This window comes from Pelodiscus sinensis, chromosome 1, assembly GCF_049634645.1.
Source record: "Pelodiscus sinensis isolate JC-2024 chromosome 1, ASM4963464v1, whole genome shotgun sequence".
Taxonomy (NCBI): Eukaryota; Metazoa; Chordata; order Testudines; family Trionychidae; genus Pelodiscus; species Pelodiscus sinensis.
The window spans coordinates 232,987,869-233,125,742 of NC_134711.1; the positions used below are offsets into that span (position 1 = coordinate 232,987,869).

At 41.1% G+C, this 137,874-nt stretch overlaps 1 protein-coding gene and 3 long non-coding RNA genes across 6 annotated transcripts; 2 read left to right on the plus strand and 2 right to left on the minus strand.

Moving 5' to 3' along the window:
* Positions 1 to 39,372: 39,372 nt before the first annotated feature.
* Positions 39,373 to 71,738, minus strand: LOC102458251 (uncharacterized). The gene is made up of 3 exons (XR_001367688.3): positions 71,449 to 71,738; positions 53,644 to 53,867; positions 39,373 to 42,006 (listed from the first exon to the last, which is right to left on the minus strand). It is a non-coding gene; the product is annotated as an uncharacterized LOC102458251 (long non-coding RNA).
* A 348-nt stretch (positions 71,739 to 72,086) lies between these two features.
* On the plus strand, positions 72,087 to 80,046 carry LOC102458576 (uncharacterized). The gene is made up of 3 exons (XR_012899973.1): positions 72,087 to 72,223; positions 73,821 to 73,952; positions 76,356 to 80,046. It is a non-coding gene; the product is annotated as an uncharacterized LOC102458576 (long non-coding RNA).
* Positions 80,047 to 82,932: 2,886 nt separating this feature from the next.
* POU3F3 (POU class 3 homeobox 3) lies at positions 82,933 to 86,416 on the plus strand. The gene is made up of 2 exons (XM_075917453.1): positions 82,933 to 84,680; positions 85,945 to 86,416. Exons 1-2 carry the CDS (start codon positions 83,643 to 83,645, stop codon positions 86,005 to 86,007), a joined length of 1,101 nt encoding a protein of 366 aa, XP_075773568.1. The 5' UTR covers positions 82,933 to 83,642; the 3' UTR covers positions 86,008 to 86,416.
* Positions 86,417 to 94,195: 7,779 nt separating this feature from the next.
* LOC142825576 (uncharacterized) lies at positions 94,196 to 101,672 on the minus strand. 3 transcript variants are annotated; one of them, XR_012899971.1, is made up of 3 exons: positions 101,572 to 101,672; positions 100,433 to 100,564; positions 94,196 to 96,880 (listed from the first exon to the last, which is right to left on the minus strand). It is a non-coding gene; the product is annotated as an uncharacterized LOC142825576 (long non-coding RNA). The 3 variants fall into 3 exon arrangements; XR_012899972.1 differs by lacking the exons at positions 100,433 to 100,564; positions 101,572 to 101,672 and adding an exon at positions 100,626 to 101,554; XR_012899970.1 differs by lacking the exon at positions 101,572 to 101,672 and having other exon boundaries at positions 100,433 to 100,619.
* Positions 101,673 to 137,874: the final 36,202 nt, after the last annotated feature.

The window sequence follows — 137,874 nt, forward strand, 5'->3', positions numbered from 1 at the left end:
CTTTATGGACACCTTACCCCTGCTTTCTTTTTTAAAAGAAAAAAACCTTCAAGGTAAGAATCATTAGGGATTTCTTTTTAAATCCAGCAATCTATGCATACTACCCAGAATCAATGCTCTGTAAGCTGTCTGGTGTTTTGCAATAAATTCTAGCTTTTATAGACTTTTCCTGGACCAGGTAGCTGCTAATGCCATAGAAATTGATTATTTGTGGTGTTCTTATCACTGCTTAAAATATCTAATTGCTTTTTCTCCACAGATTTGGATTTAGCTTGCTTGATGCTGGACGATTAATGAAGGAAGCCCTAACTGGACAAATGTTGGTCTCCCGAGACCATGTGTTGTTGATAACAAGTCTGATCTGAATAAGTTGAGTCAGATTTGATTTTAATAGAATTTAAAGGCATATGGAAGATACATACACTGGCTTTTTATCTAAGTCTGTGGTGCTTCAAAAGTTTATTTCCAGGAAGTCTTAAACTTCTCAGGGAGGTTGCTCGAGGATACAATTTCTGCTAGACTGTTTTTTCTAACCAGCTTTGTCTAGTATTGACTTTATTCATTATTACTTGCCTAAACTGCAATGTTGACCTATAATTCATTGCTGTATTACTCTTCCTAAAGATAAATTATTATATTCTCATTTTAAAAACTGATAAAAATAAGGTTTATAGTAAGGAACACTAACACTAAATACTTCCCTTCATAGACTAATGAGATTGCTATAACTGATGTGATAATGGGGTATTGCAACTGGGTGCTTTCAGATCCAGGATAGAAGCCTTGTTCAAAATCAGCTAATCCACAGATAAAAAGCTAGCTGTAGTTACTACTAGTTTACAGACTACTTTCTGCTCCCCAAGAGTCTGTTAACTGCTCATTAGACTTCTGGATGCTACATTTCTTCTTTATAGGATCATCCAGTTACTCACAACTATGTCATTAATTAACGTGAAGGAAAATACAAAATGGTCCTTCACAGTCACAAAAATTAGTCACTATCATATGCATTCCTTGCTCTGAGTGCAAAACTCAGCTCAACCTCAACTCTGGAGTCACACCCAGCTATTCCTTAGTTACGTTTCTCAGGACTCTAGAACTTATGTACCAACGGGAATTGTATGGTTTCCTTTTTCAAAACTTCTTCCTGGGATAAGTATCTTATTTATAAAGATTGTGCTCAATAGTGCCTTAGAACTTCCCTCTGCATAAGGGAAAATACACAACCACAGTTTTCTGAACCCATTTAAACTTGGTAGTAAGATCTTATCACAGACGTTATGGTTTTATTTGTAATAGACTTAGTTCAAATTCAGCCTTGGAAGAAGACCAGATCAGCTAATGAAATTACACCAAGAAAACCTTTATTTGTCTGAACTTCAGAGTTCATCTCACCTTTCCACTCTGTTAGATGAAAGTCATAGGTTACTAGTCTGTGATCTTCATAGGTTATTTCCACAGGGGAAATAACTTTCCACTTACTGAGAGTCCCTGGAATTCATCCATATGGAGAGGGAGAATTCTCCCTTTCCCCTTCCCTCAGTTGCCATGAAACAAGGCTGAAGGTCCAGCCCCTTATAACTATAGATTGTTAGAGTTCTTGGGTAGCTGGATGGATAGATAGATAGATAGATAGATAGATAGATAGATAGATAGATAGATAGATAGATAGATAGATAGATAGATAGATAGATAGATAGATAGATAGATAGATAGATAGATAGATAGATAGATAGATAGATAGATAGATAGATAGATCTCCACAGCTGCAGAAAGGGTAGGTTGGAAGAGAGCAGGGATGGATATCCACCACCAAAGTGTCCCTTTGATAGGGATTCTTTACCTAAGCTAAAGGCTGATTTACATCTTCATGATATGGAGGGCCCTTCCAGAAGGGGGATGGGGATAGTAGTAGATGGAGGTCTTGGAAAACATAGATCCCCTAAAACCACATGGGTCAATCAGTTTGGGGGAATGGCCCTTCTCTTTCCTTCCCCTGTGATGATGATACCAGGGAATCTCTAGGACGGGTGCTTTTTAGCTTCCATTCTCCATTGCAAGTTAATCTTGTGTACTGGGTATTTTGTATGGTGCAACAAACATCTCAGATTGCTTTTTATAGACCTGATGTCATTGTGAATCATCAGGGAAGGGAAATGAAGTCGTCTTCCATTTTAGGTTGCATTTGGTAGTACCTATGACGGACTTTTTCCTTTCCTTTCCTCATATACAGGGCAGGCCATGCCTGCCTTTAAACTTCATACTGTGAAAACTTTCTTGTCTTTTTTAACCCATTTTTAACCCATTCAGAACCCTTTTTGCCCTCCTTCTGATTCTTAACCATCCTGATTGTATGCGGTACTAATTACTTAGGTATTTTAGATACTGGCTGATTATTAAGATTAATAAAGTTAGCTGACATGCTCTTTTTTGGATCAACATTGCCAAATGAATTCATTACCAATGAATTCTATTTTCAATATAGTATTTACCCTGGGCACTTGGAGGTGTGATTAATTAGGTATGATTAATTGAACTTCAAGTCATGAGCTCCTTTTTTTTTTCTTGTCACATAACATGTAAACAAGGGGACACTCCGTGAAATTAAATGGCACGGGGTAGTATATTTTAGATGCAATAAAAGGAAATACTTTGTGCTGTGTATTGAGCCTGTGGAATTTACTGCTACAGGTGGTCATTCGGACAGAAAAGGTTACTAGGTAGAAAAGAGCAATTACTAATTGTATTACCATAATTAATGGGACCAATCCCGTGTTTCTTGCATACCTACCACTTATGCTGGCTTTAATGGGTGATCTGGGTATGGAGGGAATAAAAGTTTGGATTCTATTTGCTGCTGTATTGGCTAATAAAATAAGAAGTAGCAGTCCTTAGGCTTCTGTGTGGTAAACTACTCACTTGAGAGAGTCAGGTAGGAATTCCCTTCTCCATGAACAACAACATAATGCAGCTAGTTAGGCCACTAGTTATTAGTTTTGTTTCCTTTGCTTTCTCTGAAGCATCATGTACTGGCCACTGCCATTTTACGAAAGTATATGGTTTCAGCTGGTGTGGCAAATCTTTCTCTATGACAAAGAAAGAGAGGAAGGGACAGAGAGACTGAAAATAGTTTGAGATTGAGACATTCAACAATGATGAACTGCCGTTACTGTAAAGGTGTGGTTTCTTCCAGGATGTCCCGCACACACACAGGGCAGCTCTTCAAATGGCCCCTTCCCTCGGTTTCCCTCAGTTCCTCTGATAAACTCAATACAGCCTTATTGATAAAAGTCTCGCTACCATAAATCAAATTCCCTCCAGTACAGTCCAGACAGAACATTCATCCCAACATTCCACCTTCAAGTACAGCTCTGACATCTCCTAGCACTCACATACCGCTCCAGCATCCCTCACCAGGCCTCACCTCATCCCGTTTCCTTCCCAGGTGGGGTTCCAGCTTCTACCTGTAGGCATTAAAAGGCTCACCCCTCCATCGTTAACCGCTCATCCCCCAGCATTCAGCCCTTTCAGACAGGTGTCTCCCTCTGATGCTTTCAGCCTCCAGCCCTCTCGGGCTATGGCTTTCTTGCCTGGGAAGTTTTACAGGTAACCCTCTGACTGCCTCCATCCCAAGCCCTGTTGTGCCCCCCTCTGTTCTGTGACGATAGAATATAGGGTAGGAAAGGGGGCACCCTGTTATCAGCACCCCCTTCTCTCCTTTCCCTGTTCTGAATAGCAAGCAGGAGGCTCCCAGGGGTGGGAGGGAGGCAGCTCCAAGGCAAAGAGCAGGAGGTGCACACCTGAAGTGCTGGCTCTCGATAGCCTCTTGGCCAACCAGTCAGGATCCCCTGTCAGAGACTTCAAGATCTACCAGTAGATCCCGATCTACTGGTTGGTGACCACGGCACTAAAGTGACAGCTGTCCATTTCTAATAGTGGGGGGAGGAGAGAAAACCAGCTTCACAACCTTTCTTGTTAGCAATACGTGCAGTCCTCATCCATTTCAAAATGGCAGCAGCATGCTACAGTGTGACAGTTAAGCTGAAGAAGCACTTGATTGTCCTGATCTGTTTTTATAGCAGGCATATCATTGATTGTTGAGGCCCTTGTTCATTAATGGCAATGGCAGGGTATGCTTGATTATTTATTCAGTCACAATGGTGTGACCTAGAATCAGATTGTATGTAATCCTGTAAAGAACTCAGAATGATTATGTTTAGATATTTTAAAATTTATAAAGTAAGGAGTCCACTCATAATCTAATTGTTTTTATTTATTATTGTGTTTGTCATTTTACATAAGGGTTCAGAGTAAGGTGCCTGCCTATGTTGTTTTCATCTCAGTTCACATTAAAAGATTTTATACAAAAAAATCTTTCTTCTCAATTATGAAAATACTTTCCTGATCTCATTAAGCCCAGATAAAAAGATTAAGTGGTGGTTTTGCTTTTTATTTGTGACAATACAAATTAGACACACCTATGACGAACTAATTACTATGTTTATATTTTTTGTACAGAACAAGCTTGTTAACTGTGAACATGAAGAGTTGAAGTAAGCAAAAACAAAGAGAAGAGAAGAAGGCCTAGCTGCTATTATTGTCTATGATATTATACACACACGAGTGCTATGTGCTAATGTATTCTGTCTTGCTCTCTTATTCTCCTCCCTTCCCCCACTTTAGGATCAATGAATGAATAAGTAGGAAAAAACACAGATAGACATGTTTGTCTACTTATAGGATACATTTCAGATTAAATAAAATATGTAAAAACAAAAGTAATTTTAGGAGATTCGGCAAATTTACAATAGTTGTAGCCTGAAAGCTCAAAACAGAGCTTATGTTTAATAGAGCTCATTTTAATTTATGACATTGAAATAGGAATATTATAGCAGCAAGGGCCAGATTGTGAAACCTTTACTCATGTTGAAGACTACAGTAAAGTTATTCATGTGAGTAAGTACTCAGTGATATGAGTCAGAGGTTTACAATCTGGTCTTAATTTTTATACTTTCTGTGTGCTGACTTGAGCATTCAAAGACACGGGCAGACTGCAGCGTCTTCCAATGCTGTGAAGTTCGTGTACATATTATGGTTATAATCAATATCATCAACGCTGCTTAACAATGGAAGTGTGTATTTGAAATTACTTACAATTTTAATCGTGATTATAACTCAGCATTGCATCACCTTTCCCATAGCAAAATGACAACAGTGAAAATTGCTTGGAATAACTGCAACCAAATAACTGGGGGTTATTTTTTGTCAAAATGGTTGAAGTGTATTGGCATTTGGGAGGCTAGAGCTGGGCACGTGGAAAACTATTCAGTTACCTTCACTTCCTGTCTCTACCACAGCATCTTCTCCTGCTTTGCATGCCAAAGCACAAATCTGGGTCCAAAGCCTGCAAAAACTTGAGTCAGTCAGCCTCTTGGCAAGCAAAGGGACCCACCTACTTGGTCAACTTGAAGGACTGGGTCTTGGAGAATAGAGATGGCAGATTTGTGTACATCTCTTGTATCCTCTTCTACACAGTACAGGCCAGTACACTTTGCACCATTAATTCAGCAAAAATATTCTAAGATCGCTAACCTGCTTTTCCTTAGTCATAACTTAGCCAAACAATATGAAGATAAATGGAACTTTCTATTTGCCTTACATTGAGCTGTATGCAAAGAGCTTCAGAAACATTTATTTGGATCAACAAAGAGAAAGAGGCACCAAATCTGGAAGGCACCTAAAAATGCATGCACTTGAATAGAGAGAATGTAAACGCCAATGGGTAAAAAAATTGCATTTTGTTCAGAAAGAGTGTGGTTAAAGGAAAGAAAAGGGGCAAGATAAAAAAAAAAGCTGTGGAGAAAGAAAAAAGAAAAAAATATTTTTTTCTTAAATGTATAGGGAGATTGTATTTATCTTATAAGGCAACTAATTGTTGTAGCTATTTCAAGTGGTAGCCAAAGCACCCTCATGAATACCTCTTCTCTTGCCAAATTATGGATTTCTTCTCATTTTAAAGGAGCAGGATGCAGGCATCTCCTAACACAATTTTCATTTCATTTTCAGTTATCACAGATATTCTCTTTGCTATGTGGCCAAATCCTCTAGCCCTCAGTCAAAATTTCCACTGGTGGTGTTTTTTAATGGCAATGTTTTTCATGGGATTGGGCCAGTTATTCATTCACTGTGAACAAAACAGTATATTGTCATCACTAACAGACTCTGAAATGTTATAATTCCAGGTTTATTGTCCAAACATGAGTATTTTTATAAATACACAATGCAGGAGTAAAATTCTATATGACATTCACTCATATCAATGCTATTTTCAAGCTTCAAAGAGTTTAGACGGAAAATGTTAACCACCCCAAACACCTACCCAATGCATATAATGAGCTATAATCAACAGTGACATAAAACCTGTGTACTTTTGTACATCTAAGAAAGTCTGTGTAAAGAGTCAGTTATGATATTACAGTTATGTGAATATTTTGGTGGACAAAGTCATAAACAAAAGTGGTGCAGCAATAAGTACAGTATGACCAGTTCTTTCCAGAATCCTCATCATTAAATTAAGTGACTGGAGAGTCTTCTATTGGCTTTAATAGGCTTTGGATGAGGTCTGAAATCTAAAGTAGCTCACGCTGCATGTGTTTGGTGGGTTACATCCTCACTAAAACCTAAGAAATCAGAAAAGTGATTGAAATATTATTTTAATTTTAGAGTTCAAAGATTAAATTTGTTCATTGCCATGTTGTATCTCAGAAATGCCACTGATGGCAGAAGATTTAAGAAAATTGTTGCTGGGACCATTCCTCCTCCTGTATAGAAATACTTCACTAATCTTGTTTTTTCCTTGTAATTGTTTCTATGAGATATATATTACTCTGGGAGGGATAGTAGGATTATGGTAGACTGCCATGGCAACTCTGGAGGGGGACACTAGAACTTGCTGAGGTAGGAACCATTGTGTGAAGGTAGTGCTTGTGGAGGAGGGATCAGGGAAGTACCTTGTTTTACAGAAGCAGAAGGTGCCTCGGATATCAGAAATGAAATCAAATCTGAAAATCTCTAAATTTTCCATACCTCTACACATCCCATAGGGTGCATCTAGACTACATTCCTCTTTTGAAAGAAGAAAGTAAATGAAGGAAATCGAAAATGCAAATGAAGCGCAGATTTACAAATCTCGCGCTTTATTTGCATAATCACGTCCAATCGCTTTTTCGAAAAAGATTATTTAAAAAAGCAGTCTAGATGCAGTTTTTAAAAACAAAACTTTTTTGAAAGAACGCTTATTCCTGAAAAAATTTGGTTTACAGGGTTCCTTCAAAAAAGGGGGGTTTTTTTCGAAAGAACCGCATCTAAACTGCTTTTTTTTAATAACTTTTTTTGAAAAAATGATCAGACACAATTATGCAAATGAAGCGTGAGATTTGTAAATCTGCACTTCATCTGCATTTTCGATTTCCTTCATTTACATTCCTCTTTCAAAAGATGCATGTTGTCTAGACGCACCTAGTGTGTCCAGGCCTAGTCAAAATGGAGAGATCTGAAGTGAATTTTAGTAGCTCATATACAGCTTCCCAAAAGAATTAAGGTAAATCAGAGGTGCCATTCAACATGCAAAAGGAAGACAGGCTTGGACCTTTATTTCCCTTCATTAGACTCCACAAGACTGTTTCTAAAGGGCCAATTGTCCCAGAAACAAATAGCTCAATAGAGTCATTGCTCTGTTCCAAATTTTCTGTTTTATAAATTCGTATATAAACTCACTCTAATGCTGGAAAGCACCGGTGCAAATTAATGTGTGTATGGCCTAGTAGAAGCCTGTCTGTTTAGATGCCTAAAGAGTGGCCTATCACCACGGTAGCTGAGTACCTCATAGACGTTGGTAGATTAAACCTCACAACATCCCTGCACTTCCATTTCACAAATGAGGAACAGAGAGGTGACATGAGTTGCTCCATGAAATCAGTGTCAGAGCCCAGAACAGAAACCAAATTCCCGGGTTCTTAATCCAGTTCTACAAAGTAATCGTTCCAGTTCCACCTTATGGCAGTGGTGGGGGGGAGCACAAGCAGTACCTACCAACTGCAAAAGCCTTTATAACATGTTTAATTGCTAAGTGCCCATGATGGGGCCAAGCAGATGATCTAATACTCTCCTACTGGTCCACGGAAAGTATGATGTTGCCTGCTGTGGTCCTGACCCAGCGCACCTGTGCAATTTCACTGATCTTTCAGTAAACTGCAAATACAGAAATCTGTTCTCATTGTGGTGTGCTGAAGTTCTGATTAGCAAGGCTCAACTCCGTGTGTGTATGTACTTATACGTAAGTATGTGGACACAAACATAGATTTAAATAGGTGTGTGCATAATATACATTATTACACACAGAAGCTGAAATACCCATGTATTTCACTTTAGAAAACTACAGATGTGCACAAACAGAAAGATTTAGATTTTTTTTAAATGGACCCTCTACGTGAAACGTGAGATCAGTAATGCTCACACGTGGCCAAAGGCTGCTAAATAATTAATCAATAGCAGCAGCGTGGCAGTTTGAAATGTAAATGTGATGGATGAAGGTGTGATGCTTGTCATCAAGCAGAAAATGATGTGACTGGAATGGATAACCTCCGGTTCCTGCTGACTGGCAAAAGCGTGGACACAAAGATAAAGTAAAGCCATCAGACAGTAGCTCCGGCAACCCCTAATTCTTGCCTTTGACCCATAGTTCACTTTCATGTCCCTGTCCCAGAAGAGATGTTTAAAAAAATGATGAAGGGAGATCTCGGGGCGAGGAAAAGAAGAGAAAACCATCTAAAGAAATGTTACCTGACAAGGCTGCAGGCTACATATTTGAGAACACCTTTCTTTTCTTTATGTTCTCCTTCTGTTAAAAAAAATGCAGCTTCTTTTTTCTTTCCTTTCTTCCCAAATTCTCTAGAGCCGTTCCTGCAAGTGGTTCTGTGACTCAAAAACTGACAACAGCTGCATGCAAAAGAACAAAGAATGAGACTGACAATTTGGAGTGTGAGCAGGTGAGAGAGGCACTTACTTATCAAACTAGGCTGTAAAAAATTGCTCTTTTTACTCAGTGTGCTAGAAATAGACCTGATCTAACTAGGCATTGATCCAAATTCTTTATTTGTGCCAAGATGTGATGCTAATTGAATTTTTAGGTCAACTAGTTGTCTGCAGCTTCTCCATTCAAGTACTATGAGGGAAGCATAGCCCTAAATTGGAAAGAGGGAAATCCATATAATTACCCGTACATTATTCTCCAGGAGTCAATGCCACTATGGTAAAGGATCTACAAGAATGTCCACGAAAGAATCTGTTTTCAGGGATTTTATAACTTAGTCATAACATTTTGTCTGTACAAAAATACGATATGATAGGGCTCAGCCGCAGAGAAATGTAGTTTTGTAAATGAATAATAAATGTTTTTAACCATTTCTCCATTTTAGAAATGCAAAACAGCAAACAGAATTTACCAGCTTAGTTATTTTTTTACATATAAGTCAAAATTATGTTTTATTGTAAACTACATTTTGTCTGACTGTAATGTGAAGTAGACTATTCTACTTCAAAAAAATCAAATGTCCAATGTTCTTTTAAACAAATGAGACGTGCTGACTTCACATTAGATGGATTTTGAGACTGTTCTGAAGTATCCATTTTAGGTGAAAGCTAAGTGTATTTATATAATAGGCCACTGATGCACAAAAATAGCTTTTATAGTTTCCTAGGCACAGAAAGAATATTCAAATATATGCAGTTAAGAGTTCTTTTAAAAATCTGTAAATATATATTTTACCATTGTAATGGCTTCAGTAGCCAACCTTAATGAGTTAATTCTCATAGACTTCCTTGAAAGATTACCTTTTCCTTTTTTTTCCTTTTCTGAGATTTTAAAATAATCTTTATATTATCATTACACAAAAAAAGCAAGGAAATGAGGAAATACAGAAGTTATTTTTACAGACGTAAAGGAACCTAATTTAAATTTTAAAAACCAAGAATTTCAAACACTACAGTAAAATACAATGCCTATTCTACTCTTTTCCATAATAAATATTTCATTTTTACATTGGGACATATCCTGAGCTGCATCTCCATTGAAATCAGTCCCCTTCAATGTATTGACAGCTAGCTAGCTGTGCTATTTTTAGAACACCAATCACTTTAGTATATAAGCACTGATTTGTCTACTCATTGACCCTTTCCATACATAGGAGCAATAGAGTTGGTTGATATAGGGTTACGCTTTGATCTTCACTTCCTGGCATTTCAATACAGTTTTGTAGATTCACGGCCTGATTCTTGTTCACACTAAGGCATCTTCACACAACTTTTGCATTTACATTTATACTCTTTGGGGCCTTTTTATATTGCCAGAGTGATTTAAAGGTGTCTTCATGCAAATAAGAATCAAGCCACTGGAACTTTGGGATGGTTTTGCTTTGACAAGCATGAGGATATGGATTAAAGGATGGTTCCTATACAAATTGTGTATTTTCTGAAGAAAATATTCTTACATTTGACAGCATCTGAAAGGTAGCTGGCGTAATTGTCTAATATGGAGTGTTGCTGGATTGTCTCACCACGCCCTTTTGTTGCTTTTAACAGCTGTTTCTGTAGTCATATTGTATTTAATATAATTATATTAATTTCACTTGATGCAAAAATTTGTTTTATGTGTAGTTTTCAAAATATTGTTTTCTTTAGTAAAAAATTCAAACACATAGGTCAAAACACAGCAGTCAAAAAGGGGCTATCCCATCTACAGGACCACTGCCTGTCCTCCGGTGCGCACATAGATTCCATTGATCCGCGGAAGGAGAGAAATGTGTGCGTATCTGAGGGCTGAATCTCACCATTAGTTTCTAGCCTAGTGGAAAGGCACTATCTCAGGAGAATGTGACCACTGAGTTTATTTATATCTATATATGTACTCCTAGTGAGTCACTTATATCTAGAGTGGTATTGCTGGGTTCAGCAATAAAACACTGCACCAATTATAGGTACTCAGCTACATAGCATCTGCACAGTAGTAGTAGTAGTAGTAATGCATAATTGTATTGTCGTATCACCTAAAGGCCCCAACAATCAGGGCCTATTGTTCTTGTCATTGTACAAACAAATCACAAAAAGGCAATTCCTGTCTTTAAAAGCTCATTATCAAAGTAATGTATATGCACATGTTGTTTTTCCCTATGGGTCTCCTTATAAGTTACTGGGTGCATAATTTGCCCACTTTGCTTATACTGATGTGAGTGAAACATGAAGCTATGGATCTCCCATACTAGAGGGTTTTGTTTCTCCTCAAGGATTATACCAAACTGACCATATTCTTAATGAATGACTGTTTCAACCCACAGTTGATTTCATACAGCACATTTCACTAGGGGTATGTCTAGACTACATGCCTCTGTTGCCAGAGGCATGTAAATTAGACTACCCGACATAGTCAATGAAGCTGGGATTTAAATATCCCCGGCTTCATTAAAATAAAAATGGCCACCGCGCTGTGCCAGCTCAGCTGATCGTCGGCACAGAGCGGCAGTCAAGATGCGGATCAGTCGACAGGGAATGCCTTTGTCGACCGCTCCTGTAAACCTTGTTTCACGAGGCATAAGAGAGCAGTCAACAAAGGCTTCCCTGTCAACCAATCCGCGTCTTGACTGCCGCGCTGTGCCAACGATCAGCTGAGCCGGCACAGCGCGGCGGCCATTTTTATTGTAATGAAGCCAGGGATATTTAAATCCCCGCTTCATTGACTATGTCGGGTAGTCTAATTTACATGCCTCTGGCGACAGAGGCATGTAGTCTAGACATACCCTATGATGCTTTCTCAACATCCTTGTAAATACACTATCATCCTAAAGCATGATCTCCTTTTCAGAAATGAATGGGTCTGATTACTGGTGCATACGTTTTGTAAAAGGTATCAAAGAATACAAATGTATCTTTCCACTTCATGTAATGTCAAAGAAAGACCCTATTGCCCTTTTATATCAATTCCCCCAATGTAAAAATAAAAAACGGGGTGATTGTATATTGTTTTACCATTAAATGGATTGTTGCTTTGGTGCTTTGACATTTAATTCCTCTTACCAAAATACATGGTAGGAATTAAAAGTTGAAACTTTTTATGTGCATGCTGTTCAGTTCCCTTCCGTTTCAATGAGAGAAACAAAACAGTAAAAACCTTAAAGCAGGTAAAAAGGATACCCTCTGAAAATGAAGTCATGTTCACACTGAACAAAGTAACTGTGATCCCACTCTTGCAGTCCTTATTCAGGCCAAAGGGTCTTTGAAACCTTTGGAAGTACTGGAATGAGTCACAGATGACTAGGATCTGCAGGTTTGGCCCTATAGCTGTAGCTTTGCCCTAAGAAGCAGATTTAAGGATTACTGGCCTGTTTGGAAACGGATTTTGGAGGCCAAATGAATGACAGTGTCTGCCCTGGAGCTCAAGAGTATTTGCCCTGGAGATGAGAGGAGTGGCAGCAGTGAGCCAGCAATCAGGCACAGCTTTGCCAGTGCTGGAGCCAGCAGGCAAACGTGGGATGTTGAGGTGGCGCTTAGCAGCTTTAGGGGAGTGAGCAGCCTGGGCTCTGGCACATGACCAGGAATCAAGTTCTGTGGGCTGATCAAAAGCTCTTAATGTATATGAACAGAACCAACGTTTGTGTGTTTGGGCACTCAGACTCTCTGTGGAGAAATAGAAAGAATTACCTATTCAGTACTGAGCCTCTCCTATGTCTATTCTCTTTTCTCTTCCTGGATTTCTCTCCCATGCTTTCTCAACATCCTTGGAAAATACACAGTAGGCCTAAAGCATGATCTCCTTTTCTGAAATGAGTGTGTATATACATACCATGGGGTATCTTTTCCTCTGCCTTTCTCAGTGTTTTTGTTTCAGTCTAACTTGTTTGTATTATTAAAATTGTCCCCTCTCTTTTCTTCTGCCCAAGCCTTTCCCATCTTATGCTGAGTTCTCACCCTCCTTCCTCGTGGTCTTTTAGTTTCTCCTTCTCCTTCCCCTTCTCTTTCTTCTCTCTCTTGCACCGCTTTCCCTCACTCCTTTCACTAGGCTTCCTGCCTTCTCCCCACTTTCAATGCTAACCAAACTCCTTTGCCTTTCTCCACTCTACCTCCTATTCTCATTCAGTGTGTATTCTGTACCCCTTGATGTCCCTTCCACACACCCACTCTACCCTTATTCCCCCTCACACAGAGATTTTGCGGAAAAACTTGCCAGCTGTCTACACTGTTCGTTTGAATTTCCGCAAGAACACTGACGATCTCATGTAAGATCGTCAGTGTTCTTGCGGAAATACTGTGCTGCTCCCGCTCGGGCAAAAGCCCTCTTGGGCAAATCATTTGCACAAGAGGGCCAGTGTAAACAGCACAGTACTGTTTTCTGCAAAAAAGCCCGGATCGCGAAAATGGCGATCGGGGCTTTTTTGCGGAAAACCACGTCTAGATTGGCCACGGACGCTTTTCCACAAAAAGTGCTTTTGTGGAAAAGCATCCTGCCAATCTAGACGTGCTTTTCCGAAAATGCTTTTAATGGAAAACTTTTCGTTAAAAGCATTTTCGGAAAATCATGCCAGTGTAGACGTAGCCAAGGAGTTTAAGCTGATGGTAATAGTGGGCTTTCAGTCCTTGTGTAGGCTAGCCTTTAGGCAAGTTTTGTGATTGAATATGAGACTGAGAGTCCAGAGATCTGGAGTCTGTTTCTGCCATTAGCTTTTCTACAGACCAGCTATGTAATCTTGAATAAGTCCTTTGGTCTCTTTGTGCCTTAATTTCTCCATCCAGCAATAATAATTATCTCAAAGAGATATTGCAAAGCTAGCTATATTCATATTTGTAAAGTGCTTTGAGATTCTCATATAGGAATGTGCTATACAAGTGCAAATGACTATTATCTTTGAATTCAGGGAGACCAAAGTCTTTATTGAGTTGTTTTGGAAATTGTATTTTTTCAGACAGGACAACTTATACTCCTTTCTTACTAATAAGAAGATTAATTAATGCAGACCATATAGATGTTTTGTCCCCACAGATTATATAATGGATTTTGAGTCATTCGTACTTTTTTTGTTTCCTGGAGACAATAGTGCCTAACAATTGCAGAATTTACTGCTGCTTAGCTTGAAAGGGAGCTATTACTCAAAATGTGGAACTTGGGAGCAGGGGTTTCAGTTCAAATGGAAATTTTATGGAACAGATTTCACCCTATGATCCAGAAGTAAATGTCAGCTTTCTTGAGAGTTTGAAACTTGCTGTTTTTTCAGTCCAGGAAATCAGGTGATAAACCAGAACTTCAGCCCCTCAAAAACCAAACACATTATGCTTCAGAGAAGTTGTCTGGGGCTTTTTGTTTGGTTGGTTTGGTTTTATCCTTTCCTTTTTTCTAATTTTGATAGATGATATTTTGTTCTGTGGTGAGACTTAATGCGTGTCGCACTGGAACAATTTCAATTGTCAAAAACAACAACAAAAAGCAATATTTCAATATTTCTCAAGAAAAAGCTTCAAAGGTTTCAGATCTTTTTAAAATGTTTCTGCTTTATTTTGACGTGGCATAAAAGTTTTGTATGCATTCTCGCATCCGCAACTGTGACAGCTGTATTTAATGAGTGCAAAATGATCAGAAAAACATCCTTTACTGTGGGTTGCCATTGCCAGATGATGACAGGATAGAGGCAGTACTGTAATGAGAGAAGCAGCAAAGTAGTTCACACATGATCTACTGAGGAGGTATTTCTATCACAGTCTTCTAGGTGTATCCTTTATAATACCACATTGGTCATGTTTCCTGCAGGTTCAACCAGTTTTCTTTCCATGTAAAGCCTGGATGTTTGAAATTAAACCATATGTCCTTAGCCTGAGGCCACGAAGGTATTGACTGTGACATGTTATTTGTGAGTAACACATTGAGCTCCCCTAAGAGAAAGAAAATAAAGTCCCTGTCCTGTCTATAAACACAGGCTTTTCTGTAACACTGATACTGAGCACAAAACATAATCAGTGGAGACATAAGAAATTAACCGTTACCTACTTAGTTTGCTTCCTAATAAATATGCATACTTAATACCAGAGAAATGTAGACATATAAGAACATAAGAACATAAGAACGGCCGTACTGGGTCAGACCAAAGGTCCATCTAGCCCAGTATCCTGTCTACCGACAGTGGCCAGCACCAGGTGCCCCAGAGAGGGTGGACCAAAGACAATGATCAAGTGATTTGTCTCCTGCCATCCCTCTCCAGCCTCTGACAAACAGAGGCCAAGGACACCATTTTATCCCCTGGCTAATAGCCTTTTATGGACCTAACCTCCATGAAATTATCTAGCTTCTCTTTAAACGCTATTATAGTCCTAGCCTTCACAGCCTCCTCTGGCAAGGAGTTCCACAGGTTGACTACACGCTGTGTGAAGAAGAACTTTCTTTTATTAGTTTTAAACCTGTTCCCCATTAATTTCATTTGGTGTCGCCTAGTTCTTCTATTTAGGGAACTAATAAATAACTTTTCTTTATCGGCCCTCTCCACACCACTCATGATTTTATAGACCTCTAGCATATCCCCCCTCAGTCTCCTCTTTTCTAAACTGAAAAGTCCCAGTCGCTTTAACCTCTCCTCATATGGGACCCGTTCCAAACTCCTAATCATTTTAGTTGCCCTTTTCTGAACCTTTTCCAAGGCCAAAGTACCTTTTTTGAGGTGAGGAGACCACATCTGTACACAGTATTCAAGATGTGGGCGTACCATAGTTTTATAGAGGGGCAGTAAGATATTCTGGATCTTATTTTCTATCCCTTTCTTAATAATTCCTAGCATCCTATTTGCCTTTTTGACCACCGCTGCACACTGTGTGGAAGTTTTCAGAGAACTGTCCACGATAACTCCAAGATCTCTTTCCTGATTTGTCGTAGCCAAATTAGCCCCCATCATACTGTACGTATAGTTGGGGTTATTTTTCCCAATGTGCATTACTTTACACTTATCCACATTAAATTTCATTTGCCATTTAGTTGCCCAATCACTCAGTTTGGTGAGATCTTTTTGGAGTCCCTCACAGTCTGCTTCTGTCTTGACTATCCTAAACAGTTTTGTATCGTCTGCAAACTTTACTACCTCACTGCTTACCCCTTTCTCCAGATCATTTATGAATAAGTTGAAAAGGATTGGTCCCAGGACTGACCCTTGGGGTACACCACTAGTTACCCCTCTCTAATCTGAAAATTTACCATTTATTCCTACCCTTTGTTTCCTGTCTTTTAACCAGTTCTCAATCCAAGAAAGGACCTTCCCTCTTATCCCATGGCCATGTAATTTACACAAGAATTTATTCTTTCTGTGCCTAGGAAACTATAAAAGCTATTTTTGTGCATCAGTGGCCTATTATATAAATACACTTAGCTTTCACCTAAAATGGATACTTCAGAACAGTCTCAAAATCCATCTAATGTGAAGTCAGCACATGTCTCATTTCCCTTTACAGAAACCATGTTGACTTTTGTCCAATAAATTATGTTCTTCTACATGCTTCACAATTTTATTCTTTACTATTGTTTTGACTAATTTGCCCGGTACTGAAGTTAGACTTACCGGTCTGCAATTGCCAGGATCGCCTCTAGAGCCCTTTTTAAATATTGGTGTCACGTTGGCTACCTTCCAGTCATCAGGTACGGAAGCCGATTTAAAGGATAGGTTACAAACCACAGATAATAGCTCAGCGATTTCCCATTTTAGTTCTTTTAGAGCCCTTGGATGAATGCCATCCGGTCCCGGAGATTTGTTAACATTAAGTTTTTCTATTTGTTCCAAAACCTCCTCTAATGACACTTCAATCCGGGACAGTTCCTCAGATTCATCACCCAAAAAGGACGGTGCAGATTCAGGAATCTCCCCAACGTCTTCAGCCGTGAAGACTGAAGCAAAGAAATCATTTAGTTTCTCCGCAATGGCTTTATCGACAAAACTGGACACAGTAAAAATATACCTAAGTGGATGTAGAGAGTTAAGTCTATTTGTCTATTTGTTTTTTTCAAAGCTATGCCTTTCCTGACTCCTTCTGGTGACTGCTATCTTATTGTGCCTTTGTATAAGAGACCTAAGTATCTGATTCTTTCTTGTGTCTCCATATGGTATCATTTCCCAGCTATTCTTCCCTCGGTCATGAGATGACAGCAAGAATGAATTGTCAAACTGGACCATTATGACAATTTTCTCTTGGGGGGGAAATCCTGTGGGTGTTTAAAAGCTTTACTGTAAGTTATATTTGATTAATTTATGCTTCTACTGACAAATAATTAGGTCAGCAATTAATTTTAAAATGCAAATGTGCTACAGGCCTTCATGTTTTGAGAAGTACTTACCCTTTGTGTTCGGGATCTACTTATGTTAAAGTCTTACTGGATTTAGTTGGAGTGAAGGAATGAAATTATGTTTTCTAATCATGTATTTACTTGATTTTTGAGCAAATATTGATGGCAAATGTTAGTTCAGGAAGGATCATGTGTGGTGGAATTTAATGGAATCATGTAACCTAGCAGAGTAGTACAGAACCATCTGTTTCAAACAATATTTTTAGGCATGTCTGCTGCCAAAGATTTGTCTACCTGGATGGATCAGAAAGACAGACAATGATGTAAATAGCAAAGGGCTTTGTCAAAGTTCTACATGCCTGCTTATAGGTCCTATAAAATGGAAAAGAAAATGTTTTTAATAATACTACTAGTTTTGTTCATAGACTGCCTATCTGCCCGTATATCTTGAGAGTTTTAATAAAAACAAATATGTATTAAAGGTCCAACCCTGCCACAGTGAAGCTAATTGAAGCTTTGCTATAGCTTTTAAGGGTAATACAGTCTATAAGACTGGCTTTTACATGACTGAAACACACAATATTTTAAAACATTCAAAACAAATATGAAGTCGTCAATAAAAGGCAATATGCCATGCCCAAAGCCCAAACGAGTAGTCCTGTAGCACCTTAGAGACTAACAAAAAAATATAGATAGTATCCTGAGCTTTTGTGGGCAAACTTCTGAGGAAGTGGGTTTTGCCCACGAAAGCCCATGCTACTATATTAGCGTTTCTCAAAGTGGTCTGTGAATCCACATTGAGAAAGCTGCCGACGGGCCACTCCAGTTGGTTTATTTACCGGCACCGCAGCCACAGAGACTTGCAGCTCCCATTGGCTGTGGTTCACTGTTTGCAGCTAATGGGAGCTGCAGGAAGCAGCGGTCCCGGCCACACTGCTTTCCGTGGCTCTCCTTGGCTGCAAATGGCAAATAAAATAAATAAATAAACTGGAGTGGCCCGTTGGCAGCTTTCTCAGAGTGGTTCCATGGCCCTCTTTGAGAAACACTGTACTACGTATTTTTTGTTAGTCTCTAAGGGTATGTCTACACTAGCCCCCTAGTTCGAACTAGGGAGGGTAATCTAGGCATTCGAAGTTGCAAATGAAGCCCGGGATTTAAATATCCCGGGCTTTATTTGCATCTTCCCGTCCGGGCACCATTTTTAAATTCCTTTAGTCCGAACTAACTGCCTGCGGCTACACGCAGCAGTCAAACGTTAACTCGAACTAAGTCCTTAGTTCGAGTTAACTGTTACACCTCATTCCACAAGGTGTAACAGTTAACTTGAACTAAGGACTTAGTTCGAGTTAACGTTTGACTGCCACGTGTAGCCGCGGGCAGTTAGTTCGGACTAAGGGGATTTAAAAATGGCGCCCAGACGGGAAGATGCAAATAAAGCCCGGGATATGTAAATCCCTGGATTCATTTGCAACTTCGAATACCTACATTAGCCTCTCTAGTTCGAAATAGGGGGCTAGTGTAGACATACCCTAACGTGCTACAGGACTTTTGCATTGTTTTTAAAGTTACAGACTTTCATGGCTACTCATCTGAGACTATTGGCTAAGATAGAGACAGTGATACTCCTCACTAGAGTGGCAAAGATATTACTATATTGACTTCAGTGGAATTCTTCTGAATTTCATTAGAGGGGCAAAAGGGAGATATAAGATGTGCTTGTTTCCTCTCCTGCTCTTGAAAACCTGAAGTTGTTATAGCGCTCAGCCCCATTCTCTGGAGGAAAGAAAAAAAATCCACGCACACACATGCACGCACACTATCATGACTCCTGGGTAGATTGGTTGATGGTGTCTGAAGCTCATCAGCTTGATATTCCCAGAAGAGATGGAAGAAATCTTATTTTCACTAACCAAGCATTTCCTACATCAGTTATTGCATTGGTGTAATTTAGCTACTGTAATGACCTGATGAACTTTTTGCTTTTATGGTGGAGGGGATCAGGTACTAAACTTGTTCACAGAATAAAGTGAACCTGGAATTAAAACAGCGCTCTCTATGTAGTATTTTTTAAATGTGATTTAGAGAAATAGCAGATTTTGCCTCATATGAAAGATCAAGATGCAAAATATAGGGTTACATAGCAAGTGGTCTCATGGAAAATAAGAAGGAGAATGATGAGAGAAATAAGAGAAGAAATAATAAGAGAATGATGTTGTTGATTAAACTTGAGTTGGCCAGAAAGTCTTAATAACAGAAAAGGAAAGGAAATAAATGTGATAGGGCCTGATCAGGGAAGTTGAGGTTATTCTGCAACTCGGGCACTGGTTTATAAATATGGGTGTAACATTGTTCCAGGCTGATATACCTGTAATATAGACAGCTGAATCCCGAGAGATGTTTAGAACCAGAATTATAAATGTGTAGCTTCTCTCAGAATCTGGCCCATTGTTTATATATCATAAACCTGATCCACATGAACTGCTGTAAGTTTACATAAGAATGATTATTTCCTCTCTCTAGCAGCTGTTTGTTACTTGAAACATATATGAAAGCAATATTAATAAATTACTGCACTCTCATATTTAAATAAAATCTTTAATAAATTTTGCATAAGCTCATCTTGTTATGCTTGAAAAAATTTTTTTTTCAAATCTGACTGATCTGACTAGGCTGTTATATAAGTGTTAACAATATAAAAAAAGAAATTTTAAATATCTTCACAGTCTGAAATTAAATATTTTATTAATCTATGTATATTTCTTTTCAAAACAATTTTACAAAACGTAATTGTTTTTATACAGGAAAAAAAGCTTTTTTTAAAAGTATTTAAAGGATGATATTGGAACAACATGTTTGATTTTATCAAAATGAAACGTTGGATGGACCTGAAGTTTTTTTTTAGAATTTATCCCCTACAATCCTGATGTGATAATTTATTTGTGTGCATCACCGAATCTGCTGAGAACTGATCTCATTCCGAAAACACTGCACCATTGTGTTCATCTTTTCTTAGCTGCAGAAAAGCAAACACTGAGCAGTGTCCCTCTCACCCTGTGTATTTTACTGTCGACGTTTTTTCAAACAGCACTGTTCTGCTAAACAAGATGGGTCTTCTGTCACTTTTGTTTTACATCTTCTCATTTAGTATCTGCAGACCTCAATTAGTAAGTGAACACAGACCATATCTACTGTTTGCTGGTTTCCCTGTCCCAGCAGCAGAGCACAGTTAGAATCTGAGCCTTCAATTCTAAGATGCTGACTCTGTTCTCTAATATATATAGACACAGAGAAACCAGGTACTGTTTAATGGTAAAACAACCACTTTTAAAATATTTTCTCCAGGTAGCAAGATTACTGCCCAAAGGGTAGAAGTTCCAACAACCTAAGCCTGAGGGTGTGCTACTCCAGTCAGACCCCAAGTTTTACAGATCCCTCTTGTTCCAGGACTCCATCTTTAAAAACAGAAAAGGTAAGCTGGAGCCAACAAGCCAAGTTTAGCAGCTCCACCTTTAGGACTCAGCTGTGTGGGAAGAAGAAGGGTGCTGGTGGTTCATCTATGTAGCCAGCCCTAGAAAAGACCCTGCAGCTAGAAATGCTTCCAAATGCACCAGAGTAAGTGCCACAACTCCTTACTGGTATCTGTGTCTCTCTGGTGCTTCTGTCATCAAAGCAGCTTGGTGATAAACTCCCTACTTTAGAGGAGGAGAAAGTGGAGTGATGTAGTATATTCAGATGGAGCACTCCCTCCTCCAGTAAGTTACTGAGGCATAACATTCACCACTACATGGCAGCCCAGCAGGGAAGAAACAAAGAGAATGTAGAAGAAGAAGGGAATTAGCTGGCTGGAAGAAAAGGGGAGGGAAGCACTGAACACTGTTCCTATACATTGGTTGCCCTCTAAAGAGGTCCTCAGAAAATGAAGGCACAGTGCCTATCTCAAATGGAAAACTTTCTTAAATCCCGGCACAGCCCCTTGCTCCCACTTCATCTTTTGTCAGTCCTCTCCCAGCACCTGTGACAATTAGTGAGCTAGGCTATGTCTACACAACAAAGAAAAGTCGGGAAAAGATATGCAAATAGCTATTTGCGTATCTTTTTCTGCTTTTCTTCTGAAAGAGACTTTTCTGACATTTGGCTCATCTACACAAGGCCAAATGTAGGGGGGAAAAAACCTCTTTCTGAACATCCCTTCTTCTTTGTAGAATGAGATTTACAGGGATGCCAAAAAGAGGCATCTGTTTTTCCAAATATAGCCCTAGGTAAATCTCTCAACCCCCAGCATGGCAGGTTATGTAAAAGGGCCTGCAACCCCACACATGCAACTTTACCACAGAAGGTAGATTCAATCCTAAGGGATCCAGGGCAGAGACCAAAGGAAAACAACTACAATTACAATGTGTGTCAATTAGAACCCTTCTTGTTTCAAGAACCTCTCATGTCAAGTGAACCTATTCTGTATTTTTAGGTGGAAGGTATTAACAAAGATTGCCTATAAAAGATGCTGCATTTTTGATCAATTCATGTCACTTTGGTTTTTTACACTACACTATTTTTAAACTTTGACTTTAACCAACATGAAAGGCCCTCAAACAGTAAATAGAATATCATCAAAAACAAATAGATTAAAAACTGAACATATATAGCCATTATATTTCTTCCCAGCACAGCTTAGTTTTCTGTACTACCTAGAAGTATAAGACTGGCAGATCTGGGCCAGAGGTATGTAATGGGCCTTTTGCTTTCTTTTCTTCCCTCTCCAGTAATAAATAATCAGTTTTAGAGAATTGATAAAAAGAGACAAGAATGAAAAGTGAATATGACACATTTATGAGATGGTGTTGTTTTTATCTATTTCTTAAATCCAGCACCTTTATTTCAGATCATATTAAAAATAGAAAAGAGAGAACCACACATTATGATGCATGGCAGTAGTGAATACACATGAATAGCTGGATCATACTCTATCAGAGGAAGAAAATTCGCTAAAAAATTACTTGACAAGTTGAAAAAAATGTTCTATTATCTTTCCAATTTAATAACATAAACAAACAAACCATAGGTCTAGAGCTAGCAGAGGATAAAAGCATTTGTTTCCACATGAATCCCTACCTAAGGCATCTGAATGAGGATTCTGAAGTTGAAACTTCTTTTGTCTGCATTTTAAATTTCCATTAACACTTTAAAAAAACCCTGGAGTTTATGAATTGGGATTTTCTCCATGCCTCCCAATCCTGATTGATATGAAGAAGCAGCATTAGCACTATTTTCCCCCATCTTTCCACCAAAGCTAATGGAGTTGAGGATTTGTTACTTGATCTAATGGCAATAGCTTTCCAATAGACATGCACAGAATCATTGATTAGTTTGTCCGCTCCTTGTTTGCTTTGGAACCCTGTTCAATTTACACCAATTAAAGAATGCTTGGTTTGTGTATTGAAGAATAATTAAGGGATGGGATTCCCTATAGGCTGCTAAAAATGACATCTGACTGGAATGGTGATTACAGCATGAAGGCAGCATTAGTATTTAAATAGTCTGACTGCTCTATAAAATCATTACAGCATCGCACCATGAAAAAGAGCATTAGTTAATTTTGCTTATAACTGAATTATTTGTATGTATTTGCCTGGTCACTTAAAGCAAATTTTACAAGGCAATGCTTAAAATGAGTATACAGCGTTTGGTGTCAGAGGCAGCTAGATGGCCGTTTAGAATACTTATGGTAAAATAAGTAAATGTTTTATATGCATATATAACAGTTCAACCAAAAATATACTCACAAATGAACAACAGAGCTTTTTCAGAAATACTCAGATGAATACAAAGCATAAAAAAGTTGTTGGAAGAAAAAAATCATAAGGGAAAATGTATGGTATTTATATAACAATCAAAACTTTTCACAAGAAATGTTTATTTGGCCAGGACCTCTGTTCTCAAAACATTGACCAAGAGTCTGTGGCACTCTTGCTGGTGGTGCACTAAATGACACATCTTGAAAATCACGCAGTGGGAGATTTGGGTGTGTATGGAAGAGGCAGCCCATGAGACTATATCTCCCTTCTGAAGTGGTTCACAGAATGAAACAGGTGGAGAACCACTGACCTATCACATCCTTGCAAAGTTCTTGTATACAACCTGAATTTTCCATGGATTACAAGGGGGAGAGTGTTTAAAAGAAAAATAAACTGGAGGGAAGATGTTTAGCTTCTACTAACCAACCCTTCCATCCTGTAAATAAAAAGTCAAAAGATTACAGTATTTACAGTAATGGCCCAAAGGATGACTAGCATTACTGTTGCATATGTGGCTTGAGGCCATTCCTGTAGTATATTTACTTTTCTGTGGTCTATTTAAATGTAGTATACTTATTTTACTATATTTAGTTACTGTAGTATATTTGATAAGGTCATCGGCTCACTTCAAGGCCTCACGTTGCAGCCACCATCCTTCCTTTAAGGATTTATGGGATTTCGTTTGAAGGTCATCAACATACTCTTTAATTGATCAAAGAGTTCACTGTTAAGGAATATGATAAGATTCCTCCATTTAAGCCTCTAAGGGGGAATGAGACTCAGAATAAATTGGATCTGAGTCATCCCACATAGCTGTAGAACACAACCGCTGAGTTGTCCTCCATTTTGTTTTAAATTAAAAATATTTTTTTAAATCCTCCTGTTCATTCACCTCACCAGTGCTATAAGCCTGTGTTCCCTGCTTCTCTTGTTGTGACCTTCTGCTCTGCTATATGTCTTTACTGCTTTACTTGGGCCCTTCAGAGTTAATACTTCCTCTCAGTGACCAGCAAAAATCTCCCTTTGCAACCAGGGTGATACAGAGGCATATTCTTCCCTCAACCCATGCAAAGAATGCCTGTTAATTTAATAGGAGCTGTACATACAGAAAAGGGGGAAACTATACCCTTGGGAGTAGTCATGGAAGATTAATGGCAGGAGGAGAAAAGTGATACAGTGCAGGCAGAACAAAATCAGAACCACCCATACAAATAAAGCTGGACAAGAGTTCATTTTTTAAAAGTCAGTCAGACCGACAGGAACGCTTATTAAAAAATCAGGACTGTTTCAGTGCATTTTTACATACACTGGCTTTCGGGAGGCATGAATAGAAACCAAAGAGTAACTTTTTTTCATACCTCCTCTCAGAGGTCTCACTGGCAAAGAAGGATTTAGCACTTAATTCCTGTCCTTTTATGTGGAAAATTAGGAATTTGCATCTTAAAAGGAAATTGCTTTTCAAACTCTCATAAATTCTGGGTTTTTTTCAAATAGAGAACAGCAGTCTCTACCTTCATCCCCAACACATAATAAATAGTTATTTCAGTTGGTTCTTCTCTGAAAGGGGTAGGCCAGAAGGGAAATAGAACTAGGCAATGAGAGAGGTATTCCCAGTTAACTGCTCAGGGAAGGCAAGGTGTATGCCTTCCCCTCAGCACTCCTCAGTATGAACACACCACATTCTTTGAATTGAGCTCTGAGGGACTGCCTGAGAGAATATTTAATTTGGGATAGTAAGTATTTGGCTAACTATTGACCAATCAAGTCTGAAAAATCTCAGGACCTATCTCAAATATAATGAGTGTTTCAGGGAGCTGTGGGTTTTTTGTGAGATGGTTTTTGTTTGTTGTTGTTGGGGTTTTGCAGGGAGGGGGAATTAATTTAAGATCATCTATCTATTCTGGAATCAGCTCCTCAGAGATCCAGCTGCAGTTCAAGATGAGAGTTGACATTTACAAAGACTTCTGGTGAGTCTCCCTCTCCTTCTTCCCTCATCACAGGAGTGTTATAACGAAAGTATTGGCACCTAAGCTTGCCTGAACTTGATGACTTTAAGTCAAAAATTCACCGGCAACAAGGTTAGTACAAATCAACATTTGATTTATTACTGAGTCATATGGGGTGAGGTGGCTGCTCTCATTTGGCCCAGCTTCTTTTTCTCAGTGCATCATCATAGAAGCTGGTGGCTGGGTTGCCATGTTCTTCTCATCTGACCTGGTTGCTCTGTCAAAGCACAGTGGTCACTTGACCATATTCTGGATTTATCCATGCATCAATTCCTCTTATGCTAGCGTACAAAACTAGTGGTTGTCTGGAAAAAAAAATAGTTTAGCAATCTGTTGACCCTTTGCTTCGTAAAAGAGCTAAACATCTGGGCTGCGCCTAGACTGGCATGGTTTTCCGCAACTGCTTTTAGCAGAAAAGTTTTTCCGTTAAAAGCATTTGTGGAAAAGAGTGTCTAGATTGGCACGGATTCTTTTGCGCAAAAGCACTTTTTGCGGAAAAGTGTCCATGCCAATCTAGACACGGTTTTGAGCAAAAAAGCCCCGATCACCATTTTCGCCATCGGGGCTTTTTTGCACTAAACGGTTCTCAGTTGTCTACACTGGCCCTCTTGCACAAAAGCATTTGCGCAAAAGGGCTTTTTCCCGAACAGGAGAGTCATTGTATTTGCGGAAGAACACTGACAATCTTATATTAGATCGTCAGTGTTTTTGCGCAAATTCAAAGTGGCCAGAGTAGACAGCTGGCAAGTTTTTCCGCAAAAGCAATTGCTTTTGCGGAAAAACTTTCCCGTCTAGACGCAGACCAGGAGTTGCTAGCTGTGACGTAGTGTTGGTACCTTGCTGGTTGCTAGGCTTGGGCTGTGGGTGACCCCCACTGGTTACTATCTGTATCACGGCCCAGCAGAGTAGGTGATGGGACAGGGAGGTAACCTGTTCGACCAGTTACCTCCCAGGGAGAGGAACAAAGGAAGGTGGAATGCCGCTCCTGGATGGGGGGCAGGGCTGGAAGGGATGATCTTTTAGAGTCTGTCTGGGAAGCAGGGGAGAAGGAGCTAGGGAGGGGGCTGGGATTGTAGGGCCCAGCCACCCCCCATCTCAAGGGTGGGCACTGAGGCCTCCTAGCCCCAGTTCCTGTAACCAGATTACATCTGTGCTGTGCTGTATCCTGGAGAAGCAATAAACTCCCTCTATTCTACTGGCTGGTGGAGTCTGTTCGTGCCACTACGGGAGTGCGGGAGGCGGGGGACCCCAACGCGCTGCCACACTAACATAATGATTACCAATAGCTGTGGGCCACAGACTTTGGCTGTCTAACCAGATTTAAAGCAACCCAATGCCTAGGACAGGGGTGGGCAATAATTTTCGAACAGGGGACACTTCAAAAATTTCTGAAGTGGTCATGGGGCCTTGGACGGAAGGGGCAGAGCCTTAGGGGCAGGCCTTTAAATAGCAGGAGTTGAAAGGGCTTGCACCTCCCCTGCAGCTCCCAGGCATCACGTTAGTGTGGGATGGAAGCTGTAAGCACTTTCAATTCCTGCTATTTAAAGGGCTTGCTGTTCCCAGCCTCGCTGCTAGTGAGTTGTCTGGGAGCTGGGGACACTAGAGCCCTTTCAACTGCTTCTATTTAAAGGGCTCGTGCTTTCCCCAGGGCTGTTGCTTGACAGCCACAGGGTAGGCACGAGTCCTTTGAATAGAAGCAGTTGAAAGGACTCACGCATCCATGGCTCCCAGGCAATGGGCTAGCATGAGGCCAGGAGCTGCAAGCCCTTTCAATTGATTCTATTTAAAGGGCTTGTATCTGCCAGGTGGCTGCCAGGCAACGCTGCCACCCGGCAGGTGGGAGCCCTTTAAATAGAAGCAGTTAAAAGGGCTCACAGCTAGCGCATTGCCAGGAAGCCAAAACTCGTGAGCCCTTTTAACTGCTTCTATTTAGAGGGCTTGCACCTTTCTTGCACCTGTTGGGCAAAACGTTGTTTTGGGATTCCAACAACAACACACCTTAAGGGGCTAAATTTTAATCAGACAGATGACCAGCATTCTCTAAAAGATGAACTCTTTTAATATGGTTGGGTAAGCAAATATTGAGAAACTGAAAATCACTGGTTACTTTCAAAAATTTTGGCCACAGTCCTCAGGCATTGCAAAGGACTTAGGTAGCATCTATAGCTCCAGGAATTTATATTATAAGTCCTGTTAGTGCTAATAAAATTCAATTTCCATTCTTAAAACAAAGTATTCATGCAATTGTAATGCAGTCCAAATCTCTGCAAGGATATATTGTAAGCTGCATTGTGTAGGACCATTATCTCAGAACTGTGTTGAATTTATGAACAACTTGCAGCCTCACAGTCTTTTGACTGTGAAAGAGCCATTAAGTGCTACCATTTGCCATCTTTGCCTGTGAAACGAGATAAGAATGATAAGATGATCATGGGGAAATTTTGTTTTCATATCTTACATTTTTAAAGGTTGTATATTCTTCTGGAAATGTCTGTCCAACCCAACAATCTGAATGCAGTTATCCTTCATATAAGTCATACATGTAGGTAAATTGCCTTCCGACTAGAGTTGTGAAAATCTTTCTAAGTTCAGTGTAAACCAGCTTTGTATGTGATCAGTTCTCATGAGTCTGAGTGCCTTAATTTTCTAAAAGGCCTGAACAAGCCTACTTTTCCAGTGTCCAGATTTGGGATCACACACATTTTGCCTGAATTTGCACAAGAAAACTGGAAGGAGGTATAGAACTTGTAACCGTTAGAGATGTGCCTGATCCAGGAAGTTAAAATTTCAGTTTGGATCATAACCGAGGGCACCCCAAGAACTGCAGACTTCCAAATACATCATCTGTTTTAGATCCCTGTATAGAGATAGGTCTCAGCAATTAACTTCTCACACCAAAATACAGATTTGTATCAGAATTTCCGCAGAACTCAAGCGAATTCAGCTTTGTGTTGCATTCCAGACACATCTATTGTAGCCAAATTGGAAAATGCTCTGTAATGTGTGCAGTTTGACCTTTTACAGATCTCATTCCTCCGATTCAAAATGCACAAGTGAATACCAGACTCAAAGAAGCTGATTCTCATTCACACTAAATCCTTGTGACACCACTGTGGTTCTGACAAAAAATGTCAAGTTTTTGGCATAGCTTTTTCAGAAACAAGCAAATCTTGAGTGAACCACTGCCGGTTTGTGAACAGAGGTTCAATTCCAATCAACCTTGATTTTGTGTATATATTTAAGGTTTGTGTCTAATTTCATTCAAGTTTCTATTTTCAATATACAGGCAGTCCCTGGGTTACGTACAAGATAGGGACTGTAGGTTTGTACTTAAGTTGAATCTGTATGTAAGTCGGAACTGGCGTCCAGATTCAGCCGCTGCTGAAACTGATCAGTTTCAACAGCGGCTGAATCTGGACGCCAGTTCCGACTTACATACAGATTCAACTTAAGAACACCAGGCATCCCCAAGTCAGCTGCTGCTGAAACTGATCAGCAGCTGATTCCAGGAAGCCTGGGGCAGGGGCTTCCTGTAGTCAGCCACTGGTCAGTTTCAGCAGCGGCTGACTGGGGGACGCCTATGGCAGAGCAGCTGGGGTGCTGCTGGCTTGGTCCAGTAGCGCCGCCGCTCCTCGGCGCTACTGGACCAACCCAGCAGCACCCAAGCTGCTCTGCCCCAGGCGTCCTGATTCAGCCGCTGCTGAAACTGACCAGCAGTGGCTGAATCAGGATGCCTGGGGCAGAGCAGCTGGGGTGCTGCCGGGTTGGTCCAGTAGCGCCCAGAGCAGCGCTACGGGACCAACCAGCAGCGCCCCAGCTGCTGTACCACAGGCATCCGGAGCAAAGCCGCGGAGCACAGGGGCAGCGGGACAGCCCAGATGCGCCGTGGCTGTCCTGCTGCCCTCGGGCTCCATGGCTTTGCTCTGCTTTGCTCCCCGTCCCCCTGGTCTGTAGATCCAACATAAGTCTGTAGACCAGGGGGACGGGGAGCAAAGCAGAGCAAAGCTGCAGAGCACGTGGGCAGCTGACAGCCCAGACACGTCTGGGCTGTCCGCTGCCCGCATGCTCCGTGGCTTTGCTCTGCTTTGCTCCCCGTCCCCATGGTCTGTAGATCCAACATTAGTCTGTAGACCAGGGGGACGGGGAGCAAAGCAGAGCAAAGCTGCAGAGCACGTGGGCAGCTGACAGCCCAGACACGTCTGGGCTGTCCGCTGCCCGCATGCTCCGCGGCTTTGCTCTGCTTTGCTCCCCGTCCCCCTGGTCTGTAGACCCAACATAAGTCTGTAGACCAGGGGGATGGGGAGCATAGCAGAGCAAAGCTGCGGAGCACGTGGGCAGCAGACAGCCCAGACGCATCTGGGCTGTCAGCTGCCCGCGTGCTCCCCGGCTTTGCTCTGCTTTGCTCCCCATCCCCCTGGTCTGCAGACCAGGGGGATGGGGAGCAAAGCAGCGGAACACGTGGGCAGCGGACAGCCCAGACGCGTCTGGGCTGTCAGCTGCCCACGTGTTCCGCCGCTTTGCTTCCTCTCCCTGGTCTGCTGGAGACCAGGGAGAGGGAGGGCCCCGTTCATAACTGCGGATCCGACATAAGTCGGATCCGCGTAACTCGGGGACTGCCTGTACACATCCCCTAATGACAGATATTTATTAAATCAGTTTTTTGCATCTATCATAGCACCTTTGTGAAGAGAAATTTCCTTCACTTCTTAATATTTCACTATCCTAACTGGGTTATAAAGGCAAAAGTGCACATGAAGAGAAGAGGTGATAGCAGACCCTCCTGTTAATGTTACCTTTAATAACATGTCCTGGGATGTTTAACCAAGTCATAACCTTGCTTGCAAAGAATGCCCAATAATTAAAAATAAAATGTTATGCATCAAACGTACATTCTGAACTCGTCCTCCCTAGAGCCTTTTTGACATCCATGAAGCTGAGGAGGGGGAGGAGAAGGTTAGTGATTATTTATTATTTGTGTTATGGTAGCCCCACCTCAAGAGCTGGCCACCACTGTGGTAGGCATTGTATAAATATACATCCTGTGCTCCAGTATAGGCTTATGACAAGTGAATGTGACAGACAAAGGCTACATCTAGACTACATCCCTCTGTCAGCAGAGGGATGTAAATGAAGCACTTCGAAAGTGCAAATGAAGCCGGGATTGAAATATCCCGTGCTTCATTTGCATAATCACATAATGGCGCTTTTTCAAAAAAGCGCTATTTCGAAATTGAAACTGCAGTCTAGACGCAGTTTACAGGATCTTTTGAAAAAGGGTTTTATTTTCTAAAGATCCCCATCAAAACTGCCGGGTTTTTTTGAAAAAGCCCCATTTAAAAAAAAAAGCGCGGCTGCCATTATGAAAATGAAGCACAGGAAATTCAAATCCCAGCTTCGTTTGCAATACCAACGTGATTAATTTACATCCCTTTACTGAAAAAGGGATGTAGTCTAGAAACACCCAAAGTGTTATAGTGACTAGCAGCTGACAGTGTTTTGTAGGCAGCCTGGCAGAGGTTTGATGAGGAGGGGACGGGGTTATAGGCTTCATAGTGGAAGGATGAGGCTGAGAGACTCGAGATCGGCAACAGGATTTAAATAAACCATTGAGCAAATCCAGATTCAGTGTGATTGGAAAGATTTGACCACGGAACTGTGACACGAAAGCCAAGACCAGAATTTGAATTGCTATAGTACCTTAAAGATGGAAACAGAAAGAAAGTACTTTGGGATTCCTCTCCCTCTGAATGAAAAACAGTCATTTGTGCATCAGAGGTACTGAGAAGAAAGCAACCTGACTCCAGACAGCAAGCACATTCCATAGCTTGGAAGAGAACAAAGATTTGCAGGCATAAAAATCCAGGCAATGCCTTTCAGGACCTCAGGCCTAACCCCAACACCAATCTGTTAATGACTGCTGGTATTCCATTTTCATCAACAGGTCCATCTAAACATAACGTTTCAGTTCAGAGATTGCAGTGACGGGACCAGTAATGCCTTTCCTTACACTATGAACATTACCTTTAACATGTAGATGCTTACAAATACTCTTTCAAGGCTTCCTTTTAGTACCATGTGTTTGAGTAGCCTTTAGGAAAGGAGGAAATAGATGAGCTACAATCAAGCTGCATAAACATTTCCAACACTGTTGCAATCCCTCTTTTCAAGAGATTCGGATAATCAGTTTTATTTTCCTTGAGGCCATAATTTGTCATAAAAGCACTTAAATCTAGGGTAGTTTTTAAAAATAACTTCCAAACTTTTATTTACAGATATTTAGCAGGTTTTAATTATCATTTAGGAGGAGGGAAGGAAATCGATCTAGATGTTGTGCAAACCCATTGCAGTTCACTGTTACTCAAGTATAACAGACTCACTAGCACCAGATTGTTACCTAGTCTGTGCATTGATATTATACTTTCAGACCGGTTTGGAAAAGGCACATTATGTGTCAGTGGGTTGTATTGTCCACATCTAAAATACCCACAGATCAACACTCTGGAGATCGATCTTCTAGCATTCGATTTAGTGGGTATAGTAAGTCCCTGCTAAATTGAACACTGAGGCTGTGTCTAGACTGCATCCCTTTTTCATAAAAGGGATGCAAATTAGACATATCGCAATTGCAAATGAAGCGGGGATTTAAATCTCCCCCGCTTCATTAGCATAAAAATGGCTGCCGCTTTTTTCCGGCTCCGAGCTTTGCCGGAAAAAAGCGCCAGTTTAGACGCAGATCTTTCGGAAAATAAGGCCTTTTCCAAAAGATCCCTTATCCCTCTTAAAATGAGCAATGGGCTTAAACTGCAGCAAGGGAGGTTTAGGTTGGACATTAGGAAAAAGTTCGTAACTGTCAGGGTAGTAAAACACTGGAATAAATTGCCCAGGGTAGTTGTGGAATATCCATTTCTGGAGATATTTAAGAGTAGGTTAGATAAATGTCTGTCAGGGATGGTCTAGACAGTATTTGGTCCTGCCATGAGGGCAGGGGACTGGACACGATGACCTCTCAAGGTCCCTTCCAGTCCTATGATTCTATGATTCTAAACCCTAAACTTTAGGAAACATAGGACTTTTAACAATGATGTCATTTCATTAATTTCAACCAGGGATGAACACGCCCTTTGGAATCTTGATCTGGATTACAAGATCTAGATTTTGATAGATGGCTCTGAATTTTGAGGCTTTGGTCCATATCTCATATCAACCAATAAAGGTTAGGAAGCACAATGATAAGCCTCTTAGTCTATTCTAAAATCACATGCTCAAATATTGTTGTAATGCAATATGTAAGATTTGATTCTGCCCTTTGTCTGAAAAAAGCAAGTGTGATAAACTGTGATAAAGTCATCCTAGCTTTCGATATGCTAGAAGGATACCCCTGCTCACACCAGCTATTTCCCTCTTGGGCAGGTGTGCATATGGAACAGGTGGGGAGGGCATGATTTCTGTATCTGTGCCTCTGGCAAATGCAGTCAGTGTTTAACCCATAACTGTGCCCATTGAACACTACTGCTGGTAGTGTTTGAAAGAACACTCCTTATGATTAGCCATCCAGAATTATCTTCTTCAGAAACACGTAGTCAAACCAGCATGTGCATGATCCGAAAATACAGAGAATATTTGTCCCAATTTCTCATAGTCGAGTTATGTTCTTTGTGATCATACATTTTGTGTTTGTTGCTTAGATATGTTTATCTTTTTTATGCAGAAAAAGTATGCGAAGGGAATGAAAATAGGAGGGTATACAAAAAAATTGGAATAAAGAACAACCGGGCTGACCCTGGTCTATTGCAGTATTTTATGGCATAGCTCAGTCAAAATGCCAAAGCATGGTATACTTTTCACTTCAAGGACTGTCATGCCACATGCTAGGAAACACTGCAGACAGTCTACTCTCTCATTTTGTATAACTGAATAATCAATCTCCGCTCTGTTCTGTTCTATAATTGATGTAGCTCCATCGAAGTCAGCCATGTGTGGAGCCAGATCCTCAGCTGGTTGATTTCTCTGGAGCCATGCCAATTTACATCAGCCAAGGATCTAGCCAATCTTTTTTTCACCTGTGCCAAATGTAGTATATGGGGAATAGTATTCATTTAATAAATCATCCAAGTAAAAATCAGTACAAGTTGCTGCAGCAATATGCAGCAATATTCTTCACTTGGGCAGTTTCAGAATATTAGTTGAAGATCTGGCTCCATGTATCATTGGATGTAATGCAATCACTGGGCTGTGCCCCCAAAACTTGTGTTCCCTGTAAGCTGAGCACTTGGGCGGCCACCCAAGAGAGATTCAAATGTTTCCCGGCTGATTAGCAGAGCACCCACAGCCAGCAGCATGTGTTTCAACTGGTAGTACACATCCACACATGTCTTGGTGCACATAACATTAGAGGGACTGTTGCCCAAGCGCACCAGAGACTGTCACAAAACTACATGAAGTGGGTCAGCTGGAGAGATAATTGAGGAGTTAAATGAAGTTCTTGCATCATCTTAACTACTGAGAATGGTGTTGAAATTTCTGTGTCGCAGGCACTTTGCAACAGAAATCAGAGTGTATGGCCTTTACACAGACTGGAGTCTCTGTAGAGGAAGTTATAGAGTAACTTGAGAAATTCAAGTGCAGTAAAACGCCACGGTCAGGTGGTGTTCTTCTGGGAGTTCTGAAGGAAATAAAGTGTGAAAAAAAACTAAATATCGGCAAAAGTGTGCCTTATTTCCCTTAAAACAGCAGCTTCTCAAGAAGGCTGGAGATTCCTATTCTGCTGCTTGTCTTTAAAAGAAATTGAGGCAGATTTTGGAACTGCAGAACTATGAACATCACCACAGCTCTACAGAACCTGAGACACAGTTTTTAACAGCAGGTGAAGACAAATGTAGTACAAACTAGGGATCTAAAGGACTAGTCGACTGTCCAATAAGCAAATTCTTATCAGATAGTTCACAGGCTAGATGACTAGTCACTTCCTCACCCTTGCTGCCTCTGTCAGAAAGAGGCAGCAAGGGAGGAGGAGGAGGAAGAAGGGGTATTTAAAAGTGGCAGCACCGCTTAGAGCAGGGCTGGGCAAGATGCACCCCGGGGCCAGATGCAGCCCGCTAACACTTTGATCTGTCCCATGGATGGAACCTGGCCACTTTCTATTTATATCCTGCTGCCCAAGCCACTGCATTTCCAGACAGTGGCTCAGGCAGCAGGATCCTATTTAAGTGGCTCATGGCTCACAGTCATGACACTACCTCAGCAAAGGCCAGAGCCATGAGCCATTTAAATAGCTGCAGCAATCCCAGGTGACTGGCAGGCAATGCAGTAGTGGCAGGGCTGCAGGCCCTTTAAATCCGCAGCCCCGCCCATTCTGCACCAGGCTCCATCCCTTCTAGGGGTGGAGCTGGCCCATGACCACATACCAAAATTCATTAAGTATCCCCCCTGTCAAAAGTATTGCCCACCCCTGGCTTAGAACCTGGGGCCAGACCCCGGGCTCCACATGGTGCTGCCACTTTCAAAAGCCACATGCAGTCCAGGGCCAGCTGGGTGTCTCCAGGCTGCACGCGGCATTTCAAAGTGGCAGCACCATGTGGAGCCCAGGATCAGATGGGGACTGACACCAGGCTCTCCATGGCATTTCAAAGCAGCAGTGCTACAGGGAGCCGGGGTCAGCGAGGGAGTCCCCAGCTGACCCTGAGCTCCACACAGCACTTTCGCCCTAGGGCTGTTGCTACACTTCAAAGGTGGAGATGCCCTATCAACTAATTGAAATAGTCGATGCAAAATGCATTGACTATTCGATTAGTCAATTAGTCGATATTTAACATCTCTAGTACAAACCTTTGATGTATATAACCTGATGGAATCAAACTAACATGACTTCTGCAAGAGAAAATTGTAGTTGGCTAACCTGTTGAAGTACTCAGAAAAAGTTCATATAATAGTAAAGTGACAATACAAAATCTCCTTGAATTTCCAAAGATTTTGAGGCAGTCCCTCAATAGAAGACTTATAAAAAAATAAGGAAATAAAATTCAAATCCCAAATTTTAACAGTCTCTGGGGATGCAGCATTGAACCTAAACTGGGATCCAAGTTTCACATCTGGTTCCGATCTCATAATAGGACAAACCAAACCCAATATTTAAAACTCTAGAGGTAAAGTTTACTGTTCCAACCCATTTCACAGTTACAAATGAAATGGGTGCATATGTCTAAGGGAAAGAAATAAAATATAAAACCAAAACAATTACAATAATTTTTTGTTGGATGAAAGTAGAGAGAACTGATGTAATTCACTGTTGACACTACATTTCTGTGGCTGATACAAACTATAGAAGATTATGAAAAACAGAGCAGTCAGTCTTGTTGGTTTTGGTTAGCTCTAGCTCTGACAAAATATTTTGGTTGGTTTGTATTTGCAGAGTGTCATATCCCTGCAGTTTCACTTAAAATTTTGGGTTCGTTCAGATCCAAAACGTTGCAGGCAAAACAGGTTACTTCTGTTCTGCTCTTTGTATCCCCTGTGAGTTCATTATGTTTGGGCAGTTTTCAGATGATAACAGGGCTAAAACTAGACAAAATATAACAAGTAGGACATGTTTGACTGGCTTATTTTAGGCTTATTAGTTGTGAGACAGGCGGTGATTTTTTAAGACAGATTGTAAGAGGGCTTTTAAAAATAGTTGCATTTGCACTAGATGAGATCTTCAGCTGATATAAACCAGTTTAATGTCTCTCTGTCACACATACACACACATGTGGGTAAATCTACACTTGCTCCCTAGTTCGGACTAGGGAGTAAGTGTAGACGTACCCATAAAGACTCATAATTGTTTTGTGTCCCTTGTTTTAATTCAGTTTAGTTTCTTTTTACTCGCAGTACTTTAGTTAGCTTTGTAATCCATAGGGCTAGACTGGCAAGTTTTTCCGCAAAATCATATGATTTTGCGGAAAAACTTGCCAGCTGTCTATATTGGCCGCTTGAATTTCCGGAAAAGCACTGACGATCTCATGTAAGATCGTCAGTGATTTTCCGGAAATACTATGCTGCTCCTGTTTGGGCAAAAGTCTTTTTCCGAAAGACTTTTGCGCAAAAGGGCCAGTGTAAACAGTACAGTACTATTTTCCACAAAAAAGCCCCGATCGCGAAAATGGCAATCGGGGTTTTTTTGCGGAAAACCGCATCTAGATTGGCCACGGACGCTTTTCCGCAAAAAGTGCTTTTGCAGAAAAGCATCCTGCATTTTCGGAAAATCATGCCAGTGTAGACGTAGCCTATGTGTTAAGGTTCCTACAGGCTTAAGTGAGTACCATGTCTATAAGGGAGGCCTGAGGAGAGGAAAGATGAGGCAGGGTACTGGAACTAAGGTGCTTGGGTGCAGCAGCACCCTGTAAATGAAGTGGTTTCCATCATATGCTTCAATATCTTTGATATAGGTGAGAGGATTATTCTAAGAGGTGTGGTTGAGATTCTGTGGCCTGCACTGTGCAGGGGGTCAGACTAGATGATCATAATGGTCCCTTCTGACCTTAAAGTCTATGAGTCTATATGCAAGATTTAATTTTGCTCAATGGTTTTCTGCACCCCGACTATAAAATTTGTTCCACTGCACCTGCAAGGAGGAAAGGGACACCGGAGCAGAAGTGATAGTGGGAGAGGAGAAGGTGAAGGAAAAGGTGAGAAGGGGCAGTGACAGAAGGATGGCAAAATACCAAATGCTAGGCATGCCTTTCTAGGCCCTAATGCACTGTCAAAATTGTACCTGACAGCCAAGTTGCTATCTGTATCCACGGCAAGAGTGAGGTAAGCTGTGGAGTGATGACATTGGCTTTTCGGGAATACATCAGGTTAGTATAAGGAGGTCTGTCGCCAACAGAAAGAGGGTGAGAGTGTGCAGGGTGGCACAGACAATAGCACCACTGCTATTCAAGGAAGGGAGGGATATCCGCTTTGTGTCTCCGGGTATCTGCATCCACGAACGTGGCTGTGGATATCTGCAAATTATTTTTGCAGACATGGAGGCAGATGCATATTTTGTATCCATGCAGGGCTCTGTTTATTAGTATGTGTTTGTACCTGAGCAAGGGGGCCTAGCTATTGATTTGGCTCTCTGGACACTACTGAATATAAATAATAACCACGGCAGGGAGCAGCAGCACACCTGGAGGCAGAGTGGGCCCAGGTGCTGGAAGGGATGGAGGCATTGGCTGAAGCACTGAGGAGTGAGAGAGGGCCATGGCAGAGTCAGTGGAGATTCATTGCCAAAAAAAGGAAGTCAGAAGCACAGCACAAAGGTTCATCTTAGGGAGTTGCCCTTGGCCACAACGAGGAGACAATAGCAATGGTGAGGGGTATATCCAGCACTGATGCTTGAATGATGATGGGAATAGATGTGGTGCTGCCGCTGCTGTGCCAGAGAGACTCTCACGGGTGATGCCAGTAGAGAAAATGTGACTGCCCCTGAGGAGTAACGCCTCTTTAAGAAGTGAGCCCATGATCCTCCTACTCTACCCTACTCCCAGGGAGCTAAACTGGGTGCAGGCTGATTCCACTGCACTTGCAATTGAAGCAAGGCTAAGGGCTAGATTTTTAAATGTGTTTTGATATTCTTAAAGTTGCAGATAGGTGCCTAGCGAGATGCCTAGGTGCTAATGCCCATAAATTTCAGTGGGCGTTGGAAACCTGGGCACTTGTATAAATCCCACTAAGCAGCTATCTGCATCTTTAGGCACCAAAATAGCTTTGCAAATCTAGCCTTAATTCCTTTGGGATGCTCAGATAAAAAGGTGAATTAGATCCAGCTTCTAACTGCACCGGTTGCTACTGTGTATTTTTAACACTGGTGAAATTACCGATGTTCATCTTTTAAAAAATGTTGTTTTGTTTCCCTCCAAGGTATTACTCTAACAATAAATTAGTATTATTTGCCCCAGTGTGTGCCCACACAGTATCACTGATTTGTACATAAACAAAAATTGAAAAGATGGCAATAATCTCTCAAATGTCACCCATTGTAAATTGAATTATACTTACCTACTTTATAAGCATATTATTAGGATCAATTAATTCATGTTTATAAAATATGTGGGGATGCTTAAATAAAAATTGCAATGTCAGTGCAAAGTATAGAATTGTGGGATACATTTCATTTTTGCCTTTCAGACATATTTTAATTTACTCCTGTATGAACCAGCAACATTATGCTCCAGGTTTTGGTTTGTGTATATGTGTCCAGTAATTTTTCATTGCATTTGGAGGCAAACACTTTTGCTCTATCTGGATTTCCATCAGTAGTCTGAGGCTTTGCTGGTTGCTTTCAAGTTCAATGTGTGTGTTTTTTGGGAAGGGTCACAAGAGGCAAAATCACATATTACTTTTCCTGTGGCCTTGACTGGCTGAGCAAAGTCTTCATTTCTCACAGCATCTGTGTTTAGTTGAACTCTTTTATCCATTAAAAACAAAAAGATCATTTCATCCCATTTTTATTTATCACAGAGGAAGAGTCTCCATTTGTGAGGTCAGGTAGAGAATGGAGAAACAGTCAGGAGGGTTTGTTTCCTTTTATGGCAGTCCTACAAAAGCAATGCATTAGAGGGGTCTCACCTTTGTTTCTTTCTTGCAGGCACTGGTTTAGTATAATTCATAAGTGAGCCCATGCAAATATGCCTAAACCTGACAAACCTATGGGCAATACAGAGATTAATTAATCTTATCTGTGTGTTTGCATTGGAATTGAAACATGAAGAAATTGGTTCTTTCTTAGCAAACCTTTTGATAATCTCCTTGAGAACCAACCTAACTCAGTGCTGACAAACAAGTCTCTTTTTAACTGAATTGGAAAGGGTTGGCACACCTCTGTTGTTAACCAATTATGATAAAGATGGCCTCTACTGACAAGATATGCCATATGGCTGCCTGTCTGTGTTCACACACCAAAGGTTTTCACCTTTCTTCTATAGAGCAAATTCGTCTCTGGTTTCAGCCATTTATACAGATGGGAGATGTGTCCACTTATTGCATGTCCTAATTTGTTCTTATGGATCTGCAAGTTTGTGTGTCTTTATTTTCCACATAAGCATGCACATTATCATAGTTTGCAGGTAATTCCAGAATGGGTTTTTACTGTAGTCATTTTTATTATATAATAAATCAGCTATAGTGAGTGCACATCCTATACATAATAAGAATGAATAAAAAAAAAAAACAAAAAAAAACCACAGGACTCCAGGTGTCACACATAAATATTTTAATGGTTTGAGACATGAGTGCCCATATGAAACAAGCCTTTATAAAAAATATATACAATGCAATAAGCAACATAATCAAATCAGCAAAGAACATTTATCCCAGCCTCTTAGAGAAATGCTTCAGCATAATGAACCAACAGTAATATCTCGTCAATACTATCTCTGAATTGTATTAGGCAAAAGTTAAACAAGTTGTACCATCATCACTTTTACTAGTAATTTTTTCTATGCTGACAGCATTTTGAATTGCTTAAAGGTGGTAAATAAGCTGTAGGTATAAATGAACTTATTAGGAGTTATTATTTTAAAAGGCTGATCCAAAATATATTAACGCTTGAAAGCAATGTTCCACACAGCTGACCAATTTAAAGAAGCCCCTGCTGGTACAAAGAAGAAGGAGTTAGCAGATATCATTAAACATGACCAGATGAGGCTGCAGGTAGCCAAAGCTTTCCTTTATGAAAATGTAAAGAGCATGGATGAAAATGATAGTCCTCCAATCCAATAGAATACTCTGGTAAAGACATTTAATTACAATCAAGATCTTTTTAGCACCAAAGGAGTGTTGTTTGTTGATCAGGATTTATTGCCTGACGTGAACTGTTAGGCTTGTGACTAGCAATATAATTATTTTCTACAGTAGACTATGCTAGTACTTAGACCTATTTAATGGACAAGGTAATATGTTCAGTAGTTATAGATTTTAACATAAAACCACCAAAAGCTGGACATGTTCAAAAATGAAAATGTCCATGTCATTTTTATCTCACACCTTTTTGGAATAAAGAAATTCATAATGACATGCATTTATTTTTAAACACAGATGATCTGACTGTTTCAAATACTAGGTGATTATAACCAACAGAATAAGAAAAAGTGAAGGTAAGGGAATGATCTTCCAGGTTCTCTGTCAGTCTGTCTGACTGCATAGGAATTTTAGGGCAGTCACCACCAAAACGTCAGCGTGTATAAAGCAAAGACAGTTAAGGGTGCTCTGCAACATACAAAATCAATCCTTAATTCAGAACAGCAACAGCACCTCATGACACCTCGTCACCAAAAAGACACTGACAAACTAGAGAGTGTTGAGAGAAGAGCAAGAAAAATTATCAAGGGACAGAAGGCATTGATTTATCAGGAAAGATTAAATGAGCTAAATCTGTATACACAGCTTGGTTAACTGACAACTAAGAAGAACGTTATAATAATCTAAAGATACTTGAAGGAAATAACTCCAAGGAAGGGAAGGAATTATTTAAGGAGGTTCCAGGGAACCTAACTAGGAGTAATGGGATGATATTAAGAAAGGGAAAAAATGTTGACAGCAAGATCCATTAGGCAGTGAAATAGTTTCCCTAGGGGAGCTCCATCACTTGGGACATTTAATCTAGATGCACAAAACACTAGAAAATATGCCCTAGGACAAACTCTTGCATTGGCAAGGAGCTGGACTGGATGACCTAAAGGTTTGCATGTTGCTAATTTATGGGAGTCTGTAATTTTCCTGGCTTGTGCCACAAACTCAGAGTTTAACTTGAGTGTATTTATTTATTCTGGGCCCAATCCAATTTCCACTACAGTCAATGAATGTTTCCAGTGGGAGCTGGAATGAGGCCTCCCTGTCTTTGTCAGTGTCTTTGTTTCCTGTTTGAACTGTTTTAAAAAGGAAAAAAACCCAATCATTCCCAAATGATTACAACAATGAGTGTATTACTTACCCAACAAACCAGAACAACTTCCTCAGACTGTATAGAAATGTTAACCCATGTTTATCCTTGCTAGGAAAGATGCTTTTACTTTTAGAACCTCTCGAGTAAACAAGCATGTATTTTCAGAAATACATGAAAAGGAGCTAGAAACCAGAAAAGAAAAAACTTCCAATGTACTTAAAAATATATCAGTGGAAAACTGATTCAGATACAGAAGAGTTAACTGACTGTTTTCTACACATTAAATGAAAAGGCATTTTTTAAAATTATGAGCCCTCTTATTTGAATACTTCCCAGAACATGAATGCAGCTGGTAGAAAAAATAAAATATTGTTGCAATGAGTTCATCCATTGATCAGGTTTTGACTATATTTAAACAGGAATGTAGTTTGGCCTTTAAAAAACAATTAGTAAACACATATGGGGACTCAGATTGTCCTAATTTACATGCATAAGATCCAGTTAAAAAAATTGAGTATGTATATGACAGAATATATGTGTACAAAACACATTCTTCAGCTGAGATGTTGTATACCAACTTTCATCCTCGCTTACATCTGTACAGGAAATATATGTCACTAAAATAAAGGCTGATAATAAAATCTTTTCCCAACTATAAATATATTGCCATGAATTTTAAATGGTAAGTTAACCGATTTCTTCTCTACAGTTCACACAATAAATAAAATCCTATGTGAAAAAATGGAGCCTTTTATTCCTTTGTCAAAATCTGATCAGAGTAAACTACAGATGTTAAAAGGCAGTGCAATTCAAAGAATTAAAAAAGAGAATCTTATGGGGGTTGTAGGAAGAACAGTTTTAGAGAATAATGTGGAAAATATTAACATGCCATTATATAAATCAGTGGCTCATCCTCACTTTGAATACTGAAGACTGGTCATCTCATCCCTGAAAAGAGATAGAAAAAAAATTAAAAAAAAAAAAAAAGTCTAGAGAATGGTAATAAAAATGATGAAAGGCAAAGGGGAGGGGAATTTCATGAGAAGAGATTATAAACATGAGAACTATGCTGCAGGGGAGATCTACCCCATGGGGGTGCAAATAATATTTGTGCCATGACTGGTTCCATCTGGAGAAATGCTTGTGACCAGCGCTTCATGAGACCTCTGTTGCCAGAGACAGTTTATAAGACACACTGAATCCCAGCCATTCTTGTGGCTGCTCTGCATAGCTATGGGTCTGCTATGAAGCAGGTATTCTGCATCATTGCAGCCTCCTCTCTGGGAGGACTTTGACTTGCCAGAGTCCCTGCTGTGAATCAAAAAAAGGCAATATGCCTTATGGATACAGTACTAGGCTGGGACTCAAAAGAACTGGCTTGTTTTCCCAACTCTGTCACAAACTTGATAGGTGACCCTGGGCACTTATTTTTGTGCTATTGTTTTCCCTCCGCATTTTTAGAGGAATTTTTTTAAAATGTGAGTGACTTAGATGCACAAGTCCCACTGCCTTTCAGTAAGATTTGCACTCCTTAGTCATTTGGACTCTGTCAAAACTCCACTTTTTGCCTATTTCAGCTGAAAGCCCTTTGGGGCTGAGCCTGTCTCTCAATATGTATTTCCATAGTGCCAAGTACAATAAGGTCCTGATGTTGGCTCGGGTCTGTAGACACTAATATAATATAGATCATTTCAACATCGTCATCAAACTCAATTAAAGACACAGAAAAAAACCTTCAAATTCTTCCATATTGCAAGATGAAGTACAAGTTGACAGATTTAAAATGGGTAAGAGGTATTACTTTTTTAAAAAATGCATGGGTCACTTGTGGAACTCATTACTGCAAAGCATGACTGAAGTAAATAGCTTAGTACGATTTTTTTAAATGACTAGACATTTAAAGAAATAAAATGGCAGAAGTTGGTTGAGGTTCAATGGCATGTGTTATGCAGGAGAACAGATTAAATGAGCATAGTGGTCCCCTCCAGTCTGTAGATCTATGAACATTTGACTAGCTAGGAATTACTGGTAGGTATCCCAATAGTTCATGGCACAGTTTAGTCACAAATTGGCGCCAGGAAGACATTGTCCTCATGATAAAGTATTGCACAGTTAGGCACATTATGTGAAGGGACAAGCTTCCTCTGAATCATCAGGTGTTGGCCTTTGTCAGAGTCAAGACACCATACTTGATAGACCATTGGTCTGTTCAGGTATAGTGATGAATAGGTTCCAATATTCCTCAAGCAAATGTTCAGTGGCACAAAAGTCCTGTGTATGCGAGGTCAATAGCTATGTGATCTATCCAATGATGAAGAGGTTACTGCAGGACTGGAAGCACTGTACAAGCACTGCAGAGACCCAGAAAAGACTAGGGAACGTATGCAGCCTATGCACCACAGTTTTGCATATCCTATCTCCTTTCTATCCCTGCACAGGTGTCACAGAGGCTGCAGCGAGCCGGGTGCTGAGATAACCCCCACAGAAAGACAAAGGGCCGTGGAATGGAGGAGGATTCAGTGAGTGCCTGGATAAAACAGGCGTTTGAGTGTGGGATGGGACTGGAGGGTCTATGGGGCCTCTGCAGACCCTCTTTCCCCAGCTATCTGCATGCAGGGGGTTCTTGCCAGTAATTCTATCTAATCCATTTAGAAGATTTCAACAGACTCTGGTGCTGAGGGAGACTTCTTGGGTCACTTTACCATCTCCCTGTGCAGAAACAACAGAGGAGGTACTATTTTTCCATGACTACATTCTTCTCAATCCCAACTACACAATAGGCCATATATGGCACTGGGGGAGGAGTCTTATACATTGTCGCCAGGGTAATGGTGGAGTGGGGGCTGCTGCAGAACTGTGACAGATCAGAGGAGTTCTGTATTCACCACTAACAGGAGTAGATTGGCCCTATAGGTGTAGGAAATTGTTTACCTGATATAACCAGAGAAGAGGATCAGAATTGTTCCCTACACTGGAATTTTTACACCAGCAATCTCTAAATATATGAAAAGAATTGATGAGTGTGTAAAATAAGCACAAAATTATTGCACTGTTGTGATTTCTCTATATTTATATCAGTTAGCAACTTATATTTTGAATTATTTCTTTGGCGGGCAGAATGCACAGTGGAAAAAATGCATAGTATTCATAAAAATGATTGTCCTGTTCACTTGTATACCTATGCAATTTATTCTTTAACAGCTTTTTACTTCAAAGAAATCACTAGCTAATGACATCTCAGACTTTTAAAAAATCCACTTATTCAAAATCCTGTCCCTGAGGGAATTCCAGTATGTTATCAGAAATTTTTCCAAAGATCATTAGCAGATATTACAAACCGATTGAAACTGAGTATTTTCTTTGCAAATTACTTTTAACTTTAGAGCTATTGAAGAAAAGACATTGAGTGATTTAATTTACTTAATCTGTCTACAGATTGCAGTTATGTGCACATTCTGTGATTGCATTTGCAACAAAAAGCATGTATAACTATTCCTAATAGAGATTTTTTTCTAAATTATCATACTAGATCAGTAAGATCTCTGAAGATATTAATGTTTACTTTTTCATTTGGAAAATTGCGCTAAAAATGGGCATTTGTATTTTGTTGATATGTTAGGAAATAACAACATTGTGTCACACTTTTTACCTGCTAGTTTAATTAAAACTATCCTACAGTCCTCAGGTTGGGATGCCTGAGGGTATGTTTTACTAACTTTTCTTAAAATCGTTATATTTTTACTAGGCAATGCAACTAATATTTTACATAAGACGCACTTTATACACTTACTGTGACTGAACCAAAGCCTTTCTCCTGTGCCAAAGTAACCTAGCTTAATGATGAGAGTGTGGATGAGGGAAAGGACTCTGGCTCCCCAACTCGCACCAACCCTGGGGCTGCATCCTTATTCTCCAAAGATCAATGGTCAGTGAATCTATGCAATGGTAGATCTACTGCCAATGCCTACTCCATGCTATCACTACTATGCCCTACTCCTGCTTCTTCCCAAAACTACACTCGCCATCAAAACCCTGTACTAGAGATTGTCCACAACAGAATGGACTGCAAGTTATCAATCCTTCCTGTCCCACCTGATGATGATTGGAAATGATCCACTTGTGTTGTGTTTGTTGACCTTTCTGTTCTCCGGATTTTCACTATTTTCATTGAATGATGTCACCACAAAGAATAGCTTACTGAGGACTCAGTCTTCAATTAATATAGTTGGTGGTTCACAATACAATATCAATTCAAAAGAATTTTTATGTGTGCACTAAGGGTCTTCAATAGTACATACATTATTAGATTACTGGTATAGTCCTTCTTGTAACCCCTGTTGTTATTAACTATATATATAGCATCAAATGTGTGCTAGGTGCTTTAAAAACAAATATGAATATAAGAGATAAGGACTGTGTGAAGCAGCAATCCTGCTTTGAAAATCTCATTAGATGCCTATCTGCACCTTTAAGCACCTAAATATCTTCAACAATCTGAACTAAACTCCCTTCTTTGAAGAGCTTAAAATCTAGGTAACAATATTGTTTCACATTACATGGTTATGGAATAAATATGTTCAAAATGGAGTTGTCTTTACAGGAAAAGTTTTGCAGTATTCCACACAGCCATGTCTCAAAGCCTACAGTTCCCACCCCCCAAGTGGTACTGCAGCATTTGTGACTACCTCTGCAAAATACTGCTACTTTTCGTGAGTAGAGCTTATTTGTATTCATAGGTCCTCTTCTTATTACACTTATGCAACTCACATTCCAGTATTTGTCAGGACAATGCACATATATCAAGAGAAGGACAGATCTCATAACACTTAGGACTTTTGTTTATATTTTACTAATAACACCACAATATACTATAGACATCACACTTTAGCGGTATTAGTATTAGCCCCTACCTTTTTTTCCCAGGGGATTTTAAAATAAATTAGTAAGGTTGTTGCTTGTAAATTAACATGTTTTGACAGCCATGACTATTGAGGTTCCCTTTAGTCTATATTCAAACACCCGGTACAGTGCAACATCAATGGTGCAAGAAACTGTAACTGTGGTTCCAACTTGCCCTGACATGTGCACCGAATAGGCATTCAGTGCTAGATCCTCAGCTGGTAAATCGATATAATTACCTGGACTTCAATGGCATAACACAGGTTTACACCAGTTGAGAATCTGCCCATAGTCTTCCTCTTCACTGAATCATTGTCATCTGTATTGAGCCTGACAACACAGGTTAACTAGTGCCAGCTGTGATAGACGGCCATTTACTGGTATAAATTACTGTTGCACCATTGAAATCGCTGTAGCTGCAATAAGTAACAGGAGCTGAGAATCTGGCCCAGAGGTTTTTTTTACAATGAGGATTCTTGTCCTGTTGGAACTGTGTGTAAACCACCAATTGATTTCACATAAACTACCAAACAGACATTAGATTAACTTGCAGTCACTGCCAGCTTGTGTCAAATTAGACGGTTGAGGCAGAAGTGAATGACTCTGGATCCATTACCAACTCTCTGAGCCATCCAGTCCCTGCCTTATAATATATATGTCACAACATTCTAAGGAAAAGCTAACAAATTTAACTTCTAAAGAAGAAAACAGCAGGAGAACAAAAGTAATGCTAATAACAATCACATATAAATATAGTGTTTTACATTTCTAACAATTGTGCAGATCCATGTTTATTAGCAATAACTTGGACACTTACTTCTGTGAAAATTACTGTTCTCTGATAACCTTATATACTAAATGCACTGCTGGTTGATGGGTGAAACAGCATGAGAGTTTTCTCTGAATTTCATTTCTGGTATTTGTCAAAATTTCATTTTCATTAACATTTTCCATCCTATTGCAATACCTCTTGGCTGTTTTAAATGGAGCTGTAATAAATATTAATTCTAAAGTTAAATTAGAGGCAAGTAAAGCACCCCTCAAAATAAAGCAAAAGTCTGATAGGTTGTGTCAAAAGGAGTTCATGTTATTATTATTATTGTTATTTATTATTTGTTAAGCAGTGACAATGCACTCAGTTCTGCTGTTTAAGTTCTATAGAGCAAGTTTTACTGATTAGCTTCTAAGGACAACATACTGTACTAGAAGATACTTGACAGCTATCAAGACTCTCATTTTCAAGACTCACTTAGCAAAACAATTATGCGCCTGTTTTGTATGCAGGTTTTCATGGGGAAAAAAGTAGAAAATGCATAAACTGAGGAAATATCATGATTTTGTGTTCACTGATTTTCTCACCTCGCCTCATTTACCACATTCTGCCAATCGTGTTTCCAGTGAGGCTTGGGTATGTTTTAAAGCCCTGATCCTACAAACATTCATGCACCTTTTAGTTTTCAGAATACATGTATCAAAGATAAGCACATATGTAAATGTTTGCAGAATCAGGGCCTAATTATGCAAGCAGAGCAACTGGAAAAAAAGTGGGACTATGTATAGAATGCTACTTAATGTGAATACAAATGACAGAATTGAATCCAAGGCAAACAAAACTTTGGGTGTGTCTCCAAGTTTTTCACTATCATGACAAAGTAGTTCAGACACCATTAAACAGATTTTCCCTCTCCGGTACTGACACACCTCTAAAAAGTCATAAACAAACACAATATACCTCCTCTATCCTGTACCTCTTAGAGGTCACTTCAGCCTTCAGTACCCAGATTTGCGGATAAAGTTCTACCGAGTAAGTTTTAGGGTATGTCTGTTCGTACTGCACTGCAATGATAATACGGATGCACTGTTGCAAAATGTCTGATGAAAACACTCAGTGCCAATGGTAAAGAGCCCTCCCATTAGCATAAAAAACCTCAGTGAGTAGCATAAGCTCTCTTACAGTCAGCGCTGTGAATGAATGCTTATGCCAATATAATTTATATTGTTCAGGGGTGAAGAGGGGGTTATTTGCACTTCTGAGTGACATAAATTATGCCGATATAAGTTGTAGTGTGCACATAGCCTTACTGAAGGCTGCCTTAACTAGTCTTTTAGCTGTAATGGGTTTCTGTGGGCCATGACACTACCAGAGAATAGCTGGAGCACAGAAATGCACTGCCTGCAGAGGCATAGAGGTGGCTAAGCTGATTCTATCCTGACTGAGAGCCAAGGGTACTCCTAAGGATGGACAGACATTGTGCCTATTTTACTGCCACTTTAATGCAGTTTAAAGGAAACACAATGCAGCTCTCTCTGTGTCATTTGTGAACCATATGCATGAAGAACTGCAGCTTTGCAAGAGCAGGCACTTGAATGGAAATAATATTTTTGAGATTACAAAATTCAAAGGCTTCACTTCGTCCCATTATGTGTTAGGAAGAAGCTAAACACATATTGCCAATGAGCACAATAATAACATCTATTTCCTCTAACTATAATTCTGTGTAGAATTCCAGCTGTTCTAGGAAAAAATGCACATGTCTCTATGTACAAACTAGAATGGTGGACATCTCCCTAAACCCAGCCAAAACCTTTTTTTTTTTCACAACTGGAAAAGATAGGCCAGGTCTTACTTAAATCCTTTTTGAGAAGATCAAAGTGTGTGTCTAACTCAGATTGCTAAGGAAAATTTTGTCCTGATAGTGATTCTATGCTACCATAATGGTTATCATGGTCTTTAACTCAAGACTGAATTTATTCCTTAGGATGTTAATGGGTAAATCCAGGCCTCTCCCCTACTACTGCCACTGGCCTCTTTACTGTGGAATCATTCTGCTGTTCAGGACGTGCTGGTTGTGGGCAAGACAGTGTCTGTACAGCAGCATGAAGGAAGTGAGAGGGGACAAAGCATAGGCAGTCTGAGGATAGAGTGAGTCCAGGAAAACTGTATCTGACTGGGGATGGAGTGTGAGTGCCCCTCACACATAATGTCACTCATTGGGCTGACGTAGATTCATGGAGCAATGCCAAAGTTACACTGTAACTGAAAGGAAAATTTATCCCCACCTGCCCGCTGTCCATCTGTCACGCTCTCTCAGGCCAGAGCAGAGTCTGGACTTTTTTAGCTAGATCTCTAAAATAATTTATTAATTACCTTTAATTATAATTACCAATGCTAATTAATTACCATTTATTATTTTACCATAGTTTTTGTTTTCCTGACCACGTATTAACTGACACTGAAACTTTTGTAATGGGAATAACAATAAAAATAATTCCACTGATTTTGGTGCCGCTAAGAAATAAACTAATCTAAATCAGGAGTACCAGAAATGGAATCCCAAGTGTGCAGAGAAAGCATAGAACACTTGGCTAAAATTTAATGTCACATGCATTTGTATTTTAGTAGTATGTTTGTTTACTTAACAATCAGAAACATACCCAGACAACAGACATAAATGAAACACCTGCTTTTGATGAACAATGAGCAGCAAGAATCACCACAGAAGCACATTTTTGGAAAAATCCTTCCTTCCCACAGATTTTATGCTAGATTCTCTTGCATACAAGACAGCCAGGGTTTTATAGTCATCTCTTATTTTCTCAGAATGCACTGCTCTTAAAGAAGGATTACAGACTTTTTTTACGTTGCATCATAGAAATGGGCACACACTTAACCAGAAGCATGTCAAGAACGGATGAATCAATTCAGCTAAAAACAAAAACATTCTTTCCTCGGTCACCATCACCACTAAAATTTCAATCACAATTTAAACTAAACCCTAATCTAATTTTTATTAGGGGCTGAAAAATGAGATTAATTTCCCATCACTCACCCGCAATTTTTATTTTCTGCATCTATATACTTCACTCAAGACAAAAACTGAAGGCAGCAGGGAAACATAGGCTGGTTGTGCAGTATTTCTGTTCCAAATGGAGACTTAATATCTTGCAGGATATTAAGGAAGCGTTGTGCTTTACATAGGAAAAACACCTTGCAAAGCTCACCATTGTTGGAAAGGGAGAGCATATCTCTGCTACAGCCTTTTAAAGGTGTGTAGCATACCCTTGCTCACATATATGTGCAGGGATGGGGAATGCCTATTCTCATTACACTTGAAGCCTAATTTTTCTAGTACCCACAGTTGGACAGTTCAGGTGAGGGTCAGCTAAGATAAGTGTGCACCTAGATCAAACCTCCTTTTGAACTTCAGCCAGTTCTATTTAGCTGGGGCAGTATACACTGTTAGAAGAGCACTAAAGTTTCAGAGTAAAGCCCTGCAACATCAGAAAATACCAAAGTTACAGCTGACCAACACAACTTGAGCTCAGCCCTCTCCTGAGTGCACATTCCAATGCGGTCCTACAGTGCAATTGCGCCTGAATAGCGGCGAGGAGTCCTGTGGCACCTTATAGATTAACCTCTGATACTTGCCCCTCATAGTCATTACTTCCCCAGGAAAGTGCAGGAAGCGTTGTGCTTTACATAGGAAAAACACCTTGCAAAGCTCACCATTGTTGGAAAGGGAGAGCATATCTCTGCTACAGCCTTTTAAAGGTGTGTAGCATACCCTTGCTCACATATATGTGCAGGGATGGGGAATATAACCCTATTTCCTCTTTTCCCTTCCCTTTTGAGGTAGCTAGTGCCTTTAGAGCTCTAGAAGGTAACAGTCATCTCTGTTGTTAAGGACAGTTGTTCCCAGCCACTCAAATGGCTGTGTCTAGACTGGCCAGTTTTTCCGGAAAATCAGCCGCTTTTCCGGAAAAGCTTGCCAGCTGTCTACACTGGCTCCTTGAACTTCCGCAAAAGCACTGACTTCCTACTGTAAGAAATCAGTGCTTCTTGCGGAAATACTATTCTGCTCCTGTTCAGGCAAAAGTCCCTTTTGCACAAAGCTTTTGCACAAAAGGGACAGTGTAGACAGCTCAGATTTGTTTTCCGCAAAAAAGCCCTGATCGCAAAAATGGTGATCGGGGCTTTTTTGCAGAAAAGCGCGTCTAGATTGGCACAGACGCTTTTCCGCAAAAAGTGCTTTTGCAGAAAAGCATCCATGCCAATCTAGACGCTCTGTTCCGAAAATGCTTTTAACGGAAAACTTTTCAATTAAAAGCATTTCCGGAAAATCATGTCACTCTAGACGCAGCCAAAGAGAACCATGAAGACTTTCTATACCTTCTCCTTCCCTTGTGCAGACATACAGAGGCCTGATAAAATCTACCCTTTAACTGGAAATAAATAAATAAGTGAACAAACAATACTTCTTGTTTCTATGAGGCTAAATATTTGCTGAGTGCATAGGAGACCCTAATAGCAGCATTCAGTGTTAACTATAGCTATAGTCCCTCCATTTTAATTCTTAATCACTTTTTCCTTGGGCCTGAAGCAAACATATTTTCTAACACAGTGGAACTCTGCTCCCTCTCACAGACAATGGAGTCTGCACCTCAGACAGGGGACAGAAAGAAAAATCTTCCACAGATCCTGCTGTGGGAGTTCCAACAGATTAAACAGATTAAAACAGACCTGTCAGACATCAAAATTAGTAGGGTTGCAAGGGATGTCAGTCAGGGGAGGATTCAGCCCACTGAACACAGACAGGACAAAACAAAACCCCATACAACACAGGCAAACAGCACCCAGTTTCCAGGAAAACAAAATCCTCAAATTAGATTTTTCCTGACAACATTTATTTCCCTTGTCCTGATTAAAATGAAAAATATCACATTCACCACTTTACCTTAATGAATGGGATCTGTGCATTATAATCCCATTGACATACTCATGATAACATCTGGGACTTAAAAATTACAGGCCAAGACCTCAGCTGGGGTAAATCAGCATCACTTTGTTGGCTTCAGGAGCTGAGCACTGGTTTATACCAACTGAGGATCTGTCCTCAGGAGCTGCATCTTTGAATACCTCTTCTCCCATTTTTTCATAATTTCCATTGGGTTTAAGGTGACTTTTCATTTCTAGCATATGTGGTTGAATGATTAGGAGAATTTGTATTTATTTTAAATCATGCCAAATGTAATGGAAAATGATGTTGCTATGATTTTGTTCAAGCTTGGTTCTGATTATTGATCTGAATCAGTAACTGCAGTAACACAATTATTTTTTATTTAATAAATATATTTGTATAATAAAGCAATAGTGTTGGCTGGAAATCACAGTTCTGTCTGAAAATTGTTTTCCTACTACTATTACAAGTAGCACCCAATATTAGGCTATGTCTACACTACAAAGAAACATCAGAAAAAGATACATAAATTGTGAACCACAATTTGCGTAACTTTTTCCACTTTTCTTCCAAAAGAGGCTTTTCCGACATTTGGCCCATTTACATGGGGCCAAATGTTAGGGGAAAAACCTCTTTCAGAACATTCCTTCTTCCTCATAAAATGAGGTTTACAGGGATGCTGAAAAAACGCATCTGCTTTTCAAAAAAAAATTTCAGAAAAGCAGACGTGTTCCTTGAACACGGTATCCTGGAAAAACTCTGTAATCTAGATGTACCCTTAGTCTAACTAAAAGGGATTGTCAAAAAGAAAAAAGTTCATCTTCTTCATTTCTTTGTACATTTTACAGCACTATGTGCATAGTCAGTTTCACTGCTTCTCACCTATAATTATTTAAATGAAACTCCTTCTTCTTGTTGTTTGTGTGAATCAGTCACATAGCAGCGAGGGATACAGAAACATTTAAAAATAAAAAACAGAGTAGTGAAACCACAAAACCTGGCAGATTGTGAGACAGGTACCTGAAACTACTCTCTACCTTTTTTATAAACAGATTTCAAATTCATGATGTCCCTTTAATATAAATAATGTGCTAATGAAATAAGTATAAAATTGCAAGATTTATAAAAAAAATTAATTTAAGAATACCATCTGTGTCACACTCAGCCTAACAATAAAATCATTTCAGAGCCAAAATATCATAGTGTGCTTCCAAGCACAAGTTATACATAAATGGAATTGACTAGGTTGTAGAATAAGATTGTGTTTGTTCAAATGAGGAATGAATGCCTGGGTTCAAATTTGGCTTAGATCACACAGGCAAGGATTATCATATGTGATTTAAACTAGTTGGGACTAAACATTTTTTCCATATGACAAAACCATCACACATATTGGTGCAGGAGGTAATCGCCACAAAAGGGAAATCCAGGAATGAAGGTAAAAAGTTTCTGAGGTCAGAAATGGGATATGTTCCAACAGCTCTTAGACAAATTATGTGGCTCTTAATTCTGTAATCCTCAAAGGGAGTTTAGTCTGAATAAGTAACACAGAATTTAATTCCGTGGTTGGAAGGCTTGATTAAAGCATACGTACGGCAAGAGAAGTTTAGATTCTTACTTCTTACTCTGAAGAATCATAACCAGAATCAAAACTTCTCCCTCTTTTGTGGAATAAGATCTCAAAGTACAGGACTGTCTGGGCATGATGTGGCAATATTTGTGTTGCAATACATTGTTGTTAGAACTTTTACAGAACATGAACTCACAAAAGTGCACGGACCAGACCCTCATATGGTGCAAATCAGTGTCCACTGACTTATACCAGCTGAAAATCTGAGAGCAAATCCTTTTCACCAACTATGTTACAATGGAGATTGGTTTAAATACCCATTCATCAGTAGAGCATATGCCCACAATATGGCCCATATTCTACAGCTGCTCTGCTCACCTATCTCTTCAAGGGAATATTTCTGCATCCTGAGCAGCTCTGGACTGAGACCCCATATCTAGTAATTTCTTCTCAAATACTGATTTTTTTTTTAAATCTTGTCTTAGGGACTGACAGTGATGCTCACGCACAATGGATCCCATCACAAAGGATGCTGAAGTGTTACTTGGAGACACAGAGCTTTTGAAATCCATATGGACAAGTCTGAAGAACATGGTAGCAGCCTATAAAAAAAATAGATAATTAGAGTTCATTCACAAGTATAACTTATAACAGTCAGTTCTGTAGTTTAAAAGTCATGCTCAAATGGAAATAATTGCGTTTTCACATTGAGGCCACATTAAAATGTCCACTAGTGGTAAAGGTTTTCCCCTATATTTTGATTAAACATTTAATTTTAAGAACATTAATATATAAAAAGTTAAAGTGCTTAATAAACATCCTGAAGCGTGGTGTGCTGTATTCATATTATGGAGGTATGAGCCTACTGCAAGCAACATTCAAATGCAATCAAAGAGGATCTGAGCTTAACTGAGCTCTCACATGACAGTTTGGATCATCTCAGATCCCTTCCAATGTAGATAAAATAGCATCAAAAGCAGAGAGGCTTTTTTCTTTCTTCCAAGGATGAAAACACAACATCATTAGTCAAATTTACTCTGAACTTCCGCCTCCTCATGTTGATTTGTACTCAGGTTGAGTAAACATATCTTTCCATCATGGTAAATAAATGTAAAAGCCTATCAGTAACTTAATTGCTTAACGAATGATGCAGTGTAGGGTGTAACATGCTTTTTTTTTTTTTTTTACTATAGCATTGAAGATAAAGATCTCTCGAAATGTCCTATTATATACCTTGGCAGTAAAAATCTAATCTTAGTTGAAACTTTACTTATAAAATTTCAACTCAGGAGAGTTTTCTTTTTCAGCTTTGAAATAAAATCACCATAGATAATTTTTAAGATGCAAAAATATAAAATTGTTTATTGATTGAGAAGACTTTCTCTTGTACTGTGCATCACAGAAAAATGAAATTTGACAAACGTGTTGTCTGTAATAAGGATGGATTGTATTTAGAGCATTAGAAACACCCTAAAATATAAAAATGACAAAGATTATTTCACATTGATTTTTTAGCTTGCAGATATCATGTGAAATTCTAACCTCACATGCATGGCAAACATCTAGACTCATCTGAGACCATCTACACTTTACTGTCCTGCCACGTCTTTAGGTTTGGATTGAGGGGATCCAAGGGAGGAGACAGCTGTTCTTCTTAAAATAAAGTAGTTCAATAGAGGAGTTGTGAAAAGAGCTTGAATGCATGATATGTATCTAAGGTCAAAATCTGGCTCCTGGTGGGCATGTGTATAGAGTGCCCATGCACAGCTTCCAGACTGACATGATAAAGGCTATAAAGGAACTGTAAAACTCTAACCAATTACAATCTAACCAATTACACAAATAGCACAATAGGCCAACACATCTTTACAGTTAATGCTTCTTCAAAAGCTATACAAGTATCAAATTATGTATTTGTCTTATAAACTGTCATTTTATAAATAATAACATTAATAATTATTAATAATAACATAAGTAATAATTACTGACAGCCCATAATAAGAACATAAGAATGGCCAGACTGGGTCAGACCAAAGGTCCATCTAGCCCAGTATCCTGTCTTCTGACAGTGGCCAGTGCCAGATGCCCGAGAGGGAATGAACAGGCAATCATTGTGTGATCCATCCTTTGTTGCCTATTCCCAGCTTCTGGCAAACAAAAGCTAGGGACACCATAAATATAATAATAAATATAGAGCATCTTGAGAAATATTATGGGTATTGTGGGTATTGTGGCTTAATTATATATTCTTATACCAGCTTCTCTCAGAAACTAAAGGATAAACGTTCAGTCAGTAATTCTGTTGTCCATCTTGTTGAAGGCTTTCACCAGAATCTCATCTTGTTCAATCAGTTAGCAATGGTGAGGGTATGACATAGTTAGCCACATCTGCCACACCTAATGTTATCCAAAAAAACCTGAACTTTCCAGAAATGATTGTCCCTGACGGCAGGACCCTAAAGTTTATTGTCAGTTCTCTTGTCACTGACATGAGTGAATCAAGGATGTAGTATCAGACTATGGAGCAGTATCTTCCCCATCTGGTTCAGAGGGGTAGCCAAGATAGTCTGTAACAGGAAAAACATTAAAAATAACAAATAGACTAGTAGCACCTTAAATATCAACAAAACATTTATCTGGGTTAGAAATATGGAGCTATGACATGACCTTGACTCAACACTTGCATATACAAATTGTCCTTCCTCTCTCATTTGCCCATGCTAAACCAAAACCTAAACCTGTGAATGCAAATCTGGTAATTAGATACATTGTAAGTGCAAAAATTGCATTTGTTCAAATTGCATGTGCATCTGTTGTAACCTTCTAAAGCTACATCTATACTGTAGCCTTCTTGTGGAAAAGCATATGCAAATGAAGCGCAGCGTGAAATATCACTGGGCTTCATTTGTATGAATAATGAACAGCCGTTTTTGCGCAAAAGGCTTTTGCACAAAAACAGCTGTTCATTACTCATACAAATGAAGCACAGCAATATTACACGCCGTACTTCATTTGCATATGCTTTTCCACAAGAAGGCTACAGTTTAGACGTAGCCTAAGTGTGTGTCTAACATGAAATGAAAAGAAGCTTCAGAGGGTAGCCGAGTTAGTCTGTACAGGATAAACTTAAAAAACAACAAATAGTCTGGTAGCACTTTATAGACTAACAAAACATGTAGATGGTATCATGAACTTTCGTGGGCACAGCCCACTTCTTCAGATGACCGGAAGAAGTGGGCTGAGCCCACGAAAGCTCATGATACCACCTACATGTTTTGTTAGTCTATAAAGTGCTACCAGACTATTTGTTGTTTTTTAAGTTTATAAAATGAAAAGACTCTGTGGCAACTCCGCCAATGAAGATAAGTAATATCACTTGTTTTTAAAATTACATTCACTTGACATATGGAAGTCACAGTCCTTCTAGAGTGACTTTTGCTTAAAATAACTTTGTTAGCACCAACATAAATCAGTTTGGAGTTCCATAACCCTCATTAGGTTAGATGAAATGAGATACCCAGAAATTTCAGTGAAGCTGGATGCTACCTCCCTAATTCATGCTTATGTGACCAAAAAACCCAGTGTTTAACCTTGAATTATCTGGCTCAATCTGATTAAAACATGACCCATAACATTAACTAAAATGTGGCTTTATACTTTATTTCAAGTGACATGTAGTATCGGGGGAAATGGTGAAAAATATTTTTGATTTGGGGTTTTTTTGAGGGTTTTTTTGTTTTTGCTCCTGACATGTTATGTGACATGACAGACTATTGTATCATGCTCATCTGTTTCATTTAATGCATAATCCACATCTTTACTATGCTGTTTTGTGCAAGAAATATGCAAATGAGGCAACGCGTGGAATATCGCCACCTCATTTGCATAATTCATGAGCGGCTGCTTTTTGCACAAGAGGCTTTTGCGCAGAAAGGAGCTGTCTACATGGCTCCTTTTTGCACAAAAAAACCCTTTTTGTGCAAGATCCTCATGCCTGTAAAATAGAGGCATAAGGATCTTGCGCAAAAAGGGGGGTTTGCACAAAAGGGACATGTCCATACTGCTTGATTTTGCGCAAAAACCTCTTGCGCAAAAAGGATCAGAATGGACTATGCAAATGAAGCACGCAAAGTTGCCAATGAGCATTTCATTTGCATTGCCTCTTCTGCAAAAAGTTTGTAGTGTAGACAAAGCCATAATGCTTTGTTCCCTGATTTCTAACTACTGTAGTTCTCACTTATCTCTCAGAAGAAGAATAGACAGAACAAATCTGATATATTTTAATTAGAGGTCAGAGATAAATTTCTAACATTAAATATTTGCCCCTCAAAACAACTGACCATCTTCTGCCTATGTAGATTTTACAGTACACACATTGACATTTATTTGATTCATATATGCTGTTCAATTGATGAAGGGCATACTTTGCTCAATAGTCTCTTCTTTTAGTATATCCAACACAGAGAAATACAATATCATATATTAGGAATTTGTCAGCATGCATTTCACCACTGGTTTCACATCTGAGTCTTGAGTAACTTTCTCCTAATATGGTGATAGAACATGCACTATTTAAATGAGTCCTTATTCTGAGCCTTATAAATATGCACCAGATGTATCTTTTGTAAATGTTATGTTTTTCAACATCTTAGCATTTGTGAGTAGTTGAAAGCTATGTCAGCCATGCTTTAATGGGGCATAAAAGTGTGTTGCATTCAAAGAAATGGCACACCATTGTAACAGGCAAAATTACAAGTGCTGTCATTGGCTACATTTTCACATTATCGATTTACACTGCTTAATATGGTGCTCTGTTTTTATGTGTGCGCATTTTTACTTGATGCCTATACATCCATATACATCAGTGAAAAATAACCAGATACAAAATGATAGCAATAGTAAATAAACTGTTTCCTGAAATTGTATCAGTGTGTTTATAGTAACTGCAAGGTCGCAATTAAGTGATCCAGTAGATGTCCAGAGTTTGCCCAGGGTCAGCTTCATCGCAGAAATCTGAATTTCCTTCACTAAATTTGGAATGGAATATATGCTAACAGTATGAGAGTGTGTGTGTGTGGGTGTGTGGGTGTGTACACTGTTGTCCTCTGCTGATTGGGATCAGAAGTATTTAGCCATATTCATAGACCCTATATTGCTAACAACTCCTGTTGCTTCCGTGGTAGCAGTCTGTACATTTGGAATAGCAGGATCTGACTTGTGTCCCCGCTAACATAGAGCTCAAGGTGATTATGCTGTTCAGCATAGTAAAAACTTGCATTGTCACCCATTTGAGACAATACAATGGTAGTTTGTTATAGGCCATATGTAGTATGATGTGGAAGGGGAGCACTTAACTGTGTATCAGTGGAAAGGAAGGCTTGTGGACTTGTGGAAGAAGCAGGGAGTGTGGTCAGAGTTACTTGTAGTTTGGAGATATATAGGCAATGTGCAGACTCTGTAGATCTCCATTCGTATCTATTTGTGCCCCTTGGCTTTGTGTTGTCCCTGGGCCTCACACTGGGGAGAGTTGATGCTGGGACAGTGGCTCCTCCAGTTGTATGTAGAGATGTAAAAGGCAGTGACTAGGGATGTAAACTGTTAACCAGTGAACATGTCTCTTACTGGCATGCTTACCTGGGTAACCAGTTAACTGATAGGGGGCTCGGCCGGCCTGGCTGGACGAGCCCCTGCCTGCAACGCTATGTTAAGGGCTCGGCCCAGCCTTGCCAGAGCAGCCCCCCAGCCTGGTCTGCCCCAGTCTGTCTGGACCAACTCTGCCATGGAATGGACAGGGGGCACTCGGTGCCAACTGGGCCAAATGCACTGTGCCAAAAGTGGAGGGTACACCAGCCTAGCCAGGCCTATCACTCTGGTAGGGGCTGTTCTAACTCAGCTGGGCCTACCGTGCCATGCAATGAGCTGGGGGATGCTCCAGACCAGTCAGGATGGAGTAGCTCCCTGACATGGTTAACTGGTTAAACACTTTGTTTAACTACTTAACCACCTCACCAAGATTTTACATCCCTACTAGTAAGCAACTCCTCATGAAGCACATAGTGTGAGTTCACAGTGGGTCATCTGCCTCATTATGAACATTTTCTCCTTTTAAGAATTTGCACCTGATCGTATCTCAGAGAAGAGGAAAGGTTTCAACATGTTACATAGTTGCTGTTATTTGAATGCTAGGATGCCATTTGCTTTTAAGTTTCATGTTAGAACCATGCTATGCCCTTCAATTGGGCAAATCAACTCAAAGGCTGAGCCATTTGACACATCAGTAAGCATACTGGTACCCTGCATTTTTGGATATAGTTTAACGTCCTACTGCTATTTTTATTCTCAAGTTCATGGGCTTGTGAATGAGAAGAATATCACTGGATAACTGGCATTCAGAAATACGTGCAGAAAAATGTTAGATGTCTGTGTATCTGATGGAATGATCTAAAACACTCAAAAATGCAAATGCTAAACTTTTTAGCATGTACTGAAATATATCCTACAACTAATGTCATATTTCAAATATATTTAATTGTACTTGTACATTTGATATTCAAATTGGAAAACTATATCTTATTAAACACAACACTTGGCTTTGCTATTTTAATAAAAAAATATGTTGTTAAGGGAAAGAAAAGCAAAACTACTGATTCTTTTCCCTATGATGATCAAATGAGTCTTTCATGTTGTATCTTACACTTCACTTTTTAGCATTTTGAGGCAAATAGCAGATATCAAAACTTAGTAAATAATCAAAGACATACTCAGTTTTCCCAAACTGTCATGCTACTTATCTCATATTAACTGATCTCTTAGGTAGCATAAGCTTATTTAATTGCTACTGAAGATTATTTGGATGAAAAAAGAGATGACACTTTCTGTTACCTCTCAAAAAAGGCAACACTATATTCTTCAAACAGACACACACAGAGTCAAATTCAGATTTCTTACACACATGCACAAATGCTAATAGCTACTGTTACAAGATATGATAGGAGCTGCATATCTAAGAGTGCACTCAGAAACACTGACTGCACATTCTATACTTCAAATGGCTTAATTTGGAAATACAGTTTATTGCTGAGTAATCTATATTGTGTTATATTTTTAAAAAACCGTTTTCTAATATTATTTCTAAAGGGCAGTCATGCATACATAATAACTATATTTCAAAAGGTGTTTTAGTAGGTTAGCAAAGTGCATATGCATGTATCTCCACTGACATGATAGACCGTAATGGCTGCGGTCTGTCATGTCAAGCATCTGCATATTAAACAGTCCCTAAGTACACATTGACACAGCAGACCCTAATAGCTCTGAAGCTGTAACAATCTATTGAGTCAATAATATGCATGTTAAAGAGCATCTTGTATACTTCCATCAATATATTTTATCTTCTGGTTAATTTGTTTTTTTATCATATATATATTATATATCCTCCATCATATATATTATATATCCTTAATACAATGTCATAGCTGTGTAACATATGTCATAAACAGTCATACACATATTCCCCATAGCAGAATCCATCCAGAACTAGGAAGTTCTTAAAAGGGTTATTGTAATATTTTGTACTACCAGCATATACTCTTTCAAGTTTGTAGCTGTTCAAGACAGGCTAGAATATTCTCTTCCCTTCACTGCTCCTGATCCTCAGACTACTGGAGTTGTTGGAAACACTCCCATTGACTTTACAGGACTCCAGATGAGGCCCATTGTGAAGCTTTTTTTTTCTATTATGTATTTCCTTATAATTAAATGGAAAAGGTCACAAGGGAAGAATGAAATAAAAAGCAAATCATTTCATTGCTAGTATTATCAACAAAAAACTAAAAAACAAGGAGAGAGGGGTTTTTTTTAAAGCCTCCATTTGGTTAAATTTAAATTAAGTTGGATGCTACATCCTTTATGCATGCTTACATGCTTAATTCATGTTAACACCTTTCACATAACAAAACAAGGACACTATTATTAAACATTAAAAGTGGCAACTTGACCTCTTTAATCTAAATAAATGGAAAAAAATATCACTTGGCACTTCCATACTTATACCGTGTCATGGTACCGTGGTCCACACTCATCACAGACCTTGTGTCTTGGTTTTATATTTCAGAAAATGGTTTGTTATTATTATCAATTATAATAATTAATAATTTATTAAATTGTACTTTTTAAATATGAGTCTGGATTATTATTCCCATTTTGCAGATAGATAATCAGGCACAGAGCGGCTGCATGGCCCCTATAAGATTTACAGATGTTTAAAGCATGATTCTCCTCTCACTTGCACTAGATCTACATTAACACAACTCCAGAGATTTCACTGGAGTTATTCCTGACTTATATCAGTATAAGCAAGAACAGAATCAAGGTTAATATTTCAACTATATTCTTCGGAATTTCCATGTTGCTCACTGTTTCTACCCCATTCCTGGTTTCCAAATACAATCAAACCATGAAGTATATCCTGCTGCATGTCCCTCTCGAGGTCCCTCTCGAGGTCCCTTCCAGTCCTATTATTCTATGATTCTATGATTCTATGTCTACATAATCTCACCCTCACCTGAATCAAGCTGGGACTTCTCCCTGTCATTAAACATATCAGATGAGAATTGAATTCTACTAATACCCCAACAACTTTGCTTATATAATCCCACAGGACTCAATCCTATAATTGGATCTTCCTGGGTTGACCCTTATTGAAGTCGGTGGGGTTTTGTCCACTCACCCAAGTTCTGCACACACGGAAATAACTGCAGGACGTGAGCTTCAGAGTGTGTATTAACTTTATTCTATATACCCACTAAGGCATAATTATTTACTACTAGACTTTCAAAAAAATTAATAATACAACACACAAAGCACATGGCCTCCTAATTTTAGTTTACATGGTGAATAGCTAACAAATGAAAACTTCTTGTCGATGACACAAGAGAGCTTTTTTTAATTTATAAAATGCACTAAATTATCAACACTTGAGATTAATGCACAAAATTTGAAGATGGGTTGCAAGGGTACTGAAGGAGCAAATAATTGCTCAGGATTACATCTAACCTACATCACTGAAAGGCAGGTTGTACAAATTAACTAAAATCCTGAGCTAAGAGATTACGCAAATCAGCACTGCACCCCAAAGAATTTTTAGAGAAATTTCCTCAAGAGAGACAATTTTTCCCCAGCTTCCTACTGCAGCAAGGCAATTCATTACCATTGGACACTGCAGAGTGTGCGCCTCTCTCTGCAGCTAGCAGTTATAGGCATGGTTTCGGCCCTTGTAGGGAAATGTGTATTCCCCAGGGACTCATAGCAGAAGCTCTGAATAAAGAAACTGTAACTGCCTAATTTCTTGCTTCTGGAATATAAGGGCAGGAGCTAAAGTCTTCTTGCATGTCCTTCTTGCATGTCAACACACCAAGGCCACAGACAATCTAGCTTTGATGTAGGCAAATGTGCCTCACGCATGGGACATGTGTCTATTTCATATGCAGAAAATCTATTAGTCATTTAGCTCTGCTATCAGCACATAACTAGCCACACAGCCCCTCTATTAACTTAGCCTGTTGGTCGTACTGTGCTGTGCTCTCACAGAACATCCCCAAATATTGGCCAGATCCAAAGCATATAGAAGTCAATCGGAAGATTCCCAATGACTTCAGTGAACTTTGGATCAGGCTGTATATCCTCAATAGCAAGTGTGTGAATATGTAATTTGGATATGGCTGTGACTTCACATTGTCCATGCCAATGGGATGTGACCCGTTCCACACTGGTGAACAATAGCTAACTTGACCATTGATTTTATTTTCATTACTGGTCACTGCACAAGGAGTTGTCTCCAATTTACCAGTGAGCTACAAGTGAAATAAGTAGCTGACAATCATAGATATTTGGCTTCTGTACATACTTAGTCAAAATAAGATTTGGCCTCCTAATTGTGAAAAAGCAGCTAATGTTCCACATGCTGCAAAATCCAGCCAGAACAGACTGAAGTTTAATCGTGGCAATGTTAATCTATAAAAAAGAGAACAAAAAGGTAAACTGCTTGGTATAAGGTGTTGCATGTCCCGATCATCAAGGAGAGGAAAAAAGAACTCAGTGCATTAGTATTTGTCTTTTTCTTTCTGTGGGTACATCTACACAGCAGTGTTATTTTAGAATAACTAATGTTATTCCGAAATAACATGGCCTGCGTCTACACCACTAGCAGTTATTTTGACATAATGTTGAAATAATGGTGAGCTGAAGGACTCCTTACTCTAACTCCTGTAACCCTCATTTTATGAGGATTAAGGGATGTTGGAGGAAGAGTGCTGTTTCTCAGACTTACTGCTGAATAGCCCGCGCCAAAAGTTGCGTAGATTATTTTGGCTTTAGCCCTACTGTGTAGACATAGCCTATGGAAACTAAAGTTCAAACCAACAACACTCAGTATAACACCCTAGAATAAATCCTATCAGTAGGGCTTCTGATTTTTGGTTTTAACTGATAAACACAATAAAACTCCTGTGACACAGGAAAAAAGAAAAATCTGCGCTTATCCAATAAACACCAGGAAAGCACTCAAAATGACTGCTTATGTCTAAAACTTGTTCATGGAGAAGTAATGGCACTCTGGGGGGGTGATTCTAAAGTGCACCAATTCGGTTGTGTTCACCCTGCTGGTTACCTAGTACACTTCAACACTAGTACTATATTCAAACACACTAGAGAGCATGACAAGGAGATTACTCATTACAGGATTATGGATCAACAAACAGCTCCAGTCCAGAGCACTGTTCTGTGGTGGCTGTCACCTTGCTTTTAGGTATGGCTTTTATTTGGGAGAGGTTATTAATTTTATTTTTAGGGTTTATTTTTAGCAATTTTGAGATTTATGTACATGTCTAAAATCAGGGCTTTTCAGAGCTTCCTACCCCAGAACACTGGAGTGGACTGGAGCTGTCTGAAGGGGATAGGTTTCAATTTCATGATAGAGATGTTGCCAGTAAAATGTATGCTACAGTGTCAGAATGCATTGGAGGCTGCTTATCAGCAGTGAGTCAAGACTACAAGGCCTGTAGAAAACTACAGAAAAAGTAAACGTAATATATGCTGAAATGCCCCTTTAAAAAGGGTAAATTATCAGTGCATCTGTGCATTACCAGGCATCCATTTCCCTAACCAGTACACCCCGAAGTGCTGAAAACTTCCTCTTTAGTATTATTCTAACATATATTTAATAGGGTTGGTTAATAAATAAAGGAAGAGTTTAAACTAATAGTTTTCTTGTTTCCAGCAACTTGGTTGACTCTTCTTTATGTGTCCTGTGTATTAGACAAATATAGTTAATAGCAACCAGACCTGACTGACTGACATTTGTCTCTACAGGATTTATATTTGCCAAGTAGCCGGACAGCAATATCCATTTAGTATTCATGGAAAGTACTTGCAGAACAATAATGACAATAATTGCTTCTGATTCTTGTGTTTACAACACTGCCAAAGTATCATTAGGCCCTTATTTATGGATAATAATGCTTATTAATCATAAGTATTTGAATTTTGGAATGTATTAGATTAATATTCTGTTGTATTTCAGTTCAGTACTAATGCTGTGAAAGGCATTTATTGAGTGAAACTCATTGGGAATGCTTATTTTGGTAAAGTAAAATCATTCTGGGCTATTTTCAGGTAATAGATAAAGAAATTTGTGCACAATGAGCAATGAATACCACTACTAAAATCAGGACCTGTGTACTAAAATCAGGAAAAAACTGAAAAGAAATTACTCTGAAAGGGATAGTGATATTACATGTTAGTTTGCTTTTTAAAATCCTATTTAATAGAACACTTTTTATAATTTTGAATAAACATTTTATTTTTTTGTCTGTTTTTAAATTCAATCTTTACTAATACATACTGCAGTGAAGGAGAGTTTTTGCATGAATTCAAAGATTCATGGACACTTGAAAGGTCTCTAACATAGGAAGTATAGTATAAAAAAACTCATAATTTGGGGTGTAAATAATTCCTGCTTTTATAAATCAGCATCTAGTAGTACTACAATAAAATGATGGAATAAAACCATAAAAGAAACTGACAGCTGTAACAAGCAAAAATGTAGCCCTAAATCTAAATATCCGCTGCCATATATTCATATTCTCCTTTTGTCCTTCTGTAGTACTTACAGTTCTGAAAAAATACCAAAGCTACTGTAGTACTAAACTCTCTGATTTTTGGTGTGCGGCCAGCTCCATAAATTTGCATTTAAACAAATAAAATCCAGAACAGTGTCATATGTCTTTTTTTTTTCCTGAAACAGTTCTTCAAGCATAATATGAAGAGGCACTGTCAACTTAAAAATCACATTTTGGTCTGATTTCTTTTCCCATGATTTGTTGATGTAACACTTATGATTACTATTACTGGAAGAGATTAGAGAAACTATCTTCCTGTATTTTATTCAGCTTGTTTACTTTGTGCTTTTTATAGCAATTTGTGCATAGTCATCTTAACTTGCATAGTCAGTCCTTTTGCCCTATTTGTGTGGTTCTTTTATTCAGCACCCATGCAGACAAAAAAATTAAAAATAAGTGAAAAAGCACAAAAATGGGAAATGGGAGGAACACTTAACTTATATATTTAATATTTTATACAAGTTGATGGTGTCCCTTTAAAAAGTACATTTTTCAACTATTAATATTTTAGCTGGCTTTACTAAATATATTTATAAAACATATACATACAGGTTTCCTGAGAAGTTCAAAGCACTAAACAGCAGTCCATGCTGTATATAGCTTGATTACTTTGGGAAGAATCAGATATTTTAAAAATATTGTATTAGAGATGAACCGCAAAGATCACACCCAAATCTGGAGTGGAAGTTTTACAAAATTCAGTTCCCAAAGAACTATCTCACTGTTCAGCGGTGGAAGAAAATATGTAGCCTGGCATTTATCCTTTTCTTGACCTGTTGTTATAGACAAAAGGAAAGTTAAGATCCGAATAGATCTGGGTTTCCCCGAACTTTGGGATGTTTGGCCGAGGGATTTGGATTATAGCCATTCCTAATTTCTACTCATTGGTATCTGACAAAAATTGTTTCAGACGTTGATCATGTTACTGAAAATCTTTGACCAATGACCAGTCACACTTTCTAATTTGTCTGATTCTACTGTACTAAACAAAATTCCATAATGTCAGCATTTGAATGTTACATGATTAATTACAATGGTACAGTACATGACATCATCTCTCCCTCACTTTTATTTATTTGCCCCAGAAAGTTTAGATTGATGGTTAGAATTCAGTTTCTTATGCTCAGAAAACTGTTCTTCTTAAAGGGAAGCTGAAAATATACATTTTAATATTTCCAAATCATAACACGAAATCTGTGGAAGAAGATAATACTAAGATCTTAAGTTGTGAAACCTAAAATGGCAGCATTGGAAGCATAACTGACCATATGCAACTACCAGACTGCTTGTATTTAATTGGATTAAAGTCTTTGTAGCATTGATATCACCTTTTTATGAAAATGTTTCAATGTTTTAGGGATTGTTTCTACTCTCCCTAACGTAAAAGGCAAAGCTACTAACTGTTATATGTGTAATTACAATATTGGCATTTATATCAATGAGAGCAATATAGAACCTTTATGCATGGGGGTAAGGTGAGTGTTTTGAGGAAGGGGTGTTATAACACTACTTTCTTGATTATTCAGTATTCCTTTTATTCTAAATATCCTTGACAGAAAGAACCCTAAATTCCAAGCAACGATATTTAGCCCAAATTTTCAAATCAGGACAGCAAACTTAGGTTCCTTAATCCATAGTTAATTCCCCATCGCCTGTTTTCAGAATTGCTGAGCCCCCACAAATCCCACTGACATCAAGTCAATGGCAAATTTAAGTACACAGCACCTTTGAAAAGTAGGTGGGTTCCTGCTTTTCAAAAGCATGTATTTTGGTGAGTTCCTAAATATAGTTTTAGGAGCACCCAGGTTTTTGGAATTGAAACTTTTGGCCTTGATGTACAATATAAGGACCTAATCCTGCAAACTCTTACTCACATAGTCAATGGGGCTACTCACATGAGTCAGGGCTTGTGGAACAATATCTCAAAATAGTGCTAACCTGCATATTGCAAATCCACCTGCTTATATTAACAGTGGAACTGCTACAGGTTACATTTAGGATTTAAGAATACTGAAAACCTAAACCCAATGTAGAATAGTTTTATCTGAGTAATTTGTTCTCTAGCCATTTTATTGCAATTATGACGCATACAGGAACATTTCAACGTCAAGCTAGAAAAGACCTGTCCACATATTCAAATACTGTTAAGTTTGAAAATCATCTTTTTTTTTCCTGCTTTATTTTACTTACTATATTTCTCACTTGAACTATACTATCTCTGTCTTTCTTTAGTGTAGGCTTTATTGTCAAATTATAATTCTTCTTGCTTTCAAATGGCATGGTTATTGTGTATTTATCCCTCCAGATACATAATATGACCATTTCTCTTCCTTATTTTTGTATCTTTTATAGCTACAATAGTTTTCAGTTCATAGCCCCACTTCATTAATTGGCTTTGTATAAAGACTTATTTTACATACTTGAATAGAATTTTACTCGTTGAATTATCTCCATATATAAAATAGCATAGTTATTGAACTATCAGACAAAAATAGGAATACAAATAAAATCTTATGTTACCATCTGAAATGCTGCCGACCAAAAAGGAGATAGGTACACTCTTGTCTACATCTAAATACCCCTGTACAAGTCATTTACTTTTAATCCATGCTATATATTTTGTAATTTTTTTCTGATTTCTCTCATTAGAAAATTTTAAAAAATAATAAGGTGCAACCTTTGCATGGGAGTAGTTTTAGTAGTTTTCATTATGACAAGTTCGATAATTATCCTTTAAGCATGACATGAAAGTTCCAGTGTCTTAAAAAGTTTCTTCTGGAATAAACAATCATTCACATAGGTATTACAAAATTTAAAACAAAACACACAAAACACAAAAACGTGGAAACAACTGTGTTTTTATAGCAAAGAAATTCACGTTTAAACAACTATGGACAAAAGGGCAAAACTGTTTTAACAAAAGATTTTTTTCTGTCAGAACAGATTAAAATTCAAATTCTCAATAGCAAGATTTAAAAGCCATTTATATAGAAAAGACAACATCAGATGGGGTTATCATAATTAATAACAAAATAAAGAAGAGCTATTAAATGTTACATGTCAGGGCTTTACCCCATCTCAATTAGCATTCAGGAAGACATCTACTGTGGGCACAGATTACCCTATCAAAAGGTTCTTCCACTTTCCTCTGAACCATCTGGTTGGCCATTGTCAGAGACAAGATAATGGACTATATGGACTTTTGGTATAATCCAGTATGGCAAATTTTTCTGTATCTAGCGGTAATTTCGGTATTTCCTAGTTCTTGTCAATGGCTTGTGTAATTTGTAAAGTATAAATATTCTCACAATCATCTTGATCCAACACCGCTTTCTGAACCTACAAATCAGCACAAATTAAGCTGTCTACATAACTCTTTTTAAAAGTTTACCCCTGTATATTCCTTACTTAGGGGCAAATTCTGCTTGCCTTTGTTGTTGAGGGCATAGGGAGTTTTGCTTGATTAAAGTGAGAAGGATCTGGTCTTTATTTTTCATTCTGGAATAATTGCCATTGACTTAACTAGAATCACAATATGGCACTCAGCACACTTACTCCAGCATGCTTCTCATAGATTTTTAACGAGAAAACGATATGGCCCTCCTGCCAACCATATTATAACCCCACTGCAGTCAACGGCATTTATGTCAGAGTGAGGACTGAACACCAGACCCTTATCACTTTATCAGGCAAAACTCCCATTGGCTTTAAAAAACATGGTAAACAGCATTTGGCCATTTGGAAAGGAACACAGGGTTTAGCTTTTAGAAGAATTAGTTATACATGCTCATTTGTGCTAGATCAAAACCAGAAAGTGTTGAAGGCAAAAGAAGTTGTTCATGAAGGACTGAGGGCCATATCTTCATCCCACTGAAATCCATGGTGAAACATCCAATGGACCACAATTTGGAGTTGGTCTACAGAATTTTATTCTAATACAATCCTGCCAATAGCTTTTATTTTGATAATATTAATATTGCCGTATTTTTTAATAAACCAAATGCCCAATGTTACAAAATTTGCTTTATTCACAGTACAGTATAAAAAATACTATTCTAATCTGCATTAATATTAAACCAAATATGATTGTTGTTGTTTTTTCTGACCTCATGTTTTCTATAAATATCCCTTTACGGTTTTGGTTTTTGTATGTATTTAAATATGCAAGAATTACGCAATATATCAATTAATGTAATTTTATTAATCAGCTACCTGAACATGTTTTTCTTGCAATGTAGTGGAAAGCAAAACAAATGTTCTTTTTTCAAATGTCCAAAATTAAATTATTATTCCACAAGTATTATATTACATATGCAAAATGACCTGATATGTTTAGATATCTGACTGTAGTTCTCTAGTAAAATGATTCATTGGCAAAATATTTAATTTAAAATTTAGAATTTAAAATGAATTACTTATGTTTTCTTGATGTGAGACAATTTTAAGTTCACAGTAATTTTAAATATTATGCATTTCAAATATTAATATTTTCCATGTATTATTCACTGTCTTCCAGGTTTCCTATGAAGTTAGTGACACTTCATATTTCAAAGGAAGAATTGTTTCTTTTTTCAGTACTAATGTTCTATTAATTCACTTTGTAATAACGCTCTGGTTCAAATAAACAGAATTGCATTAAATTACTTATGCCAAAAATCATGCGGAAGTTGTTGACATTATATAAAATTTCCTTTTCCATTACTATTTTATATGTTATTATCTAGGTACTGTCTTTTTCAGCTGCAATACATGCCCTTCTTTAGTTAGTTTTAGAAACACAAGTATATACATATGTATATATACAGGCATATGAATATGTATTTTAAATGTATTGTACAGAGAGAAACCTCCAGCAAATTACATATAAATATTCTCTATGAACTTGTGGGTCTGATTTACAGTTTCTGTAGTAGAACATCCAATTACTGCTGGGGGGGTTTCAGTAACTTAGTGTGATTTTCTGTTCCAGCATGTGTTTTAAAATACATAAAAGGTAAATTGTCTGGGAACTTTCCTGTTATAAAGGCCTAAAGATAACCAGCTTCCTCATCAAATCCAAAGAAATACAAAAATGCTGAATGTGAAAAGAGAACCTATTTATGACCCCTAACATTCATATTTTTCATAGAAGATCACATGACTACATAACTACCTTCAAAGATAAGGTGGAAAAATACCTGGTGATGCATAAAAGCTTTACTAAGTGAATCACCAAATAATTATATAAACTACTCTTCAACAGTGAGGTATATATAAGGCACTAGATGCAAAATAGTGAACAGTAGTAAGATTACTTATAAATAAATGTAAAGAGCTAAAAAATATACATGGCTAGTTGTCCAACCAACTCCTCCTCAATGTCATTAAAATCAAACCTTGTTCTAGGTAGGAGTGCAATTCCATTGTTATTCCTAACTAATCTTCAAGGTAGATCCATTAATATGTTTTTTATAAAAGTATATGCTCTGAACTTTCAGTTTTGATACATTGTTTAGTGTAAATCAGGTAAGGTCTCCGACATTTGTTTAACCTCTGCCATTTTTTCCATTTCGAATTTAACAAATCTGAACATTAAAAAAGTAACCAACTTGGTACAAATATTTTAAAAGAAGTAAGCAACCTCCCTTCTGGTTTGTGACCACAACAAAACGATGTGGATGACATTAATCAACATGAGAACCTCTAGGTCTGCAGTATGGAACCGTCTTCTATTTCTATCAACTCTTCAGACGCTAGGATTTTGACATACGAACTAGACCCCCCAACTCCAACTTCACAACAGAAGACACCATCGTATAGACATACAAAGACAAATGCTCCCTTTTCTGTCTAGAATATTTTCTTCCCCCCTAAAATATTAAAAGAGCCTGAACAAAGCAAGTGCACGTCAAGCTAGACCCAATTAAGGAAAGGCGATATATTTACAAGCACACCGCGAGACACACGCACACACACCACTTACTGAGAGCGCTGGAAGGGATGGATTTGCTCCCCCAGCGATACCTACCTTAGGAGTGCTCGCAGGAAGGTACCAGGTTAACGCGTAATACCCTTTGATATTTTGGATCCAGTTTCACGCGGAGTTGGGGGGGGGGGCAGAAAGGAAGTAAAGAGAGTGCAGGAGAAAAATCAAACTTGGGTACCCAATTCTACGTCAGTCCGTGGCGGGGGGAGGGGGTGAAAAGACATCATTAGAGACACCCCCACACCCCCCACTTCTGCTGCACTGAGTGGGCAGGGGAGGCAGGGCGATGAGCGGTGCGGGGCTGCCCCCTCCCCTTTCCCACCCCCAAGCTGTAGCGTGGCTGAGAAGCAGCCGCCGCAGCTACCTGGGAGCAGGCGGAGCCGCGGTGCGCAGCGCTGGGCTGGGCGAGCCGGAGGGGCCGGGCCAGGGGAGGGAGGCGAGGGCAGCTCCGCGCGGCCAGCTGCTCCCTTGGGTGCCGGGAGGGGGGCGGCGGGGGCGCGGGGCTGGGTGTGTGCGCGCGCCCTGGGGGCTGCTGCTGCTCCTTCCTCCCCCCCCCCCCCCGCTCCCCCCCACCGCGGCCGGCAGCAGCTCCGCTTTGGCATCGGAGGGGAGCAGGACTCGGCAGCTCCCCGCCCCCCCAGCCCCGGGGAGATGCGGGGGGGGGCAGGGGGGGGAAGGGGCGCTGCACCAGCCCAAGCGGGAGCCTGGGCTGGAGCCTCGGTTGCGTCATTTCGGGGGTTTCCGCGCAGACACACACCCCGCCGCCGCCCCGAGCCGGGTGCATGTGCCTGCCGGTCCCCGCCGCTCGCCCCGCCAGGTGCGGCTGCTGCTGCGTCCGGGCCCGTCGGTCCGCAGGGCTGGGGCGGGGGCGGCGGGAAGCCGGCGCAGGAGGCGGGTTGCTGGAGGGGCCAGAGGCGGGGAGAGGAGCAGGAGCCAGCCCTGGTGGCCCGCGGGGTCAGGCCGAGCCGCTGGATGCCATGAAGCCGCCGCTGCTGGGCTCGCCTCGCCGCTGGGTGCCGCGCCGGGGAGCGCTGCCAGCTGCGCGCCCCTCGCTCGCCCCTGGATCCTTCCCGCAGCACGGTTTTGTCCGCGGCTTCCGCACACCCCGGCCAACTGGAACAGGGAATTCGGGGGTGGCCGCTATGTTAATTGCAGGGCTTTCCCCCCCCACACCAAAAAAAAGTTGCCAGTGTGCAAGGGAGGGGGGAGGATGCTCCCTCTCCCGCGCCAGGTGCCCACGGGGTGCGTGTTTCACGTGCTAGCCGTCCGCTGTTGCACGTCGGTGCACGGTGCCCTGAGCCAGGCGACTGTCATCCCCTCCTTACTTCGGCGACAGACAAACTTTTCTTCGGCCGAGAGGAAGAGACTCGGAGCGATGGTGAATCCCTAGCGGCTCCCCTCGAGCTGCGCTGAGCCCAGCACACAGGCGAAGGAGCAGTCTGCAGGGCCTGGCAGTGCAGTGCGCCGTACATTTTAGGCAAAATAACAGCCTCGGGAACAATTCCCCTCTCTCCACCAATGGCTGCTTATCCCAGCATTGTTCCCCTCTGTAACTGAACCTCTCTAAGGATGGTTAAACTCAGCTTCAGCCATTCAAGTCTTTTTCCCCATAGTGTCGAGATGAAAAGTATACATTTGTCCTAATAAGATCCAGCTCGTGCGATTCTAATATGGAAGCCCATTTTCACTGCGTATAAAAGAAAATCCACTGCCTACATGAGTTTATAATATCGATTTTGTATGATACTAACCTATTGATGGTGTTAAGAGTAGGGGGTGTTATGTTTCGTTTTTCATATGGTATATAGTGATGAGTCTTTGTCAGACTACACACGGCTTGATTTTATGTAGAGAATCGGAAATATTATTTCATACACACACGCTGATGATACCTTAGGTGTCTAAGGGTGGGAGACACTATATCTTATAAATCTGAAGTTTTTATCAGGCAGACCAGATTACTTTAAGCGTTCAATTTCTCAGAGATCCAATTTTATTAGGATTTACTATCATTTGTGCTGTTCATCCCTGGGGAAATAATGCTTTGATTAATGTAATCCTGGGCTGGGATCTGCCACATGCCTCTCTCCCAGGAGTAGAGCCCTATTTGACAAACAAAAACAGAGCAGCAACTATTGCAATCTGCACTCACCTTTGGAAGGCACACAAAAAATCCACCCTTCTCGAATACAATAGCAGCATTACAAAACAATGTGAACTCTTACTAATTTACTCTGAATGCTTCCGATTCCGTGGGGGCTGTCCAGTCCAGCCCTCAATCTCTAAACAGCCCAAAGGGTGCTGCTCTGTTCCCTACAGAAAAGCAAAAGCACCTTTAGGAAGCCCAGTGCATCTCTCTATTTCTGCCTCTCCTTGCTCGCTCAACATTTCTGCCTCTTTGTTTCCCACTGCAGGCCTTGCTGCAAACTGATTTCAACTCTTCATTCAATCCACCAGCAGTCAGAGGCCTGTGTGAAGCTTTGTCATTTCATGAGGCTCAGTCATACCTACCTGAAGCCATATATACCTTTCAGACCGAAGGAATGGTAAGCAAACCACAACATAGAGCTCTAAGCAGTTCAAAAGGGAGCTAGTGGCACACCAGAAAACTGTCTTCAACAAAAGGTCTTGTAAAATAAAAAATATATATATTCCACCTTTTCTTAAACAAAAAAAATATATAGATTTAGTTTCTTTTGGTTTGGGGGGGGTGCTTCTCTTTCCCGAGTGGGGAGCAATGTACTCTTAAAAGCCGGATGAAATAAGCAAACCAGCATCAAAACGAAATCTGCTTTCCACTCCTTTATAACAGTAGGTGAACTGGCCTGTACTCCCCCCACATCATGAAGCACATTATGGGCAGCTGGAATTGTAGTGTCGTGTTTATCTTATTCCACCATAACAAAGCAGGTCTCCTGGTGCATGAGGAGGAGATCCAGTGACAAAGGAGGGCTCTGGCTGCGGTTTTTCCACTTTATTCAAAGTCTGGATTAATAAATCCAGGGTAGGGAGGAGGGCTCTCAAGCCTGCAGATAGGGGATGCGATTTGCACTAGGGTTTTCAATAAGATGCCAGCATCTCTCGCTCATGTTTACTCAATGACCGCATTACAATGACTCAGCATTTACGGTTTCTTCTTAGGTGTGTTTTTCCCCTCTTCTTTCCCGATGAAAAACGATGCAATTACATTTCTGCATGCTGATCTGAGTGTTCGAATAACAAGCTTTAAACGCGTTATCGGACGCTTGTTAAAGGGGGCGGGGAAGGCTGAGAGAAGAGAGGAAATTCTGCATTCATTTTAGAAAGAAATGTAAATTAAAAGCAGCTATAGGAAGAGCTCGGCTGCAACTCCATTTCCATCAATGCATCCAGGCAGATTAGGGGAAACTGGGAGTCCAAAACAAAAAAAAATAAAAAATAAAGCGCAAATCATGCCAGGGAAAAGTTACTTAGAAGAATGAATTTCTGTCTTTTAAGAGTATAAAATGATTTTCCTATTCATAATTGACTCTTTTTGGTTCGCACCTTTTCCTCCAACTGTATAAAATTGTTCTTTACATGTTAATTGTAATACGATGTTCTTTAATAAGCCTCTGTTTGTGGGCGAGTTTGTTTGATCACTTCAGCCAAACAGCTGAAGGCCCAAAACTCACCATTGCCACTATTGTTATGTTCCTTGTTTCTGAAGTTGCAGAATTGTAGTGTCGAGGATAAAAATCCGTGTAAAGGGCTCAGGGTCTCCTACTTCACAGTCCCATCAAGCAATCATTTTTTTAAGTAAGCTCGGAGGGTTGAATTTAGGAAGGGGAGATGCAAAGAAACGATTAATGATGTTAACTTTTGACTGTAGGAGTCATGATAGAGTTGAGTGAAGCTTTGGGGAAATAAATCATTTAATCCCAGAGCTACTGAAGTCCCCTTTTTCAAACATTTTGAGGTTGAAATCATATCTCTGTAAAAGCGATTGAGTGCTAAAAAGTATCAGTCAACAAGAAATACGATATATTAGGAATGGATCTAAAGTGAGCAAAAAACAACCACGCGCTCATGAAAATATCAGTTTGTGTCTCCCAAGGAAAACAACAACCGCATCAGCAAAATTGTAGCTCTTGCATTCAGTAAAGGAGAATAGACAGCATGAGCATGTTTGTGTGAAATGCCAAAAAGAGCAGCCTTAAGCTTGACCTACTGCAATCGGCACTGAGCTCCTCAGACAATAGACAAGTTCAAATGTCAAAAAATCTAATAATAAAAAACAGAGCTGCCAAACTGCACGAACTGTTTTCTGGTGTACCACAATTATTCACCCTCTTATTCACTAAGAGACTGCCAGTCCTATACGGGTAAAAGAAAATCCATGTAATGCATATGAATTTTTTTAAAAATGTAAAACACGATTGAGGTGGCCAGCAGGCAAATCAGAGTATGTCTAATAAAAAAGCCAGGCGAGGGTCTCCACAGCCTTTCAAAGACGCTAACTTGTAAATCCTTTTTTATGTTGCTATATGCACAATTATGCTTCTAAATAAAAACCCACGTATTCAAGGAGCTAGGTTGTAACTGTATATCCATAGGATTTTACGGGAGGTGGTAACATTATGCAATGTATGTACGGGGAACTCAAGTCAGCAGATAGATTACTCCATTCATTTAACAACTTTTATTACTCTACATGCTAGGTGCACCCTAAACACAATAGAGTGTATAATATCAGAAGTATGCAGTTCTAAATGTACCTATGTTTTCAAATCTAGCTCTGTGTGTATGTGTAGCACTGTGTTATTTTTCTAATTTATTACAGAATCAGAAATTCTTTATTATCCTAAACAATAAATAAGGTTCAGACTGGAACCCACAATTAAATGTATGGATAAAAGGTCAGCCTACCTATTGTGTATCTCGTTGTTGTTGTTTTAAAAGTGATGGGTCTATTTTCTTATTTTCTCCAGATTGGCTGGTGTAATATCTCTTGTTCAGCCATCAACGTGGTTATGTGAACTACAATATGGGTAAGGTTTAAAAACAGAACAAATCACATTACCCAGGAAAGCTACAAATTTGGAATCCAGTCAACTCCACCTTTTCATCTGACTGCTGTACTGTGGTATAAAGGAAAATATTTTTATATAACATACTATATATGTAGCATGCCTTTAACATTTTAATTTGTAAATGCTAACTAGGCAGTTACCCTCCACTAGTATATTATTACATATCTAATCATTCTCGAATATAAGTAGATGAATACTAAATTCAGTAAATAGCCACTTTGCATTTCCCAATATCTCGACAGTATTCTTCATTTTGCAAAGATGTCTATTCGGATAAAATATTTTTTTAAACTTCTTTGTAGCTTTAATTGTCCTGGAACTTTAGGCATAAACGTGGCGATCACATCCAAATAATATTTTTCAGAGCCAGAGTGGAAAGCAACTCTTATCAAATTAACTTGTTGCTCATTTTAAGTATGCATGTTTTCTATTTGTTTTTATGCGCTTCGAGGTATACAGACAGTAACTCATGCAAGAATAAGACTGAGGCACTGATCTACTAGAATTGTTTTCTAGAATTGTTTACTAGAGTTGCATGTGAGATAGAAAAAAAGACAAAACACAAACTGCACGAAAATGCCATGTTTGGAAATGTGGTATATTAACCATCACTGGCCTCTAAACTCTAAATCCCCTGGTCATACGTCCAAAAAGTGTTTGCTAAACATGGGTAAATCCAAGATGATGTGGTGACGCTGCTGAAGAAAATTCCATTCTAAATACCTACACGAATAGCCTGGAAAACTGTCAATGCTGACTTTGCCAGATGAAAGAAGGTGGAAAGTTTTGGTTATGTAAATATCTCACTGCATTTTTCAGCCATTTTCAGTACAGGACAAGGTTTACTGGGTTGTAAAAGTGAACACTTTGCACATAGAGAAAAAAAGAGGAATGTCTATTATTGTTTCTCTTGTTGTTTACTTCTTTCTATTATGTTTTTGACCAGAGACTTAGCTTTCTATCTCCAGAATTTAATTGTTTTTTACATTGTAAAGACAAAGAATAAAACTTGCTTGGTCACTCTGAAACCGATGAAACTCCAGTTCGAGAAAACAACCTGTCTTTACGGCCTGGCAGAGTTTGTTATGGATTTACATCAAACCTGGCCCTGCCCCAGCCCACACTCTCTGTCACTTCCAATTTTACAGGTGTTTAGCTGGTGCTAAGGGAATGTTAACTTGATCGTGTGCATATAGATGTACAGATCGATCTTCATAAGAATAAACATATGTACCTATCCATAAAAACACAGGAGTAAATTTCTAACTTATGTGTCCCATGGAGCCACCTAGAAAAATAGCTAAAAGGAATTGGCTCCTTGAGCAATATGTTAAGACTATAGACAATATGTCTGCAAAACGATAGAAAGTCTGAGCAGACTCTGAAGTAAAGCTTTTTTTTATATATGTTTGTAAATATCTACGCCTGAAACTTCTTATAGTTTTTGCATATGTTTAGTGAAGCGGACTTCAGACGATCTAACTACATTTGAGATACGGAAGTAATCGAAAGAGAATGAGTAGCTACTTTATTGGGAATATTGCAGGAACTTCTGAAGGCTTAAAATAGCAATTAAATATTAAATGATGTAAAGACCCCTATGTCTCTTTGTTATATCTGCAGCGGTTTAAAAGCTTTATTTGGAAAAAGTCTGTGTGGTACATTAGTAACCCTGAAATAATGTTTTTCTTTATTTAACTGACTTCACTTACTCGGAGGCTACTTGGCACCAAATTAACAATCTTTAGGATGGCTTGATAACGATTAGTCGAACTGTAAAGTCCAATGTAGATGTTTGCATTTTTATCTTACGGTGTAACGGCTCTGTTTGGACTTTAAATCTGCTGTATTTAGGATATGAATTTGCTCTATTCTTTTTATCCACCCTACCAGTTCACTATTCTGATGTCACAATTTATATAACTATATAAAATATCATAGACATGTAGTTTTGAGTGGGCATTTGTTCCTCTGACAACTTTGGAGGAACAGAATTGTTCAATGTAGCAGCGTTTTACTCACCAAGTTCTCACCAGCCGCGTCAGTGCGCCCCCTGCTGACCATCAGTGCGCTCACTGAGCACTTCAAAAGTTTATTTTGTTCAGCAAAGCGTATCATATAAAATTAACGACAACCAATAAAATTATCTTATATGTTTCAACTGTAAAAGTCCAAAACATAATAAAGCTAGTTTTAGTGAGGCTAGAAACTCTGGTCTGGCTTCGTTCTCTTTGGCTGAACTAGGGTCCTTTTATCTAAAGCCCAGTGCACAAACATATAGCTTAATGTGACTAGTGTTCTTCCCTTTATTTCTTTCTCTATGGCAACCAATATGTTCTGCTCAGAAATGTTCCCCCATCAAGGAAACAAATGATCTTGAGGGAGCAGCTCTATACGGCATCTGTTCCAATGGAGAACACAGAGTTAACCCCAGTCAAAAGAGACGCTGTGCCCGTCAACAAGAAGTGGAAAATGAGCGATTCTTCTCCCCCAAAATTGAAACCTACACCTCCCTACTTTTACAAGTCATTTTGTTGATTTGAGTATCGACCGTTTCCAAAGAAGTAACCAATTCTAGGAAATTATAATGATCCCGAGCTGTTGAGTATGCAAAAGAGCGGAAGAATGCAAACAAAATAAAATTAAAATTACACTTAAAATTAAAATTAAAAGAAATGAACGTGATGTAATGGATATTTAAGCCTGGGTAAAGTTTTCAGTAGCAATATCTGGCCTAGTAATTTCAGCTTGCATTATTTATCACATATTTATCACACGGACCTCAAGGCTGTAAAAGAGTTTCAGATCATTAGACTATACCTCTCAATTAGGTAGGAATTCAGGGAAAGTGGATCTAGGGACAAGGAAAACTGTCAGAAATGAGAAACAAAGTGAAATCTGGTTTGTAATGCTCAAGCCACAATCTCCTTTGAGAATAAAATGAAGGGATGTCCTGGTTAGTTTTGATTGATTATACTCTTTCTGATGGACTTTCACTACAGAGCTCTAGATGTTGTGCTTAACCGTCTGTTCCCTAGTTACAATATTAACCCTATGAGTGCACTATCGCTCTTCTCCTCCTCCTCCTCTTCATCTTCCTCCCCCAGCCCCAGACTGATTTATTTCATTCCCCAGCTCTCAGCAGGTGTCCACTTCTCTACTTTTTCCTTACCCCTAAGCATACTACTGCTGTTCAAAGCTGATGTGCTCCAGTCATCGGAAGAGATTCTCCTCAAGAAACATTTGAAAACAATAAATATGTATAATCCTTCACTATTTAGAAACTATAATATTTTCTAGGGCTTCCCCCCCCCCCCCCAGTGCTACAATAATTAACAGTGCCCAGAAAAGTGAAGTAGTAACTAGAAGACTTTCCAACACTAAAGAATTGCTTTACTGCCTTGAGCTTTGGAATGAGCTTTTTATGTAATATTTCACTAGGCGTGGGGGGGGGGGGGTAGGGACGGGGGGACTTTTTTTCATTAAGCTTGCTCCTTTCCAGACTTACCATGGGCTCCCTGTCTTTTCTTAAGCTTTTAAACATAGATTCACAAGAATTTAAAGAAAACAACAAAATAGAAAAAAATTAAAACACTTACCGACCAGACTTCCAGGAATTAGAGGGTTTTTTAAAAAATGTATATATTTTTGTTTTAATAAGGTGACAGGGGAAAAATCATGTTCTCAACTCCAGCGAAACGATCCATGCTTAGATTTTCCTTTGCACTGACTCCACTAAGCCCAGCTCTCCACTTGTCTATTATTTTCACCAAAATATATGAAAATTTATGCAAATGAAAATCAGCACTAACTGTTCTCCCCTTGTTATACTTTGGATTTTTTTTTCCAGACAAAACAATCACACTCTGCAAGGGAGGGGGTGGGCGAGAGTTAGGGAACTAAGTTGTTGTTGGCTGTTGTTTTTTGCTTTGTTTCTGTGGGTTTTTTTTTTTATAAAACACAAAACTCCGGCACAAGCTTATTTCTGTTGTGCGTGTGTACAATATTTTTAGGATTCTTTAAAGAATGTAGATCTGTTTGCAGAGGCGCTATCACGTTTCATCAGGCCACCTGAGACGGCTTTTGAAAGCGTGTACTGTGAAATTCATAGCAGTAATTTAGACAAAATCCTCACTGTATATTAATGAAAGACGGCCCCATGGCACCGTTCCTATCCTCCCCATTCAGTGTAAACAAAACCACGAGACTCACTCGGTTTTTGAGCCTGATCCAAGCAAAATCGGCTGGAAAGGAAAACATGGGGTTCTGGCACTGACTATTCAAACGTCTGCACCTGGAGATCTCAGATTTATTCAATGAAATCTGTGTTAGATCTTTTAGACATATAAAAATGAAGCCTTTGGAGGACGCCTGGGAACAAAAAAAAATCGTTATGTTTAGGGTTTAGTTACCATTACTCTTCAGATCTGTATACTTCACATTAATGGTTTTTCTAAACCTACCTAAGATGGTATCTTTTACCGTGCAAGCAAGGAGCTGGACAGGATCCTAAATAAATTCTGCTAGCCTACAGTTAATCTTCAAATCACGCCAATGCTGCATACTTGCTGTTGGGGATGTAGTCTGTGCTGGAAACTGAATTCAACTAGCTGAATTTTGTGGGGAAATTATTAACTGAAAGAGGGGGGCGTTGTGTTTCACATTTTAATGTAAACATAATGCATTTTTCTATCCATAGGCGCGCGCGCACACACGCTACTATATGTGTACATACATTATACATGATGGATACGTAGCCTGTATGGATTACACAACACAAACACAATCATTAGTAAAGATGTGTTCCTTGAATGTCCGAATTGTGTTATTTCATTGAAAATCCCCGAGGAGTGTTCAATTTGCCCTTGTTTTGGTTGCCACTTTCTCTTTTTTCTTGGTTCACTGAGGTTGCCTGTGTGTGCAGCGTTTCCGCTTGGTCGCATCTCTCTCTCTCTCTCTCTCTCTCTCTCCTTATCCTTCCCCCGCCCTCCTTAACTCTTTCAGCTGGACTAGAAATAATAAAGCGTTTCATACAACCAGATCTGTTTCGTGAGGCATACCAGCGCTTTCCAAATAAGAAAAAAATGGGGGGACCCCCAAATATATATATTTAACAGAAGGAAATGCGGACAGCGGACTATGTGATGGAAATAAAGCAGGGTTCAGTTTGGATTTTTTTAAAAAAAGCTAAGCATTCAGGCTTAGCATATTTTACAATAATGCACATGGTCAGAAGCTAGAGCTATTCTGTTAGGTCAAGGCATTTTATTGTGCACCCTCTCAAATGCTGTCGATATTAAACAGTTCGGTGAACTATTCATATAAATGTCCAAAGGGCTGCATTCTACACACAGGAGAACTCAGAAACTAAAACAAAGGAGCGTATAGCTAATTGCCTGTAATTAAGGGAATAACTTGCCACGTTAGCTCCAGTCTAAGATCTGGTAAGTCATCATAAGGGTAGAGAATGGCCAAAAACCGGCATAAATCTTTAAAAAAAACATTAGCTCGCCCACTTTGCCTTTCTGGCTTAGGCAGAGAGAGATAAATGGAACACAAAACTTTGAAACAGAACGGGATGCTTCCTTCTGTAGGTGATGACTGTTTGATTTATGTAGACTGTAGCCTATATACAATGGCTGCTTACAGATGATGGGAATTATTCGCCCATGAGCAGACTCATGTGCATGCAAGTAAAAAAATGCATTATTAGACCGTGGTTTTTTTCCTCTCTTCCCCTCATCTTTTCATTCTTCCCCCCACCCTCTTTTATTCTCCCTCTCCCCCTCCCCCACATGCCCAAGTTGCTCTGTGCTGGGAGAACTCTGCTTTATCCGCTGGGCGTGAAGAGTTAAGATGTTGAGGGGAGCAGAAGGGGAGGGGCCGGGAAGGGAGCTGAGGAGGGGGTGGGTGGAAGGGAGGGAGGGCAGATTTCCAGCTTCTACGACACTTTGCCTAAATTAAAAAGCAACCAATCGGAACGGCCGGAAGGGGGGGCCTCGCGTCCGGAGCCAGTCATCCTGCCGCTGTCAATCACCCAGCGGGTCTCCAATCAGCGGGGGCCCTCGCGCTCGACTTCCTTGTATTTGGGAAAGTGTGGTGGTGTCGGTGCGCGCGCTCGGCGGAGGGTAAACATTCGGCAGTCCCCGCGCTGCGAGGGAGGGACGGGGAGAGAGAGAGAGAGAGAGAGAGAGAGAGAGCTGTCAGGGAGAGCGAGCCGGTGGGGGACGAGCCGCGCTGCTCTCCTCCCAGCACCACCAGGGCACGCTCTGCAAGCCTGGCAGCCGCCAACTTCCCCCACTGGAGTTAGTGTACCCGGGAGCCCCTAGATGCACACACACATACGCACACCTCTCTGCCCAGGCGCTCCTCCTCCTCCCGCAGCCCGCTGCTGGAACTAAACACCAACACTGCAAGGGAAGGAGAACATTCTTGCAACCTCTCTCTCTCCTTTTTTTTTTCTTTTTTTTTTTTAACTGCCTAAACGGGAGGGGGGGGAGAAACGGGGGGAGGGAAGATGTCTCATCCAGCCTGCGACTCCAGCGAGAAGGCTCCAAAGGGACTTGCGCCTCGAAGGGAACAAAGTGCAGCCCCTGCGAGAGCCCAACTTTGAGACATGCAGCAGCAGCCTCCCCAGCGCCGCCGCCGCCACCATCCTCAGCCCGGGAAGTTTTCCTAGGACCCCGAGCAAACTTGGCAAGAGACGAAGAAGAGGCGGAGGAGGCGAGCCAGAGGCGAGCGAAAAGAGGGAGCGCGAGAGAAAGCCACCCGCGCACACAAAGCCTCGGAGGAGGAGGAAGGGGAGGAAAAAGTTTCACTCCGGCAGGGGAAGGCTGTGCGGGCGAAATGTGCTCCTGAGGGGGGTGACGAGGAGAAGGGGGCTCGTTCCTGTGTGTCCCCCCCACTCCCGTTTTTGAGCTTTTCTTGTTGTTTTATTCTCGGCCCCCCCCCCCCCTCCCGCCCTCGCTCCCGCCGCCTGCCAAAAGCAGCAGAAGAGGCGGTAACAGGTGAAGGCAGCTCACGGGAGATCCGGGGCCGCGAGCCAAAGCCCGAGGAGGAGCCGAGCCCCGGGTTCCTGCGGAGCAGCGCGAGCCCCCGGGAGAGGGTGTTGACAAAGGGAGCCGAAGAGAGCCCCCAGTTGTGCGGATTGGTGGCTCGCCAGCCGGCAGGGGGTGGGGGAGCGGAATGGCCACGGCGGCTTCTAACCCTTACCTCCCCAGCAACAGCATCCTGTCCGCCGGCTCCATCGTGCACTCGGACTCGGGAGGCGGGGGCATGCAGCCGGGCAGCGTCGCCGTCACCTCCGTCTCCGGCGGCTACCGGGGCGACCCCTCCGTCAAAATGGTCCAAAGTGACTTCATGCAGGGAGCAATGGCTGCGAGCAACGGCGGCCATATGCTGAGCCATGCCCACCAGTGGGTGACAGCCCTGCCTCACGCGGCCGCCGCCGCCGCCGCCGCCGCCGCAGCCGCCGTGGAAGCCGGCTCGCCCTGGTCCAGCAGCCCGGTGGGGATGACCGGCAGCCCCCAGCAGCAGCAGCAGCAGCAGCAGGATGTGAAAGGCAACTCCGGCCGAGACGACCTGCACGCCGGGACGGCGCTGCATCACAGGCCACCCCACCTGGGGCCCCCACACCAGGGCCACCCGGGCGCTTGGGGAGCCACCACCGCCGCCCACCTCCCGTCCATGGCTGGGGGACAGCAGCAGCAGTCGCTTATCTATTCCCAGCCGGGGGGTTTCACGGTGAACGGGATGCTGAGCCCTCCCCCTGGCAGCCAGAGCTTAGTGCACCCGGGACTGGTGAGGGGAGACACGCCGGAACTGGGGGACCACCCCAGCCACCACCATCACCATCACCACCAGCATCAGCACCACCAGCAGCACCACGGCGGGGTCAACAGCCACGACCCCCACTCGGATGAGGACACGCCGACCTCGGATGACCTGGAGCAGTTCGCCAAGCAGTTCAAGCAGCGGCGGATAAAGCTGGGCTTCACGCAGGCAGATGTGGGCTTGGCCCTGGGCACCCTGTACGGGAACGTCTTCTCCCAGACCACCATCTGCAGGTTTGAGGCTCTGCAGCTCAGCTTCAAGAACATGTGCAAGCTCAAGCCTTTGTTGAACAAGTGGCTGGAGGAAGCCGACTCCTCCACGGGCAGCCCCACGAGCATCGACAAGATCGCAGCCCAGGGCAGGAAGAGGAAGAAGCGGACCTCCATCGAGGTGAGTGTCAAGGGGGCCTTGGAGAGTCACTTTCTGAAATGCCCCAAACCCTCCGCCCAGGAGATTACGAACCTAGCGGACAGTCTGCAGCTGGAAAAGGAGGTGGTCAGGGTTTGGTTTTGCAATCGGAGGCAGAAAGAGAAAAGGATGACCCCCCCGGGGATTCAGCAGCAGACCCCCGACGATGTCTACTCCCAGGTCGGCAACGTGAACTCGGACACGCCGCCCCCACACCATGGACTGCAAACAAGTGTGCAGTGAGAGTCACAACAGGAAGGGAAAGGAAGAGAGGCGAGAAAGGGAAAAGGGGAGGGGGGACCAACAGCAACACCACACACACACACACACACACAAATCCAGACTCGTTTAGGCTGAATATATATAATATATGTGTGCGGGACAGATCTTTCCAAACGTGTGTGTGTGTGTCACACACACACACGTTTGGAAAGGTCTGTCCCAGCGCAAGCATTTATACTGTGGTGGAGAGGGAGTGGAGATGCATAATGCACCAAAACTGCAGATGTTTTTTTTTCCTTTTCTTCTTTTTTTAAAAACATTTCTAAAATATCCCCTGTTACAGTGGCCACCTCTTCTGTCCCCTTGCACATCCACCCCCAAAAATGGCCCCCTAATAGGGCTCTCTCGAATGAATCACGGAAACTTTTTTCTCTGACACACACACTTTTCTTTTTTATGGGAGCAATCCAAAAAAGGGAAGCAGAAGCAAAATCATCTTCCTGATCGGAGGGTGCCTGCTGCATTCCAGGACCCTGTTTTTCTTGGCCAAATCACATCATTTTTTATTCAAGATATCCATTCTGTAGAGGGGGGTATTCTGCAAAATGAAAAGAGTCACTTTCTCCAGGGGGACATAAAGGGAAATAGCACACTGCACTAAAAACAAGCAAACTGTATAGGGAAAATATATATATAAATATATATACAATATATAAATATATATTCCCTATACTCTCACACACAAATATGGGTATAAATACCTGCATACCGAAAGCTGGCCCTGGAAGTGGGGGGAGGGACAAACACCGGGAGAAAAATGGGGAGAGGTTGTTGGTCCCTAAAGTTCGAGCTCTATAGAAGGACTTTGCATGAATAAAGGAAAACAGCCAGAGACAGGGAAATAATTTAGGGCTGTCAAAGTCGTGCTCCTGACGGCTGCCAATCATCATGGAAGATTCCTTAAAAATCCACTGCTAATATTTTTTTTATTAATATTTTTATTTTTATTTCTGGACTGATTCAGATAAAGGGATTTAGAAGGACTGAGCATCTGCAGCTGCACTTATCTGAACTTCTCCTCTCCTAAATCCGTTGCCAACTTTGATTGAATGGGTGCTGTGGATGTGATTATATAATACTGCCATTTCCAAGCAGTGTTTTTGGTAGGTTTTAATAAACAGACTTTTCAAAAAGACGGCAATATAGAATTGTTAGATCCGTTGTTGATCTAAAAATATTTGCTTTATATTTTCATTAAATGACTTCTTTTAATATTTTATTCAGAATACCTATGAACTGCTGCAAAACGGTAATTTATTTTTCCCCAGATCTTGTATTACGTGTTTTTTTCAGACGAGCACAAATCAAAATGAAATGAAAATATGGACAGTTGTTAGGTAATAAGGGTATCTTTTGATGTGATAATTTGATTGTAATTTAATTTGAGTAGTGATTCCGTAAGAGCTGATTGAGAAAATAAATTTGTTAGAATGAAATAGTCTGTGTCTGATGCATAAACACTGTGTCGAAAAAGTTCTCCTAAGGAAATATTGCAAATATTTAAGTGATAGAATTAAGGATAACCTGCTTTGTGTACGCTACTTCAGGTATCTGGAAATGCAGAGTTCCAGTATTCATGCTGTTAGCATTTTAGTACAGTACTAATTTCTTATAAATCCTTATACAGAATAAATTTCCATAGGGTTTTTTTTTCATAAATATCCCTGTGCAATCTGACAGTAAGGCAAGATTAGAGAAAAGCCACCATCTTTAAAATGATTGCTTTATTTTACGTTTAAACTTCAGTGCAGTAGATGTCTAAGTGTATTGACTGATAATTAATGACTAATGCTGACAACAATTATGTTTTTAAAAGTTTAGTCTCTTTTCTCTCTTTTCAAACTAAAAAAACCGAAGGCTAGGGGCTTTTAAGTATAAATTATTTTGTCACATTTTATATCTGTATAATATTTGTATTTAATTTATAGATATAATTTAAAGAAAGGTACTTTTTCAGAAATATAGAGATGATACTTTCAAAATCCTACCTACAAGTCCGCATAGTTTACCGTTTTTGTTGTTGTTGTTGTTGTTGTTGTTTGTTTTAGGCTTTTTTGTCCGAGGTGTGAAGTGGGGTAGTGCAGTTTTTTCTTCACTCAGCACACAACCAATGTGTGTGTATAAGTAATGTTAAAGATGCCAGTAGATATACTAGGTAGGCTGTCATATTTATCTGCTACATTTATTGCAATATACACAAGAGTGAATGAATATTTCAACTCTTTATTTTGAATTGGTAATGTTATCGAAACTACACATCTAAATTTAATGCCTCTAGGTATCCCCTGAAAAAGTATTCTAGAGAAATATTTTATATTTGATTAAAATAAGCTTTCAGTAGTCTCTGAGTTCCCCTACTCCCCCATTTTTTCCTTCCTCCCTTTTTTCTCGCTATGTGATATTGATGCAGGGGTTAAAACCATAGAAAACTGCTGTAGAAACAACATACATTTTATTCCTTTCAGATAGGCCTTGTGTCACTTTCATAAATCAAATCCAACCAGATAGCCGTGTACTGGGATGCATTATTTTAACACCAGATCGTAGTAAATATCACATTCGTTTTGATTTGTGAAATCCGAAAAGGCCATAATAGAAAAGGTGAAAGGATAAAAGACAATTTCATTTCTTCTCTTTGTTTAGTTTAAGAGCTTCCCAGTAATTTGAAGGTGGGGGGGTGGAGAGAAGGGAGAGGAGGAATCATGAATTTTGCTACATACAAGGGAAATCAGAGAAAGGATTTCCAGTTTGGAAGCTGTGGATTTGTTTTTATCTGGTGGATACTATTAACACGTGAGGTGGAATCCTATTTTTCACACATGAAGGGTGGTGGCTTATTAGACATGGAGTAGGTCTATTTAAATTTCTTAGTGGTATTTGGTTACTGGATTTGGATGACAACAAAGAGCTAACATTAGGCTTCACACTGGTTTCTATTAAAAGGCAGCCTTTGCGGCTTTCTGCATAAGAAGGGCTGATTTTTAGACTAGAGGAATAACATTTGGTAGTAGGAACGTGCAAAATCTGTCCATTCTGTGCACTTATCATACGCAAAAAGTGAGGCCATGCCCCCTTCCCCCCCAAGAAATTTAATCCTTTGAATGTACTTAGGAACTTCAGGGTTGTTCATCTAAGGGATCATAAGAGGTAGATAATAAGTGAGAGGCTTTGTGTTAAGGGTTACAATGTTACACATGTAAATAATGAAAATATTGTTATATATCGCCAGATCTCTGAATGAATTTAGTAACTGTATTCATTTATAATATCAGTGTTCTGTGTTTGGTAACTGAGTCTTCATCATTTTTCCTTATTATTATTTTTCTACCTAAAGGAAAGCCAAATGTTTTACAAAGTTCCGTTTGATCAGTCTGGGTAATCCCGAGATGTGATTATTTTTAGTTTACATTTTTATATTCTGCAGTCCTCTACTGCGCTCTAGTTTTCTCACGGATATCCCATCTTTTCCCCGGCTAGTCTGTATACTATAAATCATTTTCAAGTGTATTTAAAATAGCCACCTCACTGCTGTTGATCCACATATTTTAGGAACATAGCAAAGAGCTATACCGTGGTTTAAAAATACAACGTTTCATATCTCTGAAGTTATCTTTAAAGATTTCTTATGCTTTAATGTAGTGACTGGTGTTTGCACATTACAATGCTCATAATTTGTTTTGTATGAATGGTTTTAAATGGAACGTTTAGAGAATAATTGGTTCTAATATGAAATGCAGTATATACTATTGATAATTTTATCAATAAGTGTAATATTTTAAATAATTTTAACAATTAAATTTGTTTTTTAAATTATATATTTGTAAAATATTTATCCTGTTGAAAACAACAATATATTGTTGTATTTATTCGTTTATTTTTGTAATAAATTATCAACATCTTCAAGCTAAAGAAAAATTGACACTTCTATATATTTATATAGATATACCTTTTAAGATACAAATATATTTGTTCCAATTTGGATGTAAATAAAAGAAAATACATCTATAACTGGCAACTTTCAGGACAAAATTGTAGAGATGATCGTCTTGCCACATGTAGTTTAGTTTGCCAAGTTTCAGGGTAATTAACCAAACTTTAAAAAAGATGCAACAAGTATTGACCCTGAATGCGGTCTTGGAATTTTATAAGCCATAGTCTGATTTTTATAAACCCAGGAATATAGATACCGCAAGGAAATTGCTGTTCTTTAGCATGATGGATGGGTAAAATGAACCGATGGGATGTAGAGGTAATATATATAGATATCTGCAGTTGTTGTCTGAAGTACTTGAATGAGTAAGGTCTTCAGTGGAAGGGGGGACCTTGATATCAATGACACAGCAGTAGGAAGCTTTTCGGCTGACAGTCTTTTTTGCTAGCTAACATACAGTGAAGAATTATGGGGGGGAAACATCTTTAAAGCGAAAGTGACACTACTATGGGACTATATGTGGAGTGGCAAGATGTGTCCTGTTGGGAGGAGGGAGAAAGAAAAGGCTGGATACGAGTCTTACTCACTCATGGGGGCAAAACTCTCATTGATGTCAATGGAGACCTTGCCTAAGTGAAGCCAGCAGCCTTTGGCCCACAGAGAGGATGCAGCCTCCGTGGACACTTGGCCATGTCATCCCTTTGAGGCTGTGGTTAACCTGCAGCTGAAGGTCACTCGCGTGACGTCATACCCACTAGTTCTGCATCAGGGGCTTAACCTTGACTTTAATACGGAAATAAGGGTGCTGCATTCTTTAATCTTTAAACTAACGTGCCACTCTGGGAAAGGAAAATTCATAGGAGGGATGCGCTGTTTAATAGGAAACTTTCACAATCTTAGATCACAGTAGGTCATAGTCAATAGATTATTGTATTTATTAGCACATACGGTGTCTTCTAAACTCTCCGAGTCATTTTCCCAGCGTTTCAGCTGCAGAATATTGGGCCTAGGGGGCTGCTGTAATTAAAGCACCCGGTCCGGTTTATCGGCAGAACTAATGATCTTCTGAACTTTCCATAGTTGATTTTGCTGCCAGAGTATATGACATTTTCGGAGTGAGAGATTAACTAGGGTAATGTGGGGGTGGGTGGGGATGGGAAAGGAGAGTCGAGAGAATAACCTTGCACAGTGTCTCATCAGTTTGACTGCTGTGTAGCCAGTTTTAGATGGATCATGTAAAGTGCATGTTTCTGGATGAGGTAGGCCTGCCCATGCAGCACACAGGGAAGTGGCAGCTGGCCAGCGGCGGTAGGGGTGAGGAGGAGGATGCAGTCTCTGAGTGTGTAGGTGCGCCAGCTTTATACTGGATGGGAGTGCTGGTTTAGAGCAGGCTGAGCTGCCTCCGGTTGTGGACAACGAGACCCGCAGGGAGGAAGAGCTCCTGCTCTGATCCCTGCTGCCGGCCAGTGCTGCTCTTCAGTGGCAGCTGCTGCAGATCCCACAAGTTGTTTTCCTCGTGGCGGCCATTCAGCAAAACACACGATCCTTTCTCAAAGATTTAAATTTCGCGGATGAATTACCATACACCGGTTGCTTAGCAACTAAATTCAAGCCGGGCTAAGAATATGCAAGCTTTTTGTATTCTCATTAATAAAAATGCCACTCTGACACAGCAACCTGACTTTGGATCACTGCAACTTCTGTAAAAGCCATAGGAGAATACAACCCGACTCCTCCATTTAATTACAGATCAGAGTGGCTTGAAATGTGATGTTTTGTTAATCTATCTCCCTAAAAGCGATGTAAAAAATAACGGCTTTTGAAGAGCAGTGGAAAACTACTTTTTTTAATGGAGCTGTCTCTTGGTGTTACTGATAGCTATAAACTGAAACCTTTTTGAAGCATATATTCAAGTTTTCTCCCCCTTTTTAGTTCCCTGAAATCAGAAAATAGTAAGACATTTGCAACCACAGAAATTAAAGTGCAATTGAGACAGAATGATGGAGAAGAAAATATCTCTCCAGAGATGGTAAATTGTCAGCAGGTAGCAGTAGTTAAAGTAAACTAAAATAAAAAAATGAAACTCTATAAAGTTTGGGTTTTCTTTTTCTTTTAAAGTTGTCCTGTTTAGTATAAGCGAGCAACCATATACTAAAGAAAAAAAAGTGTGGTTATAAGTCTTAAGGACACTTTGTTGAATAATTGCCTCCAAAACTCCATTTCCACTCCTGTTAAAATTTATTTTTGTTGTTATTACGACTATGACTGGATGCAAGGCTAGTATGAGTCTGTCTCTCTGTGTGTATACCTAGATATATATTTCTTAAGCATTACTAAAAAGTTTCCTGTCAGCAGTCAGTCTTACAGGCAAGAGAGAACTATACTACAGCATCTGAAGTTAGAGTGGCCCCCCTCTCAAGGTTAGGACAGTACAGGCCCTAACCATTTGTGCTTGTGCACGGTAGTTAGCATTCGAAGACATTAGTTTTGGACTTTCTCTTTTTTGTATGCTAGTTTGTATACGTGCATTTAGCCTCCTTGAGGGGAAGGATAGATAGGGGCAAGAGGCTGTGAATTGTTTTGCTTTGTTTGTTTTGCTTTGCTTCGTTTTATTCAGCAAATTGTTAAATAAACTTTATAATGAAAGTACTACAATTAAAAATTAAGAGTAAAACAAGCAATCTAAAAACTGATTAATGCTAGGACTGTTTTTTTGAGAGGAGATGTGTATAAAGGAAAGAAGGGGGACTTTGAGTTCTGTCAGAATTCCCCGATCCCTCTTCACTGAAGAATTAGATGTATTCTTATTATTGTATTATTATTTTATTATGTACTTGTAATGGGAGGACATCTTAGTAAAAAAACACTTTGAGTGTGTGTGAATGAAGAGATTTCTGTCCTTCAATAAGATTTAGTGTCTGCTCACTTTAAAACAAAGAAACAAAGAAACAAAAAACATACAACGAATATCTAGATAGGAGAAGTAATGAGGTGAAAATTTGATCTTTGTCTATTGCTTTGCTTCTTTATTAAACATAATAGGTTGGGCATCGGTTTAAATAATCACATTTCCTTGCAGTTTACACTTACGGCTAATAAAAAATGAGATACAAAGTTATCATTCAAAAGTCCTTGCACAGCAATTGAAAATTGTGTCAGAATATATTTTGGAAGTATGTGCTGAAAACTGCAACTCCAAAACAGGTGTATTGAATGGGAGGAAGCTATGAGTGTGTGGGTGTTTTGTTTTTTGTTTCTTTTTGCCAAAAGGAAAAGTTTTAAAAACTTTTCTGAACAATTCTATAGCGTGTTTCAGTGAGAGGAAACTATAACACCATCTCAATTATTATATTTAAAATACAAAATCGGTAGCTTTTACAAGACAATCTCACCGACAAGACAATACACCAGAATAGGCATGTTTATTTTATATGTAGGTGTTTTATAGTCAATTTCATTTTAATATTGAATATCAACATAAAGTATTACGTATGGAAATGATTTTCATAACAGTATTGTTAAATACATTCAAATTCTGTATTGCATATTAATGAACATTTCAAGTGTCCACATACAGTATTCTTAGGTTGATTTTAATGCACATACTATAGAAAAAGTTATATTTACAGAGATTATGGTTTGCAAAAGTCCAATCCATAGCTCATGTGCAGAATTCATTCTCCCTTCTCTTTTAAAAGAATGCTGTTAATAATACCTGCATTATAAAGGAACACAAATGAAGATTGTTACGCTGATTTGACTATTTCTTAAAAACAACGTCAGGCTATCAAGATATGGACTTGAGATAACGTAGGCCAATACTGTTTCTTTATAAGGTGCATGTCTAGTGTTAGAAAGCTAAACGATTGTTGATTGTGACTTGTGTCTGGGGCCTTCCTTTCAAATTGAAATGAATTGATTTAAAAAGCGAGAACTGGGATATGGGGAACCGCATGGCTGCTATATTTATGTGCACGAAACCGAAATTTAAACAACTTGAGGCAGTTTGGGATGTATAAATGTTTTATATATAGTAACCTTTTTGTTATTAGTTTTGGACGTGCTTGGTGGTGCTTTCCTGCCAGCGCTCCAAAGAGCTCACTATACAGCATTCAGTGTGCACCTTAGTAGAAAGTAAACTATTTGTTCAACAATTCCAAGCTTAATTTCCAACTTGAGTACTAATGTATACTGTGACTTAGTCGCATCAATCCAGGTAGCTTTCAGGAGATCACTTATTTAGAGAGCAAAGGTACAGAACTCAAGTGCATGTTTTTTGTGTGTGAATTATATAGATAACATCCAAGAGCAAGGGGAGAGGAGACATATTAAATGATACTTTGTGAGACTTTTTTCAAGTTCCAGACATAAAGGATGTTTATAAAGTACAAAAGAAATGAGAACTGCTGAGCATCTATCATTATTACATCCCTAAACCGACAGAGAATAGTCCCAGAAAAGCAGAGCTGAAACTAATCTTTCTAAAAAGGGAGAGGGAGAAGAGGGGGAAAAAAGGTTTGGCAAAGAATTGTGCTGGAATAACATACATTTGTTTTGTCCTCTAGGACTCTCATTCAAAAGAGAGGCCCATCTAAGACACTGGGACATTGCTCAAAGAAATCTAATAGATATTCGTTTCAGCGTCCACACTAAAAGCCATAGATGAAATGCCAGGTGACTCTTCATTGGCTTTTCTCTAGCTCTTTCTCTTACACACGCACACAAGCTTAGATGCACTCACTACAGTTTATTTATAAAAGAGTAAAATATGCACACAGCAATCCTGCCGGTCTTTGAGATATAGATATAGCTGTGTACAAAAATCTTAGCTCCATATGCTAATATCTCCTATCGGTGACATTAAATTAAGTATGTAGCTATATGAAATGCTGAATATTAAATACTATATCAGTACCTCAAACGAAAATAAATATGCAGCTTCCTTATACGCTCAATAGCTTACATCATGTGATTAAAACAAGTTATTTGTTTGTTTATTTGTTTATATTGAAAACCAAAACATACATATTTTAGCCATGACTCCCTTTGGCTAAACAAAGTGTACTTAACAATATTGCCCTTTTCCTTTTTTTATTTGAAACTAAAAGGGGATTAGAGTGTACAGTATTTAATAATAATGAATAGCTGAAATGACGTTTTTAATACTGTACCTATGTTTCTTTGAGTGCTAGGCGAAATGAGAAATGTCATTCTAAGAGAACATAGGACACGTATTTACCTGAAGTACAAGTTAGTTGTTTTTATTTTCTTTAATTGTCAAGTAAATCTAAGCAAATTGATAGGCCGATCTGTGTAGAGCAGAATTCCCCTAATAAACAAAAAGGAGGGAATATTTCCTTGATGTTAGGTGCCGTCTTTGTTCCTAAGCCTTAAACTGCGCCTTGGAGCCCAAATTGGAAAATAGCGCTCTAGGGGAATAAATAATCCACTCCAAACTCTTGTCACAAGTCCCCTTAAAAAAAACCCGCACTGTAAATACGTTTGGAGTGATATTGACATCGAATAGACGTTTGTGCATCTAGTTCTATCTGATCTCTCATGACCACTGAATGTTTTAGACGAGCGTTTCCCCCATTTCCGTTCAGTAGCGGAGCCTGCCTAACTTCTCACCAGCTTGAACCACCCTGGGACGCCTGTTTCGCAGCTTCAAGGGAAGAACACTCTCTCGTGGGGCTTGCGTTAGCGCTCCGAAGGCTCGTGGGTCGGACTCGGCTGCTCCCGCAGGCTAATGCTTAGCACCGCCGGTGGCTTCTGGAGGGGGTGTCGCCTTATCGCTGTATTAGAAGCTACTGCGCGTGGACAGCAGGAGTTTAAAGACTCTGAGAACGAACCACTGTGCACTTGCAGCTGGACAGTCATTAGGGGTAGCCGAAAGCTCTCTCTGGAGGTCTGAATAAGGAATGGCCTTTCTGGGGCATCAGCCTGGATTGCAACCGAGCGAGAGAGTGCCTGGAGGGGCTCTTCCTGCGTCCTACCTCTCCAGCTAACCCGGCACAGCAATGAACACCCCCTCCCCCCGAGCCCCAATGAAATCTGTGCTTGCTCACACTTGAAGGCACGGAGCCAAGGGCCCTACTCCCGAAGGCTCTGTCAGCCTCGCCCAGCAGTAGGGCTCCGTTGGGGGCAGCCAAGGGAAGGGCTGGGCCACAGACCCTGGGGTGCTTGGAACACCTTGTGTAGTGGGGATGGTGCGAGCCATTGAACCAAACTGCCACGCCTGTGTATAATGGAAACCACTTCAAGCCAGGGAGTGCTGCAGCGCCACCCGCACCCCTTGTTCCAGGGCTAGCGCACAGATCCGGTCTCTTGCAGGCTAAACATGGCAGCAGGGGGGTGTTGGGGTGGGCATGGCCCGTTGCTGGCCTTGCAGGGCTGACTTAGGAGGAATGGTCTCCTGGCGGAGGGCGCAGTGGTGGCTAGGGAGGGCAAATGGCTCTTCCAGCCACTCCCTCTGGGGACAGGAGCCCCTGGGATGTGTGAGGGTGCCCGCTCTTGCCCACGCTAGTTCTTCTTGGGACCCTTCTTCCTGCCAGCAGCCTTTTTGCAGCCTCCCTAGAGACACAGCGCGGGCTGTGTGTGCAGTGGGCATAACAACGTCTGAGTACTCCCCCCCCCCCCCCCCCCGCCCCAGGCCCGGCCATGCTCAGCGCCGCGCACCGCGGAGTTGCGGGCACAGAGGCGTGCTGATGGGGGGGGGGTAAAACTGACCCAGTGCGTGCCACCAGCTTTAACCCTTCGGTAGCTAGTTCCCACAGATCGCATCTATCGGCCCGTCCCCAGCCAAGCCCCCTGCATGGATTTCACGTCTCTTTTCTCTGCCAAAGTCTCCTCGTGGTGCATTTTTCTCCTTGCATCGCTCCCATTGTCAAGTGGGACAGGCAGGCCGTCTCACCCACTGAACGCTGCCAGCTCTCAAGTTTTCAAGTCGCTCATTTGATCCACGCTGCACAAAGGGAGAGTTCCTCTGCAAAACAAAGCTCAACAACAGCCCAACATCTGCACTTGGCTCGAGTTGCTACCAGCCCCAGTGTCTATCGGCGCTTTCGCCCAGGCCATCCTTTGTTTGCGTTTGTTCGCAGCTTTGCCCAAGTTCAACACCCGAGGATCCCCGCCTTTCTGGTTCCCCCGATCCCTGCCTGGCTCTCCAGGGGAGGAGTGTGGAGCACTGGTAGCCTGGCCCAAAGTACAGAAAGCTCTGAGGAAACAGACGCATCCAATCCAGACTTGAGGACCAGGTTGGTGCGGGATTCAGAGGGGTGCTCGGAGTCTAGAGTCTCTGCTTCAAAGGTGAAAGGCCTTTTTCATCCGACCTTGGCAAGTGATATTGAGGTTGAAGAGGAACACTCAGAAATACTGGGAATATCAAAGCCCTAAAACTGGCAACCTGGGGGACCCGCCTCCATGTCTCTTTCCTCGGCATATTTACAACAGAAGCTTTTTTTGGGGGGGGAGGCAAAGTGGATTGTTTTTATTTCTTACTGGGGCTGTAGATCTCTCCCTGCAGAGGAGCGAGCTACTGCTCTCACAGCAATGAGCTCTGATTGCTTTCCAGCGACCGCCAGGCTATGACCCCATGCCGGATACCTTCGGTAGGTTCCTGCTGGCTAAAAAACAGTGGCAAAGCACCCACTGACTTCCAGGGGGGAAAGAATCGGGCTAAATCCTTCCCCCTTTCCTCCTGCCTTCAGCCCTCACTTCTGTGACCAGCCCTCCCCCCCCCATCCTCGAAGTGCTCTCCCTGCCTGCAGTTTCTTTCTACCCCGAAGTTAATAGGGCTACCTCTGTGAACTCGACTTGGCTCCATGTGTGCGGTGCTCAACACATAAGTTGCGGTTTTGCAGCTGTACACTAATCTTCGCCAAGGACCAAAGGTGTCCTGTCCCGGCGATAATGTCCCTCCGCCTGTCAGACGGCGTTTCCCCTCACCTAGGTTTCCTTGGTCTCGCACCTAGAAATGACAAACAGTTGGTTAAGAAGCGTGTTTTTACCAAAGCCACTCACACGCTCTGCGTTGATACCAGAAGCCCCACGCTCTTCATGAGTCTCCTGGTATCCTGGCAAGAACGCCGTCTCCAAGTCCCATTGGCCAGAAGGATTCCACGCGAAGATGGGCAACATTCTTCTTTCTGGTATCCTTTGGGTCCCAGCGAAATATTATTTCTTCTGTGCTCCCCCCGCCCATTCAAATTAAATTGAAACTATCTGGCCTAAAGTTTCGTTGCATTGTCTCCGGATCGGCCACGAAGAGGTGGTTATGGAGTGGCCTTTCCACTCCAGAGCAAAGTTTAGTTTTACAGGTGCCCAACCTAATAAACCTCGGTTGCCCGGTTTTGCAGAAGTAAAACTTCTTTAACCAAAATGTGCGTGTTCAGAAGCAACATGGCAGAAGAGAGGGGACTTTTCGAGACACATATGTAAGCAAATAAGTGCTTCTTCAATGAGGATGCATGTGTATATATGTATCTCCAGGGAAAACGTTTTGGTCTTATAAAATGCAAACCATTAACAAGTTCAGAATAGCAGTCCTTTAAATACCTGAACACACATACACACACACACACACACACGCCTGTCCTTTTCTAAATATTTAGTGTAATTGATTATCGGGAAATATGCACACATGCCATCTGGGTATATATGCACACAGAGAAAGATGGAATGTAATGGTGACTGAAGTATTATTGGACTCAAGAGTTTGATACAACTACATACATCACAAGTGGGTAGCTAAGCGGGGCAATAGCTCAGTCGATCGCACACAAAACAAAACCACACGCTCCACCCTTCTGCACTTGGTATTACATTTCCATAACTCGCGTTTTCAAAACTATTGAGGTACTTGGTCAATTTGTCCCAGAAGTTGGGTGTTTTGGGGGGTTGCGGTTCCAGCGAGCAGCTCTCAGGAGGGCACCGCACTTTGCATCCCAAAGAAGGGAGAAAGCGCTAGATTTGGAGGCTTTCTGTTAAAAAAAGTACTAAAAGAACATGGCATGCTCACACCTTGAGTGTGATTCTCACACCTTTGTGGAAGAGTAATAGATATTATTCTGTATGAGGGCTGGCTCATCACTTAAAGGATATAAATACTGTCTGTGCACACACACGCCCCACCACGTGTGCGAGAGAACAATTTTTATCTCGAATTTCACATGCAAACGTGAATTTGATGGTAACTGATAAAATCCAGCTCTAAATAGATCGCTAACTCCCGGTAGATATTTTTTGTGTTGCTTGCACGTTATTGTTCCAGGCACACATTCAATTTCATTTTTCATATTCTGCGGCTACAACCAGTCTTGAAATCATCACAAATCCCACTTCCGTAGATTTGGACCGTGGGAGAATGTCCCAAAGTTTGTCAAACTACCGAAACTTTTACCGCTGCTCGTCAGATCTCTGGATTTGCCACTCCTCGCCCCTGTAGTTTTACCTGGCCGTTTTTACTGCTGTCTGATAAACACCCAAACAATAATCAGCGAGCCCTAAATGTGTCTATTGTGCAGAAGATCTGTATACAACGGAAGAGTAGGTTCAGCGTTGCCTCTAGCACCTTCAATGGCCTGAGTAGGCAGTTGGGGACTGCTAAATTATGAAGGGTAGCGGGGACTGCGATCCACTGATCTTTCGGCTTCTTTTCTGAACGCTGGATTTGCCTATTGCTTGCTTCAGAGTAACTTATTGCAGGCCTTTGGGAGCTGCCTCTCGCTTACTGGCAGGCAAAGCCTTCTCAAAAGCCCAGCAGCAACCCAGCTACTGTTCTGAGACACACACATACCCTCCCACCGTTGGGTATGGACTTCAGGTTTGACACTTGGGAAGGGAGTCGACACTAGTCAGATCAGCCTGCAAAAAACACTTGAGCCGAAGCTCCCACTGATGTCTCTTTGTTTTTCGAAAACAACGCCCCAACAAAGTCAGCTGTGCTGTTCCTAGCACGAAATACATTGCACACCCAGCTCCTCGGGGCTCCCAGGCAGATTGATTTCAAACCTCGTTTATTTAAATCCCGAAGCTAGCAGATTAGGAAGGGGAAACAAAAGTTGTAGCTGAACTTGCCATTGACAACTTTGCGTGACCTGACACCAACACCGAAACAGCTACGTTTCCGTTTGTTTGGGCAAAGTAACTACAAGCTTCTAGAAAAAGTAACAGTCCTAGCCATTCCTGGCGGTGAGTGGGAACTTCTCTGGAGATTCATCTCCTTTCTCCTCCTGTCCATCCAACTGTATTTGAAACACCAGCAGAAAGGAAATTAATTGTAACTGACTAACAGGAAGTAGTCTGGCCTTCAAAACACTTTAAGCCAAATCAGCATCGACGCTCATCATTAAGACATTCATAAATAAAACGGAGGTTTCATCGCCGGTCCCTTGCGCAGTTTTCCTGAGAACTGCCATGTGGGTAATGTTAAAATAAAGCGGGCCCGTTTGCATGCAACTTTTCACCCAGAAGGGAAAGCACTTGGGTTCTATTTGGAGCCGTCTCACACATTTTCCACCTCCTTCCCCCCCCCCCCCCCCCTTTCGGAAACAATGCAAGAACAAACATTACAGCTCTGGGCTTTTAATTTCGCCAGATGGAATAACGAAGTACCGTGTGTGAGTGTGTGTGTGTGTGTGTGTGCGTATGCGCGCGTGCACGCACTGTAAAGTTGAGGACACGTCTGCTATACGCATCTAGGACCGAAAAGCAACTGAAGGTGAAGGCGTAACGACTGATCCGCATTTTAAATCGCACACTTGAACCGGTGAACTTAAAAGCCTGGGAACCGCTAAGAATATGGCAGGGGAAGTTTCTTCCTCCCACTCCAAGATATACAGGGGAAGACTTCATCTCTCTCGCTCTCTCCTCTGCATATACGAGTATTTGGCCAACCTGCTGGTTTTTGCAATACCATCGTGCTATAGTTAGAGTCTCGGTTTACAACACGTTCGTGTTAAACATGATTTGCTAGATCATACCACGAAGGCGGTGGCTTAGCCTTCTGCTGATTATGTGATTGTATTCTGCGTATTCCCCCTCGTTTAACCCCTCTCCCAAACGAGCGATTCGCTTACCCTGGGCTGTGGTCCTCCTCCCCTCTCCTTTCCTCTCTACACACACACACACACACACACACACACACACACACACACACACACACACACACACACACACACGAAATCGGCCTCATCTAACATTTTCTCAGCACAAGATAAGAGCAGACAAACATGAAGCTCAGAACACACACACACACACACACACACACGAAATCGGCCTCATCACACACACACACACACACACACACACGAAATCGGCCTCATCTAACATTTTCTCAGCACAAGATAAGAGCAGACAAACATGAAGCTCAGAACTCAGGCGCCCTGAGTCTGGAAGAAGCGGGGGGAAGATATCAGGACAAGAACTCCTGTTGCCAGCTGTATCAGCCTGGCAAGAACGCAGTAAAATACCCTACATCTTCCTAGGAGTCACCCGGCCCTCCTCCCTTGTTTTGACTTACGTAGGTTTATAGTAGTTGCAACTGACTCACAACCAGAGCCATGGCCGAGAGTGCGTTTAAAGGGTGGCTGCTTTACTCCACTGTGTAATTCGGGTCCTGCGTGCGAGCTTCCAGCCCCGCGTCATCTGGATCCTGCAGACAAACAGCGTTACATATGCATAGGGAACTGTTCCCTTCTTAAAGGAGAACTTACCCGGACAGAGAAAGTTCGCAGCCCAGCAGCGGGAACAGAGACGGGCCGGGTGTTTCCTTTTCACCGGGTCCTTGCCTCAGGTGGTCCTTTAAATACTCGGCACCCCGAGCTGTGTGGCTCATCCCCCTTCCCACTGCTCATGCAGGTAGCCCGCGCGGGGCAGACAACCAAAGAAAGCAGCGATCGAATGTGAGTGTCATTTCGACGTGTCGATATTTTCGCCCCGGGGAGCCCCCCTGAGATGCGGAGAGAGGTCTGCGAGGGGCACGGGACTTTGCGGGCACATATGGGAATCCCACGGTCGCGGCGCTAGCGACCCACGTTGCTGCCATGCAGTGAGTGGTTAGTTAACACATAGGAGGGTTTTGAAAACACCAGCTCCTAACAGAAAGCAGCACGGGACGGTCAGAGGGGGCGCCCACTTGTGCAGACTTTCTTCGCAGCTTCTTAAAAGGCCACCTCACTGAGGAACCAGGGTCTGGGGGATCCGTGGGCTCCAGCTTTGCATTTGGAGGCGCGGCTCTCCCACGCGTTAATAGGCAGCCAAACCCATCCTGCTTTTCTTTCTTTCAGATGAAAACGCAGCTCGGAAATGGATTGGCAGCACCTCTAGGACAGGCTAAAGGTGGGGGGGGGGGGTTCTTCAACGCTGAGTGGCTTTGCATTTATCTAGAGCCAGATCTTCCCACGTGTGTTTACTAAGAACACGATCCTGAGGTCCTTTCTCGGGGTTTGAAGCCAGTAATGGTGCTGATTGAATAAGGGCTGCAGGTTCACATTCCGCACGCGTGTACACACACACACACAAAATCACACACACACACATAATGTTGCAAACTCACTGCCATAAAGTGCCCTTGCTAGACAATTTCAACCAGAGCTCGGTTGATATTAGTACGTCCCTACATGAGACATAAACGCTGCTTGAGAGATCTATCTTCCTTACCTCTGCTCAATTTCATCTTTTTCTTCAGATCTCCCAATCTGCTTTTTATGATCCGATATTTCCCCCCTTTCTCTTTTTAGGTGTCATTTCTTTTTGTTTCGGACAATAACACATTTTTTACAAGTGGTAGTAAAGTCTTGAGCGCCATCTAACGGGAGCGATAAGTCTTTCTGCTCCACAGAGAATAGGGCTAATTAATAAACGGTTTTTCCTCTTCTAATTTTCCAATCGTCAAATGCGGATTTGTTAAAACAAAAATGATTACGAGAGATAGGAGTGTGTTACCAGGATTTCCTTTATGGAATTGCAAACTGGTCCAGAGACAACCAACCTGATTCTAATGTTTCCAAACTCTATCTGTTTCCATTGATATCTTGAGCTGATATCCATTTGCCCAAAAGGTACCTGATTCTACTTTTAGAGATCTTAGAATGCAGAAAATTTGCTACTATCTTACCCTCTGTGGAAGAAAAAATTCGAGAGCAAGTCTTAATGACAGCCTGATTTCTTCAAAGCTTTGGGGGGGGGGGCAACCCATATTTTTTATGTACACCATGCATCTGTTTTTCTTAAATACAAGTGTATTGTAAAGTCATTAAGTCTAAAACTTTTCTTCTGCACCACCCCTCCTTGTTTAATCTGACTCAGCAGCAGAAAAAGCAGAAAACTGAGTTATGTAGGCAGTAATGAGGTGTGTGTGTGTGTGCGTGTGCGTGTGTGTGTGTGTGTGTGTGTGTGTGTGGTGATTTCCTAATCTGCAAGAAATGGTTTTCAGGATCTTTGGGGGGGGGAGCGGTTAAAATGTTACTTGAAAAAAAATGACAGCAAAGTTCTTGATACTGAAGGGGGCATCTGTAGTAAGAGATGGGGATTTAAATATCTGAACAATATCTGCTCAAAGGTCCAACTGTACTTTGTAACCTAGCAGTCTTTAAACCCTTGGAATTTCCAGCAGACTGTATGGGAACTTCAGCTTTTTTTCTTCTCCCAGCTGCAGCTGTGTGGAGCAGGCAGATCAGCTACTTCCCTAAGAAATAAAAAGAAGGAAGGAAAAAATACTGCCTTGGCCTGACTGACTGCTGGTGTTTCGGGTTAGCTTGTATGTTGGTTATAGTAACAGGCAGCCAGAGAGTCTTTAGATTTTGGATATGGCTCAGCCACAGACATTTTCAGCTGAATCGGTAATAAGTAGAAGTAAGTACCAGAGGAAATTTAGGATAGAATTTTTCATAGCATTCAGTGTTAGCCTAACTCTGCTCCCAGTGGAGCAGAATTACATCAACACCAAGCATCCTTGAAAATCCCACCTTTCATATGGACAAAGGTCTAGTGTCACCTCTCCTGGAAGACAAACTGACTTTAAAGTATATACCTCTGTCTTCTGCACATGTGTATACAATCCCAAAGGAAAGCCTAAAGTATTCTGTCTATACATGGAGATATTTTACTCCATGAATGATAATGTTACTGTAATTATAAGTATCAAGAACAGTATTTACATCAATTAACTCTTCAAACCATATTTAGAGTCCATCTCTGAACTACTGAGATAATTTTACATCATGTCCAGGAGGACAAAATTATTGAACCGATAAAGGAAAATATAATGTAATGCTCCTTCAGATAAGCAACTGAAAATGGGAAATGATCAAAAGTGCATATCTTCTGATGTTGCTGCTCCATACTGTACTATATTAGGCAGACAGTTCATCATCATCATAACTGCTCAACCAAACCATTCTGTGTTGTGTGGCCCAATTTTATGTAAGGTTTTGCATTGTCAAAGGCATAGGAGTGATTTATAACAACCACTACTCTGTGTGATCTTCTGATATTTTATGAATATAACTGACTAATAACAAAATATATACCCTAACTCTTTCCTCCCGCCATCTCAGTGAACCTTGCAAATATAAATGACATTTCACAGCCCCCAAATAAGGTAGGTATTATTATTACTCCTATTTTGTATAGGAGAAAACTGACACCAAGCCCTAAAGTTTAAAAGTGACCAGTGGCTTTTTTTGCTAGTGTTTCTGGGCATCCAAGCTGAGAACTTAAAAGAAGTGTGATTTTCCAAAAGCGCTCACAAGCTACCCTCTGAAAACCAGACTGCATCAAGGTGTCTCCAAAGAGGAATGGAAAAATGGAGACTCCCCAAATTACTAGTCACAGCAAAAAGTTAGGCCAAAGAAGGTTAGTGACTAATCCAAAGCCACATAGTGAATCAGTTCAGAATGAGGAATAGAAGGGAGTTCGGGCTTTTAGCTGTATTCTAACCATTAGGCAACAGATGATATTACCAGTATTTTCTATTGAGTTATCATAAGCTAAACCACAATTCACTTTTATTTTAGTATGAGGAAGACACTTTTTCATCCTTTATCATGGGCTGAAAAGCTGTTGTCTTGACAGATACCTAGAATCCCAGTATTAGGAATCAGTAGTTCACTCCTGAAGATCTAGACAAATCTCTAAAAAGGTATCTGCTCCATTGTGAAATAAATATAACATCTCTCAAACAATTTGTCTCTTAAATTATAGAAACAAAAATACCATTTGATTTATTAAGTGAGGAATAAATAGGAGGAAAGCTGTCCGGAAGAACTCTACCAACATGTTATTCAAATAAAATATTTCTTATATATTTCAGTTGTCGCCCTTCTAAGGGTGCATTTACACAGCACCCTAAACTCAAATAAGATATGCAATTTATGCTATGTAAATTGTGTATCTTATTTTGAAACTATTTTGAAATCGCTTATTTTGAAATTTGGCGCATCTACACAGCGCCATATTTCGAAATAACGCGCTATTTCAAGCCATCACTTATCCCTCATGCAACGAGGTTTACTGGGATGGCGAAATAGCACATCCATTATTTCAAAAAATATTTTGAAATAATGGGAAACTTGTGTAGATGCAGGGTAGCTATTTCAGGATACCTCCGGTATCCCAAAATAGCTGTGCAGTGTAGACGTACCCCAGGAGGATGGCTATTGACATGGAGCCCTGCCATAATTTCCAGTTTAATAAAAAAGGCCCACATGAACTTGGTGAAGGAGAGATACTGTTAGCTGCAAAGCAGCCATCCAGAGAGAATTTTGTTTCAATCAGATAGGACATAAAGATTACAACTTGACCTAATATATATGACCATGTAATCTGGTGTTCTTTGCAGGTTTCTTTTTTATTCAACAAACTTAAGTAGTAGCTCTGAAAGTCTTTCAGCATTGTGGTTTTTCACATACTCAGAAGATGAGTGCAACTCCTAAAAAAGTGGTGAGCAATCTGCAGCCTTTGAGCTTCATGCAGCCCATTGGGTTCTGTGTGTAGCCCAGGAGATATTTTCTTTACCATTGCCCATACATAAAGTTGCCAGATTCTGCTGCTTTTCATCCACATAGTTTTTTTCCCACTGGTATTATAAAAGTGATGCACATTAAGCACATAAAGCATGGATATGTGAAGTGAGGTGCATGCGGATAACATTGTGAGAACCAAACTCTCCCTCTTTATCCAATCAAAGCACTGTTACAGGTCAATCAGCACAAATTCTAGGTACGCGAGTGCAGTTAGCAAAATGACCCTATCCCAGGAAACTGTCTTAGATACAACAATCTTGCGGCACACTGAGATGAAAGAGGGCCACTCATGTAACCCACTCTCAAACCTAGGTTGTCCATCACTGTTCTAAAGGAAACTGCAGGCAAAATGGACGTCACAATTAGTCTCAGAAGGGGCACAAGCAGGATCAGCTGTGGAAAGTTAAAGTTACCTTACATTGCTAGGATCGTCTAAAGGCTCAGATGAGGCTGAATCCACTGAAGTTGAGGCACCAGAATTCTATTCTATTTAAGTTTTTTACCTTGCCCATAACTAACATATCAGATAGGCCCTTCTGGGGCTTTTTTTTCCTGGAGCTCGTTTAATATGTGGGTGAAGAAATAATCTGTCAATCTATATAGACATTTTCCATGTTCCATTTTCTTTCTTGCCTCATGGAGAAAGATTAGGGGCCAGGTTCTCCTTCATTTCATTTCTTGATGCCATCCCTGCAGACCTAATTGACTCTGAACTCGTAGACTATAATTGCTAAACTTAGGTGCATTGAGTTAGGCACCTACATCCATATTTGGGCATCATAGACTCCTAGGGCTGGAAGAGACCTCAGGAGGACATCGAGTCCAACCCCCTGCTCGAAGCAGGACCAATCCCAACTAAATCAATCCAGCCAGGGCTTTGTCAAGTCAAGACTTAAAAACCTCGAGGGATGGAGATTCCAGCACCTCCCTAGGTAACCCATTCCAGTGCTTCACCACCCTCCTAGTGAAATAGTATTTCCTAATATCCAACCTAGATCTCCTCCACTGTAACTTAAGATTATTGCCCCTCGTTCTGCCATCTGTCGCCACTGCGAACAGCCTCTCTCCATCCTCTTTGGAACCTCCCTTCAGGAAGTTGAAGTCTGCTATCAAATCCCCCCTCACTCCTCTCTTCTGCAGACTAAACAAACCCAAATCCCTCAGCCTCTCTTCTTAGGTCATGTGCTCCAGCCCCCTAATAAATTTGGTTGCCTTCCACTCCAATGTGTCCAACCCATAACAGTGGGTTGATTTTTTAGAGGTATTAAGGATGAGTAGCAGCAACTGATGCAACAAGAGTGGGGGCTGCTTTAGTGCCTCTGAAATCAGGTCTTTTTTATTCAAATGTCAGTGTATGAATTTAGGTAAGTTACAATCCGTACACAAGTTTGAAAATTTTGGCCGGTGTGTTCTATTTCCTGAGGGCACTCTAATCTCAAACCTTTACCATAGAAAAATCTTAATGATTTCAATGTTTCACCTTGGTAGCAATATGGTTTGAATCAGATACACTGCACAAAGACTATTCTGATTTCAAAAAAAGAACAACCTTCTGTTTTTATTTCTTTGGGTATGAACAACAACAACAAAAAAACCCTCTAGTGGATCCTGCCTTTAGAGCTTGTCTGTCTACCTTGATAGTCAACAGACAGCATGTGCATTGTGATGTGGATGCACTGATCAACATGTTTTCCTTCAATTTAAATGTATCCTGGCAGTTAAAACAGCCATGCAGAAGAACCACATTCATTTAGCAATCATGTAATTTCACAATAAATATTGGTATCACATTTTAGAACTACCCATTTGGGAAAATACAGCACTAAGCAATAGTAAAAGAAGGTTGAATAATAGCAATTTATGAAATTAGTTACAGAAGCAAAGGTTGCCTTTTCCTTTAAAAACCCTGTATTTGTTTGGAAATCTTAACACATTTATATGTGATCCAGTGCTGATTATGACTTTACGGTCAATATAGATAAGGACAAATTGTGTTCAGCATGATGTCACAAAGCTAGGGCAAGGTTTCATCATGACTAGCTGTCATGAAGCTGAACATGATTCGTCCTTGTCGACAATGAACACAAATTCATGGTCAGCATCATGTCAAGTAACTCAAATTATTAAACATACTGCATGGCCAAAAATTACAAGTCAGCCCCTCCTCCCCAAAAAATCCTGACATTGGTTTAAAAAGCATTACATTTTAAAATGTGGGGTTCTTTTATTTATCTTCTGGTTTCCAGACCTTTCATGGGGATTTGGAGTTTAGGCTTTTCTTCATAATCTTGAAGGCTAGAAACTTACTTTTGTAAAAAATGAAAGCTAAGATATTTATGTATTCATAGGTGTCTAGGAGAAAAACGCCAAATATTGTGAGACTTGTGTTAAAATCATGAAATTCACCCCATCCAGGGGGCCAGCACAAAGCTTATGGAGAGATGGATTTGTACATCAATAGTGCAAAGGAAATCAGAGTAACCAGTCACTAGATTGGTACACCTCTAGAAACCTTTTCACCTCTATGCTTTACAGCAAACTTTCTTTCATTGTACATCAGTCTTTTGAGGAAAAGGCAAAGGGAACTGGACTGCAAGAACAAAAGGGAATCTAGTTAATTATTGCTCAAAAAAATACCCACCTGCTCAGCTTTGAGGAAGATCTTGGTCATGTCTACTTACTGAAGACTAGATAAACTTCATTCCTGATAGTCAATGGCAGATTTTCTATTGCTCTCCATGGGAATAGGTCCAAGCCCTTACATAGCAATTAGCATCATAGCTCCAGTCACTGGCAGAAATTAGCACTGCACCAGTACAAAATAACATTTAAATACTGACAAATTAGTTGTTTTTCACTCTGTGTGCGCATGCAGGGGCAGAGGGAGATTATTTTGGAAGTTCCTACTTCCCCAGGTATAGTTTTTTCCAATCTTAATATTGCAAATGATAAAGCACAGCTGTTATTGAACTATGTGTGAACAAAACAATGTGCTAAATTGCACATAAAAGTGCATTCTCCTTGTCTTTCCATTACTCAAAAGCACATTCAGGGAGAAATTTTCAAGGAATGTCCTACTAGTATGTTCACAAAATTCTTCACATACTTAATGTTACCAACCTGATGAGTTTAAAAATTACAAGCCCAAAATCAAGCAATTGGCCTAAAAATCACTGAGCTTTTTGAAAATAAATAATTTGTGCTTTTTCATTAATTTTCTTTCTTTCTTATCTGTCTTTTGACCTTGCCCTGCTCACTCCCACTGTGTGTGAGACAGTAATAGGTTGACAATTCAACTTTAAATGTACATAGAATATGCACGCACACAAAAATGCAGGCCCCAGCTCCCAGTGCAACTTCTCCATGACTCTCGCAATGTGCAGAGCCCTCCTTGTTCCTCCAATCCTCCCAGAAGGCTCCTGCCATCTCCTTTTTCCTCACCTGCCATTCCCATCCAGGATCCTTTCCCTCCTCCCAGTCTACTTTCCCTCAGTAACCTCCTGTAGTCTTTCCAACTCCGAAGTGCTGTGGCATGCTCCAGCTGCTGTCCCCAGTTTCCAGCCTGCTTGGGAAGGGGCTTCCCAATTCCACCTGCACACACTAGGTGGATGCATAAGGCCCTGCTGTGGAACTTGGAGAGGCAGCTGTGCTGGCTACTTAGGGCATGTCTACACAGCAAGCTTGTTATTTTGAAATCATTTCAAAATAAGGGGCTGCTTATTCCGGATTCTGTAACCCTCACTTTACGAGGAATAACACCTATTCTGAAATAGCTATTTCGGAATAGGGCACATGTAGACAGGACGACTGGAGTTATTTCAAAATAAGGTGCCTCCAGGAAATCCCACAGGTGCCCTGCTGGCCATTCTGTCCACACTCCTTAAAGATGCAGGCAGAAGGGAAAGGGCTTGTGGCAGGAAGCAGGCCCTGCTCACATTGTGCCACACATCAGGACCCTGCTCAGCCTTCGCTGTTGCCATGGCCGAGCCCACAGCTCCAGCTGAGCCCCTCACAGCTGCCAACACTGCCTCAGGCAGCTCCCACGACCCTGACAGGGTCCAGAAGAGACATGCGCCTTCCTGGTCTGGTGCAGGGATCCTGGATCTCATTGAGGTCTGGGGCACGGAATAAAAAACTCCAGGATCTCTGTACCAAATGCAGGAATACTGATGTCTAAAGCAGAATGGCCGATAGCGTGGTCACCAAGGAGCAGGTCAGGATGAAGGTAAAGGAGCTGAGACAAGCCTATGCCAGGGCCAGGGAACGCAGCTCCCACTCCAGGGCAGAACCGCAGGCCTACCCATATTATGCCCAGCTCCACCGTATCTGAGGGTGAGTCAGTCCCTTCCCTCCCCCGCATTGTAGTGGACTGAGGGCTGGAGATGCCTGTTGTCACCTTTCTGGGAGGCACAGCCAGTGAGGAAGAGGAGGAGGAGGAGAAGGAGGAGCCAGATGAGGCCAGCACCATCTCTGTGCCCGCAAGCCAGGACCTCATGCTCACCCGGAAGCCAGTACTGCACTCCCTGGATGTCTCCCAGGCATTGTCAGAAGGCAGGGAAGGTCCTTCAGGTGAGTGCCAATACTTTCCCTAGATGCACACATGAATGGAGGTGGCAGGTGGTGAGGGGCTGGGGCGTGCTCCTCACTCGGCCTTCTCAGCCTGGGCATCACGCAGCAGCTTGTACATGTGGGTTCACGAGGAGCGCCAGTCCAGGGCACACAGCCCCAGGCGGCTCCTACAGAGAACTCTTGTGCTATTGCTCACAGGGTCTGGGGGGACTGCCATACTCCTGACACTGGGGTGGGACAAGCCACCACTAGAAGGAGGCTGGGAACATGGAGACACACACACACACACACACACACACACACACACACACACACACACCAGTGCCACACACGGCACAGAGGCATGCCCGCACACTCGAAGCAGCACCTGCTCCCAGGGACAGGACATCAAGGTGCAGGAGCATCTGCCACTCACACACACCTCCCCCTCAACACCCTGCCCCCTTCTTCTCCAGTGGGCAGGGATACAAGTCCTCTCCCCTTGGGACACCACCAATGCTGAACCCAGCATGTGAGTGGCATGGTGGGAAGCCCAGATGCTCATCTACACTGCTCTACATACAGCGATTGTCATCTCAGTGCCCGTTCCTGCTGCCGCTTCTGCCCCAGATCCTGCCCCACCTGCTTCTTTTGCTAGCCCCCCCCTCCTCCTTGTGGCCACCGAGGGCCCCACGCACAAGGCAGTGGGACCACCAGAGCCAGGCGCCACTCCCAGCCCCAGCCCTGAGCCTCTCCTCCCTCCTCCTCCTCCTTCCAACTCTCATGGCCCCTCTTCCCCCACCAAGGTTCTTTCCCCAGTCCCTCCCCAGTTACACTGACCCCAAATAAAACCGAAGAGTTTATTTTTTGGAAAACAAACAGTGAGATTTATTGTCTCTGTAGGAGAGCAGGGAAGGGGAAGGAAGGGAGGGATATGGGAGGAAAGGCAAAGAGGGTCAAGGCACTGGCTCCTTGTGGGGAGGCCTGGGGAGAGTGTCACTGGGGTCCTTGTTGTGTGAAACTCTCCCTCAGGGCCTCCCAGATGCACACAGCCCCCTGATGGGCCTGCCGGATGGCAGCCATGCCTTGCTACTCAGAGGCCTTGTCGATCTGGTCAGCCTCTGCCTCCCAATCTGGGAGGAACGTCTCTCCCCTGCTTTCACATATACTGTGAAGGACACAACACACCACCACCGTTTGGGGGATGTTCTGCTCCCTGACATCCAGGTGGCTGAGGAGGCAGCGAACCTCCCCTTCAGATACCTGAAGGTGCCCTCCACCACCATGAGGGCCCTGCTGAGCCTGGCATTGAAGCATCCCTTGCATTGGTCCAGATGTCCTGCGTAGGGCTTCATTATCCAAGGGAACAGAGGGTATACTGCGACCCCACAATACAGACCAGTATGTCCATTTCCCCAACCCTAATAGTGCGGTAGAGAAAAAAGTGCTGGTGTGCAGCTTCTGGCAGAGGCTGGAGTTGTGGAAGACATGGGTGTTATGTGCTTTCCCCGACCACCCAACGTAGATGTCCATGAACTGCCCATGGTGGTCCGTGATGGCCTGCAGGACCATTGATAAGTACCCTTTGCGGTTGCTGTATTTGGCTGCTTGGTGGTCAAGGGCCTGGATGGGGATGAGGATGCCGTCAATAGCCCTCCCTGCAGATGAGGAAGCTCATGGCAGCAATGCCGGTGATGATGGGGTCCACATTGCCCAGGCTGATGACTCTGTGCAGCAGGACGGTGTTGATAATCTGTACCGCCTGTGGAAGGAGACAAACAAACGAACAGAGAATCAAAGGAGTGCTAGGGCCCTCCAGAGGTCTACAAGCCCTCTCCCTCTTCCCCTCCACACACCACGAGCAACCCCCTACCTGTCAGGGCTTTGTAAAGGCAGGACTGAAAAACCTCCCAGGGAGGGGCTTCCACTACCACCATCGCCCTTCCCTAAGGAGCCCCATTCCAGCAGTTCTCCCCATCCTGGGACAATAGCCCAAGAGCACCATACCTACATGTGCAGAGCCCCGGCGGTCGATCTCCCCATGCCGAACTGGTTCCCAATGGATCAGTAGCTGTCCGGCGTGGCGAGCTTCAGGAGGCCAATAGCGACCCCTTCTGGAGGGGGATGGCAGGTTGCATGTGTGTGTCTCGCCTGAGGGCAGGGGCGAGCCACTCACACAGCTCCAGAAAGGTGTCCTGCATGCGGAAATTCTGGAGCCACTGCTGGTCATCCCACCGCTCCATGATTATCTGGTCCCACCAGTCAGAACTGCTGTCCAGATGCCAGAAACGGCAGTGCACAGTGTGCAGGGGAGGGCAGGCGGGATCGTACTGCATGAGGAAGTTCCCCACCATGACCTGGGGGTTGTGTTGCTGCAGGGCCTGGAAGGCAGCCAGCAGAAAGAGCTGCAGGAGATGCAGCACATCCTGTAAGAGCTGTCTACTGCTGGGGCTATGTCTACACTACAGAGTTTTTCCGGGATTCCAGAGATATCCCAGAAAACCTCTGCAACATCCAGGGAATGTGTCCGTTTTTTTCAGAACAGTTTCCAAAAAAGCAGGCACGTTCTTCCAAAAGAGGAGTTTTTTCTCACATTTGGCCCCGTGTAAATGGGCCAAATGTCGGAAAAGCCTCTTCCAAAAAAAAAGTGGAAAAGGTACACAGATTGCAGTTCGCAATTTGTGTATCTGTTTCTGGAAGAAGACTGCAGACATAGCCTAGGAGGCAGGTCTGGCTCCATGGCTAAAGAGCCGAAGTGTCTGCAAAGGCAACCACAGAAGACAGAGAAAAGGCTTTGCTGTCCTTCAATAAGGTAGGCAGAGGTGAAGAACCTGAGACACAGCTGTACAAGGGAGTCCCTTAAAGTTCAAGCCTCAGATAGACTCAGGCGGCAACTACAGGAAGTGAATACTGTCCTGATATCCTGCCTGAAGTGGCCTTAAATGCGATTCAATGTCCAATGAGTGTGGACGCTCTATTTCGAAATAGCTCAGCGCTATTTTGATTAGCATTTGCTGTGTAGACGCGCTATTTTGAAATAAGCCATTTTGGAGTATTTCTTCTGGAATAGCATATTCTAATATAAGGCACAGGGTAGACATGCCATAAGAAGGCAGAGGACAAGCAAGCAGTTGTGGCAGGACTGCGCCTTCGTTGGCCAAAGGGACAAGTACACAGGGTTCAGGCAAAATTCCTTATTGTTTGGTGACATTCTGAGAAACTTCTACATTCAGACACAACAACGGCATCACAAGTGCAGTGCTAGAAATAATGCATTCCCCTTCGCCTGCTCAAATTGGAGCTCCTTCTGAAGGTGCCTATGTCACATCTGAAGTCAATGGGATTACACTAATGTAAAGCTGGCATAAGTGAGTGAAAAAAACCACTTCTTGATTTTAAACTTTCGGTGCTGATAAAAACGGTACAAACAATGAACAGCTTAGAACCAGATCCCTCTATTTTTGATAATAATAGAGGACTATTATGCCACTACCTTACAATCATAAGTGCCTGAGATGCTTCTAACTTACACTAATTTTACAGGAGTGTAACTCATCTGACTCAAATGGAGTTACTCCTGAACTGTGTGTGAGAGGAGATGAAGTTCCTCTATCAGCACTCATATTTGTGTGTTAAATGGGGAATGTTCAGTAATAAACCCTGGGATTGCACACATGATTAAAAGAAAATGTATTTGTTTATATCTTTTGAACAGTATTTTATTGCACTGTTTTGTAAGCAGTGAGCTATCATTTTTCTTAAATTTAAGGGTTATTGAAGGTCTGCCACAAATGTTTTCTGCAATCTCTGGAAAAGTTAAGGCAATTTTTTAAAAAGTAGTTTTAAACATAAGCAGGTGATATAAATTAATAGTTTTTTATTTTTAAGAGTGCAAGGGTCTGTGCCAATTAATCATGTCACTCACCCATATATGATCAAAAGGAGGTGCCTGCAGAACCACATGGTTATTGCTGTACCAATGTAACCATTTTTGTAAACTCTAACAATATAAATTTAGGGTGACTAAAGTGTACGTGCAAACGAACAAGATATGTATTAAACCATCAACAGTTCTATAACAAGGTAAACCAAAGATAGACCAGGAATTTAAGAACATCGGTATAGCAAGGGCCTCCACAACCAAAGGTAAGTGACAAAACAGATAGTATGAGGACTGTGACCCAGGTGAGTTCCCTCTGCTAGGATGGGACCCAGGTAAGGGAATGGAGGATCAGAGGGCCACTACTATGCCCTGCAGTTCAAGGACTCTTACAATGATGAGACAGCTCCAGACTCCATCTCCAGCTGGTACTAACAGGTAAGGAGCAGACTTCTGGATTGGGCAATGTCAGCTCTGCTCTGGTGATGCGTAGCTCGCTCTCCCTCCCTGCAACATTGTGTCTGTGTTTGTCCTCAGGTAAAAATGTGGCAGTTGGTAACACACCCCTAGTATGCAGATATGCTCATCTTCCCACAACCAGATCTACACTTGTGGTGCTATGCGTACACCTCTAAGCAGTTTAAGAGCTGAGATGACCACTGTGCTTTCCAGCAAGAGCATCTGCAGCACCTCCAGACTTTGCCACTCAGAAGGACAGCTCCTTAGAGCTGGAGAGGCAGCCCATAAATACCCAAAAGTTGTGGACACAGGCTATACTTGTTTTTTCCTGCCAAATGCCAAAAGAGCGGGAAAGTGTCCTTAGGGGAGAAAGGGGAAAGGCAGACAAGATGGAGTCCAGATTATTGTTTGCACATTCGAAGATGGTATATCTGTGATATTAAACACCAGTGTTTTCTCCTCTATAATATTTTCCATACAAAGAGTTTGAGTATTATTGAGCATAGAAAAAATTGCAGAAAGATGTGTTATATAGTAATAGATTTGCTATTGTTTTTAGATGAGGTTAAAGAAGACCAGCAGTAGCTTGACTTGCATAACCCAAATATATGCCCGTCCTTCCTTCCTTCCTTTCTTCCTTCCTTCCTTCCTTCCTTCCTTAGATCTCTGTGGAATTTGAGACATGGTCCATCTATATTTATAGAAATATTTGATCATATAAAATGCATGGAAGTTTACTGGTACTGCAGATGTCTGTTTTATTGGATCCATAGCTGACGTGTGAATTAGAAAAAAATAGTGGTGTCTCCTGAAATATAGGTCCACTTTTGATGAAACAATGTTTGTTAATAGCAAATTTCTCATACAATCAAAACAATGTAACTCTGTACATGATCACTGCAATATATACATACATATTCTCTGAAGAATCAGACAGCTGATGTATATAGCTCTGTGAAATGATTATTGATTTAACAGTAAATTAAATTGGGCAGAGTTTCATCTAGCAGTGAACACACAAGCTTAGGAGTGACTTAGGCAAGCAATTTAAACTCTCTATTTCAGTTTCACTCTCTGAAAAATGGGGAATAAGAAAAATACTTTGCTGTATTACTTAGGCATGTGAGGATTTACTTTGACATTATTTGATAAGAAGTGTAATGTATGTACATTATTATTATTATTATTATTATTATTATTATTATTATTATTAAGAAGAAGAAGAAGAAGAAGAAGAAGAAGAAGAAGAAGAAGAAGAAGAAATAATGCTTATGGAAATAAAATTGGACTTTTAACTTCAGCTTTGAGGCATGTTAGGCATTAGCCCCTTCTCTCTCTCTCTCTCTCTCATGTTACTATCTACATGGACTTTAGGACTAGGTTGTCCTTTGTTCATATCTTTGTTCCACAAGGCCTGTTTTTTCACCCATGCTGTTTCCATCAGTTTGTTGTGTGTGTGTAGCAGGAGGCCTCACTCATGTAACACAGATTTCCTGAGATCCTACAGAAGTCTTACTCAGTTGTGTGGAGTCCCTGTGCCTCTCTGCTGTCTGCCATAACGTATTTCCCTGCTTCTCTGGTGGCATGACTTTGAAGGAGACGTAGTTCCCACTCTCTTTTCTGTCTCAAGTACCATGCTTCGAGGGATTGTTCCAAGTGTGAAGAAAAAAGCCTTTCTTTCACTAAAATTACTACTGAAACAGTGAGCATTGAGTTAGGCAGGGAATCCCTGTAGAGAGGAAAGAGGTACAACACTACAGAGAGATTGGCTGCCCCTCTGCCTCACTTATGGATGTGTCCCTGTGCTCATCCCTCCCCACTATGGATCCACTTCTCTCTTCTGCACCCATTTTCCACACCTGAATCGGCCAGGTGTTCATCCCTTCCATGCACAGAGGCAGAATGGATTATTTGGCTTTACACGGCCTTATAAATCACATAGCCCCATTTCTTAATGCACACCTGGATGATAGTGTCTACACTCAGCGCTGCTGTTTCAGCCTATTTGTTAATATTTTGGAATAAGTACATAATAAAAATGATGAAGGTTCTTGCCTTCAGCTTAGCTACTTATAGAAAATGTTACAATACTATTAAACCAAACAAGGGCTTGTTCTCATCTGGCTCTCCAGATGTTTACGACGCCTCTGTATTTTCTATCAATCAGTTAACCATGGTTATCTCTTTTCCTTAGCAACATAGTTTCAAAACAGGATCAAAGAAACTGAAGGCAAATAATGAGGACTAGATGGTATTTGATCAAGCGCAAGTGTTTCAGGGGAAAGGAGATTGCACTAAGCACTGCCAGCTCTGCACTGCTGCACAGTGGCTAGGCACAGTTTCAGTCCTCCCAATGCCACCCCCCCTCGGCACTACCCACTACGAAGTGGACCCTGCAACAGTAACCTCTCTATCGATGGACACGGAGGGACAGAGATCAAACTGTTTGTAAATCTGTCCCATGTGTAAATGGAATGGGAAACACAGTAGTAAATTCCTCTTACCAGCAGTTCCAGGTGTCATATCATTATGGCAGCCTCCTCTGCAGACCTTCAAAGGATAGCGTGCTGCCATTCTTTAGCATACAGTACTACCAGAAGACTTACCTGGCATTGCCCAGGTCTGGGACTGATCAAGGGCAGTGGGGGTCATGCAGGCCGCTTGCTGGCTTCTCCCCAGGGCCTGCCCCAGAGTGACAGGGGTTGTGCAGCTTAGTTGGCGGCTACTTCCTGGGGGCAACCTGGGGCAACAGGGGCCACGTGCCACAGTGGTACAGTGGTAGCCCAGGGCAGTGGTGGCCATGCGGCAGCCAGCAGCTGCTTCCCAGGGCTGGGATGCTTGCTGCCCCTGTGGTCATTCATGAATAAAACTGTCCTTCCTATCACACCCCTCCCTTTTCATCTGATGTGAAGCAGTCGCATTCCATGAACATCCCATTCCCCTAGTACAACCAAACCCTAACCTTGCTTCACGTTAGGATAAGAGGAAGCTGCATAACAAATTTGGTGGTGCTCGCTATTACTGTTTAGGAGGAGTTCTTGAACAAACAGACTCACTGATGGACAAATGGACAAACATACACACAGATGGACTGATGCGGAAGCTCTCTAAAATATATAGTAGATGTACCCTCAGAGCTTCTGGAGAGACTGTGTCTCTTTGATGCCCCTTGGTGCTCCAGTGAGGAAAGATGTAGCTCCCTATGAGTCCTGAACCAGAGCTCTGCCTTTTAGGCTGCAGCATGACTCAGCGCTTAGTGCATGATTTTCAAAAGAGCTCAATTCCCATTTAAGGTAGCAAAATAAACATCCAGACCCCCTCCAGAACTGGGTTGAAAATCTGGTCATAAGGGCCACAGTATGAGTTACTGGACACAGGGCACTTCTGAGAATGTGGCCCTTATCTAGGTGCCTAAATGGGAGCTGAGTCCCAAAAACCTGGCCCCAATTGTGGCTTCTGAATGCTTGCAGATTTAGCCCACCACTCTTTTAAAAGTCTAGCTCTACATGGGTTTTTCTACACTGCAATTAAACTTCTGCAGCTGGCCCAGGCCAGCTCTGTCAGGCTCGGGCTACAGGGCTATAAAAATTGTAGTGTAGACGTTCAAGCTCAGGCTGGAGGTAGGACTCTGGGGCCCTCCCACTTTGCATGATCTTACACATCTGTACCTGGCACCCTGAGCCCTGTGGACCTCAGTCAGTAACCTGGACCACCCGTGAGAGTTTAATTGCCGTGTAGATGTATCCAAGGAGCAAACTGGAAAGCAACCATCCTAAAGCTTTTTCTCCCCCTGATTTGTGGGTAGCATGGAAATATTTGCTGTGTTCATGGCAATATTAGGCAGAATCCAGGTAAAAATAATGCAGTACATTGTCATTTGGATGAACTCTTAAGATTCCTCTAAATGCTGTTTTAACATTAGACCCATAAGACAATTCCCCATTTATTTGTATTGCCTTTCTGTTTTAAGATACAGAGCATATTTCTTAATTCCAATGTATTTTTTAAAAAGAGAGAGATTCTCTGGAATGAACAAATAATGCTGGTCCACTTGGGGATCAACATTATTTCTTACTGTTAAATTTCTCAGGGAATGGATGTTAATATCATGACAGCTATTTGACAGCAGTACTAGAAAAGAAAAGAGATGCATCAAGTCATTCGATTAGTAATAGAATAGAAGGGGGAAGATAGCATATAGTGATACCTGCAAATTCTCCTGTCAGAAGGAATCTTTTGTTAGATATAACAACCCTAGTGCTTGGTCTTGGCCAGATCTGAGACAATATGTGTTTTGCTATTGATGTGAAGGGGGTAGGATCAAGGCTCCAAATTGTGCTTTTGTACATGAACAAAACTCCCATTAACTTCACTGGGTACTTCAAATTCATCTCAGGAGGCAGAATTTGGCTCTGTTAAAAATCTGCAAGCTATGGGAGCTGGGATTGTATGCAAGGCAAATCAGATATTATACAGAACAAGTATGAAATACAAACCTCATAGAATTAACATATATTGTCACATTCTATTAAGGGCTTCTGTAGGGCTACATCAGATTAAATGCATTGAATCCTAGTCATTTTATAGCATATGAAAATATTGTCATGGATAGAACTTTTCATTAATGAATATAATGCAGAATAATGAACAATAGACAAAAAAGAGAGAATATGTAAAACCAATCAAAGGAAGGGCAGATGTTTAAAAAATCTTTTACTATTCAGGATTGTGATCCAACAAAAGCAATTATGATTCTGCTTTCTCAGTTCCAAAACAGCAGAAAGAGCTTTGAGGTTTTCCAGTGCCTATCTACACACCGTTAACTGAACAGAAGGTAACATAATACCAAACATAGCCAAAGGCAACTGATTCCATACAATGCTCATAATTTGGGACATTCGTGAATTAAAGGGGCCCATAATCAAGACGGTGAAATATATATTCCAAAATTGCCTAAGAAATCTATAAAGAGCCTAATTAAACCCTGCTATTCTACTGAAAAAGGAATAATTAAAACAAAACAAAAGCGGCATCTACAGGTAGAAATTGCACTTAGGATCTGCCCTATGAAATTATGGAGATACAATGTGTGGGCTTTGTCAAGAAATGGCTGGTGTATTGCAGCAGACAGAAAATTTGTTTCTTGGTAAAGTGGTTGATGTTTTTGTGAAAGCAGTGTCAGTGTTTTCTTGAATGGATAACTATTGTGATGTAATTAAAAATATAGTGGACCATATTCTATACACAGAATCATTAGCCAGGAAAATTTATACAAATCAATGGGGTTGAGTGGGTATAACTGAGGGATGAATATGGCTCCGTGTGCACTGGACAGAAGAGGGAACTGACGAGCAAATCAAGGATGTCCAAATGCTGATAAAATCCATTATTTTATCAACATTTGTCATTATTCATCTGAGATTTGTCCCACAGTGTAACTTGGGAAAAGCTTTGCTCTAATTCTGTAATGATCTTGCCACAATTTTATCTGATTTCATATTATCTGACATAGCCACATTTTACTCAAAACAAATTATGTGTAGCATTCACTGTGATGTAATAAAAATGGACTGTATTCTGCCCTCAGTATTAGCCATTCAACTTGATTAATATCAGTGGTGATGAACTGGTATATTAATGCAGAATTTGTCCAAACATGGAGACATAAAGTCATGGAGTGAAATCTTGGCCTGATTGAAGTCTAGTGGGAGTTTTGCCATTGACTTTCTGGGGTCCGGATTATATATATCCTTAGATTTTGTCAACATCCTTAAGTTGTCTTTTGTTTCCCACCCTGCTGTTCTTATATCCAGCCCACTTGCTCTGGCAGATACCTCTTTGATAAGCCAATCAACCAGGCTAGGATCCCCACTTCATTTGTTCCTTTCAGTTAGAGAGTAGAAAACCCATTGTATGACTTTTTTTTTTTACAAGGAGCAAAGGACATTCCTCACTACACTGCAGGGGCAAGGAACCTTGTGCTAGCCTCTTGCATCTGGCCAACCAGTTTGTAAAGGAAACACTAATTTATAGCTACATATAAAATATGGGTCTAGATTTTCAGCTACACCTAGTGCACCTAAGAAGAGTGTGGTGGGATACAAATAGTCATCTGGGAGGTCTCTGATTCTGGGGTTCTGAGGTCACTTCTTGCTAGCCCTGGTGTAGATTAGAGCAACCTTAGGATGCTATAATCTATATCAGATGTATATGTCCTCCAAAACAGCTGATCTTTAACTTTTTAATATGGTGACCCTGCCAACTACATTTTGTGTCTCTCGTGTGTGTGTGTGTGTGTGTGTGTGTGTGTGTGTGTGTGTGTGTGTGTACCCCAGGTACAAATTTGTGAGCAGAAGAGAACCAAAATCCCAGGCCAGCATTCCTCTCCTCTTCCACTGCCTCCTCCTTTCCACTCCACTGAAGGAGCACTGACCAACAAAAGGAGACCCCTCCACCTCAGCACCGTAGCCCTAATCCTGGGCTGGTGCAGAAGGGAGGCTCTAAGGGGTTGGCGAGCAAGCCCATTGTGTATTCACTCCAGTGTGGCATCTCCTGTCCTGGACTGGGTCCAGCAGTATGCTCCAAGCATTGCAATCTGGTGAACAGGGTCATGACAAGGCATGGCCAGACCAAATTTGAGTGGATGGCATCGGGAAGCCCAGCCAAACCTGAGAGTTGCTGCATTTCCATGTGCCAGATCACAATGCCTGAAGTGGGGAACCACACCCAGCTCCTGGGACAAGAGCCACTACTATGGGGAAGATGTTGGTTGGGCCCAATTCCCCAACACCTCCTACCTGGGACCTCCCCTGCACACCAGGCCCCCGACCCATCTAAAACCTTCTCTTGTTTGGCAAACATGGCTATTAGCCCATCTGTCAGCAGGGGATTGGCATACGGTAATGCCTCAGTCATGCCCCTTCCTGACTGAAGAGTGCTGTAGACACCAATAGAATAGGAATAGGAATCAGCTATGCCAGCTTTACACTAGCTGGGGCCTACTCCACACGAAGGGAACCCCCAGGTGACGAGTTTCAGAAGCTCTGCAGACTCTTTGCACTACCCCAGTGGTGTAAAGAGATCAAACGATTTAGAGAATCTGGCACATAGTGTCCTTATTCCTTACATCAATCAAATCAGCTAGATGGAATGGTAAGGAGGAGAACAAAATGCAAAGAGAATCAAAATATGTCATTTTAGTTCTTGTCTGGATAAACATGCATAATCTGATGTCTTGCTTAGACATATTTTAAAAGAAACTTGTAATCTTTTTTTTTTAATTAAAATGAATGGAGAGGAATAGACTATAAATATGAATACAACAAAGTAGAAGTTGACAGCACACAGCCTTCCAGATAATCTCTTTCTGTTGTTATAGAATAGAATACAATTTTGGTTTTCCTCTGCAATTTTCCCATAATGTTTATGTTTGGTTTAGGTCTCAGATTACCTATTTGCGATCCATTTTTTTTGTTTTCAGATTTCATGTTATGTGGAGTAGGCCCTCACTTTATGGCTAATATGTTGGAAAACAAATGAGAGCATCTGAGAGAAAAAGGGACAAAGAGCTTTTATGGTTAAGCAGAAGAACATGCCTTAGTTGTGGATGCAATATTATCTATATTAAGCTGTGATTATTAAAACGCTGACTGTTCCAGTCCTCATTACCTTACTTTCTCAGCCTTTTCTCCATTTCCTGCTTTGCCTTATCTCCATTGTCCATCTTCTTAACTTGTAAAATGCTAAACAAGTTCTGATATTTACCTGTTTATGATTAAATTGCGGAATGATCTGCTTCGTTCTGTTCTAAATTAAGGTCTGCATTAAATGTCATAGCATTTATCTTTCATAAAACGAGACAGCCAGGACACTAATTTCCTAGGTATTCAATCACTGCCCTGTGCCACTTGAGAGGCAGTTTGGGAATGAGCCTGCCCACAGTTCACAGCTCACTGACAGCCCTGAGATGGAATCATAAAAGTCAATTAATCATTAAAAGCTGTTACAAGCACATATCGAACCAGTCTGGCACAAAATGTTAATCAGTCCAATATCAATATCATAAATTCCTGCAAATTGGAGCGATCAATACCTTTAAGGCCTAATGAATCAATTGGAGGGCACTAGGCCACTCCTTTGGGTCCCAGTAACATGGCTGCCATGCGACTGTTACATCTCTAGGCGTGCTGCCAACAGAGGTCACCTATCCCAACAGGCTGTTCACTTCAGCAGCAGTTACCACGGTGACAGCATGTCACTGTTGCCCCTAGTGTCCTTCTAGGTAAGGTGGAAACCAATGCATCACTGCCTTTGATGGATTTGTCAATAATACTTAGCAGGGGAGGGGAACTGCTCACATAACACTTGCAGGTCTGCGGTCCCTGAGCAGTTTGGGGTGATTTAATTGTTCGAAGAGATGTGTGCTTCTGCATATATGCAGGGTCTAAATAGTGATCACAGGAAGCATGAGTTGGCAGTTAGAATTACTGCAGTCAGAAACCTTGGGAAAGTAGGAAACAGCAAGCAGCTGAGGTGGCTGGCTTAGTGTAAAATTAACCAAGTAGCAGTGTAAGTAAGAAATAACCTGGAGTTTCTCAGACTAAGAATTTATTATCTATAAAATTGTAATATATTACTCATGAATGGCTATGGAGTTATTTATTAATTCCTACCACCCCAGGCCAGCCCACCCCAGATGCATTTCATCCATCTTCTTTGCTGATCACCAATAAAATGCCATCAGCACTATCCTTCCCGCCCCAACACACACACATACTATTTTTTATTTGATCGGATTCTATTTTGTAATCTGGATAATCCTTTGAAAATGAGAATGGGCCTATCCCGTAGATGGGAGATTTTACACCTTTTTCTGCCTTTTTTTTTCCTGAAAAATTAAATGTCATGTTCATAGTAGCACAAGGTCAGGTTCTGTCTTCACCCTACACAGCGGAAGTCAGCCAGCCCACCCCTTTCTCTGCAGCCGTGTAGCACCTATCTCGAAATATGGTTGCAGGGGAGAGTAAGCAAGTGTGAGGGATGGGGTGTGAAACGACAGAAAGGGATGGAAGTAGGTGGAGCTTTCATTTCACTCCCTCATCTGCACCTGCCAGTGGAACTGTCTGGGCGAAAGCTGCACAGTATGTATGTTGCGAGGCTGACATGGCTTCCCGCATCACCTCCAGCACAAAATGTGAGCACCGGAGGGATTGTTTTTAGAGGATTTGTCACTCTTGCACAGGTAATTCCTGGTACTCTTCCTGGGATGGCACAGCTATGTGCCAGCCTCTACTAATGGCTGTATCTAAAGGCTCAATCAAGCCCAATCCATTTTTCTATAGTCGCCTTTATTAAATCTGGCCTGTAATGGAAAAAATAGCATTTTTTGGACTGCAGAAGATAATGAAACGTCTTTAGCATTGAAAGAAATGCTGGATACTGTGACTCCAGGGAAGGATCAAGTTCCAGAAGTTTGGTTATCACTTAACATAAAACATAAAGGTTAATGCTGAATAGCATAATACCCATGTTGGTTATTTTAATAGTCTCAAAATACAACTTCCCCTGGATTGCAGATATGTAATACATGAGCTGTGCATGTGCCAGCATTATTTTGTACTCTTCCAGGGCATAGATATGATGTTTCCATTAAGTTCAACACTGAGAAGCTATTGTGCGTATCTCCCTTAAAATCATTCCATACTGTATGGGAAATAGAAAATATTCCAATCCAAAGACATGCTAATTCCTGAGGTTTGCACATTTTTAAAGATTAATAAAAATCCTTTTTATTATTATCTTGACTTATAGGAAACATCAAAATAAATTAGGAATCTTACTGTAAGGAAATCTCCTATTCAACATATTGAGACAGGCTGATGTTATGAGTGTTCAGACAAAGGTAATACAGCGCATCTACTTAATTGCCCTGACACCTGGCTCAGTTCCTCCAGCTATACTCTGAGTGCTAAAAAATCTCTCATTGTTATTAATTGTATTCCTTTTTAAATGTAATGTCATATCGCTCCAGGCTGAGCTAATGAAATATCCCCATATTACCCAAATAGGCATATTTCTTTTTGTACAACACATTCTATCAAAACTGTCTGTTAAAGATATTGTGCTAAAGACCTTTCATAGAGCAATATAAAGAATATCTCAGCTACTCCAACATTTCTATTACATGATTATTAAAATGCCCAGGAGGACTAAATAATATAGAGTAAATTCAGTTATCATATAAGACTTTAGAAATATTGTTAATTCCAGCTGCTGATTTATGTTAATATTAATGCTAGATTACATGCTATGGCTACTAAACAGCTACTGCATACCAATTCACACAAAGAAAGGCTCTCTCCAATGTACTGGAGCTGCGTTCCCCTTTTATAATGAGAATCTGAATTATTTATTGCTATTTATCCTACGGTAGTTCACTTGACCACGCTCAATCTTTCTGTTTCTACTGCACATCAATGCATGTAAACATGGCACAATAACAGCTGCAAGCTTCATATATTTCAGCTTCTTTACCTCATCTGAGATCAGTAGCAGGCTATAACCAAAAGTGTTCCCCCAATAAGCTCCTGCTGAAAAAAGAGAGGAGAAACAAACTTCCTAACACTGAAGTGAACATCAAAACATGAAGTCAGCTGTTAGTGCATTTTAAATGTAGGCAATGCTGTGAATATTAAAATGGAGCATAAAGGTGACTCTTCATTGTGGATGCATCTTGAATTTGTGCTGACCAGTCAAATGTTGGTATTGTCATGCAGCTAGGATAATGTTCCCAATACTCTAGTGCTCGATTTTTCCCTGGGGGTACTGCAAAGACTCTCTTGAAACTTCATTAAGAAACAGAGCCTTATTCAGGGAGCAGCAATGTAGCCTAGTAGAAACTAGCAATGGAAAGATCTGTTAGATTGTCTAATCCATCTCCCTTTCTGCATGCCAGCAAGAAGAGGGCAGGTAGCACTGCCATTCCAAAGGGTTTGATCCAAAGCACCATTGAGATTGATAGAAAGCCATCCAGTTGATCGTTCTCCCATTCCCCTCCTTGTGGTGAGATTATGCTAGGGGCAGGCAGGATTAGTGAACTGGAACCCTTAGGAAGGCAGCTGTTGGGAGAAAGAAGTCTGTTTCTACCTTATCTCCTATCTCAGCGGTTAGGTTGAGGATTTGACCCTTAGGTCGTATGATCACTCTTTACAGGCAGTTGATAAACTACTGGATTAAATATGTTGTTCAATTTTTTTAATATTCTTTTATTGGCAGCTTAAAGGTCACTGACAAAATGTGATATCTTGCACCCCAGCCTTGCGAAGTCTGCCTCACAAATAATCAGGTCAAGCAGCTATGCGGGATAATAATATCTGGACAATACAGCAAAATATAAGGAGAGATACAATGAAACCTACATATTCAATCAGACAAATCACAAATGCTGGCATTGCGGGGCTAGTACAAGTATGTAGGGCCAGATACTCCAGTATGTTCCAGCTTTGGCAACACTAAACATCCATGAACCCACCTTAACCAGCCAATTAAACTGCATTTATCACTGCTTTGCCTCATTGAAGTGACACAGAGAAGCTGGAGCCTACTAGTGAATCTGGCCCATGGATGAAATACTGTAAACATTTTAGTTGCAAGAAAACCCCCAATTTAGGATCAATAAAGTGCAGTGAAATCTCCCAAAGGAGATATATTTAATCCAGGAAAATATAGCCAAGTCTCCACAATGGAAATTGGCAAAACTTCAATGATTTTGTCATCATGCCAATTTTCACCAGCTGTGGATCTGGCCCATTGTTTTTAGCTATATCAATTAATGTAGCAAACAATTTTTCGGTAGGGAGGTAGAAATTTAGGGCCAGTTTTTCTTTTCAGTTATTCTTGTATAAATTGATTTATCAGTTGATAAATTCAGAGAAACTTCACAGTAAATTAGAACAGATTCTGACCCTCAATCAAGATGCCATTTGGCATCTGTCATAATCAGTGAAAATTTACCCTGTACTATTTAAAATCACTCATATTTTAGGCACATAGAAAATTGCAACCTCAGCTTCCAATTTAACAAAGTCTAATTTCAAAGACTGAAACCTAGTTCTCCTAATCTGAATGACTTTAGATACACCTGGGAATATCAAAACACAATTACCCTGAAACTCAATCTTCTTCCTTTTAATTAAAGAAAGAATCCTATCTCAGCCACCTGAGGATCTGAAAGACACTATAAGTATTTGACACTCAGAAGTCTTAACAGATAAATTATGAGGATTGTGTAAGCAAAAGACAATAGTGGCCATTAATAGATTAAATTTAAAATACAATTTTTTCAAATGCTCTCATAAATCAGAAAAGGCAACTAATCAATCATGATCTTCAGAACCTTCTCGCCAGCCAAAAATAAGTATATTACAGGAACTTATTACATTTTTTTAAAAAATCAGGACTAGCTTTTCGGTGGCTTCAGTGGAACTATGCCAATTTATATGAGTTGAGGAATTGGTCCTCAATTTTTCTGCAATGTTTTCCCTAATAAACATATTAGATATCATTTTAAAGTCATCAACATGTGTCTTGAATCTGTCTCAGTCCTCAAACACAATCTGATTATTCTTCCATAACAGGTCCTCTAATTTCTCTGCTTTAATAATTTTAGGAATAATGCTATTATTTGGGGAACCACATTTTATATAAAATATTCTGAAGTTGATAAAGCAATGTCACAGAGTGTCTGACCTTTTAATGGGAAATGGGTTTCAGCCTCACTCCCACCCCCAGGCCTCCCTAGCTTGGGAAAATGAAGAGAAGTCATGTGATACAGTCAGGCCTTTGGTATAAATAAAGGAGAGAGCGGTAAGTAGAATGTGAGAGAAACTTTGTTAAAGAAGCTGCAGAGACTAGCAAGACTCCTGCAGGAGATCATGAGAGTCCTGGGAAAGCCAGGAGAGCATCAGAGGAGTTTACCTGCTGACCTCACTGAGCCTGAGAGAAGGTAGCTCAAGGAGTTTTGGATTTTTCCCTAGAGGGAAGGCAGCACTCCAGTGACAAAAGGCCTGGAATGACTGCTTGACAAAGAGTAGTCTGGGACTGAAGAAGAAATCCAGGATGGGCGGAATATACAGAAACTGAAGATGGATACTTGTGTTGTGGTGATGGACTTTTCTTTGGGACTTTGAAGAGTGTCTTGAACTTTCTGCTATAAAGCCAGAGGGTGCATTACTCACCATAAGAAAGTGTCTGTGAATTATTTCTGGAAACCTCAGAGGGAAATTGAGGCAGGGCTGCTCCAGAGCCACTGGTGTCATGAGGAGATAATGCAGAGGTGGTGATTCTGTTATAGTTAACTTCCTTAACATTAATCCTTTTAGCACCTGCTTCCTAAAAACCTACCTGGCATGATGAGAAAATGAAGTATGAAAGAAGATAAATCAAAATCCAGTGTACTCTCAATTCCAGCCAATCTAATAATAACTTACTAAAGGTTTTTCTGGAAAAGTTTTCCTGGGGCTTCTTTTTGAATTTATATATCTATACAGATAGACACACCCGCAACCACATGGATATAAAAAGCAGATAATGTAATATTACTGAATTCAATAAATCAGATTTATAAAACTCCTCTCCAAATTCTCAGGCAGAAGCCTGAACATACAGATAGCCTTCGGTTCAAAGGGCAAGTAACAATTCAGCCTGCATTGGGGCCAATGGTGGAAGCAAGTGCCAGAATTGAAGACACTGCAGTTAGAATGACTTCCAGTAACACATCCAAATGTTAATGGAGAGAGTCTTAGCATGAGCTTATTAGTTGATTTTTGGTTTCAGAGTATGAGGACAGAGTGACAAAGTATGGGGGCAGAATACGGGGACAGAAGCAATTTTTTGGGAAGCAAGGCTCCAAACTATACAAAGCCTTGAGATGAATTCCAACACCCTGAACTGCAGTCCAGAAATAAGAAGAAAGCCAGTGCAGTCAATAGAAATTTGGTGTAATGTCATCCTAATCATTCAGTCAGAGAAGTTGAGTATTTTGCACCATCTGAAGTTTTCAAACTATAGCTTCATATGGAGCATTTTGCAGCAGTCCAATCTGGAAATGACAATAATATAGATAACTGAGACAAGAAAAAGTCACAATATGTATTTTACCACAACTTCTGATAATTTCTTTTAGATGTGCAGAGCCCCTGTGACTTTGAAGGGAAAAACAGAAGAGTGAACTTTTCTGAAGTGAAAGGAATTTTGAGGTTATAGCAGTATTTAGAACTTGCTTGAGAATCATTAAAATACTCTAAAATTTATGGCTGTGACCCAAGCCCCACTGAAGACAAAGGAAAGATTCCTATGGGCTTCAAAGTACTTTGGATCAAGAGTTAAGTGTAGTACATAGAGAAAATGTTATTGATGAATGGATTTAAATTACAATGTTCAGAAGCCACATCTCAGCAAAAACTGTGGGATACTGTTGCTTGAGTCATTTTGCCATCTTTGGCCATTATCCTCAATGTATGTAAATATGCTTGGCACCAAGGAAGCTAGTGAAGATATGTTGATTTGCAACAGCTAATGAGACTAATGCAATCCTGAGATGCATAAACAAGGAGTTCTCAGGTAAGAGTAGACTCATTATTTTTACCTCCATATTTTGCACTCGTACAACCATTGCTGGAATACTGTGCCCAATTCTGGTTTTAGAAAAGAGCCATAAGAATGATGAAAAGATTAGAAAATATGCCTTCTAGTGATTGAGCTTCCAGAGTCATCTACTTAGCTTATCAAGGAGAAGGTTAAGGGAAACCTGATCACAGGTCATAGGTACCTAAATGGGCAATAAATATTTGAACATGATCCCCTGGCTAGAAGTTGAAGCTACACAAATTCAAACTGGAAATAAAGTATGAGAGTAATTAACCATTGGAACCATTTTCCAGAAGTCATAGTGGATTCTTTATTCCTGACAATTTTTATACCAAGATTGTTTGTTTCCCTAAAAGATGTGCTGTAGGGATTATTTTGGAGACGTGTCAGAAGAGGTCAGACTAGATGATCACAGTGGTCCCTTTTGGACTTGGAATCTATGAACAGTTGAGGATCTCGCAATATGGATAATATATTAATATACTGTAACACAAGTTTGGCAAGATATACACACACTCGGGGCAGATCATCAGCTGGTGTCAGCTGTCATTGCTTCACAATAGAGCTGTGAATATTTATACAAACTGACACTCTACCCTCAAAATATACAGAACATGGAGCATAACTTTCCCCAGATCACATATTATATGTTCATCAAGAGGTTAAATTATGTTTAGTGTGAAAGGTACTAAACATCTGTGTATTAATACTTAGTCTTGCTCATGAATTCATGAATAAGGAGGACAAAAAGAACAATTTCATTCTTAGCATCTGATTTAAATGTGGCAGTGTATATTACCCTTACACTTCTGATCTGGCTCCAGGGTGGTGATCTTTTGCCAAAATGGGAGCAAAATAGACCGGGGGAAAAAAAGTACTTGCATATAATACAGAAAACAGCTGGGTACATTGTATGGGTGAAAGGGGAGGTAAATTTTCCCACGGACATTCTTTAGATTTTCACTCTGTTTTACAGCTGTGCAAGTCCCCATGTCACATTCTAACAACTTCTGCTAGAAATGCTACAAAAATGACACCCACACATCTTTTCTCCTCAACAACCTAACTCTTCCTTTTTACATCACTATTTTTGTCAACTTGTTTCCATTTTTAATGACTACATGAGCAGCACTGTTCATGGATAGAAAACTTCTGAACTGCTAGTCCTTAGGTTGCCATTGTGGCTTTACATGGGCTTCTCCACTACTTATTAGACTTTCCAAATTAAAAACACCAGCCAATATTAAACATAATGCAAATTACTGGAAAAGTCTGGAATTGCCTAATTCATTCACCTTACTCATATCAACATAGCCACATCCATTAGCCAAAGCCTCCTGGGACCCCATAGCTTTGCCAGCTAGTATGTACTGTAGGATTCCATGATTCTTTCCTGTATCAGAAGCATGGTAGGAGTTCCAAAAACATTAAGAAAAAGAAACAAGGAAGTGGCAGAGACAGCAGGACACTTCTCAGAACAAACTCACACAAACATGCTTTCACCAGTGTGACCACTAAAAGAAATAAGGAAAAGAACTTAATGCATGAAGTAACGTTTACCTTTAGTGATATTATTTGGGAGTCATAGTTTTACCTTTCCATACACTATACTTTTCTTTAACAATAATAATGTCAAGAAGAAGTCCAGATTCAGCAGATTATTTAAGCACATACATGCTTTTCTAGAGTTGTTTCCCTAGACAAAAGGATTTTAGACTGTAATTACTATATCAATCATTAATGTTCTTAAAAAAAAGAAATTCCTGACTTACATACTATTATAACTGTGATGGGACCTGCAAATGGAGGTCTCCAGAAACAAGTTAGTGTATTGTCTAATTTTAGGCATGCAATTATTTCAGCATGACAGACATTACTGGCCTAAGTCAAGTTATTGTGACTTGATCCCATCCTGTGACCCTTGCTTACTCTAGTAGTACTTGTGAGTAGTCCCATTGGCTGTGTCTACATTGGCATTCCTTTCCAGAAAAGGGATGCTAATGAGACACTTCGGAATTGCAAATCTGCGGGGGATTTAAATATCCCCCGCGGCATTTGCATTTACATGGCTGCCGCTTTTTTCCGGCTCGGGGTTTTTGCCGGAGAAAAGTGCCAGTGTAGACGCTATTCTCCGGAAAATAAGCCCTTTTCCGGAAGATCCCTTATTCCTACTTGAAAGTAGGAATAAGGGATCTTCCGGAAAAGGGCTTATTTTCCTTATTCCTACTTGAAAGTAGGAATAAGGGATCTTCCGGAAAAGGGCTTATTTTCCACAAGATCCCGTCTAGACTGGCGCTTTTCTCCGGCCAAAACCCCGAGCCGGAAAAAACGGCAGCCATGTAAATGCAAATGCCGCGGGGGATATTTAAATCCCCCACGGATTTGCAATTCCGAAGTGTCTCACTAGCATCCCTTTTCCGGAAAGGGATGCCAATGTAGACACAGCCATTGACTACAAGGAAGAGTAAGAGTTGTAGGATCTGGCTCTTAAGAAGTCCCTTATCTTATTTTATAAGATTAAGACTAGGTCTATACTACATGAGGCCAAATTTCAGAAAAACCTCCTCTTTCAACACACCCTTTCTTCCTCATACAATGAGGATTATAGGGATGGTGAACGAATGTGCAACATTCAAATACCATGCACTTTTTTTTCCAGTTTCCACTGCAAAAGATTGGTTCATAGAAATAAGAGCACATCTAGGGTATATCTACACTGCATGCTTATTTTGGAATGAGCTATTTCAGAAGAAATACTTCGAAATAGCTTATTTCAAAATAGCGTGTCTACACAGCAAATGCCTATAGAAATAGTGCTGAGCTATTTTGAAATAGAGGATCAACTCTGATTGGACACTGAATCACATTTAAGGCATCCAGAACAACTTCAGGTAAGGCATCAGGACAGCAGTTACTTCCCAGAGTTGCTGCCTGAAGCTCTCTGAGGCTTGTGCTTAAAGGGGGAGTGTCTCAGGCTCCTCTCTTTTGCCTACCTCCCTGAGGGTATGTCTACACTACAAAGTTAATTCAAACTAACAGACGTTAGTTCGAATTAACTTTAATAGGCGCTACACTAGCGCTCCGCTAGTTCAAATTTAAATCGAACTAGCGGAGCGCTTAGTTCGAACTAGGTAAACCTCATTTTACGAGGATTAAGCCTAGTTCGAACTAGTGGGAGGCTAGCCCTCCCCAGGTTTCCCTGGTGGCCACTTTGGCCAACACCAGGGAAACTCTATGCCCCCCTCCCGGCCCCGGACCCCTTAAAGGGGCACGGGCTGGCTACGGTGCCCGTGCCAGGTGCAAGCCTGCCAGCACCCAGCCAGCAGACCCTGCACCTGGCATGGATCGAGCCACCCACCTGATGCCCCCCAGCCCTCCCCCTCTTCCCGGGACCAGGCTGGTGGCTCCCGGGAGCTTGCCCTGGACCGCAAGAGGTGGGCACCCGCCTGGGCTACTGCAGACATCGTGGACCTTGTCCACGATCTCCGCACTAGGCACAGGAAAGTGGCCGGCTAGGGCAGGAGAGCTGCCAGCCTGGTCACCCAGGAGCAGGTGTGCAAGAGAATCAAGGGGGTCCACTGAGACCCCCGACCCTGAGCCATGAGCTTACAATGGCCGTCCTGGGTCAGACCAAAGGTCCATCTAGCCCAGTAGCCTGTCTGTCAACAGCGGCTAACCCTAGGAACCCTGGAGGGGATGGACCGAAGACAGTGACCAAGCCATTTGTCTCGTGCCATCCCTCTCCAGCCTTCCACAAACCTTGGGCAGGGACACCACTCCTACCCCCTGGCTAATAGCACTCCATGGACCCAACTTCCATGACTTGATCTCACTTCCCTTTAAACTCTGTTCTAGTTCTAGCCTTCACACCCTCCTGCAGCAAGCAGTTCCACAGGTTGACTCTTTGCTTTGTGAAGAACAACTTTCTGTTACTAGTTTGAAGCCTGCTACCCATTCCTTTCCCTTTGGTGTCCTCTAGTCCTTCTCTATGGGAACTAATGAAGAACTTTTCTTTATGCACCCTCTCCACCCAACTCCTGCTTTTAGAGACCTCTATCCTGTCCCCCCTCCGTCTCCTCTTTTCTAAGCTAAAAAGTCCCAGTCTCTTTAGCCTCTCTTCATATGGGACCTGTTCCCAACCCCTGATCATTTTAGTTGCCCTCCCCTCTCCCACCCTCTCTCTTCCCCTCTCCCACCTCCTTTTCCCAGTCTCCCCCAGTTTTGTTCAATAAAGACAGACTCCATTTTGGAAGACACGTTATCTTTATTTTGTACATCAAGAAGAGGGCCTAGGGAAGGGTAAGTGGAAGGAGGTGAGGGAGGAATGGGGCACGAGCCCCCGATGGGGAGGACTGGGCTGGCTCTGCAGGCTTCTGGGGGTGGAAGCTCTCCTGCAGCCCCCCAATTGCACCCTCTCCTCAGATGGCAGCCTGCGGCAAGTGCAGCCAGGCTGATGGCCGAGTGCTGTGATGTGCCCAGTGTGGGTACTCCGGGCAATCCAAGCCAGGACTGCTTTGCAAGTGGGGCACCCCTGAGAACTGTCTGTCTGGGGTGGGGGTTGGGACCCTTTAAGCACAGCCCTCGGCTAGCCTGAGACAGCATCTCCACGCTCTACGTCCTCCTCTGATGCCCTGCCGGCACTGCTTCCGGCCATCCTTAACCCCGGTTCAGGGTCCACTTAATGTGGACATGCTAGTTCGAATTAGCAAAATGCTAATTCGAACTAGTTTTTTAGTCTGGATCCGTTAGTTCGAATTAGCTTAGTTCGAATTAACTAATTAGAACTAAGTTAGTTCGAATTAACGTTGTAGTGTAGACATACCCTGAGGGACAGCAAACCCATTCCTTTGCCTGCTGTGGTTGCCCTTGCAGACACCTCAGCTCTCTAGCCAGGGAGCCGGACCTGCTTCCAAGCAGTCAACAGCTCTGATCTGTCGTGCTGCAGCAGTTTCTGCAGGCTGCCCTCCAGGACGTGAAGGAATGCATTACCCAGTTCCTCACAGAGAACATCATCATCTCTCTGTGGGCACAATTCATGTAGCTGGACCTCACCATTTCTGGCATCTGGACACCAGTTCCAACAGGTGGGACCAGCTCGTTATGGAGCAGTGGAAGGACCAACAGAAGCTCCAGAAGTTCCGCATGCGAAAGGACACTTTCATGGAGTTGTGTGAGTGGCTCGCCCCTGCCCTCAAGCGATGGGACACTTACATGCAACATACCATCCCCCTTGAGAAGTGGGTCGCCATTACCCTCTGGAAACTCGCCACACCAGACAGTTACGAATCCATTGGGAACCCGTTCGGTGTGGGGAGATCAACTGTTGGGGCCCTGGTCATACAGGTATGGGGCTCTCGTGCTATTGTCCCAGGAGGGTGGTGAAGTGCTAGAAAGGGGTACCCTAGGAAAACGGGTGGGATGGTGGTGGAGGAAGCCCCCTCCTTGGGAGGTTTTTCAGTTCCATCCTCACAAAACCCTGCTGGGGGATGAGGTAAGTAGGGAGTTGCTTCTGGTGTGTGGGAGGTACAGAGGGAGGCTCAAGGACTTCCCAAGGACTCTGGCAACCCTATGATTCTGTCTCCTTCTACAGGTGATGTGGGCCATCAACACTGTCCTGTTGGACATGGTCATCTACCTGGGTGACATGGATCCCATTTTCACTGGCTTTGCTGACATGGACTTCCCCAACTGTGGGGGACTATTGACGGCACCCAAATCCCCATCTGGGCTCCTGACTATCTATATGCATCAACTGGAAGGGGTCCATTTTCATGGTCCTGCAAGCTGTCATGGGCCACCGTAATCAGTTCACCAACATCTATGTCGTGTGGTCGGAGAAGGCACCCGCATCTTCCACAACTCAAGCATGTTTACAAAGCTTCAAGCCGATACTTTTTCCCCAATTGCACCATCAGAGTTAGGGACGTGGACGTGCCAATGTGCATTGTGGGAGACACAACCTACCCTCTGTTGCCCTGGCTAATGAAGCCCTACACTGGACACCTTGATCACACCAAGGAACACTTCAATGCCAGGCTCAGCAGGGCCCGCATGGCGGTAGAGGACACTTTCAGGCCTCTGAAGCCGAGGCTCCGCTGCCTCCTCACCCAACTAGACATCAGGGAGCAGAACATCCCCCAAGTGGTGTCTGCATGCTGTGTCCTTCACAATACATGTGAAAGGAAGGGGGAAATGTTCCTGCCAGGATGGAGGGCAGAGGCTGACCAGATTGGCAAGCCCTCTGAGCAATCAGGAATAGAATAAAAAAAGAACTTAGCATCCCAGTAACCTATAAAATGGAATTCACCACATCATCAGTCTGGAGTAAACTCTTGGGAAACTTCAGTAAAAGAAGCCTCCTGCCATTCAGACTCAGAATCTAGGAGTGAGAGTACATCACCTGACCTCAGATATTGTATTGGTGCACAGGAAGAGGAGACTCGCATACAGTTAAGACCCATATTGTCATGGACTTCTTGCATATTACTTCTTAGTAAGGTACGGACTGGATGTGCTCAGTATAATATCCTTTCATGTTCTGCCAGGTATGGCTAATGTTAATTTCAACTAGGTATTTTATACACAGTACCACTTAATGGCTGAACAGTATAACACTGTTTAGCATTCTGTTTACATGTTCTCCTTTTAGGTCTACATTCCTATTGTTTACAAAACATGCCCCATCCTTCTATCTTTGAAGTTCAATACGAATCAGTCTGACAAGTGTCTCTGAATTGTATTGGTTTTTCAATTACAAAACCTAAACATGCAACATTGGTCATCTGGTTTTCCATTAGTTGCAATGATTGGTTGGGGTTCGCTTGGAATCTTGGAGTCTCCTTTTCCTTGCTCTGCATCTGCAGTGTTTGCTTTGCTGTTTGTTCTTACTGAGGAACAGACTATGGATGTTGACAGTTTCTGCTGAACTTTTCACTGTCAGTGTCTCAATCTTATATAATCTAAACATTGAATTCCTTTTTCTCTATCCAATTTGACACAAACACAGTCATCTGGTTCTTGACCCGGCAGTCCTCTAACTGAGTGCTGTCTGGGATAAAAGTGGACATAGACTATTTTTGCCTTTTTATCCAATTTGGCTACTCTCTTCTTGTCTGCCCTCTTTTCCAAAGTTGGAACTGTAGTTCTGAGTTGTCTTCCCATTAGGAGCAGTGTTGTACTAAATCCAGCATCTGCTACTGGCGTTTATCTGTAACTCAAAAGAGCAAGATCTTCTTGCTGTACACATTTCTTGGCTATCTGTACAGCTTTTTCAGACACTCCATTTGCTTGTGGGTAACGTGCACCAGAAAGTAATACGAGAAACATTTTATTTTGTATGGAATGGCTCACATTCCGCAACAGTGATTTGTGTTCTGCCACTAGTCATTTCTGGAATGTGGAAGTGAGCAAGAGTGCACTTCACTTTCTCTAACATGTTATGTCTTGCTAATACATCATTTCAATACATCATTTCTACTTGGAAAAATAGTCCACGACAACCAGGAATACTCTGAATTTGGAAAAATCTGCAGGAAGTCTCTTCCAAGTCTCTTCTTTATGTCCTTGCTGATGCCTGTCCACCACACTCACTGGTTGGCCTGTTCATGGAATTTGGTTAATCCTTGATTTCCCTAACGGATAAGATTGAGTATTTCTCCTCTAATTTCATTTGGAATGATGATGCAGTTGTCTTTAACCGTGAGGCCATTTGAATTGTTTCATTGTCCATACACCACAAAGCCATCATTTGTCACTTCTTTACTGTCCTTTAGACTCTTGGGCCAGCCACACTTAATGTGACTTAGAATTTACTGAAATTTCATGTCATTGATTCCTTTTTTGTAGCCAGTGTTGCTTCTTTTCTGATACCAGTCAAATATCCATGTCTCTCTTTATGTCATCTTCAAGCTTACAGGTATTTGTGTGTGATACCGGGCTTCATGGCTGAACCAGGGACATATATAGAATTTTATAAATCAATGTAAAAACCCAGAACTGCACATGGAACTGGTTATTGCAAACTTTTGAGTGTCTTGTGCTTCTGGTAACTAACACCATGAAACAAACAGACGGCTGCATTCTGCCCCACTTCCAGCTTTCAGCTGTTAATCAGCAGTAGCCCAGTGAAGAAAGCATTATAGTAGTCAAATCTGGCAACGATGCAGGTATGGCATCTGTGGCAGGATCTACATCAGACAGACAGCCACAATTTTTACACCAAATATAGATGCAAAAAAAGGCATTTTGGCTTCTGGAATGCCTTCAGAGTACAAAATATCAAATGGAACAGATCAAATGTTTGTAGAAAAAGAGCAATGGTATTACAAGAAAACTTTATTGTGGAAAATAAAAATGAAAGGCAGCAAACTATCTGAATGCAGCCCATGTTTCTATGATGGAAAAATGTACACAAGCTAAAATCTTAAATAAATATCAGTTACAACATCAAAGTTTAATAGATGATAATTTGAAGTATGGTTATACATATTTTGCCCCACCCCTCTCTCACACTGTCTCAGAAATCAATTGAGTAATTCAGACTTGTACCAGCTGAGAAACAGAGCTTCTATGTCTCAGAGCCTGTTTATGTGCACATCTTCACATCTGGCTCTTCTGTTCTGATTTCCTTGATGCCTGAGAATCTGCTCTCAGGAAAAATTGGATGTCAAATCATCAGCAATCTATTTAAAGTTCTAATTTTAATATAGTCATTCATGTATAAGTTATTGCAAGTAGGATGAGTGCCCCCTGATTTCACCAAGAAATCTAGTACCCTTACCTAAATGTAAGTACAGTGTATTTGAAGACATATATCTGTCTCTGTAGCTATACAAATCTGTGTTGCTTGAGTCTGATAAAGATATATTAGAAACACACACTGAGGCTATGTCTAGACTGCAGACTACTTTCAGAAGAAGCTTTTCCAGAAGAAACAAAATACAGGACTATGTAGCACTTTAAAGACTAACAAGATGGTTTATTAGATGATGAGCTTTCGTGGGCCAGACCCACTTCCTCAGATCAAATAGTGGAAGAAAATTGTCACAACCATATATACCAAAGGATACAATTAAAAAAATGAACACATATGAAAAGGACAAATCAAATTTCAGAACACAAGGGGGATGGGGGAGGGAAGATAAATGTCTGTGAGTTAATGATATTAGAGGTGATGATTGGGGAAGCTATCTTTGTAATGGGTAAGATAACTAGATCCTTTATTCAGACTCAGGTGTAAAGTGTCGAATTTTAGCATGAATAACAGTTCAGAGGATTCTCTTTCACGTGCAGTCTTAAAAGGCTTTTGAAGCAGGATGCAGGTAATTAAGTCGACTTAAAAAACCATCTTGTTAGTCTTTAAAGTGCTACATAGTCCTGTATTTTGTTTCAGCTACACCAGACTAA

Bases quoted from the DNA above. Each gene is read 5' to 3' on its own strand.
- POU3F3 (XM_075917453.1), top strand. From the start codon at position 83,643: ATGGCCACGGCGGCTTCTAACCCTTACCTCCCCAGCAACAGCATCCTG. The intron at 84,681-85,944 runs GTGAGTGTCAAG...GGACTGATTCAG, and splicing joins AGAAGCGGACCTCCATCGAG to ATAAAGGGATTTAGAAGGAC.